This window comes from Podarcis tiliguerta (assembly GCF_965153285.1).
Source record: "Podarcis tiliguerta genome assembly, chromosome: 14".
NCBI lineage: Eukaryota > Metazoa > Chordata > Lepidosauria > Squamata > Lacertidae > Podarcis > Podarcis tiliguerta.
In genome coordinates, this window is record NC_139547.1 from 45,531,388 (window position 1) to 45,674,781 (window position 143,394).

At 46.4% G+C, this 143,394-nt stretch overlaps 2 protein-coding genes and 1 long non-coding RNA gene across 13 annotated transcripts; 1 reads left to right on the forward strand and 2 right to left on the reverse strand.

The window, feature by feature from the left end:
• Positions 1 to 7,283: 7,283 nt before the first annotated feature.
• Positions 7,284 to 13,575, reverse strand: LOC310664568. The gene is made up of 3 exons (XR_014504957.1): positions 13,483 to 13,575; positions 8,644 to 9,296; positions 7,284 to 7,735 (listed from the first exon to the last, which is right to left on the reverse strand). It is a non-coding gene; the product is annotated as an uncharacterized lncRNA (long non-coding RNA).
• A 16,942-nt stretch (positions 13,576 to 30,517) lies between these two features.
• Positions 30,518 to 62,525, forward strand: EMP2 (epithelial membrane protein 2). Of its 2 annotated transcripts, XR_014504935.1 has the most exons (6): positions 30,758 to 30,900; positions 52,572 to 52,691; positions 53,636 to 53,726; positions 58,017 to 58,163; positions 59,071 to 60,661; positions 60,708 to 62,525. XR_014504935.1 is itself a non-coding variant. In XM_083413828.1 (5 exons), the coding sequence occupies exons 2-5, from the start codon at positions 52,614 to 52,616 to the stop codon at positions 59,256 to 59,258; spliced, it is 504 nt and encodes a 167-aa protein (XP_083269954.1). In that variant the 5' UTR covers positions 30,518 to 30,900; positions 52,572 to 52,613; the 3' UTR covers positions 59,259 to 62,525. The 2 variants fall into 2 exon arrangements, 1 of the variants encoding a protein (XP_083269954.1); XM_083413828.1 differs by having other exon boundaries at positions 30,518 to 30,900; positions 59,071 to 62,525.
• ATF7IP2 (activating transcription factor 7 interacting protein 2) lies at positions 62,207 to 94,638 on the reverse strand. Of its 10 annotated transcripts, none has more exons than XR_014504914.1 (12): positions 93,980 to 94,638; positions 80,151 to 81,028; positions 78,909 to 79,063; positions 76,040 to 76,171; positions 74,950 to 75,021; positions 73,805 to 73,944; positions 73,497 to 73,564; positions 72,125 to 72,189; positions 70,265 to 70,313; positions 68,441 to 68,547; positions 67,740 to 67,808; positions 64,384 to 64,510 (listed from the first exon to the last, which is right to left on the reverse strand). XR_014504914.1 is itself a non-coding variant. In XM_083413517.1 (11 exons), the coding sequence occupies exons 1-11, from the start codon at positions 94,015 to 94,017 to the stop codon at positions 64,109 to 64,111; spliced, it is 2,106 nt and encodes a 701-aa protein (XP_083269643.1). In that variant the 5' UTR covers positions 94,018 to 94,615; the 3' UTR covers positions 62,207 to 64,108. The 10 variants fall into 10 exon arrangements, 8 of the variants coding, with proteins under 8 accessions (XP_083269643.1, XP_083269646.1, XP_083269641.1 ...); XR_014504915.1 differs by having other exon boundaries at positions 68,441 to 68,583; positions 93,980 to 94,632; XM_083413517.1 differs by lacking the exon at positions 67,740 to 67,808 and having other exon boundaries at positions 62,207 to 64,510; positions 93,980 to 94,615.
• Positions 94,639 to 143,394: the final 48,756 nt, after the last annotated feature.

The window sequence follows — 143,394 nt, forward strand, 5'->3', positions numbered from 1 at the left end:
AAACAGAAAAATAAAAACCAATACAATACAATATAAAGACACTACATAACACTAAACACATTAAACTAACAAAACCAAACAAAACAATTTAAAACACTCAAACAATTTCAATATCATATCTTTCATTCACTTATTTCACTGACCTCCTCACACCTCCCTTTTTGTATTCCACTTCTATCAAATGTTTCAGCAATTCCTTTCCATCTTCCTCTGTTATCTGTCGTATAATTATCTTAACACATTCTAACCTTATTTTACTTTTAAAATTCCATTAATCTATTTATACTTAAATCCTTATAACATTTCTACTATATAACTTCATTCCAACATTTATATAAAAGATGATTTAAATGAGGCGGATGACTTCTTCTTTGGTGATCCCTCATAGCTGAGTAAGATTGTCTTCCATAAACAGTTTTAACAGTGAGTCCATAAGTGACTGTGGAAGCCAATTCTAGATCCACACGTCCGTCCACAGTGGGGACATAGGTTTCCGGGCAGGAGTTGATCATGGTGAGGGTTTGCCAAACATGCCTTTTTCTTAGCACATTTCTCCATTTCGTCCTGAATTTGTCTTCAAAGCCCATGACACCTTTGGTAAAGGCAACACTCCAACTGGAGCGCTCGCAGGCCAGTGTTTCCCAGTTGTCAGTGTTTATACTACATTTTTTTAGATTTGCCTTGGGAGAGTCTTTGAACCTCTTTTGTTGACCACCAGCATTACGCTTTCCATTTTTAAGTTCACAATAGAGTAGTAGCTTTGGAAGACGACAATCAGGCATCCAGACAACATGACCAGTCCAACGAAGTTGATGTTGAAGAAACATTGCTTCAACACTGGTGATCTTTGCTTCTTCCAGTACACTGGCATTAGTTCTCATGTCTTCCCAAGTGATGTGTAAAAATTTTCGGAGACACCGTTGATGGAATCTTTCAAAGAGTTGGAGATGGTGTTTGTAAGTGGTCCATGTTTCACAAGCATACAGTAAGGTTGGTAGTACAACCTTATACAGTGGTACCTTGGTTTGCAAACAGCCTGGTTTGCATACGTTTTGGATTACAAACGCATCAAACCTGGAAGTGCGTGTCCCGGTTTGCAAACTTTTTTTGGATTACAACCCATTTTTTTTGGATTACGAACAAAAAATTTTTGGAGGCCCCATTGTAGAAAATGTGTTGGGTTACAACCTGTTTTGGTTTACAAATGGACCTCTGGAACAGATTATGGTTGTAAACTAAGGTACGTTTCCGAGCACAATTCAAAGTGTTGGTGCTGACCTTTAAAACCCTAAATGGCCTCGGTCCAGTATACCTGAAGGAGCGTCTCCACCCCCATCATCCAGCCTGGACACTGAGGTCCAGTGCTGAGGGCCTTCTGGCGGTTCCCTCACTGCGAGAAGTGAAGTTACAGGGAACCAGGCAGAGGGCCTTCTCGGTAGCGGCACCTGCCCTGTGGAACACCCTCCCAGCAGATGTCAAGGCAATAAACAACTATTTTACTTTTAAAAGACAACTGAAGGCGGCCCTGTTTAGGGAAGTTTTTAGTGTCTGATGCTGTATTGTTTTTAATATTCAGTTGGAAGCCACCCAGAGTGGCTGGGGAAACCAAGCCAGATGGGCGTGGTATAAAAATAAATTATTATTATTATTATTATTATTATTATTATTATTATTATTATATACCACTGTAGTAGTATAGCCTTTATTTGTTGGAGGATTGGTTGTGGAATTTTCACTAGGTGGCGCAGTAGAATACAAATGTGTTCTTCACAGAAGGAGAGAGGCTCTCAGTCAGCTCTGTGGTGCTTGAGGGTTGATTCCTGCCCCTGCATGCACCGAGCGAGGTGTTGCATCATCCCTTGTTGAAAGACTTGAAAACTCCCATGAACAAAGGAAGGGCAATAGCTTAGTGGTAGAGCATATCTGCTTTACATGCAGAAGCTCCCAGGTTCAATGCAGGTAGGGCTGGCAGACACTCTTAGTCTGAAACCTGGGAGAGCTTCTGCCAGTCAGTGTGGAGGAGGCAAAGGTGGACATGGAAGCCCCGTTCCCCTGGTGTCCTTGGGCACATCGTTGTCCCTCCATTGTCCCCGAGAAAGTAGGGAAAGTCAACCAGGGTTCTTCTACTCATCCTACTCATTCTACTCATGAGAGCCAGTGTGGTGTAGTGGTTAAGAGCGGTGGACTCGTAATCTGGTGAACCGGGTTCGATTCCCCGCTCCTCCACGTGCAACTCCTGGGTGTCCTTGGGCCAGTCACACTTCTCTGAAGTCTCTCAGCCCCACTCACCTCACAGAGTGTTTGTTGTGGGGGAGGAAGGGAAAGGAGAATGTTAGCCGCTTTGAGACTCCTTAGGATAGTGATAAAGTGGGATATCAAATCCAAATTCTTCTTCTCCTCCTCCTCATGTTCATCTCAAACAATCAGGGGACCCGTTTTGTCAGGAACCCTGGTTGCATGGACATTTCTACTCACATTCAAGCAAACCCAGGTAGAAGTCCCCTGTGGGTCTTCCCCACTTGGTATGGGGACTGATTGCAAGGGGTGATGCGCACAGTGATGTTGGGGGACAAGATTTGCTCACCTGACCCTGGCCCACCTCCTTGGTCCGTGGATGCAGGTCAACATCTACTTGAACCTGCCTACAAGGTCTTGCAGAATTGCATTGGGTTGGCTGAAACGTCTTCATTGGCTGAAAATTTGTCCCCCTGGTCTTGTGAATCTAAGGTTGAAGATCTAAGTAAAAGCAGCAACAGAAACAGAAAGTTTCCTTTTGGCTGGAATCCTCAACACATTTAGAAGCGCATAAGTCTCATTGAACAGATTGGGATTTATTTCTTTTGAGTCAGCGTGCCTAGTATTTACCGTAATCTCCTGTCTACACCGTGGATTTGACTAAGGCTCTGACAACCAGGAATGGTCAAATGTATCCATTCTGGTTTCCCTCCTTTTCTTAATCTTCAGTCTGCCACAGCTCTGCATCAGATTGCAATTTCTTTTTTAAGTTCCCAAGAAATTTCATCAGCATTTTAGTGCGGATTTATCTGCATGGACCCGTCTTTTTGCAAGCAAATCTCCAAAATGTGACACAGCTTTCATTAAAATAGATGCATTTGATGTACACTTCCCCCTTACACATATACACAATTTTGGGGGCACATTGATTGTTTGGAGAGCAATCGCTACTTTGCAAAATTCGGAAAAGTGGAGAAAGCATGCTACCTTGCATATTCTTTCAGCTGGTGTGAATTTCCTCTGAAAATGAAAACTCAAAGCAATTTCCTTCCGCATCCCGATCAACAACCCACCCAAAGGACTGATTCCTACACAGTGTTAGCTGGATTTCCTCAGTGAACTTGAGTACTGTTATAAGAATTTTAAGGTCTTATATATATATAATAGAAGTTAAAGGTACCCCTGCCCGTTCGGGCCAGTCTTGCCAGACTCTAGGGTTGTGTGCTCATCTCACTCTAGAGGCTGGGAGCCAGCGCTGTCCGCAGACACTTCCGGGTCACGTGGCCAGCATGACAAGCTGCATCTGGCAAGCCAGCGCAGCACACGGAACACAGTTTACCTTCCCGCTGGTAAGCGGTCCCTATTTATCTACTTGCACCCGGAGGTGCTTTCGAACTGCTAGGTTGGCAGGCGCTGGGACCGAACGACGGGAGCGCACCCCGCTGCGGGGATTCGAACCGCCGACCATGCGATCGGCAAGCCCTAGGTGCTGAGGTTTTACCCACAGCGCCACCCGCAACCCAATATATATAATAGATGTCCATAAATGTACCAAGCAAACACATACAAATATGTAAACCATGTGTATGAAACCCACAGAAAAGTCCTGAAACCATTTTCTCTCTCCCAAAATGACCTCAAATATTTCTCTGCAAGGTCGAAGGACATGGGAAATCTCCCCATTGTCTCTTTCACAAATCCTGTCTTAAGGGCACATTTAAGATATGAATAGGGTGTGAGCCTGTGACCTGGATTCAGGAATTGAGTAACAAAAGAGTGGCCAGGATGCCCAGGTAATCCAATCAAGTAACCTAGCAGACAAGAGATAAAAAAACAATGCACTCAGATTTCTGTTGTAGCCCGCCCCTCCTGTGATGTATGTATGATGCATTGGGGGAGGTGGTCCTGGGATACACACCTTCTGTGATGTATGCATGTTTCTGGGGGGAGTTTGAGGGTGGGCAATTTAAAAAGTCTATATACTAACCCCCACCTTTGTTCTGGGTTCCTCCTCTTTCCTGCTTGTGGTGAGTGAGGACCCTGTTGCAATAGTTTAATGAAGATCAGGCTTACTAGCTGCTTTGCTTCTCAGTATTCTCTGGTTGGTCTCTGTTATTTTCTCTTACCGATAGAGAACCTACAAAAGGACTCTATACGGGCTCTTGGGTACCCTGTTTCTGAGGGCTTCCTTGGATAAAAAAAAAGGACACCAGCCAGGAATACCAGAGCAAAACAGCAGCCAGTAGGCTTGGTCTTTATTGAAGACTGTCGTGACCAGACTCCTACCTGCCACAAGGTGGAACAAGATGGAAGCTCCGAACAAAAGAGAACCCAAACTTTTATTAGCTGCTCATCCCCATGTTACATCCCCCCCCCCAAACTACATCACTAATACATCATGGTTACATCATGAAAGGGGAGGTCTGGTGGCAGTAATCTGAGCATCCTGGACCCTGCCCCATGGTTCCCCTTGCCCTCCACCAAACACCCATCAAGGGTAACAAAAGAGATATTTACATTTCCCGGTTTCCCAGCCAAGTTAATCACACCCTTTTGTCTTCATCTGGGTTTGTTATTTCTGGAATAGCTACCTATCTAGGACTCAGGTATCAGGATGCCAGAGATTATCACCCAGGCAGAGGGGCTGCTGAGGAGCTGAGCTCACATGTCTATATGAATTTCTGACGTTTTCCCAGTGAGCCAGTGCATAGATACATTTATCAGTGAATTCTTACATTTGGTATCGTGCAGCAGAGGCCCTTTGAATAGATAGGAAGAAACTGTGATGAAGTGCTTTGTGGGGACAAATCACAAAAGTGATTGTGCTGATTTTGGTAGTGGGCTGCATGTGCATGATATCTGCTGGAGGGGCAACCCCCCTCCCAACCTATACATAAATTCCTGCAACAACCCCATAAGGGAAAAGGAGCATTTATTTCTCGTAACAGGTACCATCCATTTCCCAGCTTGACGTCCCTGTGAATTCTCTCGTGCTGACAATAACCACGGACTGCCACAGAAGGCTAGCTGATTCAGCCTTGATGAGTTCCGGGAAAACCGTTTCTGCCAAGCCATTAATTGACAGGATTACTTGCGTGTAAATGGCCTCGTGCAATTTGTGGCTGAGGAAAATTATAGCTCGTGGTGGCCTGGCGACAGGATCGTGCCCTCAAATGGCGCCTTGACTTATCTCCAGGAGTCAAGGAGTTGCTCCCGTAACTCGTAAATTAGTTGCTGTGGAGACCTGTGTGTGGTGTCACCATAAAGCAGCTGAAGGATAATGCGGCAGAAATAACTCATCGCCTGAGGGAACACAAGCAAGGGAGACTCTTTGGATTAATGGAGGCAGAGGGGCGGCTGGGTGGGATGGGGGAGAACAGGAATATATACGGAGGAAGACTATTATTAGGCAGTTAAGAACATGCCTTACACCATGTCAGACCATTGTTCCACCTCCATTCTCCCATGCCCCCCTTCTTACGTTGTGTGGGACAGCTAAGGGTTGTTCTTTGGCAAGCAGGACTCACTATCTAGGGCTAATAGCAACCCACACTGGGATTGGCTGCATGAAGGAGCTACCCATTGTCAATGTGGCACTGCCAGTTTGCAGGGGACATTCACACCGTGTCTGTGAATGAATGATTTCCAGCTCCAGACGGTTGCGAACACAATTTCGTTTTCCTGAGCTTTCCACAAATAGCATTGCGCTGCTTTTGTGGTGTTATAGATTTTGGGTGAGGGGGAACCCCCTAAACCCTAGAAATGAAAAAAGAAAAAGAGTAGAATTTGGATTATTTTGAGTACTGAAGGGAAGATTGCAGGCTAATGAGAAAATAACAGGCAAATATTTCTTTCCTGGCCAGGGCTTCACCTGGGATAGAGTTGTTAACAGGACAAAAAGTGTTGATGGCTCATCTGAGAGGAATTTGAGGCCTGGGCAGACGGAAGGTTGCCAGGGTAACTGGGTACAAAGTGATAGGAAAAGAGGGTCTTTAGCAAGGTGTGCTGGGAAGAAGAAGGAGGACAAGGAGGAAGAAGAAAGCCTGGGATCCATCTTGGGCAGGCTGGCTGAAGGCTGGCTGGGAGAGATGCCTTGGACTCCAGGGCTGCCCTGCTGTGGGGGGAAAGCCCCTTCTAAGAGGACCTAGCTGTAAGATCAGGACTTCCTCCATGCAGTCTGAAGGTGTAAATATGTGGATAGATTATATTTCTTAAAGCTATGACAGTCTCCACCACATCTTCAATTCTCCAAGGGAGCATAAATCCTGAGCTTTCCTGGAATTCTGCTACTACTTGGCAGAGAGTCAGTGTGGCGCCCAAGTTCTGTCACAGTACTTGTTTCTTTTTAATGGCTGCTGTTGAATGGCTTTCAGCTTGGTGTTCTCATGGCTGCTTCTGGGTCTTTGCCATATTTACGAACACCAGAAAAACCAGTGACCCATTTCATGCATCCTCCTGTTTTCACAGCAGCCAGCCAGACGCCCTGAGGAAGCCCCAGCACAACAGCAACAATCTTAGCCACTTTGCAAGGCTTTTATCTTTGTACAGTAATGCAGGACAGAAATACAGTGGTACCTCGGGTTAAGAACTTAATTCGTTCCAGAGGTCCGTTCTTAACCTGAAACTGTTCTTAACCTTAGGTACCACTCTAGCTAATGGGGCCTCCCGCTGCCGCGCAATTTCTGTTCTCATCCTGAAACAAAGTTCTTAACCTGAGGTACTATTTCTGGGTTAGTGGAGTCTGTAACCTGAAGGGTCTGTAACCTGAAGCATCTGTAACCCGAGGTACCACTGTATTTTACTTAAGAAGGTAGAATCGCGAAAAGGTAGAGTTGCGAAAAACTCTATAGAGTGAGGACAACTTTTTTTTTAAAAAAAGGTGACAGCCTTAAACAACAAGCTTAGAATAAATGGAAAACTAATTATATACACCCCCAAATACTGCAAGCCGTGTTAACTTTCTAAAAGCAGACTCCAAAACATTCCGCTGAGCTTGGCCAGTGATTACAAAGGAGACAGCTGCCTTGAAAAGATGGACAATCACAAACTAGGGGGGCAGCGTTTGGAAAAGGGAATGACCTTGATTTATTTTTATTTAGCAACCTTCTGCATTTTGGGTAGCGGCGGTGTTAGCTCAGGTCATCGCCAGACTTTCGCTGATTTCGGGCGGAATTTCGTCGCTCGCCGGCAAATCGAGGTAGCGCAATTAAAGCTGATCGCACTTCCTTCCCAGAATTGGACGTTTTTCAACCAGGAAAGTGACAGGAAAGTGTGATATAACGTTTGCTTGACACAACATCGTGTGGCCTCTCGTAAGAACAGAAGGCGTTGCTGCCGGATCAGATCAGTGGCCCATAAGGTCCATCATTCGGTTCTCAAAGTGGCCAACCTAGATTCCCTGTAGCAGCACATGAGAACAACAACACGCTCATCTTCTGTGGTTTCCAGCAACTGGCTTTCAGAGGCAGGTTGCCTCTGACGGCAGAAGCAGAACATAGCCCTGTAAATAAATCAGAATGCACGCTCAATAAACAGAGGATGTTGTCAAAGGCTGCCTCCAGAAAGTTACCATTTTGTAGGAAGGGTTCAAAGAAGTGCAAAGAAGTTTGCAAAATTTACAGCTGATTAAAATGTGCTCTGTTATTCTGGGGCAACAAATCCTCTTGATATAGAAACGGACGTTTTGCTGTTAGGAAAGTGACAGAGAAATGTATTGGAGGGGATGTGTGATATGCAAATTATGAACACAGATGCATGAACACAGTGCAAGGGAAATCAGGAGGAATGCTCCTTATTGTATAACCCTTATTGTATAATCTTATTGCAAACAAATCAAAACAAATGTCCAAAAAAGAGAAGGCAGAGTATGAGCTCTGCTAACCTTGGACCAAAGAGTTCCTATTGGTATGTAAACGCGGGTGGCGCTGTGGTCTAAACCACTGAGCCTCTTGGGCTTGCTGATCGGAAGATCAGCGGTTCAAATCCCCACGACGGAGTGAGCTCTCTTGCTCTGTCTCAGCTCCTGCCAACCTAGCAGTTCAAAAGCATACCAGTGTGAGTAGATAAATAGGTACCACTATGGTGGGAAGGTAAAAGGTTTTTCCGTGTGCTCTGGTTTCCATCACAGTCCTCCATGCGCCAGTCGTGGTTTAGTCCTGCTGGCCACATGACCCGGAAAGCTGTCTGTGGACAAACCCCGGCTCCCTCAACCTGAAAGCGAGATGAGCGCCGCAACCCTAGAGTCGCCTTTGACAGGACTCAGGGGTCCTTTACCTTTTTAATAGAAGTCATTAAAACTGTAAACAAAAATATACGAATGGAATGTTTGCAGAGACCCCATCCTGGGGTCTTTTACCTTTACTTTATAGGTATATAAAGCCCTGAATGGCTTTGGACCGGTTTACCTACCAGATTGCCTTGCCCCATATATGCCCATTTGACCCCTTCGATCTGCAGAACGGGCATTGCCCTAGGTGCCACATTCCACATTTCTAATCAATCAATCAATCATTTAGTGTGGCAGCACTAGGCATCTTCGCTGTGTCTTTTAGGCACCTGCTAAAAACATTTTTGTTTAGGCAAGCCTAGCCAGGCATGTAGATGTTGACGTGTTTTTGCCTTCTGTTGCTGTTCATTTTAATGATGTTTTGCATGTTTCAAATGGTTTTAAGCTTCTTCTTTTTTAAAATTGATAATTGTAACATTCTTTGTAAACCGCTTAGGGTTTTCCTCCAACCAACTAGTACATATAAATTTTGTCGCACGAACACAGCTTTGTGCAAGCAAATCAGATATACAGGTACGCTCAATAAACAGGTAGTCTGTGGGGAGGTCCAATGATGTACAACAGTGACCCAAAGTCATCAGTCACGGTGAGATTGGATGGCGGGTTAGGCAGGAACCATCAAGGTGTTCTTTTGGAAATGCCGGTTTTACCAGAGGAAGCCATATACTTTTTTTAAAAAAGCTCCTTGCTGTTTTGGCCTGAAGGATGGGTAGGGTGTTATGTGAAGAGCGAAAGAAATCCTCCTCACTTGTTTCTTCTTCTTTTTCAAACAGATCTATTTAAAAACAAACAAATTAAGTGGAATGATTGTTGGCGAACAGGCTGACATTTGCTTTCATCTTCACCTGGTTCAGCTGGATTTTTTTTTTAAAGTTAATAAGTTTGAAGTGGAAAAAGCTCCACCCTTTGCCTTCTACGCTGGGCATTATTTGCTGGATCACCTACATGGAGTATTCCATCTCTCCTTCATGGAGCTGTGTATAGATAGATAGATAGATAGATAGATAGATAGATAGATAGATAGATAGATGATAGATAGATATAGATAGATAGTGCTTTTTTCTGGGGGGATACAGGGGTACGCATATCCTTAAACGTTTTGTGAATCTTTGTACTTTTGTCCATTTACTGTACTTAGTTTTCCCGATTTGAACTATAAAATGGTGGTTTTCTTGAGTCAAAATGAGAGTACCCCTAAACATTTTTAAAGAAAAAAGCTCTCTCTCTCTCTATATATATATATTATTATTATTAAATTTTCTGTTTTACAATTTAGAATACTCATTTAAACATCCTTAAAGTATCACTGACTTCCCTCCTTCTCTTTCCATGGTTCATTTTGCATATCATAAATCCCTGCATATTTTACATAAACTAAACCATTTAGTATTCCATTAGTTCATCCGTCAAAACTTATATACACTGTTGGATTTATCTTAATGCTGCCAACGTTTCCAAGTGTACACAATTTCCCACCATATATCCAATAAACATTCTCCAATCTTCTCTAAGCGTATGTCCTTCCTGTTCTCTTATTCTATATGTTAAGTCTGCAAGCTACGCATATTCTGTCAACTTAAGTTGCCATTCTTTCTTTGGAACCTCGCTCGTTTTCCATTTTTGGGCTAACAAAACACGGGCTGTAGTAGTGGCATCCATAAATAACCTTTTTTGACACCTGGGAATTTCCATCTGCATTATCCCCAACAAAAAGGACTCTCTGTTTTTGGAAAAGTACTTTAAAACATTTTTTTCAATTCATTATGGATCATTTGCCAATACTCTTTTACCCTTTTACAAGTCCACCACATATGAAGGAATGTTCCGAATGAGGTTGAGGGAACATGGAGCTGTATTTATCATCATAGGAAGCTGGCAAGGGAGCCAACCTGATGCCCTTCAGACGCTGTTGCACTACAACTCCCATCACCCCTTGGCTTCTTAAAGAGACATCAACCTGGTCTCCCAGGTCCTAGTCCAGCACCCTAACCACTATACCGCGCTGCCTCCTTACAGGAGATAAAATGCACGAGACGTTTGCGAAAACGTGTTTCCTGCTTGGCAAGACGGCATTTAAAAAATTGTGCACGCTGTGAGAAATTCACACTCCGCTGCAGATGAATTTTCGCGAGGGCGTAAAATAATAATAATTAAAAACCCATTGCAAATTCATGCAGAACTGCAAAGTGCCAGAGACTGCAGAATGTGAAAGAAATCGAGATTGGCAGAGATGCCCATCCTAAGCTTGCGATATGCAAGAGTTTGCATTCTCCGGCGTTTGCTGCCGCCGCAAAATTGTGGCTTTTCCGGTTCCAGAATGCGGTGGGCGGAGGCCCTCCTTCTCAAGACTGCAACCGCTTGGTATCCTAGTCTTTTGCAAGGCGGTGTGAAAAATAGGACTGGAGCAGATCTGGCAAGAGAGAAATCGCTATTGAGCAAGGCCTAGGTTTGTGGGTGTAGCAGGAGGCTCCTCTAGGCTTGGAGCTTGCATATTTTCGGGAGGAATTCTCCTTCATCCCTGCCACGCCCAGCTTTGAAGCAAGGGGGGTGGGGAGGATTTGCAAAGTCGCCACCCTCCTACCTGGCCAGCCGCACCTTCCTTGCACCTGGAGGGGCTGGAGGCGCCCTCAAAGAACCTGTTCCAGCACTTGCCAAGCCGGTTTGGGCATTGGGAAGAGCTTGGCTGAGGTGAGGCGGGGGGTGGGGGGAGAGAGAGAAGAGAGATGGTTTTATGGCTCCCTTGCCCAAAGCGATGATGAGTCAGGCCAGGTAACTCACAGAGTGTCAGATCGACCTGTTCTGTGTCTTGTTTGCAAGCTGTCCAGGGAAGGCTCTGCTCTGAGCTGCTGGGGATTAACTTTGCTTAAGCTAACACCAGTCTGCATCCTGGAAGGCGTGGACCTGTGGCTGTGTGGTCAGAGGAGGTGTCTTGGGTTTACGGGCTGGTAATGATCCGAGAGCCAACAAGCTGCGACAACATCTGTTGGTCAAAGCGCTTAGGGTCTTCCAAGTGAAAATTCAAAGTGGTCTCTGCATGCATTTCGCCAATGAAAATAGGGACGTCCCATTCCATAATGATAATTTTACTATTTATACCCCACACCTAGGGACGCGCATGGTGCTGTGGGTTAAACCACAGAGCCTAGGATTTGCCGATCAGAAGGTCAGTGGTTTGAATCCTCGCAATGGGGTGAGCTCCCGTTGCTCGGTCCCTGCTCCTGCCAACCTAGCAGTTCAAAAGCATGTTAAAGTGCAAGTAGATAAATAGGTACCACTCCAGTGGGAAGGTAAACAGCGTTTCCGTGCGCTGCTCTGGTTCACCAGAAGCGGCTTAGTCATGCTGACCACAAGACCCGCAAGCTGTACACCGGCTCCCTTGGCCAATAAAGTGAGATGAGCGCCGCAACCCCAGAGTCGGCCACGACTGGACCTAATGTTCAGGGGTCCCGTTATCTTTACCTTTACCCCACACATCTTACTGGGTTGCCCCAAGCCACTCTGGGCAGCTTCCCACATATATAAAAAAATTAGAAAACATTAAACATTAAAAAAAAAACCCTTCCCTATACAGCAGGCATGTCCAAAGTCTGTTTCGGCCCACCGGTCAGTTTAATCCGGCCCCTGCAGCAGTTTATATCCTGGGCTAAAATCCTAAAAAAACCTCAACAACTTCAATTCTAAAAGAAGCTGAACAACTTCAATCTTAAAAAAAGGTTAACAACTTCAGTTGGCCCTTTTGGTCAGCCCTCGCGGCCCTTCACTTCATCAAATCTGGCCCTCTTTGAAAAAAGTTTGGACACCACTGCTATACAGGATTGCCTGCAGATGGTTCAGAGGTCGGATAACTCCACACCCTTCAACATTTCTCTGGTGAAATAGGGACACCCTAAGGAAAAGCTCGGTCCCAGCTCCTGCCAACCTAGCAGTTCGAAAGCATGTCAAAAAGTGCAAGTAGATAAATAGGTACCACTCCAGCGGTACCTACCAACGGCATTTCTGTGTGCTGCTCTGGTTTCGCTTAGTCATGCTGGCCCCATGACCCGCAAAACTGTCTGCGGACAAACGGCAACTCCCTCGGCCTGTAAAGTGAGATGAGCACCGCAACCCCAGAGTCGTCTGCGACTGGGCTTAACTGTCAGGGATCCTTTACCTTTAAGGTTAATACTCACGGCGTGACCGATGCCATGGCTCATGAGCTGTTGTTGAACTCCAACTCCCATCATCTCTGACCATCAACCTTGCTGGCTGGGGCTGATGGCAGCTGGAGTTCACCAACACATGGAGGGCACGCAACCTCATGAATGAATGAACGCCTTGCCACTCCAACAGTGTCCCCACACCTTCTGCACCACCCAAAACGCGTTTCCTCCTGCCATGTAGACAATAGGCGCATCGCACATGCTTTCCGTTCCCACCCCTCCTGTTTCAGCCACACCAAAACCTTCTCTTCCCCTTCTTTTCTTCTCTTCTCGGGCTAATCCTCTTGCCCCAGTCCAAACATGCCTCAGATGATCTCCAGGCTTAAGTGCCCATCGATCACGTTCCTTCTGTACGTGCTTCCCCTACGCAAACGGAACGGGTGCCAGCACAGCGGAAGCCGGTTTGCCAAACTGGCTTCGCTGCACGAGCAGAGAGGGCTTGCCTGTTAGGAAAGTAGAGGGAGAAATCTGATTTCATAGAATCATGGAATTGGGAGGGAATCCAAGGTTCGTCTAAGCAATGCAGGAATCTCAACGAAAGCATCTCAACTGAAGATATAAGGTGGCCCTCTCTAATTCGCCGTTTAAAAAACGTTCTGCAAGCCATAACACAGCCACCCATTCTCTGAATATTGGGGGGATCCTGAGGGCCTGATAGCATGGCTTGGAGGGCGACACTTGGCCCTTAGACCTCCAGACTTGTGAGAAATATTCTCAGCACCTTGAGAGACGCCCCTCCCTGAAAACAAAACCATCATCCACCTGGTCTGAGCGCTCCATGCCAAACTCCTGGAAACGTTGGTATTTGTTTTAGCCACCTGGCTTTGCTGTGCACTATCAAACTTTCACTTAGACATGTTCTGACAGCGCTTTCTCTTTCTTTCCCCACCCACCCTGAGGCTGGCAGAGCAGATGAGGAGCTCCCTCTTGCCGCTTGCTGGGTTTGGACAAACATTGCTGTCACCTACGGCCTCCCATGCAGACAGAGAGCCCTGTTGGGTCGGATCAAGACAAACCAAAACAGCCAAATGGAGTGCTGTGCTTTGTGTCAGCTGCGTGGGGCAGGCTGGCAAGCTTTCGAGTCCCACAGAAGGCCTTCCTGCTGAACTCAGAGTTGAGTTGGGGTGGCCCAAATGCATGGGCATAGCCAAGGAGGGGCATGGAGGACGGCAGCTCCCCACAAATCAATGCAAATCTGAGGTTCTGCCCCCCTAACAAAAGCCTTTCTCTCCCCAACAAAAATCCTGGCTATGCCCATGTCCAAACATGATTGCCATCGGGGTGCCAACTTGAATAATATATTGAGGAGGGCAAATAAGCCCCACCCTGCATAATCAATCACACAGCACGGTGCATGCACACCATTTGAATGGCAATGCCCATCAGCTTGGGGGGACCCCCTCAAATATTTTACGGGGGGCGGGGGAGCAAAGGGACCTTGGCTTCCTATGAGTGTCATATAGGTCACGCTGTTGCCATGGGGTAGTTTGTAGCGCAATGAAACATAATAGTGTAAGAAGATCCTGGTGGATGAGGCCCGTGGGCCACAATGTTTAGCATCTCTTTGCTCACAGTGGATGCCTCTAGGAAGCCCTCAGGGAGGACTGGAAGGCAGCAAAGATAACCCATACATACATCCCATGGAGCTGAATGTTGGAAGATCTAGGGCAGGGGAAAGGAAGGACTTGTTCACATAGTCTTGCTGTCACGGTCTGGTCTACGGGTGATCAAAGTCCCGGCTGAGGACGTCGGGACCGGGGGCAAGATGGCAGGGTGGGAACAGGAACAAGAGTCCAGAAGCCAGGGGTCCGAGGGTCAGGAAGCAGAGAGTCACGAAGACAAGGGTTGAGTCAAGAAGCCAAGGTCTGAGGATCAGGAAGCAAGAAGCCAAAAGCAGCAAGGCAGGAAACATGTTGCTGTGGCAAAGAGCCGAAGGGAAATGCTGACCTTCTATCCCTCACCTGTGCGGCCGCGCTTTGCATCTCCAGAACAAACTCAGGAAGGCCCCAGTCCTGCGAAGCCCTACTGGTCACAGGGCCTGGCTCCTGCACGCACTCCTGACACTTGCTGCAAGGAACCTAAAGTCCTCAAGTTGTCACCAGGCTACAAGCTCCATCAGTCCCAGCCAGCATGGTCAATGGACAGGGAAGATGGGAGTCCAGCGAAATCTGGAAGGCCAAACGGTATTTCTGTGCACTCTGGTTTCCATCACCGTGTCCAGTTGAGCCAGAAGCGGTTTAGTCTTGCTGGCCACATGACCTGGAAAGCTGTCTATGGACAAATGCTGTCTCCCTCGGACTGAAAGTGACATGAGCGCTGCAACCCCATAGTCGCCTTTGACTGGACTTAACTGTCCAGGGGGCCTTCACCTTTTTAATGTAAATCATTAGAACTGTAAACAAAAAATATACGAATGGAAAGATTGCAGAGAAGGTTCCAATCTGGTTTGTGAAGCAAGGATGTTGTTGGAAGGCTCTGCATGACTGAAAGAACCTGGGGGAGCGAGGGAAGCTCTCATTGTGCCCTATCAATAGGGAACTAAGAGAATAAAAAAGCAACCCCACCCTGTAGAAACAAAAGGATTTTCCCGCTCCGGAACACACACCTGGAAAGGCAACAGACCTAGGCCTTTGATTTCTAGCCATACAGACATTTGAGCGCTTTTCCACAGGGCCAGATCATGTTCCAGCCGCTGTTCTGCCTTGGCTGCGAACCTTTTTCAAACAAAAACCAGTCCAATTTGGGTTGTCTGGGTCTTTCTTGGGGGGTTGGGGTGGGTAATGTGGGTCGTGCCATACATATAAAGCAGCCGTATTCTGTTCGTTGAAAGAAATTATATGAAAATGAAAATTAATGAATGTTAGAAGAATATTGGAATGAAGTTACATGGTTTTAGCAGAAGTGTTATTAAGAACTATATGAATATTAATTGTTCATGCGCTAAAGTTGAAAATTTAAAGTTAAATTGTGTTAGGATAAATTATAGAACAAAAATTGAGGAAGAGGGAAAGGATTTGTTGAACCAGCTAATTTGAACTAGAATACAAAAAAGGGAGGTGCGAGGAAGTCGAGGAGACAAGCAAATGAAAGATAAAGATATGAAATTTGGATGTGTTTTTAAATGTTTTTGTTTTTTCTTGCTGTTTTGTTGTATTGTTTCTTTTTTATTTTTGATGTATTGTTTGTTGAATTTGTGTATTGTTTTTTTTTTACCTTTTTTCTTTCTGTAACTATAAAACATCTAATAAATATTTTTTAAAAAAAAGAAATTATATGAAAATGATGTACCCTTGGTACCTAACACCGAGTAAAATTGCAAAAATGTACAAAACAAGTTCAAAACTGTGCTGGAAATGTAAATAGATGGAGGGTACTTTTTACCATATGTGGACATGTACATTGGTCAAGGCTTTCTGGGAAATGATAAATAATGAGCTAAAGAAAATGTTTTTGTTAAAAAACCCAGAAGCCTTTTTACTAGGTATAATAGGCGAAGAGTTTCCAAGAGAAGGTAAAAGACTTTTTATGTATGCAACGACGGCAGCGAGAATGCTACTAGCCCAGCGGTGGAAGGAAGGAGGAGTACCAAGAAAAGAAAAATGGCAGATGAAACTCATGGACTATGCAGAGGTGGCGAAACTGATGGGAAAGATCCGAAACCAGGAAGATCAAGTATTTTCTAAAGACTGGAGTAAATTTTGTAATTTATTTAAAAGACCACTGTAAACAGTTAAAATCTTTGGCAGGGATGCAATGACACTTGTAACGTGGAATTATTTGCGATTATGATGGCTATTTAACAGATGGATAATGGTAAAAGATGGAGCAAATCTAATCTTAAACATGGAAACCATGGAGGCAGAGAAGGAGGCCTGAAGCTTCAAAAGAACCTTGTACTTTAATGTTTGAAATGGTTATGTTAAAATGCTTAAAATATGAAAAAACCAATCAAAAATTATTTTAAAAATACATGTCAAGCACTCTTATGGGACTCATAGCCATCCTGGCTTCCCCCAAAGAATCTTGGGAACTGTAGTTTGTTCCGCTCTGCCACCTTGATGGTTTTGGCTGCCCTTTCCTGAGATTTTCCTGAAGCAGAATACTTCTCCCAAGCCTTATTTCAGAAGGGGGTGGAATACTGAGGGCACCAAGGAAGATCTCCGTGAACACATGCCTGCCCCTGGGCACTGCATTGGCAACCCCTGTAAAGTGAGAGTGGGGGCCACCGTTGTGGAATTTGCATCCAGAACCTGCCTTGCGGTGCAGACTTCCATCCAGACTACCCTCACCTTGATCCGAGCAGGAAGAAGAAGAAGAGTTTGGATTTGATATCCCATTTTATCACTACCCGAAGGAGTCTCAAAGCGGCTAACATTCTCCTTTCCCTTCCCCCCCACCCACAACAAACACCCTGTGAGGTGAGTGGGGCTGAGAGACTTCAAAGAAGTGTGACTGGCCCAAGGTCACCAGCAGCTGCATGTGGAGGAGCGGGGAAGCGAACCCGGTTCACCAGATTACGAGTCCACCGCTCTTAACCACTACACCACACTGGCTCTCTTTCAGAAATCAGGAAGTCCTCAAATGGAAGGAACATCTGCATGCAAATCTCCCTCGAATTCAGGTTTCTCGAGGACTAACCCACTTCTGCGGCTGACCGTTTTGCACATCCGAAACGTCACTCGAGAAAACCCAGCAAAGAAGTTGCCGGCATTTGGACACGTTTACAGTTCTGGCAAGCTTCTCTGAGAAACATCAGACTTAAACCCTCGCCGTCCCTCTCCCTCCTCAGAGCCAGGTCTTTTGCAAAACAGATGGCCTGGCTTTGTGAAAGTCGGGAGCAGCAGAACGAAAGGACTTCGTTCTCCCTCCTTATTCTCATTTGTCTGCTTTCCTGCCCAAATGGAAACAGAGCAAACTTGGCAGAGCTCAACGCAGACAGAAATCAAGATTGCGCGTCAGATTTCCTGCTCTTGAGAGCACTGCCTTTTCAGCGATGTGTGTGCTTTATGGGGAAAAGGGATACGCACACCCAGCCCATTGTGTACCCACAACCTTCCCCCTTCCTTTGGGTGAATTGGGCTAAAGGCCTCTCCTTTTTTATGGACCAAACGGAACTTAGCAACATGTTCAAATGCTCTAGGCAGGCACGAGAGGCAGGGTTGTATGCGATTCGATCCAGTTTGCATTGAAAGGCAAACCTGACTAAATTGTACTTCCCAAAAACAATACACAAACCCAAACACGGCTTCTGCCCTTATCTGAATTCTGCAGTGCAGTTCTCTAGCCAAGTCACATGTGCACAAATGCAGGGAAATGTGCACAGAAATGCAGAGATCAGTGAAATCAACACAAAACAATGCACTTCTATCGGGGGAAATTGCTTTGCAAAACTGTGTAAATGTTAAGCGAAATGTTAAGCCTGCGTATGTTAAGGGACATTTGAAGAAGAAGAAGAAGAGTTTGGATTTGATATCCCGCCTTTCACTCCCCTTCAGGAGTCTCAAAGCGGCTAACATTCTCCTTTCCCTTCCTCCCCCACAACAAACACTCTGTGAGGTGAGTGGGGCTGAGAGACTTCAAAGAAGTATGACTGGCCCAAGGTCACCCAGCAGCTGCATGTGGAGGAGCAGGGAAGCGAACCCGGTTCCCCAGATTACGAGACTACCGCTCTTAACCACTACATCACACTGGCTCTCTAAAGTGCTGGTGGATTTCCATTAGGACTTCTTCCACGAGGACTCCTTCATTCTTCTATGCCCCTTCTTCTCTCCTTCTCATAGGTGCCGACTACCTGGGGCTCTGGGTGCCCGAGCATCCACAAAATTCCCATATGAAGGTGTTGGATGGTTGGGGAAGGACCCTGAGTGAGAGGCAGGGAATGGAAGATCTTGCAGGGTGAGAGATTGGGAGAAGAAAGGGAAGCTGCCAGGTGAGAGACAAGGACTAAGAGCTACCGTATTTTTCGCTCTATTAGACGCACCAGACGATTGGACGCATCTAGTTTTTAGGGGAGGCTCCCCGCTCCCCTGCGGAGACTTCATCCCGTGGCTAAGCCAGAAGCTAGAACAGCCAGTGGGATCCCACTTGCTGTCCTGGCTTCTTCTTTAGCCACGAGCAGCCTCTCCCAGGCAAGGGGAGCCTTCATCCCCTGCCCACAAGAGGCTGCGCACGGCTAAGGCTCCCCCAAGAGCTGCGCTCCCTTTAAAGAGCACGCGGAGTGTGTGTGCGGCTCTTTAAAGGGAGTGCTGACAGAGACTCCCACCTGCATTTGCTGCATAAGACGCACAAACATTTCCCCTTACTTTTTAGGAGGGAAAAAGTGTGTCTTATAGAGTGAAAAATACGGTACCTTTGATAAAGGGCTATCAGGGAACTGCCATCAGAACAGGGGAGGGAGGCAGGGGGAAAGCCACACCTCCAGTTGAGCAGCGAGGGGAGGGCTCAAAGATGCTGCTGAGAGCCCAAGCGCCTCACCTAGCCCGGCTGGCCAGGAGGCACACATGCCGTTTCCGTCGCCCAGCTTGCGCAGAGGGGTGAAACGTAAGGAGGGGAGGTGGAGATTTGGGTGTCTAAGTTCTTATGTTGGGGGAGAAACCAGAAGGGTCCACTCCCGGAATCTGCAAGTGACTAAGACGGACATGAACTTTGGGGTTCTGCACTTTAAATAGTTTGCACCAATAAAACATGTAAAAGACAGGTTGGAGTCCTGCCTGGTTACTCACGAGCAACCACCATCAGCACCTGGCAAGGACTCTTGTGTTTTCTTTTCTCTTTCTCTTTCTGTTTTTATTTATATTTCACTTATTTCATTTTATTATGTAAAGCTTTAATAAAATCTTATGGGGGGAAAACAGAATATTGCTCCTTCCGCTTCCAGTGTCTGAGCTGTGCATCGCATTCCTTAGGGAGACAAAAGAGGCAGGTGAGCAGCTTTGCAGAAATCCCAAAGTTAGCAGAAGTACAAAACAAATCTTTAGGGAAAAACACATGTGTGTGTGTGTGTGTACGCACACATGTGTGCAAACCCCTAAAACAGCCTAGTGGGGTCTGGGCATGTTTGGTGTCCATGGAACACTGACTGACAGCTGGGGGAAGGAACAGAAAACCAGGTGGGAGGCGAGACGGAATGGAGAAACTTGAAGCGGGGCTTGGCTGGCTGAGATGACTGGAATAGCAAACAGGAGCACTCAGCATTGCAACATTTTTTGCTGCAAATCCTGCTTGTTTGCTTTTTTTTTTACAAAAATATAAACAGAGTGTTAAGTAGAGACAGACAGCAGACATTCCTACCAGCCAGAAGGTTGCTCAAAGAATGACTTCAACAAGTTTCAGTCAACACCAGCTAGAAAGTCACAATTTTCTCTCTCCCCCCACAAACTGCTAGATCTTTTTGACATTATTTATTCAGGGTGAGGTGGGGAGCAACACACACACTACCAATGCCCATAGGTTTTTGGGGGGTGGGGAAAGCTTCCTTCTGCCATATTGCACCCTCTTTCCTTACGCCTTTGGGAAACCCTAGAACATAGCTGTCAACATTTTCCTTTTTATAAGGGAAATTCCCTTATTCCTAACAGGATTCCTCACAAGAAAAGGGAAAAGTTGACAGCTATGCCCTAGAATAACACCTGAAAAAGGCTTCTGTATCTCTGTCCATCAAAACTCCTTCTCTGCCTCTTTTCATCAGCTGGTGGGATATGACTTTCTTCAAGTCCACATGGGTATCTCATTCAAAGCACACACAGAGAGACATCCAGCTATCAGGGCACCATTGCCTACCATGCGCTCTCACTGGCGAAACCACACCAGCCAGCCATGCTGGAGCAGGAAGGGGCAAAGCAGCTATCAATATGGTGTAGATGTCATCATCCTGGGAGCTCATGCTGGAGGGCAGGTAAGAGATCCAGTAACTAGCAATGATAGCGATGACCTCAAAGGAATGCCAGACCAGGAGCTGCAACACCAGCATGTTTATTTCTGTTTTGACAGGGCTGCAGGGTTGCATTTTTGCAGCAGGGCTTGGCGAAGCCAGCAACACATGCCCCTGTTTTTGCCGTTCACCACGTCCGGGCTGTCAAACCACAGCAAAGCCTAGCCCTGCCCAGCTGTGTTTGGTCAAATCCAGTCCTTCATCGAGTCACTCTTCACTGGCTAACTTGAGATCGGTGCTGGCCCTCCCTACCAGGAGGCACGCTCAACATCTCGGCTCAGGCAGCTGATTGGGAGGCGCAGCCAAATGAGCCCCCCCCCATTCCACACTGCTGCCTCTGTGAACCCTGCGGCCAGCTGCCTTGCTGGTTTGTCAGTGATGGCTCCGACCTGGTGGAATGCTCTGTCCCAGGAGACCAGGGCCCTGCAGGATTTAACTTCCTTCCGCAGGGCCTGTAAGACAGAGCTATTCTGCCTGGCTTTCAACTTGAACTTAACCTGATCTTTTATTCCCCTTCCTTCCCTCCCCCTCCCCTTTTTATGAAGATTACCCACTCTAGGATCCCACAGCTAATTCTCTCCTGGTCTCCTCGCTGGCTCAAATAGGACTAACTTAGCCAGCTAGGCCTGGTGATCATCTAATGTTTATTGGATGGATTTCCCCCCTAAATTGATTTTTGAGTTCTGAATTTATTGTTATTCATGTTTTATATGGTATTTTATGCTATTTTTTGTTGCATCAATTAAGTGTTTTAAATTTTTTGTTAGCCGCCCTGATCCCGGTTTCCTGAACCGGGAAGGGTGGGGTATAAATAAAAATTTATTATTATTATTATTATTTGTCGAGGGCCAGACTTGCAGCTGAAGCCTCTCTGCCAGCTGGGCACCCCAGCACCCAGTTGGCACCCTACTAGAACCCCTGTTGCTGCTATTCACAGAGCACCCATTCTAACTCACAGAGAGGTCTGATTCTGCTGCATCAAGCAAAGCCTTTCTGGTTCATCACTTTCCTTCTGTCAAAAAGCCCCGTCTTTAGCAGGAAGCTGGTTTGTTGCGCAAAACCTCCTGGTCCGCATTAATTGTGGGACCTGGATTTGCTAGCTTGAGACTGGATCTTACCAGCAAAGCAGCAACAGTCTTGATGAGGCTTCCTCAACCTCGGCCCTCCAGATGTTTTAGGCCTACAACTCCCACAATCCCTAGCTAGCAGGACCAGTGGTCAGGGATGATGGGAATTGTAGTCTCAAAACATCTGGAGGGCCGAGGTTGAGGAAGCCTGGTCTTGATGGTCTCCAAGACCTGCTTGGCTTCAGCACAGTGGCAGCTTCGTGTGCCTTCCCACCACCCCCTGTCGACAGGAGCAAGCAGTAAATTGCACCGAGTGAGTTGTGGTTAACTCTTCGTTAGCAAAACAGGATTGGCACGGGAGCATCAGGCCTATTGAGCACAGCAACTCAGGTCTTGCTGAGGCTGAAGGTCCCCATCTCCCCATAGGTGCCGAAGTCCCTTCCTCGCCAGGGTTTCCGTCCCAAGCAATCTGAGACTGTGCCTGCATGCCTGCCTTTGCGCCTCCCGTTTCACGCCTCTCTTGGTCCAGGGAATTAAGGCAGGAGGGGAGCTTGTTGCAGAAAAAAAAGGAAGACATTTGTGCCTCTTCACCAGCCTGACTCACTTCTGCCTCTTGGCCTTCTTCAGCCTGCTCTCCTGCTTCTGCCTCTGATTCTGGACTTCTCTCTACCACAGACTCCCCCCACTCTAGTTTCCGACACCCCCTCTTCCCAGGCTTCTCCCTCTGATCTCACCACCACTCCCCAGACTCTGAGCTTTCTCCCCTTGATGATTCCCCAGCTGGTTCCTGCCACCATTCCTCTGTGTCCAACCAGTCGATGACACCCGCACTACAACAGCCAGGCTGGCCAATGATCAGGGCCAATGGGAGGTATGGTTCAGTTCGAGGGTCACAAGCTTGCCATTCCTGGGATAAAGGCACACAGGAAGCTGGAGGCAGAAGGATCTAGGTGCAGCCAGGTGGGTGGGTTTCACCAGAAAAGGTACAACGGTGATTATTAGCAAACATCCAGCAAATGGATTGTGATCCAGCTCAGTGAATTGTAAAGGTAAAGGTACCCCTGCCCGTACGGGCCAGTCTTGCCAGACTCTAGGGTTGTGCACTCATCTCACTCTATAGGCCGGGAGCCAGCGCTGTCCAGAGACACTTCCGGGTCACGTGGCCAGCGTGACAAGCTGCATCTGGCGAGCCAGCGCAGCATACGGAACGCCGTTTACCTTCCCGCTGGTAAGCGGTCCCTATTTATCTACTTGCACCCGGAGGTGCTTTCGAACTGCTAGGTTGGCAGGCGCTGGGACCGAACGACGGGAGCGCACCCCGCCGCGGGGATTCGAACCGCCGACCATGCGATCAATGGCAGTGGCGTAGCGTGGGGGGTGCAGGGGGGGCCGGCCGCACCGGGCGCAACATCTGGGGGTTAGGGTTAGGGGGTGCAAATCCACAGGTTAGGGGGCGCAAATCCACGGGTTAGGGAGCGCAAATTACTTGCCTTGCCCCGGGTGCTGACAACCCATGCTACGCCACTGATCAACGGTGATTATTAGCAAACATCTAGCAAATGGATTGCGATCCAGCTCAGTGACTTGTAGGGACCTCCAAAATCAGAGCTGCATGCCTCAGGAATGAGGTCATGGTACTGGCAACTCGGCTGCGTCTGGTCTGCTAATAACATTTCCAGAGGTAACTCTCCAGCGTATCTTGGCAGTTCGCGGCGGGAGTCTTCGCTGGGGCTTACAAGTCGCTTGCAACGTTAGCACCGAAAGAGCATTTGAGGAACAGAGGGAGTTGCCTTACGCATACCATGGGGTCTGTTGAGCTTAGTACAGTGGTACCTCGGATTAAGTACTTAATTTGTTCTGGAGGTCTGTTCTTAACCTGAAGCACCACTTTAGCTAATGGGGCCTCCTGCTGCTGCTGCTGCTGCGCTGCCGGAGCACGATTTCTGTTCTCATCCTGAAGCAAAGTTCTTAACCTGAAGCACTATTTCTGGGTTAGCGGAGTCTGTAAACTGAAGCGTTTGTAACCTGAAGCGTATGTAACCCGAGGTACCACTGAATCACTTATACCAGGTGTCAGCAAGGTTTATCTTGCCTGGACCGGATCGGTCCCGTGGAGAACCCTCCATGGGCCGGATTGCGTGCCTGCTTGCAATTTTCGGCGTCTGCGTAGACGCAATTTCCGGTGCTGCGGAAGCAAGTCCCCGCACTGCGCTGCGTTGGTTTAGTGCAGCGCGTTAGTGGGTGGCTCAGTTTGGGGACGGCTTGTGGGCCGGTCAAATGACCTCTGTGGGCTGCTTCCAGCCCATGGGCCTTAGGTTGGTGACCCCCTGATCTACACTAATTGGCAGAGGCTGGGAGCCTCTCTCTCTCTGTGTATGTGTATCTAACTTAGAGATACCACACAAGAAAGAACCAAGGACGTTTTGCTTGCAAAGCTCATGCTTGACCATGGTGCTGGACCACTTCTGGAGAAGAGAACAAGAGCTAACACTGCAGCTGTGACCCAGGGGCTTAAAGGACAGGATGGAGGGGGTTGCACCCCTGTAGTTGCTCCCAACTCACGTCTCCCATGCAACCATCTAGTCAAACAACAAAAACAGGACAGCCTTGTAGTATGATATCACCCCGTTTGGCACTTCCCCATGCCTTGTGAGTGGCATCAGTCAGGGAACAGGGTGGGGGCTCTCCAAGCTGCCATGCGCTCTCGACATGTCAAGGATGATTTCCGGCTTCCACATTCTGCGGCCCTGACTGCGCAGCCTGTCCTGTGGCTTCTGCGAGGGACGCCCTGTGAACGCCCCTGTTGTCATACCAAAGCCTGCACTCTCCACTGTTATTACGCATCACCAAAGGCTTTGGGTTTGACCAGTGGCGTAGCGTGGGTTGTCAGCACCCGGGGCAAGGCAAGTAATTTGCGCCCCCTAACCCGGGGCAAGGCAAGTAATTTGCGCCCCCCCCCCGCTGCACTGTCCCTCCCCCAGATAGTCCCTTGCTCTCTCTCTCCGCAGCGCACCGCATGCCTGGCACCCTCCCCTCCACAGTGGGCGGCGACCCGGCGGCTCGGATCGGATTCGCACAGCCAGCACTGCAGTGAGAGAGAGTGAGTGAGCCAGGTAGGGGCAGAGAGCTGCGGGTGCGAGCGCCCCCCCCCCAGATGTTGCGCCCGGTGCGGCCGGCCCCCCCGCACCCCCTACGCTACGCCACTGGGTTTGACATTCATAGGTTGCATTCGTATATCTTTACGGTTGTCTCCCCAGTTTCATCGAATCGTAGAAGTGTAGAGTTGGAAGGGACCCTCAAAGGTCATCTAGTCCAAGTCCCTCAATGCAGGAACCATGGCTAAGGGATCCCTGGAAGATGGTGATCCAAACGCTGCTCAAAAACCTCCAGGGAAGGAGAGTCCACCAGCTTCCGAGGGAAATCTTTCCGAGCGCCTCTTACCATCAGAAAGGTTTTCCTAATGTTTAGCTGGAATCTCCTTATGAGATGGAGAGGGAAGGAGATTAGCCTAGGCAGCAAATCTCCTTCTAAAGGTAAAGGTCCAGTCCATTAGGTCCGGTCGTGACCGACTCTGGGGTTGTGGCGCTCATCTCATTTTATTGGCCGAGGGAGCCGGTGTACAGCTTCTGGGTCATGTGGCCAGCATGACTAAGCCACTTCTGGCGAACCAGAGCAGCGCACGGAAATGCCATTTACCTTCCCGCTGGAGCGGTACCTATTTATCTACTTGCACTTGGATGTGCTTTTGAACTGCTAGGTTGGAAGGAGCAGGGACTGAGCAACGGGAGTTCACCCCGTCACGGGGATTCAAACTGCCGACCTTCTGATCATCAAGCCCTAGGCTCTGTGGTTTAGACCACAGCACCACCAGTTTCCCACGACAGTGACAGTTATATCAGACACAGGAAGGAAGGAAGGAAGGAAGGAAGGAAGGAAGGAAGGAAGGAAGGAAGGAACAAAGATTGCACTCTTTTGTTTGACACATTTGTTGAGCATTCATCCCAATTTGCTTCCACAAAACTCATGTTAGATGACGATGATCACAATTCCAATAATTTATTCCCAAATGGCCACCTATTTTTCTGCTGTCTCTATATCAGCTGTGGCCAGGACCGGATTTAGGTTTGATGAGGCCCTAAGCTACTGAAGGTAATGGGGCCCTTTATATGTCCAGCTGTCCTTTGTCAACAACAAATTGTTGCTGTTTTTTGTGTTGAATATATGCTATTTTGTAATTTATGGACAATTAAGAAGAAGTATCCAGTTTCTTTTCCCCTTTAAATTTTTTTTGGGGCCCCCAAGAGACTGTAGCCTTAAACTATAGCTTGTTTAGCTTATACATAAATCTGGCACTGGCTGTGACACGCAAGCTATACATCCTGGCTACCAGCCCCTTAAATATGCCATCCACTGAGTTCAGCAACATTTCAAAGGTATAAAAGGGTCCTCATAGCCTGTTCACGGAATGAAATCTCCAGCCTACTGCCATTATTCAAACGTGTGCCTATGCACTTAAATTAGCATGTGCAAATGTTAAGCAAACTTGTCCTCTTGTTTTGGCAATGCTTTCCCTTTGTGTAGGCAATGCACAAGCCTGGACACCCTTGGTAGAACTGACTTGGGTGTCATGTTCCACTTGGTGCCCTCAGGGGACAGAGGGAGCCAGTGGCTGGAAGCCTCAGCCTCTTACCAAAACACTCATTGAGGAGAGCAGAGTTAAAGGTGGAGGGCAGTGCAAGCAAGCCAGGTTCAAGACCAGGGAATCGGCTGAGGCGCCAAAACCAGCCCCAGAGCCAAGTTCAACCCCACAGGCAGCCCAGGTAGCAAGTGAACAAGACTAAGTTTGGAAACAATGAGCCAGAAGCTCGTACAGTGGTACCTCAGGTTACATATGCTTCAGGTTACAGACTCCCCTAACCCAGAAATAGTGCTTTAGGTTAAGAACTTTGCTTCAGGATGAGAACAGAAATCATGCTCCGGCGGTGCAGCAGCAGCAGGAGGAGGCCCCATTAGGTAAAGTGGTGCTTCAGGTTAAGAACAGACTCAGGTTAAGAACAGACCTCCGGAACGAATTAAGTACTTAACCCCAGGTACCACTGTATTGCTTTCAGGAATGAGAAGACTCAGGAAGGAGACCTTCTATATTCAGGCCTCCTAGACCACACCTGAACCACAGGTGAAGGAAGTTGCAAGGCTTACTTGCTCACGAGGAATCCTCCTGATGAGGTGTTTGAGGATTTGGGGTCCTTAGACACAGGCCTGGACCTTTTGGTCTCCTTGACAGACTGCCACACCTGACCTGAAGTCTCCAGGTTTACCGGGCCTCCTCCAGGTGGCAGGCAGAGGGCTTGCCTCTTCAGGTGGGCAAGAGTGCCTTTCATAAAGAGATTAAGAAGTCCCCAAGCTTCAGCCTGGCAGAAGCCGGCTGCAAATTCTAGCAGAGACACTCTGGGAGGATCTGCCTTCTTCCACTTCCCTCTCCCAATTAACCTCTGTCTCCAGGGGCTGTCCTCATGACATCACCAGGGGCCTCCCCTCCATGACATCACCAGATGTCTTGCTTCTAGGTCTCAGGTGTGGGCGCTGAAAACCTCAGGGTCTGGTGTGCTTCTGGCTTGGCAAACTGATCTGGAATTAAGGGGCTTTGGGCTAGCATAGCCTACCTTACAGTTTTGTCGTGAGAGTAAATGAGAAAAGGTGGAGGATCCTTATAAATGCCACCTAGGTTCCTTGGAGTAAAAATGCAGCCAACCTATGAAGACTTACATATGATGGGGATGTGCTGGGTTTTTCCGGTTGATATCAGCCTCTTCCCCTTAAATCAGGGGTAGGCAACCTGAGGCCCGTGGGCTGGATGAGGCCCAATCACCTTCTAAATCCGGCCCACAGACAGTCCAGGAATCAGTGTGTTTTTACATGAGTAGAATGTGTCCTTTTACAGGGGTACCTCGGGTTACAGATGCTTCAAGTTACAGACACTTCAGGTTACAGACTCCGCTAACCCAGAAATAGTACCTCGGGTTAAGAACTTTGCTTCAGGATGAGAACAGAAATTGTGCTCCTGTGGTGCAGCAGCAGCAGGAGGCCCCATTAGATAAGTGGTACCTCAGGTTAAGAACAGTTTCAGGTTAAGAACGGACCTCTGGAACGAATTAAGTACTTAACCCGAGGTACCACTGTATTTAAAATGCATCTCTGGGTTATTTGTGGGGCCTGCCTGGTGTTTTTACATGAGTCGAATGTGTGCTTTTATTTAAAATGCATCTCTGGGTTATTTGTGGGGCATAGGAATTCATTCATATTTTTTTTTCAAAATATAGTCCACCACATGGTCTGAGGGACACTGGACCGGCCCATGGCTGAAAAAGGTTGCTTACCCCTGCCTTAAATGCTTTTACATTTCAGTAGCAGCTGGCTTTGGCGCTGGTTGGCTGATTGATTTTATGTCTCCCCTTCAGCTATAGCGCCTGGTTGGAAGCCAGAGAACATGTCCCTCTCAAAGCACAAACCTCTCACTGTTCTCAAGCAAAGACGCCTTGGACAGAGCATGGATGTCCCTCAACTATAATTCACTTAGTTTGAGCTCCTTCCAGCCAGCAAGTCAGCTGTTTGCAGCTAAGCTGACTTGTTAAGTTGGCAAAATCGGCAGTTTGTTCTGAAGGGGTGCTGCTACTCCCTATTGCCTGTGTGATGACATTTATTAAGATAAATGTAACCCGAGGTACCACTGTAGTTGCTTTTGACTGTTTCTACTGATACAGTGGAACCTCGGGTTACAGACGCTTCAGGTTACAGATGGTTTACGAACTTTGCTTCAGGATGAGAACAGAAATCACGCACCAGTGGCGCAGCGGCAGCAGGAGGCCCCATTAGCTAAAGTGGTACCTCAGGTTAAGAACAGTTTCAGGTTCAGAACGGACCTCTGGAACGAATTAACTTCTTAACCACTGCACAGTGGTACCTCGGAACTCAAACGGCTCCATTCTCGAACATTTCGGCTCCCGAATGCCAAAAACCTGGCAGTAAGTGCTCCGGTTTTTGAACATTCCTCGGAAATCAAACATCCCACACAGCTTCCGCTGTGCAGAAACCTAGCTGTCGGCCAATTAGAAGCCGCTCCTCGGAACTCAAATGTTTCGGAAGTCGAACGGTCTTCTGGAACGGATTATGTTCGGGTTCTGAGATAATACCTGTAATGTTATTGCTTTATTCCCTTTGCAAATCACCTTGAGGGTTTTCCCTTGAATAATCGAGCGATGTACACATATTTATGAAAGGAAATAAAGAGAAACAAAATGGAATGTCATCGCAGCACGTGCATTGTGAGGTACAAGTCCCTGCCCTGAGCACATTACAGTCTAGAAAAACAGGTTTGGATGCTAGAGTAGAGAGATTCCTGTATTTCATGGGGTTGGTCTAGATGACCATTGGGATCCATTCGAACTCTACACTTCCATGAATCTATGATAGGTAAAGGTACCCCTGCCTGTACGGGCCAGTCTTGACAGACTCTAGGGTTGTGCGCCCATCTCACTCAAGAGGCCGGGGGCCAGCGCTGTCCGCAGACACTTCCGGGTCACGTGGCCAGCGTGACAAGGCCGCATCTGGTGAGCCAGCGCAGCACACGGAAACACCATTTACCTTCCTGCCAGTAAGCGGTCCCTATTTATCTACTTGCACCCGGGGGTGCTTTCGAACTGCTAGGTTGGCAGGCGCTGGGACCGAGCAACGGGAGCTCACCCCATCGCAGGGATTCGAACCGCCAACCTTTCAATCGGCAAGCCCTAGGCGCTGAGGCTTTTACCCACAGCGCCACCCGCGTCCCTCTATGATAGGTGCAGGTTAAACAGTAGACCAAAGATAGGATAATAAAGGCACAGGGCACAGTTTCTCAAACCCCTTGACTTCACAGACCCTTTGATGAACAAATAAAGTCATTGTCGACCCCAAAGCCGTATCAATATAAACAAAATAAAGTACGTGTTTTAAAAATTAATATACAAGAAGGACATCAGAATTACTCTTTTTTTACTGTAAAAAAGAATGGGTTAAAAAGTGAAGCTCTGGGTTGCCTTGGACCAGTCACTGCCTCTCAGCTGAGTCTACCTCAAAGGGTTGTTTTTGTGGGGATTAAATGAGGAGGCGGAGAACCGCAGCTTGAACTTCTTGGAGGTGGGGGTAGAAATGCAATAAATAAGAATGAAATAGTACTACCAGTTGCCAGCAGCCATCAAAAGCCATTGAGGATAAAGCTTTAGTCATCAGTGCCCATTAAGAAAATAACTGTTAATTACCCACCAGCCTTTTCAACAGACACCACACATGTTTCCAACTTGCATGCAATAGATTCTTGGCTTTAGTTGTTTTTTTTTAAAGAAAGATTTCACTGAATGACATCCAATTTTAAGTGATCTCAGTAGCTTGGGAGGTGGAACAGGTTTGTTGTGTGTGTGAAATTCAAAAATTAAAGTAATTTAGGGTGGGGTGGTTTTTTTTGTTTTTTTTTGCTGTATTTTGTTGTATTTTAAAAATGGAGTTTGAAGCCAACACCTTTATTTTTGTATTTTTTTAAAAAAACCTGATTAAGTACAATTTGAGGGAGGACGGGAGAGAAGACACTTTTAATTCAGCTCAGCAAAACGCAGAATGTCCCCTGGTTTTTAAGAAAAAGCTCAGCCAAGTTGCAGCTTAGAAAAACCTTACGGAGAATGAAAATTCTAAAACTTCAGCAGCACAACTCTTGGAAGGAACACCATATTTGCAGCCATAAATTCACAAGACAAGGGAGAACATCTGGAAGACAGTTTATTCCGATGATGGGGCAGGAAACAAACAAATGCCCCCCTCCCAGTTTCCCCAGTTATGGGAACGTACCCTAAACATTTGGGAGTGGTGGTCGGTGGTGGGTGAAATTTGCAGATCTGGGGCTTTCCTGTTTAAATCTCTTTCTCCCGCCGCTCTGCAGAGAGTGAAGAGAGAGATTGATTGGCACATTTGAAAAAAAATCCTTTTCTTCCCCTCTCCCCCTTTTCCACACCCAGCTCGGATTCTGACATCACCAATTGCTCCAGAAGGAGGCGGCGGCCAAGGGCAGCCCTTCAAAACAAGCTGCGCTTTCCGCCGCCTCGGCCAGCCCTGTGAACAAGAACCTAGCCAGCCCTCAGTGGCTAACAACCCCAGCCGGTGAGTAGCCCCCCAAAAAACTTGGAGAGAGTGGGAGGCTGGGACGCGGGGGGGGGGGGAGGGGAGGAAGAGATTTTTAGGGAAATTACGGGTCCTTCTTTAAATGCAAAAAGAACAAGGTTGGGAGCCGGATGTGAGAAGGAAGGGAAGGGATGCAGAAAAGCGAAATAGGATCTCGGGGCGAATTAGAGAGGCACTTTGCGAACAAAGGAGAAGGGAAAGGAAGGCGCGGGGAGCGATTTTCAACAACTTCAGCCAGAGCAATTCTCCCTCTTTCGCGCCGCCCTCTTAAGTGCCTTCTTTCTGCAGCTGTTTTTTTGGGGGGGACGTCTTAAAACCCTGCTTTTCCCCTTGCAATTTTGTTTGCACTGCGCTTATTTCAGATGCAAGGACAGGCAGGGGAGATCGAGGAGTGTTTGTGTGGATCAGTCTAAAATGCAAAGTATATATATTTCCCCCCCATCTGAGAAAGAAGCAGCAAGCTTGGATTTTACAGAGCGGGGGGTTTAAATCCGTTTCTTCTCTTTTAAAAAAAAACCACACAAAGTGAGCGCCGTCGGGCTGTTCCAGGTTGCATGAAAGTACTGTAGATCTTTCGTGTGTGTGTGTTTTAAAAGTTGTTTCTTGGCATGTTTTCCTGGGATTGAGCCCCCAACACGGGTGGCCGGCATTTCTTGTGGGTTGACGACTGTCTCCCCTCTAGTGGGGCGAAAGGGGATTACTCTCGGATTCAGCCAAGCTTTTTCACCACATGTCGGTTTGCGCTTTGTGGTTGCTCTTGGCTCGCTTTGCAGCTTCAACCTGCACACGCGCGCAGCACCCATCGTGGCCAGCTAAGTGTAAATTCTGGTTCGTGGCTTTATTATACCCACACGAGGGTCGTCATAGCTGAGCAAGAGGCAGCTCGTGGATGGCTTGCAAATAGTCCCAGTTCCTGACATCTCCAGTTTAGGAAGGATCAAGGGACAAGAGGGAGCGGCCTTAGAGTCGGGGCATTGGTGCGCCTTTCCCATTATCCCCTGCACGGACCGGCAGCAGCAGCTCTGCAGGGTGTAGGGCAAGGGAGTATTTTTCCAGCTCCACCTGGCAGCGCCAGGTGTCGATCCTTGGACTTATTTGCATGCAAAGCAGATGTTGTGCTACTTTCCCCCGGAATCGAATCTCCTATATGCAAAGCAGTAGCTGAACAAAGTAATAGATTTGTGATCGCCCCAGCTGCTGTGAGTCTCCCAGGACTGACACCCCAAGTGGCTGGAATATATGGGTGCAAAAGTCTGTGGCAAGGCGGAAGGGTGGGCTGGCTGCTGCCCTCCCAAAAGAGAAATCGTTTGCGTATTGAGTCCACCAATTCCATCGCTAATGGGGATCTGTTTCAGGAGGGTGCAAAATGTAAGGCATAGATCTATCCACATTCAGGTTAAAAAACAAACCGACCACAGTTCCCATGCATGCTCAGCACACAAAGCACATGATTCCCCCCCCCCCACTGAAGAATCTTGGGAACTTTAGGTTGCCCCCTCATCCAGCTATAGCTCCCAGCACCCTTGCCAAACGGCAGTTCTTATGATCCCTTGGAGGAAGTCAAGTGCTTTAAATGTGCACTGAGTTTATTGTGTGGATCTGCCCTGTTGCATCATATCTGGAAATTTGTGAATGCACTTAAGAGAAAAGAGAAAAGAACCCCCTTATGAACATATGAACAGTGGCGTAGCGTGGGTTGTCAGCACCCGGGGCAAAGCAAGTAATTTGCGCCCCCTAACCCGTGGATTTGCGCCCCCTAACCCGTGGATTTGCACCCCCTAACCCCCAGATGTTGTGCCCGGTGCGGCCGGCCCCCCCTGCACCTCCCACGCTACGCCACTGCATATGAAACCAATGTAACATTTTGGCCAGCCTCACAGAACCGTATTTTGTATGCTAACGTTAACAAGAATTTCATGTTCCCCATCTGCTTGGAACTGGTCTTAAGGACAGCTTAAAAGGCAATCCTTTTTATTTACTAGACATCTAAAGGTCTCCAAGTGACTTACAAACAATTTTAAAGCCTACTCACAAATACATTTTACCAGTGACACCATTCATTTAAAAAACTATTTCCATGTGTGTGTGGATTAGACATGCTGTCTGCTCACCCACCCAAAGGGGATGGAGTGGGCCGGAGACTGAATCCATAAGAAATCCTTGTTGGCACAGATTTCTTTGAAAAGGAGCTTTTGTGGTGCCTTCGAGATGCTTGCTGAACCATCCCTGTGACTGGTTCTGCGGATGCAAATCCTGCAAGACCGAGCAAACGAAACTCAAGAGACTATCCATGTCAAAATGGTTGGCATGAATCAGGCCACAAATGGGCGCTGGTGCATATTTAGAAGTTTTGGTTGTTGTTGTACCTGCGGCTCGAAGAGGAATTTTAGAGGCGCTTGATTTCAAGAGCACTTAGCTCATTTCACAACTCGCCTAGCATTTGGAGCATGTTGAATAAGGAGCATTAAAAGCAGTCTCATACCAAATCAAAGAGTCGTGGCTTCCCCCAAAGAATTCTGGGAGATGTAGTTTAAGGGTGCTGAGAGTTCTTGGGAGATTGCCTAGTCCCCTCATAGAGCTACGATTCCCTGGGAAGAGGGATTGGCTGTTAAACCACTCTGGGAATTGTAGCACTGGGAGGGGAATAGGGAATCTCCTAACAAGTTTAAGCACCCTTAACATACTACAGCTCCCAGGATTCTTTGGAGAAAGCTGCGACTATTTAAAGTGGAGTCGTCGTGCTTTAAATATGTGAATGGGGCCAGAGTCTGGAATGCTGAACTACCAATCAGAATGAATCTGGAATGCCAAACAGCCAATTAGAGGGAATGTGATGAAGTGCATTATATTTCTGCATAAATCAACAGGGAGAGGCATTTATTTATTTACAATAAGAATATCTATAAGCTGCCAACTCATAAGGGGTGGAGAATCATGGTGGTGTAGACTGAAATCATGAATACACTGTTGGATGATAAAATACTGAGCAGATGACTGACACGGAATCAGATTTTCAAAACAAAAAACAAAAAAAACTTGGCAAAACAAAAAGTCTTTCCATAGGGGGCAGAATATCAACACTGCAGTTACTTGTCTGATTTTAACAGAAACATTGTTCCAAAATGCTACATATGCTTTATGGTGCTGCTGCTGTGCTTTTAAAATAACACAGTGTTTTGGAATGGAAATGAACAGGTTCAGTGGTTATGTTGAGCAAGCGCCATCCCAGATGCGTACAATTTATCAGGGATAACAGCTGGGCCACACTTGAGACTTTACAATCTCAAGTTCTTGGACTGTGTCAAGGGATAAAACGTGAGGCTTTGGGACTGCGTCGGAATCCCTGCTCCTTAATTCCAAGTGGAAAGTCTGCAGCGTGTTTCTCTCTGCACACGCTCAGAGGCACTCTTATTTATTATAGGCAACTCCACCTGCTTCTTTAAGGAAAGGGGGTGTGGCCAAGGAGGGGCGGCGGCTGTGCTTAATGGGTGTGGCTAAAGGGGGGAGGAGAGTCGGAGCGGGACTATAAGACTGAGAACAAAACACCTTGTATGATAGTACTACCCCTGGCAGTGGAGATGGAGGGGAGGTCAACTGAATTGGAGAACGCTCTCCTGTGATGTATGCAGACTCAACCACTGGTCCATCTAACTCAGAGCAGTCTACACTGACTGGCAACAGCTCTCCATGGTTTTAGAGAGGAAGTCTATCTCAGCCCTTCCTGGAGAAGTCTGGGGTTGAACTTGAGGCCTTCTGCATGAAAAACACAAGCTGTAGCACTGAGCTCCCAGCATCCAGCTCTCTCACAGGAGGGAATTTATCCAGGGAGGGAATGCCATTCAAGCAGAAATCTCTTCTGGCGGAACCAAAGAGTGTGCATTTGAGGGTGGCAGCCGCACAAATATTTGCTATGCGCTGTCTCCGGTGGTTCAGTTCCAAGGGGAAGAAGGTACAGCACCTGATGGCGAGGATGGGGTCAGGGGAAGGGCTGTCGCTCAGAGGCAGAGCGGCTGCTTTGAATGCAGAAGTCCCTGGGTTCAGTCCTGAGGACTAGGAATCATCAATTTTGGCGATCCCTCGTAGCCGAGTAAGATTGTCTTCTGTGGAGGCCAATTCTGGATCCACATGTCCTTCCACAGTGGGGACATAGGTTTCTGGGCAGGAGTTGATCACGGTGAGGGTTTGCCAAGCGTGCCTTCCCCTTAGCACGTTTCTCCCTTTCGTCCTGAGTTTGAGCATCTTCAAAGTCCATGACACCTTTAGTAAAGGCTGTTCTCCAATTGGAGCGCTCGCAGGCCAATTCCAAGCCTGAAATCCTGGAGAGCCTCTGCCAGTCCGTGTAGACAATATGGAGCTAGATGGATGAAGGGTTTGACCTAGTGGAAGGCAGTATCCTATTGGACAGGTCTCTGTCCTGAGGAACTTGCAATTGTTTCGACAGCTATGGCCATTCGGGGGCGGGGATCTAGACATGTATAAAAAAAATCGCTCTGAAAATGCTTTTTGAAAGAAACGTTTTGAAAAATATATTGATTTGTTCTAAGTTCGCCATCGCCATCTAGTGTCACATGTGTATAATGCATTTAAAATGTTATATTTGCAAAGGCCTGGCTATAGTAAAGGTAAAGGGACCCCTGACCATTAGGTCCAGTCGTGGCCGACTCTGGGGTTGCAGTGGTCATCTTGCTTTATTGGCCAAGGGAGCCGGCGTAGAGCTTCCAGGTCATGTGGCCAGCATGATTAAGCCGCTTCTGGAGAACCAGAGCAGCGCACAGAAACACCGTTTACCTTCCCGCCGGAGCGGTACCTATTTATCTACTTGCACTTTGTCGTGCTTTCGAACTGCTAGGTTGGTGGGAGCAGGGACCAAGCAACGGGAGCCACCGTTGCGGGGATTCAAACCGCCGACCTTCTGATCAGCAAGCCTTAGGCTCAGTGGTTTTTACCGCATGCATTCATTACTCATGTCCACATTACTGCAATGCACTCTGTGTGGGGCTTCCTTCCTTCATGCTTGACCCAGAAGTTGCAGTTAATGCAGAATGCTGCAGCACGATTGCTGACAGGAGTGAGGCTTTGTCAGCATGGAACACCTGCACTCAGATCTCTGCACTGGCTGCCAAATTGCTGCCAGGCTGAGTTCAAGGTATTACTCTTAGTATGTAAATCCCGTAATTTAGGACCCCTTTTACCTGCACAATCACTTTAACTCACTGTTCTGCTTCGATCTATAGAACTGGCATGACTAGAGGTCCCACATAATACCTGTTCTGATTTTTTTTAAAAATTGTTCCCATTAAAGATTTTCCCTGGTTACAAAAGTACTGACATCTTTATGTCGGCACAACCTGTTCTGCATTGATCTTTTAGTGCCTAGAGTAATATACCCTCTATAAAGGAAAGCTACAAGGTTTGGGGGGCCCTTTAATTCTGACCCACCCCAAAAGCAAATAAGAGGGGTGGTGGTAGAGGGATGGGACAGAGGTTTGTAAAAGATGGAGAATGCTTTTGCCCTCTCCGTCGTAAAACTAGAGTGCAGAGTATCCCTGGGAAACTTGATTGACAAGAAAAGATCAGGACAAAGGGAAACCCTTCTTTCCACAGCTCAGCATTAAGCTGCAGAACTCACTGTCTCTGCATGCGATGATAGGTGGCTTTAAATGGGGATTATCTCAAAAGACATGGCACAAAAGGAAAATAGATTGGGAGGGAGGAGGAAATCGGCAAACCTGGGTGTAGGCCTTTAAGCTAGAGCAGCTGTTCTCTTGACCAGCTGGGATGGAAAGAGCTCAAGGAGAGGAGGAGCCAAAAGTTACGGAAGCATGGAATTGTAGATCTGGAAGGAATCCCAGGGGTCATCTAGACCAACCCCTGCTGGTCTCACCACTGGCCAAGTTCCCCAACACTGAGGGAGTGGTTGACTGATGCTCGGCTAGTTGGACCTTTGGTTTGATCCAGCACTGATCTTCTTAGGTTTTGTTCCCATGGGGTTTCCTTGCCATTAGTGAGCAAGGAAGGAAATGCACCCCCCCAAAAAACATCGCATTTTCTGGGGCTCAGCATAGTGATGAGCGAATTGATCAGTGTTTGTCCTCTCCGTTCCTCATTTTTCCAATCTTAAATCCAGTCCTCCACATTTCCAAATGGGTTCTTCTTTTAACACCAGCTGGAAAAATTAACCAGCATTTTCACTGCTAATTTCCCACAACATACACATTTTTGTATTCGGTCTTGCCTAATAGATGCACCTTTTGCCAATTTTTGGAAATAGCTCTCCTGTAATGCATTTGTGTATAGTGGTACTTGGTTCTCAAATGCCTTGGTACTCAAGCAACTTGGAACTCAAACACTGCAAACCCCGAAGTAAGTGTTCCACTTTGTGAACTTTTTTTGGAAGCCGAATGTGCTCCGTTTTGAGTGTTACGCTTCCATTTTGAGTGCCGCACTTCCATTTTGAGGGTTACACTGAGGTCTGTCTGTTTTTGCTATTTATTTTGCGTTCTTTGTTTTTGCGGCTTTTTTGTTTTGTTTTTGTGACTGTGTGGAATCCAGTTCAGCTACTGATTGATCGATTGTGTGACTGCAGTATATTGTTTATTGCTTTCATTTCTTGGATCAGTGGTCTTGTTAGAGAGTAAAATTCATGTCAAATTGCTGTTTTAGGGGTTGTTTTTAAAAGTCTGGAACAGATCAATCCATTTTGCATTACTTTCTATGAGAAAGCGTACCTTGGTTTTGGAACGCTTTGGTTTTGGAACAGATTTCCAGAACGGATTTAGTCTGAGAACCAAGGTAGCACTGAATATCGTTTCCAGCAACATATACCCCTGTACCTTAGTATATGCCTTCTTGTACACATCACTCGGCTGCAGAACTACGCTGCGAATTTTGCAGAAACGTGAATGTCAAAAGCCATCTGCATTTCAATTCGTGAGTCCCTTTGGAAAGTACGAATTAAGTCGGTTTGCCTTTGAATGCAAACTCAATTGAATTTCTCCCCACCTTCCTGGTCTGTGTGCCCTTTAACCTGCTTTTTTAAAAAAGGCCTAAGCATTGCAGGGTCACAAGGGCCGGAGCTAAAACTTTGCACGAACTCTGATCCCTTTCTGCCCAAACCCTGTTTCCTGAAAGTGTCATCTTGGGTGAGCGAAGGGTCCGAGGGCTTGCAAGGCATGGGAAAGTTTTGCTAAGAATCGCACGGCTGTCATCGGCCATGACTTTGCCCTGGCTGGCTGACGGGTGGAAGTCGGGCACACCCCAAAGTTGAACGGAATATAGTGGCGAGACAGAGAATGCCACTCAAGATCTTGACAGACAGTCGCTTCCCCGCCCAGTTATCCTGTGGATGAACTGCTCCTTTGGCCCCGTCAAGCTCATGAGTCAACCTTCGAAATGGGGTGGGAGTCTCAGGACCAACAAGTGAGGAAAGAGCTACGCTTTGGGAATTAGTGGCAGAAATGCGACAGACAATGACGCGGTTGTGTCCTCAGAATATTGTGGTGGCTGATTTAATGGGTTTAATCAGAGGGAAAACCACGGCTGACATTTATTAAGGATTGGAAACCTTCTTCTGGACTTGCTGCATGGAAGAAGAAAAATGAGCTCGTAATATCTGGGTTTGAAGATGGAAAAATATTGGCTTGTAAAAAATAAGAATAGAAGGATGTCCAATTTGAGTGGATACTTTGAATAAGTTACTATATTTAGCTGACAGGCAGAGAACTGGAAGCCTTTCCACATTTTTATTTTCTTGTTCTCCTCACTCTCTTTTCTTTTGATTTCTTTTCCCCTCTCTTTGCTCCTGTTTCTTTTAGATTAGGTTTTAAAAGCATTTCTTTTATTCTGGTGTGTTATAAAAAAAGATACATGGTGTTGGGTATAAACTTTTGTATATCTTTTGATCAGTATCAATAGAAATTAGAACGTTTTGGGGGAAGATAATATTGTGGTAGCTGCTTAATCTTGAAACTCTCCCTCTCACACCGATTTTTAGTTATCTTAAAAATCCCATCGGCATTAGCTCAGTGTTAGGGGCCTTTGCAACATCTGCAGCTCTTTTATGGTGGAACGGAATTTTGCAGAACCTGGTGCCCACCAGAGATTTTGGACTACAATTCCCATCAGCCCCTAGTTCAATATGCAGGAGAGAAGGCTGCAGAGTGATGGAGCTGTGGATGACGGACGTTTAAAGCTGGAAGAAAAGGAGAGTGCCACAGGCCTCTGATGGAAAAGTGGCAGCACAGGAAGTTGTCTTATAGTGAGTCAGATCATTGATCCATATAAGCTCAGTGTTGTCTACACTGTGTCCTGTTCTGGGCACCACAATTTAAGAAGGATGTCGACAAGCTGAAACATGTGCAGAGGAGGGCAACCAAGATGATGATGATGATGATAATAATAATAAACTGGGCTCAGGGCGGCTAACAACAAATTTAAAACACTTAATTGTAAAAGCAGCATAAAATACAGTATAAAAACATGAATAACAATAAAATTCAAAATTCAGAAATCAATTTAGGGGAAATAAGCATTAGATAATCCCCAGGGCTAGCTGGCTGAATTGGTCCTACTTGGGCCAGTGAGGAGGCCAGGGGAGAATTAGCTGCGGGGTCTCAGAGCGGGTGATCTTCATAAAAGGGGAGGGGCAAGGAAGAGATGGGAAATAAAAGATCAGGCTGAATTAAAATTAAAGGCCAGGTGGAATAGCTCTGTCTTACAGGCCCAACGGAAGGAGGTTAATTCCTGAAGGGCCCTAGTCTCATGGGACAGAGCATTCCACCAGGTCAGAGCCATCACTGAAAAGGCCTTGGCCCTGTTGGAGGATAGTCTGACTTCCTTAGGGCCCGGGACCTCTAAACTATGGTTATTCATGGACCTTAAGATCCTCTGCAGGGCGTACCAGGATAGGCGGTTCCGTAAGTACGAGGGTCCTAGGCCACAAAGGGCTTTAAAGGTCAAGACCAGCACCTTGAACCTGACCCTATACTCCACCGGGAGCCAGTGCAACTGGTAAAGCTTACTGGGTGAATATGCTCCCATGGCAGGGACCCCGTGAGGAGCCTCGCTGCAGCATTCTGCACCCGCTGGAGTTTGTGGGACAGTTTCAAGGGTCTGGAAACCAAGCCTTTTGAGGAACAGTTGAAGGAGCTGGGTATGTTTATCTTGGAAAAGAGGAGGCTGAGAGGAGGTAGCATGGCCATCTTCAAATATCTTAAGGGCTGTCACGTGGAAGATGGGGAAAGCTTGTTTTCTCCTGGTCTGGAGGGCAGAACCTGAACTAATAGCTTCAAGTTACAAGAAAGGAGATTCTGACTACACATCGGGAAGAACTTTCAGGCAGTAAGGGCTGTTGGACGGTGGAACGGTTTCCCTTGGGAGGTTGTGGACTCTTCTTCCTTGCAAATTTTAAAGCAGAGGTTGGATGGCCATCTGTCATGGAGGCTTTAATTAAGATTCCTGCATTGGACTAAATGAATCTTGGGATCCCTTCCAACTCTACAATCCAATGACTAGCAGTGACCTTCTGGGATTTCGAACTGGGGTCTCCACCAGCTACACCTGGAGACTTGGGACTTCCTGTAATGCAAAGCAGATCCTCTTCCACTGAGCTTCCAGCCCTTTCCTTAAAATTAAAGGTAGGATTCTAGTCCTCATGGTTCTCAGTGAAGGGTTAAACTAAACACAAGAGCATATCGAATCAGCATGCACTTAGACCTGCTCAGAATTGTCTCCATGAGACCACATAACACCGGTCTTGAAAGGCCTACATTGGCTCCCAGTACGTTTCTGAGCACAATTCAAAGTGTTGGTGCTGACCTCCTGCTCCCAAACAAATGGATTCAAGCTGCAAGAAAGGAGATTCTGACTCAAAATCAGGAGGACCTTTCTGATCGTAAGAGCTCTTCAACAGTGGAACGGTCTCCCTCTGGAGGGTCTTCCTTGAAGGTTTTTAAGCAGAGGTTGGGTGGCCATCTGCCATGGATGCTTTAGCTGAGATTACTGCATTGCAGGGGGTTGGACTGGTCTACCACCGGGAGGTCTCCTTCCAACCATTCAATGATTCTAACATCCCCACGCCCATTTGACAATTGGCATGTGACAGGATCGACGCTATCCGCCGAAGGACAGAAGCAACCCTGTCCAGGAAGGATAGTTTCCTCGTGCTCCAGGATGATAAGCCTCAAGACTCTCACAAGGATGTTATTAGGACAATTAAGATGATGGCACCGGACTCATCTCAATGACGTCTCTCCCCCACTTGGGCAAAAAGTTGACAGGGAGAATGGAAGGAAACGCCAACCAAAGGGTGACCCTTTGGGCACAGACAGTGGCTTGATCGCCATGCCTGGAGCTGCACTTTGTTTTCTAAAAAACACAACCCACCCCCACAGTGTTTCCTAAATGTGTCACACAGGTTATCTCAGTAATTCTTCTTACAAGCCAGTAAAGGAGCTGAGATGCACAGTCTCTCGATTTACAGTTTCGCAGCTTTAAATCTCTCTCTCATACACACACACATATCATTTTCAACAATTATAAAACATACTTTTATATCTTATACAATTTTTTTTTACTTCCGCCAATCACATCTGAAAATTTTCCCACTTAATTTACATTTCTTACTTTCGCTATTACTTTTAAATATCATAACTGATGTCTCTCTTCTTTATCTTCTTTGCAATATTTCATATATTCCTCCTTACAAAACTTGCTAAATCCTGCCCCCAAGCCTCCACCTGATTGGTTGGCTACCTGGGGGCGTGGCGTGGCAGCCAGGCCAGCTGGTCAGGGGCCGGAACGCCCCCCCCTGGCGGCGCGGGAAACGGCTCCCGCTCACAGCTCCTCCCCTCCGTAAGGAGGAGAGGCTTTCTCTTTCAAGGAAACAAAGGCTGGTGGTGGACAACTTGGTCATCAGCCTGTTGACAAGCCAATTCCATTTGGATTGTTCAAGGGAGATATTTTTTCCTAGGCTCTCGGCAGCAGCGTCGCTGGCCGGGGCTCCAGTTTGTTCTGGGGCGCTGCCAGGAGCTCCGCCCCTTTACAGCCCTTCCTGCCTGGCCACGTCCCCTGGCAGCTGCTCTCGCTGCTGCTGAGGTTGCAAGGAGCCCGGGATGAGGAGGAGGAAGAGGGGGCAGGAGGCGGAGATTCGCACACAGCCAGTGGCGTAGCATGGGGGGTGCAGGGGGGGCCGGCCGCACCGGGCGCAACATCTGGGGGTTAGGGTTAGGGCACGCAAATCCACAGGTTAGGGGGCGCAAATCCACGGGTTAGGGGGTGCAAATTACTTGCCTTGCCCCGGGTGCTGACAACCCATGCTATGCCACTGCACACAGCCCTTGCTGAAATTGACTGGACGGGGGGGGGGGTTACCCTTCAACTTCTCTCCTCCAGCAAATCGGGAGGGGGGGGCACCACAGAGAAAAGGGGTGGGATGGGCAAGGGGAGAGAAGATCAAAGAGACACGGAGGTGGAGAACAGCAAAGGAAGAGGGGAGAAAGCCAAGAGCGAAGGAAGGAGGATGACTAGGGGGAAGATGGAAGCAACGTGAAGGCGGGCGAGAGGGAGGGATGAAGGGGGATGAAGCCAGAGAAAGAAGAGTCGCCCGTGGGGGTGGGACAAGCCAAGGCAGGGGTGCTGCGTGGAGCCCCTCCTCGGCTTCCCCCTCAGCTGTGGGGCGGGTGAGGGAGAGGCGGTGGGCAGGCGCCTAGCGCCAGCCGCTTTACGTTACGTTTCTGGACTGAACTAAAAAGTTTCATGAGCCCATTAAAAAACAACTCATATTTTTGTCATTTTGTCACCCCCCCAACTTATGATACCTGGGACGCACCGCACCCCCTTTCTTCCGCCCCTGGCTCACGGGCATCCTGATCAATTAAAAGATGTTCATAGTTTAAACGTTTTTTAAAAATAACACCCCCCCCAAAACATAGGATGGCTTGTTGACCTGGGCTCCTTTGGTGTGTGTGTGGGGGGGGGGGGAATGGCAAAATTTAAATTTGATAAATAAATAAAGCTATGTATGCTACGCTGCAAAAACCCGATCTTACCTGCTGAATAGGATCTTATCAGTGGAAAACCCAGAGAGATATTTTGCTGATGCGAGCTTCACTTCTGCAGGCAAAATTGTATTTTTGCATTAATCAGTACATTAATCAGTATACATTAACAAAATACAGCGCAAGCAAAAGTGTGAATGAGCATTCTTTCTCTTACTCTGCACTTAGAGAAACCTGGTGCAGATTACCGTAATACAAGGGGCTCTCCCAGATGACTTATTTGTTGAACGTTCATCCTGATTTTCTTGCACCTGGTTTATGAAGGAGTTAGATTATAACCTGCCTTTATCTCTTCTGATTTGCTTCTGGGACAGTGCATCCTGGGTTTTTTCTTTAATGTCTTCCCATTGGTCCTTCATTCGCTCTCCGCTTTTCAATGCATTTCCCTGTCACTTTCCTAACAGCAAAAATCAGTTTATTTTTGGAAGTGGATTCATTCCACTAGTGCAACAGAGCGCTCTAATCTGCTTCAACTGCACAAAACTAATTTCCTGGTATCCGCTGGAATCCCAGAAAATAGCAACGGTCTGGAGGCACCCCGGGTCTCTCTCAATCCCCACCATGGAAATTCTGCAAGAGTGTGATCTACTGTATTTTTTGCTCTATAGGGCGCACCAGACCATAGGGCGCACCTAGTTTTTTTTTGGGGGGGGGGGAAATAAAGGAAAAAAAATATTTCCCCCCCCCCCGAGCCCCAAAGAGCAAAGAAGCCATGACAGCGAGCAGGATGGATTCCGCTCGCTGTCTTGGCTTCGTTTTTAGCCTCGGGGCTGGGGGTCCAGGAGCGAAGGCGAGGTTGCGCTCAACCTTGCCATCGCTCCTGGAGCTTGCTGCTATCCGCAAGCCTTCTGAGCCTGGCGGGAACACCCGCCGGGCTCCGAAGGCTTGTGGATAGCTGGCCTAAGCCCGGGGTGCACCGTGCCGCGCTCCCCGGGCTTCGGGCTGCAGGCAGCTATCCGCAAGCCTTTGGAGCCTGGCGAGAGTTCCAGCCGGGCTCCGCAGGCTTGCGGGTAGCTTCCTGAAGCCTGGAGAACAAGAGGGGTCGGTGTGCACCAACCCCTCTCGCTCTCCAGGCTTCAGCGAAAGCCTGCATTCGCTCCATAGGACGCACACACATTTCCCCTTCATTTTTGGAGGGGAAAAATGGCGTCCTATAGAGCGAAAAATACGGTAATCCCTTTAGCCGGTATAACGGTGTAAAAATCAAGTCCCTGCCTTGGCCTGAGCCCTCGAGTTCTGCCAGTCTGAGGAAGACAGAGTCTTAACCTAAGAACTGCCTTCTTGGACCAGACCAGAGCATCCTGTTTCCGAGAAAAGTCCCGCCAGATGCCCTTCTCCCCCTGGGAAATTGCAGCACACAATCTGTCAAAACAACCCAGAGAAGGAATGAGATAAGGAATGCAAACTGGAAGGATATGTGAAAATATGTCAAAATAGCTTTGACAGGCCTCGTTTGAAACTATTCAAATAGGTCTTATTCCAAATAGTAATCTCAGCTGTGGCCAGAGAAACCTGGATCTGAAAAAGAACATTGTATAGGATCTGGATTTATAGGGGAGTAATGCCACTCACAGGGATGTGGGTGGCACTGTGGGTTAAACCACAGAGCCTAGGACTTGCTGATCAGAAGGTCAGCGGTTCGAATCCCCGCGACGGGGTGAGCTCCCATTGCTCGGTCCCTGGTCCTGCCAACCTAGCAGTTCAAAAGCACAAAGTGCAAGTAGATAAATAGGTACCACTCCAGCGGGAAGGTAAACGGCATTTCCGTGCGCTGCTCTGGTTCGCCAGAAGCGGCTTAGTCATGCTGGCCACATGACCCGGAAGCTGTACGCCGGCTCCCTCAGCCAATAAAGCGAGATGAGCGCCGCAACCCCAGAGTCAGTCACGACTGGACCTAATGGTCAGGGGTCCCTTTACCTTTACCTTTAGATGCCACTCAGGCCCGATGCAATCAGTCAGTGATGTGCAGTACAAATTTCAGTATCTGGGATATTTCAGTGGTATGACAAATAGACAAAGCTGTTTCAGCTTCTGGGTTTTTCCTCAGACAAAATGCACATCACCAGCTTGCAGGGAAGCAGTCATGTTGAGACAGGTGCCATACCGTCCCATTTTTCCGGAACAAAAAAACCAGGACGCACATCATGCGCCACAATCTCAGTCGGCAAAAAGAGGCGCTATTTGGGGGGGGGCACCAACTTGTGCACCCCCCAAAAAGTGCTTTTGGGGGGGGGCAAGAGGGTGGTTCAAGAGTGCACAAGATTGCGGTACCCAAAATGGGTTCTGTGAACCTGGATTGCTAATTTGGTTAGAGTGAGGTGCTGATAATGCCAAGGTTGCAGGTTCAATCCCTGTATGGGTCAGCTGCATTGCAGAGAGTTGGACTAGAATCAGGGAGCAGCAGGGGGCCGGTCCACTGTCCCTCAGATCTTGTGAGGGGCTAGACTATCTGTTGCCATGATGATGACCCACATTTTTGGCAAAAACCCTTATTGGGACCAACCCCAACATTGCCCAAGTGTGATTTTTTAGGGGGGGGGGTGTTCCCTCATACACCCACGCTGCTTCCTTTGCGTTTTACGCATTGACAGTTATTTCTCTCGTAAGGCAGGGTGGGGGGGGGGCTGAGGTAAGTGCGCCATTCCTGTCAGCCCTGGAAAGTGTGTGCGCATGCGTGGGTGAAGGGAGAAGCCGTTGGCCACACTAAGGCCGGCGACGCTCAAGCAAAAACGTTCTTTTCCGCGCATGAGGGAAGACCAGGCAGTAGCGGCTATTTACCTTTCCATGGCTTGCATCGTGTAGCTAACAAGCGGCGTCCCCAGCAGAACACAGAACTGTTTTGGGAGTCTAGCTGCCCAGACGCTCCCTGCTTCCTTTGGCGGGGAGCACCGTTGCCACCAGTGGCGTAGCGTGGGTTGTCAGCACTCGGGGCAAGGCAAGTAATTTGTGCCCCCTAACCCGTGGATTTGCGCCCCCTAACCCGTGGATTTGCGCCCCCTAACCTGTGGATTTGCGCCCCTAACCCTAACCCCCAGATGTTGCGCCCGGTGCGGCTGGCCCCCCCTGCACCCCCCACGCTACGCCACTGGTTGCCACAGACCCCGGCGGGCATCGCTCCCGAGACGCCTTTGAGCCCCTGCCGCCGCAACTGCCCTTCCTGAGGTCAGTTGCTGGCATCTCCATGGTGGAACTCTGAACTGTGGCTCCTTTTCCCTCTTCCCCACCCTGGAAGAAAAGATTGCTGTGCGCGACGAACGGCTTAGGGGCTTTTCTCAAGCATCTGCTTGCCTCACTTTTGACCCCCAAGCCTGGCTGAGTCGCAAAAACCATCGCACGCACTACGCCGGCTGCTTGGATTCCCGGACCATCCGCAGGCAATTGGGCCTGATCTGGCCCGCGGACCTTAGTTTGCCGACCCATGGACTAGAACCAGCCTTTCCCAACCTGTGGGTCCTCAGATGTTGTTGGACTACAACTCCCATCACCCCTAGCTAGCAAGGCCAGAGCTCAGGGGTAATGGGAGTTGTAGTCCAACAACATCTGGGGACCCACAGGTTGAGAACCGCTGGGTTCCTTCCAACTCTGTGATTCTGTGCTACTCCAGAGGGTGGAAACCAAAAGCAGTGGATTCAAATGAGAAGAAAAAAATGACTCTGACCAAACATTGGGAAGAACTTTCTGACAATGAGAGCTGTTGGACAATGGAAATGGACTCTCTGGGGAGGTGGTGGTTTCTCCTTCGTTGGAGGTTTTTAAGCAAAGGTTGGCTATCATGTATGATCTAGTTGAGATTCCTGCATTGCAGGGGGTTGGATTAGATGGTCTTTCGACCCTTTCGACCCTACAATTTTATGGTTCTACGGTACCAACTTCCCCCCATTTCTATTTTCCCATGAATTTGGCCAGCATTCATGGCTGGTTTTTTGAGGTCTATACAGTGGTACCCCGCAAGACGAATGCCTCGCAAGACGGAAAACCCGCTAGACGAAAGGGTTTTCCGTTTTTCGATGTGCTTTGCAGGACGAATTTCCCTATGGGCTTGCTTCGCAAGACGAAAATGTCTTGCGAGTCTTGAGATTTTTTCCCGCTCCCCACCCCCTTTTTCTAAGCCGCTAAACCGCTAATAGCCTTTTAGCAGCTAATCCGCTAATCCCTTAAGCCTTTAATAGCCGCTAATAGCCGCTAAACCGCTAATCCGCTAAGCCGCTAATAGGGTTGCTTCGCAAGACGAAAAAACCGCTAGACGAAGAGACTCGCGGAACGAATTAATTTCGTCTTGCGAGGCACCACTGTATATCTTTCTTTTTTTATTCCTGGGTTTCATTCCTGTTGCTTCAGGATTATTCTGTTGTGGGAAAGGCTTTGTAAATGCAGTAAGCCTTGACCTAACCCTAAGCACCCAGCTGAGGGCACGTATTCCCTTTTTCTAAGGGAGACATTTGAGCAGGAGGAACAAGTCCTGTGTCTTATTTTGGGATTGGCAAATGGATGAGATGATACAGAGTCTCCCACCTTGGATGGGTCAGGGCTGCACATGCCTTCTGTTTCTCTCTCAAACTGCACCCCAGCCCACCCTCAAGTGGTCTCTGCTCCATTCAGGGCAAACTTTTTGACCCCTGCCTATTGTGCACCTGAACAGCCAGCTGTTTGTTCAACGGCAATTCAGCTTCCTGCCTTGGCCTGCCGAAAGGAAAACCCAAGTGCTTTGTTCCAAACCAAACTCCAACTTTCCCTTTCCACGCCGTGCTGTGGAGGGAACGACGAAACGGGGGAGAAATATCCTGGCCTTGCAGAAAGTTAAAAAAAATCCCTGTTAAGGGGAGTTTGCAAAAGAGTGTTGTAAGAATTTCAAGGTCTCAAATATAGAATGTTGTTGTTGTTTAGTTGTTTAGTCATGTCCGACTCTCCGTGACCCCCTGGACCAGAGCACGCCAGGCATTCCTGTCTTCCACTGCCTCCCGCAGTTTTGTCAAACTCATGCTGGTAGCTTTGAGAACACTGTCCAACCATCTCATCCTCTGTCGTCCCCTTCTCCTTATGCCCTCCATCTTTCCCAACATCAGGGTCTTTTCCAGGGAGTCTTCTCTTCTCATGAAGTGGCCAAAGTATTGGAGCCTCAGTTTCAGGATCTGTCCTTCCAGTGAGCACTCAGGGCTGATTTCCTTCAGAATGGATACGTTTGATCTTCTTGCAGTTCATGGGACTCTCAGGAGTCTCCTCCAGCACCAGAATTCAAAAGCATCCATTCTTCGGCGATCAGCCTTCTTTATGGTCAAATATAGAACAAATATTCATAAATGCATGCCTATCTAAATATATGAACCATGTGTCTGAAATAGTACGGGAGAACAAACCTGAAGCCATTTTAATTCTCCCAGTGACTTCAAATATACCTCTGCAGTAAGCGAGGCAAATGGGGAAAGCCTTCCCATTGTCTTTTTGCTTACAAATCCTGTTTTAAGGGCATATTTGTGCATGAATAGGGTGAGCCTGCGATCTGTATTCAGGAACTAAAGTAAACAGCCACAAAAGAATGGCTTTGCTGCTCAGGTAATGCAATCAGTGACCATTATCAGGTATCCTGGCTGTAGACTGCCTCCTTCTGTGATTTATGTATGATGTTGGGGGGGGTGGTCTTGGGCTGCAGGGTGGGCTGTTTCAAGAGTCTGTATAAGAGCTTGCACACCACTGTTCAGGGTTCTCCTCCCTCCTGCATGTGGTGGGTGGGGACCCTGTTACAACAGTTTATTTTCCTCCAATAAAGATCAGGCTTACTAACCACTTTGCTTCTCAATATTCTCTGGTTGGCCTCTGTTATTTTCTCCAACCGATAGGGAACCCACTTAAGGACTCTGTACAAGCTCTGGAATACCCCATAAGGGAAAGGGAGCAGTTTTTTCTTATAGCAAGAGGATGGTGTCTGGCCTCCCTAGAGCCTTGGGGAAACTCCCCCTCAAAACCCATAACCACCAAAGTGACAAATGTAGGGTGACATTTACGGACAGGCGGTGGTTCAGTGGTAGAGCAACTGCCTTGCATGCAGTGGGTCACAGGTTCGGTTCCTGGCATCCCTGGGTAGGATTAGAAAGTTCGCTGTCTGAAATCCCAGAAAGCCACTGTCATTCAGTGTAGTAGTAGTAGTAGTAGTAGTAGTAGTAATTCTACCCCACCCATCTGGCTGGGTTTCCCCAGCCACTCTGGGCGGCTTCCAACAAAAGAAAAAGAGGAGGAGGAGTTTGGATTTGATATCCTGCTTCATCACTACCCTAAGGAGTCTCAAAGCGGCTGACATTCTCCTTTCCCTTCCTCCCCCACAACAAACACTCTGTGAGGTGAGTGAGGCTGAGAGACTTCAGAGAAGTGTGACTGGCCCAAGGTCACCCAGCAGCTGCATGTGGAGGAGCGGGGAAGCGAACCCAGTTCACCAGATTACGAGTCTACCACTCTTAACCACTACACCACACTGATTAAAAATACATTAAAACATCAGTCATTAAAAACTTCCCTAAACAGGGCTGCCTTCAGATATCTTCTAAATGTCAGATAGTTGTTTATTTCTTTGACATCTGATGGGAGGGCGTTCCACAGGGCGGGAGCCAGTGTGGTGTAGTGGTTAAGAGCGGTAGCCTCGTACTCTGGTGAACCGGGTTCGCGTCTCCGCTCCTCCACATGCAGCTGCTGGGTGACCTTGGGCTAGTCACACTTCTCTGAAGTCTCTCAGCCCCACTCACCTCACAGAGTGTTTGTTGTGGGGGAGGAAGGGAAAGGAGATTGTGAGCCGCTTTGAGACTCCTGAAGGGGAGTGAAAGGTGGGATATCAAATCCAAACTCTTCTTCTTCTTCTACCGAGAAGGCCCTCTGCCTGGTTTCCTGCAACTTCGCTCCTCGCAGTGAGGGAACCGCCAGAAGGCCCTCGGAGCTGGACCTCAATTAGCTGAGCTAGCTAGAGAGAGAGAGAGAGAGCTTCCATGCACCAAGGCAATCTATCTGGCAGTACCAAATTCCAGGGGCAAAGCATGGGGAAGGGCGGCTGCCTTGATGCTCTGCTTCTGGGATTCCCAGGGGCATCTGACTGTGTTCCTTTGTGGGCCGCATGCCAGCGGTGCGTTGGTCCAGAGGCGAAGGTGGGTGGAGAGACAGGTGGGACTCTACATTAGCCTACATTCCAGCCACCCCAAAGCCACGGGTTTCTACATGCACACACCGGTCTCTCCATCCTGCATCCAGGCAAGCAAGAGGCATTCTCACAGCTCAAAGGCAGATTCCCACCAGATAAAAACACTTGAAAAGTAGGAGTGGCAAGGGGCGCAGCTTTGGGAGAGGCGGGGTATATTTGTCCTCTTCCCATTGGCAGCTGGGTAATGGCGCCCTCCCTGTGGAATGCCCTCCCATTGGATGTCAAGGAAATAAACAACTATCTGACGTTTAGAAGATATCTGAAGGCAGCCCTGTTTAGGGAAGTTTTTAATGACTGATGTTTTAATGTACTTTTAATCTTTTGTTGGAAGCCACCCAGAGTGGCTGGGGAAACCCATCCAGAAGGGCGGGGTTTAGATTAATAATAATAATAATAACAACAATAATAATTACTATTATTATTCACCCTATCCTCCAGAAGATGGACCTGCTCTCCTTTGGATTTGCATTCAGCAATCTGAGTTGATCGAAACCAGATGCTAAAACAAGACTTCGCTCTTTTTAACTGTTTTGAAAACGTTTGTTTTTTTAAGCCACAAAGCAACAACCCTTAGTCTGCTCAAAATGAAAGATGACAGCTTGTCTGGGGCTGCCAGCTTCGTTTTGTATTTTCATTTCCAAAAAAAGAAAAAAAGAATCAAGGTACATAGGCTGGGTTAGTTTGCATGCCCAAATGCCACAGTGTTAGCTTAGCAAGCTGCAACAGATGTTCCTTTGCCTCGCCAAAAGATATGGAATGTTGGATATAAAGGGGATTGTTGAAGCAATAAATAAAAGTATATGAAAACCCTATAGCGGATTGGTTGGCAAAGACCTGTGCGTGAGAACTTTCGAGATTCTCAGTGGTTCACGAATTCCCAGTGATACGTCTGCCTTCGTTTCTTCCAAGAAATCCCTCGTTTGCTTCCATTGTGCAGGAGCATGTGAAAATTGCAGTGTGTCTCATGCATGAATTTATTTTCAGGTTTCTAGGCCTTATGACTGCAACCTTTAGAAAAAAATCTTCTTTAAACCACAGATGTTACAGAAATCTATTTCTTCCCAGCCTTCTCAAAGTACACACTGCCAGAAATGGTATGATAAGACTGGAGTCAGAGTAGAGAGACCCTTTTCCAGTAAGAAATAAGTGCAGCTCATTTTTCTTCCAAGCTTGCTACTGCAGTGGGCCCAGTCCTTTGTCGTATTCACTCAGCTAGTCTGTGCAATTGCCAAAGGCTTCCGCGGCTATGTTTTATATAAATTTAGTGAAATAAATAAATAGGTTACATTGAAGTGGTGCAAAAGTACAGGGTCTTCCCACACACCCCTCTCTGTTCCAAGTAAGCAAGTGGAATTTTCACTGTATAAATGCACATTTGAGGGAGGTACAGGGACGCGGGTGGCGCTGTGGGTTAAACCACAGAGCCTAGGACTTGCCGATCAGAAGGTCGGCGGTTCGAATCCCCGCAACGAGGTGAGCTCCCGTTGCTCGGTCCCTGCTCCTGCCAACCTAGCAGTTCAAAAGCATGTCAGAGTGAAAGTAGATAAATAGGTACCGCTCCAGCGGGGAGGTAAACGGCGTTTCTGTGCGCTGCTCTGGTTCACCAGAAGCGGCTTAGTCATGCTGGCCACATGACCCGGAAGCTGTACGTCAGCTCCCTCGGCCAATAAAGCGAGATGAGCGCCGCAACCCCAGTCGGCCACGACTGCACCTAATGGTCAGGGGTCCCTTTAACTTTACAGGGTGTGGCCTGGGGAGGGTTTTGAGGGTCACATAACAAGGCCTGGAGGGCCACATCTCCCCCCAAGGCCTCAGATTCCCCACCCCTGGACTAGGAGCTGGGTTCAGGTCCCCATACTCAGCCTCTATGAAGCTCAGCAAGTGACTTTGAGCCAAACATTTCCTCTCAGCCAAATCTACCTCCCAGGGTTGTTGTTGTTGGGGGGGGGGGAGCGGGAAGGGGGAGAACCAGGTGCACCACTTCAAACTCCTTGAAGGAAATAATTATATCCTTGTGCAGTGGGGGATATAAAAATAAAAATAATATAAAATAAAGAAGAATAAAAGCTTGTGTGTGTGTCGTGTGAAGGCAATTTTCATTTGTCTGTCTGTCTATCTGAGCAATGGATGAAGGAAGCAAAAAAGCTATTCTATAGGAGTGTTTTTCTTGTGAGAGTCTGCATTAGGTATGTATGCCTTAGTACAATGGTACCTATAAAACCTTGTGTGTTGTATAGATACCATGATACGTATGGAATTGTATTGTTTATGTTCTGTGTTTTAAGCCACCCGGTGGTCTTTTGAAAAAAAGGTGGTATATAAATTTAATTAAAAAATCACCATCATTTCACAGTAAGCACAGTAAGCACCCCTTTCCAAAGCTCTGAATCTCTTTCCCTCCTTGTCTTTTGGTACAGCATTCTCTTCCTCTAGACTAGAGCAACCCTCCCTTTGCAAAGATGCTGATTCTCCTCGCCTTCATCATTGTCTTCCACATCAGCTCGGCTGCCCTTCTGTTCATCGCCACGATTGACAGCGTAAGTTGCCCGCCAACAGCATTTATTTTATTTTATTCGTGTGTGTGTGCCTGGTGTTCAAAGATTAAAAGAAAGCCTTTGAAATGGAAGTGAAAAAGACTCCACAAATTGAAAGTGGAGACACTCTATGTATTTTACTGGAGGGGCTGGATGTTTTGAACCTGTTGCCACCGTTGCCCTCCCTGACGTTGGCCTTTGGCTGCTTTCAGCCTCCTCTGGAGTAAGGATATGGGAGCCAGCCATCTAGCCTGGTAAGAGGACCGTTCCCCTCTGAGCTGCATTCAAGCCAGGCTCCTTGGAGTGCAGGAAGTGTATTGATCGTTTTGATGGATGGTTTCTGATATTTAGAACTTGGCACTCCAGATGTTTTGGGACTACAACTCCCATCATCCCTAGCTAACAGGACCAGTGATCAGGGGCGATGGGAATTGTAGTTCCAAAAACATCTGGAGGGCCAAGTTTGGCCATGCCTGGCTTAACTGAACTGTAATAATCATTTCAATGAATTTGTTATTTGCTTTATTTATGCACTATGGTACTTGGTGGTGTAGTGACTGCTTCTTAAATGCTATTGTGATTCTTGTGAGCCGGCTGCCCTGAGCTCAGCATTTGCCGTTGGAAAAGCAGAATACAAATGTTAAATCAAATCAAATTGGGAAGACCAGCACCAGAAACTTTATTGTCAGTTAACTCTGGTTTTACTTAAACCTAGACTTTTTTTTTTTGGGGGGGGAGTAATATTGATTTTTTTTCTGTGTTTGTCAGATTTTTTGACATTTTTCAATTTAGCAACATGCTCTGTTTGTATTTTGATGTTTTGAAATGTCTGCTGGAAGCCACTTTGGGCACAGCTGATTGTGGAAAACTGACATCAAAGTGAAATCCACCGATCAGTCCTCCAAGATCTATACTTTCATGTGCTTTTTAAAATCATCCTTCTCCAGGCCTGGTGGGTCGGGGAGAACTTCTCCACAGACGTCTGGCATCGCTGCCTCAATGGCACTAACTGTACAGCCCTGGACGAGACCTTCCCAGGTGAGTCATCTATGCTTCAAATCTATGCTTCCAGGTGTCATAAGAAAGGTACAGAGATAGAGCAGGATAGTTCGCACCCCAGAAATGATCTCTTTCAGCTTCTGCCTTCTGGAAGAAGGTACAGGGTTATAAAGACTAGGACTAACCACCTGAGAAACAGTTTCTACCCAAATGCGATTTTGGTTTTAAACGCAGGGAGTATATTGTATTTAATTATGGGGTATCAGAGTTTTTAGGGGGCTAACCTGGCTGGGATAGCAGGCTTGTTGGTTTGTCTGATGTAGATTTTTTCAGTTTCGTTGTTCTGTATGGGACAATGACAATAAAGATTATCGTATAAGACAGCTCTTCGTGCATCTCAGGGTGGGATTACTTCGTCCCCCTCCCCCCACCAATCTCTTCCCAGGAGAGTGTATTTTTTTTATATAAAAAATGTGACATCATCACAATAATATTTCCCCATGCACTTCTCTTCTTCATTGGCTGGGAAATGTGATGACATCATGATGTGCAGAATGGGTGTTGGCGAATCTCTTTTAAGGATATTCCTGAGTGGGGTTGCCATATGTCCGGATTTTCCTGGACATGTCCTCATTTTGGGGGGTAACATTTTGGTTCCTGGTTTTTTTGCTTGGCTCCTAAAAAGAACTACATTTCCCATGGGGCCTCTGTGGTGAAGCCGATCCTGTGATTGGATGCAGGCAGTTCCAATCTCTCTGCCCATTGGCTGTCCCGGATGCCGCGTCCGATGCCAGAAGAGGGAGGAGGTAGAAAGCGACGATGGTAGCCGAGACGGAGAGTGGGGAGGGCATGCAGATGAGGATGGAGGTTGAGAGGCCGGGCCATAGTGTGCAGTGTCCTAATCTGGGTCGTGGCCGGGAGAAGCTTGCTTCAGCTGTTGCAGGGCGGCTGCAATGTTGGGATACTGTCAGGGAGATAAAGTCCATCTTGACCTCCACGTCGTCTCCGGACGTCCATTGATCTCCCGTAGACACGCAGTATCAGCAATTAGCGACACGAGCTCTAGAAATAGCTTCCCACATTCCAGAACTGATGCACGCTCTTATCAGCAGATAATGCACAGCAAAAGATGCACCCAGGAGAGCATTATATAGAAGTTTATTCAGTGTTGATCAGAACAAAGAAAAACACGACTGCCTGCTTGAGAGTTTCCGGCAGAGAGAGAGAAACGAAAGCAAAGACACAACAGAAACAGCCTGTGAGACAGGAAATGCGCAGGCTGTGACACAAACATCCTGCTCCCTTTTAAGGTGGAACGGAAATATCCTAACATGCAGTTCAGGAGCCGTTGGGTGTTGGCGTTATGCAGGAGCTGGGCACTGTGGAAGAGGCTCGCTGTGCGTTGGCAGGGAACCTACTTATGGGGTGATGGGTATAGTTGGGTGCCAGCCACGTGGGCCCCCTTTTGTGCTGTGCCCTTGCCACGGCTGCCGGCCATGTACCACAGTAGCAATTAGCAGCAGCGCTGGAGACCTTGCCTAAGAAATGCTGTCCTGTGAATAAATCGTACAGTAAAACTTTCTCCTTCTGATCAAGAAACTAGTAGATCATAGAATCATAGAGTTGGAAGAGACCACAAGGGCCATCGAGTCCAACCCCCTGCCAAGCAGGAAACACCATCAGAGCACTCCTGACATATGGTTGTCAAGCCTCTGCTTAAAGACCTCCAAAGAAGGAGACTCCACCACACTCCTTGGCAGCAAATTCCACTGTCAAACAGCTCTTACTGTCAGGAAGTTCTTCCTAATGTTTAGGTGGAATCTTCTTTCTTGTAGTTTGGATCCATTGCTCCGTGTCCGCTTCTCTGGAGCAGCAGAAAACAACCTTTCTCCCTCCTCTATGTGACATCCTTTTATATCATGGGTAGGCAAACGAAGGCCTGGGGCTGGATCAGGCCCAATCGCCTTCTAAATCCGGCCCGCAGATGGTCCGGGAACTAGTGTGTTTTTACATGAGTAGAATGTGTTCTTTTATTAAAAATGCATCTCTGGGTTATTTGTGGGGCATAGGAATTCGTTCACCCCCCCCCCCCAATATAGTCTGGCCCCCCACAAGGTCTTAGGGACAGTGGACCAGTTCCTGCTGAAAAAGTTTGCTGACCCCTGTAGTAGATAATACACCAGTTCTTTCTAGGTTGCTTAAGCACAGAGTAGTAGCTCATTTTGTAGATACAGGTAAACCAGATTATACATGGCTAGCTGGTAGAACCATCATGCTAAGAATAAAATACGACGCAAGCATCCACCTCAAAGCTTGCTTTTCAAAACAAGAATGGTATAGTCATATGACTTTTTTTTTTTAAAAAAAGATTATGCTCAGCAATTTTTATATTTATTGGCAACTAGTTTAAACCGCGGGACGCGGGTGGCGCTGTGGGTAAAAGCCTCAGTGCCTAGGACTTGCCGATCGAAAGGTCGGTGGTTCGAATCCCCGTGGCGGGGTGCGCTCCCGCTGTTCGGTCCCAGCGCCTGCCAACCTAGCAGTTCGAAAGCACCCCTGGGTGCAAGTAGATAAATAGGTACCGCTTACCAGCGGGAAGGTAAACGGCATTCCGTGTGTGGCTCTGGCTCGCCAGATGCAGCTTGTCACGCTGGCCACGTGACCCGGAAGTGTCTTCGGACAGCGCTGGCCCCTGGCCTCTTGAGTGAGATGGGCGCACAACCCCAGAGTCTGTCAAGACTGGCCCGTAAGGGCAGGGGTACCTTTACCTTTACCTTTAGTTTAAACCGTGAAATATAGGTGTGCAAGGCAGGAGGTGGTGGTTGGGAAGTTAAGAGCTGTTTGACAGTGGAAGACAGAGACAGACTCCCATGAGAGGTGGTAGACTCTCCTTCCTTGGAGGTTTTGAAGCAGAGGTTAGACGGCCACCTATCATGTATGCTCTAGTTGAGATTCCTGCAATTGAAGGGGGTTGGACTGAATGGCCCTCGGGGTCCTCTTCAACTCTACAATTCTCTGATTCCAATGCCTCTACCTGCCCTGGTTGCATCTCGCAGTTAATCCCCTGATTTTGCTGATGTCTGAAGAACAACAGAAGGAAGGGCAGGGCTGGCTGGCGCAGCCAGGCTCTGCAAAGTTCCTCTTTGTGGAATTTGCATTTATTTGGGGAGCAGGAGGGCGGGAGGAAATGGATTCAGGAGAGTTGGCAAGAGGCTGACACCTTTTCTTATTGTCACTCTGCGCAAGCAGTGGCGGGAGGAAGTCGCTGGCAGGATGCAGGTGGGTTCCAAGAAGGAAAAACTAATGGGATGATTATTTTTTTATATAATTTTTATTTTTTTTAAAAAAACAACCAGCCCAGAAATTAAATGTGACTGTCAAAACCTCAGAAAACAAACTTCCCTTTGGGAAGCACTGAGACGGAGCAGGGACTAGACTGCTAGCGCGGGAAGGCAACCGTCAAGAGGTGCTTTGCAGATGTATTTTGAACCACTGACTACAGCATCCAAGGATGACCATCAAAGATCTGACCCAGCAATATCGGTTTGGGAGGGGTGGCAGCGTATAAAAATCCATAGAGACCTTCTGGCAGTTCCTTCGTTGAGAGAAGTGAGGTTACAGGGAACCAAACAGAGGGCCTTCTCGGTAGTGGCGCCCTCCCTGTGCAATGCCCTCCCATCAGATGTCAAGAAGAAACAACTATCTGACTTTTAGAAGACAGCTGAAGGCAGCCCTGTTTAGGGAAGTTTTTAATGTTTGATGTTTTATTGTATTTTTAATCTTTTGTTGGAAGCCACCCAGTGGCTGGGGAAAACCAGTCAGCAGATGGGTGGCATATAAATAATAAATTGCTCTTAATAATAATTTATTATTTGTACCCCGCCCATCTGGCTGGGTCTCCCCAGCCACTCTGGGCGGCTTCCAACAAAGATTAAAAATACATTAAAATGTCACACATTAAAAACTTCCCTGAACAGGGCTGCCTTCAGATGTCTTCTGAAAGTCTGGTAATTGTTTATCTCTTTGACATCTGATGGGAGGGCGTTCCACAGGGCGGGTGCCACTACTGAGAAGACCCTCTGCCTGGTTCCCTGTAGCTTTGCTTCTCGCAGTGAGAAGCAACCCCAATCCTATCCTACCTGATTAAATTCAGATGAGAGATTGACACTTGCTGTCTCCCCCTTAAGTCCTAGGGTTGTCCTTGTAGAACTCGTAGAATCCTAAGAGCTGGCAGGGACCACAAGGGTCATCTAAGTCCAACCGGCTGCAATGCAGGAATCTTCCTAAATGCACTGTAACTGCTCCTTCCTCCCCACGTGTATTTTACAGACTACCAGTCTATCCAGGCAATTCAGGCGACGATGATCATCTCCACCATCCTCTGCTGTGTGGCCTTTTTTGTTTTCATCCTCCAGCTGTTCCGCCTAAAGCAAGGCGAGAGATTCGTCTTAACATCCATCATCCAGCTGCTATCCTGTGAGTACCTCCTCCCGGTTAAAGGATGTGCAGCGGCTGCTCTCACAAAAGAGCATGGAGTCGTGACAAGGAGCTGTCACACTGAGCCACTGCGCCACAAGACAGCACAAAGAGTCTGGGGAGGGTGCTCCCCATCTCTTCTCCCAATTAACCTCCGTTTCCAGGGCCCACCCCATGACACCACTGGCGCCATCCCCGTGGCATCACCAGGGGCTGCCCTTGGGTTGCATCCCAGACCCTGAGATTTTTGGGGCCAGACCTGAGACCTACCGTATTTTTTGCCCCATAGGACGCACTTTTCCCCCTCCAAAAATGAAGGGGAAATGTGTATGCGTCCTATGGGGCGAATGCAGGCTTTCGCTGAAGCCTGGAGAGCGAGAGGGGTCGGTGCGCACCGACCCCTCTCACTCTCCAGGCTTCGCTCAGATCTCCGTAAGCCGTGGGAGCCCGCGCAGGGCTCCCGCGGTTTGCGGAGAGTTGCCTGCATGCGCGCCCAGACTTCACGCAGCTCTCTGCAAGGCGCAGGAGCCCGGCACCGGGCTCCCACGGCTTGCGGAGAGTTGCCTGTTCTGGGGGCTGGGGTCAGGGGAAGCTCGGGCTTCCCCTGCCCCAGCACTGCGCCTGGGGAAAAAATAATTTCCCCCCCTTTATTTCCCCCCCAAAAAACTAGGTGCGCCTTATTGGAAGGTGTCCTATAGGGCGAAAAATACGGTAACTCTCCCTTATCCAGGCACTGATTAGACCCAGACCACCTTGACAGCAAGCTGGTTTTGTGGATGCTTAGTGCTTCTTTCTGATTTCTTAGAGATCTTTTCAGTCTTGTCTTGCCGAGAACACCAGGAGGCTGGTTCCGGGCAGGTCTATCCTCAGCCCATTCACAGGCTTTTCCCTTTCTCTCCCTTCCCAGGTCTGTGCGTGATGATTGCCGCGTCCATTTACACGGACCGCCACGAGGAGTTTCACGTGGGTCCGCAGTATGACTTTTTCCAGGTGTCCAGCGGGCAGTACGGCTACTCCTATGTGCTGGCGTGGGTCGCCTTCTCTTTCACGTTGCTCAGTGGAATCATGTACCTAATACTAAGGAAGCGTAAATAAAACTGCAGTGGCTAGTTGAAGGAGGAAGAGAGAGAAAAGGAAACGGTCTGTCCGTTTCGCAGTACTGGGAGTCCAGTAACTATTTTGTATATAGCAGAAGAGCGGTTTTGTAGTAAGGAAAAGTTATTGTCTGTATTTTTTTGTCCTGCCACGGCCCCCTTCCTCCTCCTTCTCCCTGCTTGGTGTTGAAACAAGGACTATGGGAGGGGGAAAATGCAGGTGAACTGGAACAGCTAACCCCCCCCCCCGGCGTGGGTGGGGTACCTTAAAGGCAACCCATGTCTATAGTAGTCTCCCAAAAGTCATTGATTGTACCTATTCTTGTTTCCTTTTCTTATACAGCTTTCAAAACAGGTAATGTTACTAGGCATTAATAAAAAGAGCATCCCTCCCCCCAGCTGGTTATGGCTCTGTAGGACAGATGTGAACAGCTGGCAGAGCACAGCAAACATTATTCTGTCGCTAGCAACATGTGCTCAACTGGACGTCTGGGTTTCTTTTGAGAAATAGGAATTGGGGGTGGGGGTTCTAGACTGCCCTTGGCCACAGAATAATTCTGTGGATCTGGGAGATAATCCTGTGCAGCCGGTAGTTCCTCCAGTGATTGAATGCCAGCCTAGGAGGTTCTTTCTAAAAAGCAATGGTTTGGTGTGACGCTGGCAAGCTCAACACTATGGTTCTGGGCTGATTTCAAGGGTCCATTTGGTTTGGCGCAGTGCCCGTGTGGTTAATGGTCATGGCAGGGGGCGGCAGAACAGGGGTACAGCCTGCTCTAAATCCAGCTTGGATACATCTGCCCATGCCATGCTTCAAAATAATTCCAGCTGAGAGTGTCTTAAGTTATCGCTATGGAAGATAGTGTTCTGCTGCGATAGGCGTGTAGTGAAGAGCCCTGAAAGGTTCAGAGAACATTACTTGCCTAAGGCTGAAACAATTGCTTTGGGACCGATCCTCTTCCTGCTGAACCATGTATCCAGAGCTACCTCAAGCCGCCGCAAAGATGGTCACTGCCTTGATTGACATCCAGAGAGGCACTTTCCCAAGCCCACCACCTCTCAGCTTGTTTCTGCGGCAGCAGTCCAACCGTGCCTTAATCTTTACTATTTCTCTGCGTTTTTTGGAAGAATTTAAATGGAAAGGCTGTCTTGTCTTTGAGAAGGCACTCAATCCCTCCACTCAAAAGGGATCCTAGGTAGCAGGGCTGTGGAAGGGCCTTTTCCTTGCGTGGATCATGGCGAGCTGTCAGCATAGTGGCCGTCAGAAAGCAAATAACATCGCCAAGTTGTTGGGGGCTGGCAAAAATCATTTGGGGGACCAGATATGGCCCTTAGGATTGCCATCCCTGCTGTAGGCAATATTAGGCTTAGGCAAACCAAAATTCATGACTCAGAAGAAAGCACTGGGCACCCAGCTTGACGGCATTTTAGCAGGAAAATGTCAGTGCTAAAGCACAGCTTCCCTACTTAGAGGTAAATACAGCAGGCAGGAAGACTCAATTTTTATTTTTACAACCAGGAAAGAGCCACCCAACACTAATGTATTATTCCAGAAGAGTTTGGGATTCCTGATTGCCCCAGATCACGGCTTCAACCAACCAACGAGCCAGTATTTGGCTAACTATCTGGCATATTTGTTGGCAAATATATCAGGTCTTTCCAATCTGTCTGACAAATTTACCCACTAACAAGTCACCTGGTTTTCAAAACCCCAGAGGCTCTTATTATTAGCAGGTGCAGAAACCTAGAATAACCTCAGGCTGCTCTTAAGGATTCCATATTTCACCCAGGAGCCTTGTTCGTATAGCTACAAATGTCTGACCTTAACAACAAAGATGGCTTTACAGGGCATTAGAAGATATTAATGGAAAAGGACGACCCATCGATCACTAAGGCTGCAAAATCCTCCTCTCTGTTCCTGCGGTATCAGTCCCGTTAAACTCAACAGGGACTTTCTTCTGAGTAAGCATGCTTAGGATTTCTCTGTCTGCAGGGCTGTCAGCTGATCTGCATCCTCTTACTTGAACATCAGCTGCCTTTGGAATCATGCTGCCATCCAGTTTAAATTAAATGTGCGTGTAGCTCATTTGATCTCTCAATACGAGGGACCTTTTTGAGATTTCGGAGAATGTGCAAGAATGCAGCTATTTAACAGACAACCATTGTGAGCAGCGTGGAAGGGCATTTTTTAGTGGGAGCGCTTTTTGTGTGTGTTAAATATGTTTTCTTTTGCATCTTTGTATGGCCACTTCCCCTCTGTAATCCCCCTTTCACCTCTCAAAATGGTGCTCCAGAAAACCTGTCCTTACTATTGGCATTTTTTAAAAGGTATGCCCAACTTGAAATGTTAGCATAAACTTTGAGGGGGGGGGGGATGGGAGTGTTTTAGATCCTGCAAACAAAAACATTTGGCCAAATCGATGAACTGGTGACAACTCATTTTAAGGAAATCAGGCCAAGTTAAAAGGCCAAGCTGATGATCCCAGCTCCTCCCAGAATCACTTTTATGCTCCTGTATGGAATATAGAACCATGCTTTTTGTGTGCCTGTAGTGACATCTTTGAAGTGATGGTGTATAGAGAGAAACCTCGTGACTTTTGCATGGTTGGGATAGACCCTACTGTGCAAAGAGAACCAGATCTGTTGCTCCACCCACCATTGGCATAAAGCCACTGAAAGGTTGCCCACACTCTGTTGCCGTTTCTTCCCCCTCCGCGCGATCCTAGATTTATTGCACCCTATTCCTGCAACATCCCTCCCAAATCCCCAGACATTCCGCATGCAGCCACACATACACTGTATACAAGAATCTGCGCCACCATTTATTCTCTGTTCTAAAGAATGAACTAGTCTGACCAGGTGTGTTTTTTATATAGATAGAATTTGTATTTATGTAAAAAAACAAAACAAAAAAAATATGTACCTGTACATACATAGATAACATTATGCCAATTATATTTTCTGACCACTTTAATAGAAATTTGAATTGCAAATCATAATATAACCAGAGAATACAAAAAACCCCAATTCTGACAATATTATTGCCTTTGCAACTCGCCTGGGAATAATAGGCACTCCTTTGTACGTTAGTACTACCATTTTTCAAGTTCTGGGGTTGGGGGAGAAATTGAGAACTCCAAAAATGCTTGGCGGAGGACAGTGATTGTCAAGACTGCTAGCTTAGCTCTACCGACTGTGCCTCTGTTGTTTTGTATTTTATATACCCTCTGTGTACACGGAAATAAAAGTTACAACCAGTATTGTGCCGATACCGTGTTGCAGTTTGGTTTCTTGACAGCATCTGCCTAAACGCTGAAGGGAAGCCCAGCTTTTTAAAAGAGATGCTAGACATTCAGATGAAGAAGAGGTAGGAGTGGGCAGGATTGGACCACCCAGGCACACAAACGCCTGCTGAGTTCAACCAAGCGTTCTGAGACTAGCAACTTTCATTTCATTCTCAAGCAGCCTTCTAGCCCTAAGGACTGGGAAGACAGGCTTGAAAGCAGCGCCTGACTGGATACTCGGAGGTAGAAGGCATGCCGCTTTGTGCGTCTTCAGAATTTCAAGTGTTCAAAGGCTTTAATTGCTTTGCCTTCTTTCCCCATGACATAAAATAATAATATGTGCACTAAGCAGCTAGAGGTTTAACTGGATGAATCAGTACAAGTGACAAAGACACCGGCTTTCTTTGTGACAGGGTCCCACAAGGAAAGTTGCCACCGGTGACCATGAATTTTAGCTCTGACGACCAGCAGGGCTTATACACTACAGGTACAATTTGATTTTCTTTAAAAAAGCCACCAGGAATGCAGATCAGATATGGCTGGAGAGTTTTCCACATCTAGAAGTTCAGAGGAGGAACTGGTGACCCTAACTAAGCTGTAGGAGGTCTGCGAGCTGCAAAATTGGGAGGGGGGTATTTTTGCCTTCTTTGTAGTGCATGTGGCTTTGGAGCATCATAGATGGCTTTTGAAACCTGCTCTTCAGGCAAGGCCAAGTTTCTAATTTATAAAGCAAAAGGAACCAACTTCCATGTCTGCTAAAGGCACACTAAAGGTGACGTGGGAGAGAGACCTGGAAGAGGCCATAGATGAGGACATTATGGGTGCAATTATGAATCTCTTTCTGCCAAGATATGTGAAAATACATTGAAGGGAGCAGGGGCGCCAACTTGCCCCCAAATTGGTGGGGGGGGGGGCGCATCACATGACGCGTCCGCTCCCAAATAGCGTGCCGGGCCGGGACACACTGGTGTCCCACCCCCGCTGCTGTGATGCCAGCGCTCAAATGGCTGCCTTCTCCCTACACAGCATTGGGCAGGAAGCCCCCAGGATCCACGCTCAGCCTCCTATCCACGCAATATCGGGTGAGGAGGGGGAGCAGACCACAGGGTTTTGGGGGGGCTGAAGACTCCTTGAATTTTTTTTTTTGGGGGGGGGAGCTGAAGACTCCTCAGCCCCCACTACCCGGCACGCCTGCAAAGGAGACCGTTTTGGTGGTCTGAGCTTATAGGAACTGTAACTAACAGGGGAAAGGGGCCGAAGCAGTCCAGATGCTGTTTAACTACAAGTCCTATCAGCCCCAGCCAGTATGGTGAACAGGCCAGGATGATGGGAGTTGTAGTGTAACAGCAGCAGCAAAGCCAAAGGTCCTTTCTCTCTCCCCTCCAAAATCTAAAATGTTAAGGGCGCCCCTCGCAGAAAGGCATGAGGTCAACGGGAAGTCTCAGAAGTGAGGTGTCAAACCTTACCGTAACTGGAATCCTGAAACTGGCACCAGCCATAGGCAGCATAGAGAGAAGAGGGACACATAAAGTAGACGTCCTGTAGGAGCCTAGATCCCCCCTCACAGGAGCTATGTCATCGAAATGGCATGAATGTCACTAAAGGGTCCATAACGTCCATAAATGTCCTTTGACTGGATGGTAAAGTAACACTTGGAGCAATCAGCAATCTGGGCTAACGAGCAACCCATGGGGAGAGGCATGGCCTTAATTTCCCGCACCCTAAGCCAGCTGGTCGGCACACCTTTACCGACGATCTCCATGCAAACGAACAAGTGGAAGCTGTCTAGAGGAGCACACCATGGTTCCACCTTTCTGACCTCCCACCGCAGGCCAAAGCCTTTGGGCTTCTCCACCTGAACCACAGTGAGGTGCAGCTTTTGAGGTGGACGGGTATATTTGAATCTGGACAGGCTCTCCAGCTGCTGCTCAACCTGCGGTAACGGAGGGAGGTGCCGAAACGCTTCAGGGACCTGTGGGGAAAGCAGGAGCTTCGGTTAACAGGGCGGCTAAAAAGGGCCGGAACAATCCATTTCAGCTCAACCATTTACATGTCTGACTAAAGGGACTTCCGTGCAGAGAAAGGAAGTACGGGCTATCCCACTTAAGAGCAGACCCCCTGAAATTAATGGTCATGACTAAAGTGGTTCCATTAATTTCAACGGGTCTACTCTGTAGGACTGGAACTGGCGACAACCCTGTGTATGTCTCACGCACAAAAAACCAGGCTGCTCCCCTTGCTTGCATTGCTTATATTTTACTCATTTAAAGTATTAATAGCAAGCTCTTCATCGGATGCTTTCAACCCCAGAGCAGGAAACAAAGTAACAGAAATAAATGGAGGAAAATATACAAAAATTACAAAAACATATAAATAGAACCAGCAAACAATTAAGCAAATCTGTCATACAGCAAACAAGCAAAATCACAACAATGTAAATTTACATTTCCAATTGCTCACCCACCTGCCACCACTTTGAGGTTTTTTGCTACAATCAAGCAGTATAGAAATTTTATGAAATAAGACTAATAATCAAGACCACATGCAAAGCTAAATCACCAGCTTAGGCAAGGAGTATGTCCAACACCCCCCCCCCCGCAAGCTGCCGGACACTTAGCAGATCCGCATGTCTCCATGAGAAAAATCATTATTTGTTAAGTGGCTACAGCAACAAGAATCCCACAGGGAATGTTGCATTATGAAACACATGCTGTTTTCCTTCCTAGAATTCTTAACGGTGAAATACTGAAGGCACAAATGCAGACAATTCCAACAGGAAAGGAAAGTGGGCACCTACAGAAACCAGTGGGGCTGCATAAGGAACTTACAGATGAGCCGAGATTTAAGAAGGGGATGCATACGAAATGGAGGAAAGGGGAAATCACAAAGGAGTAAACATGAGCGGCCGAAAGTTGTGTGGTAAACGTCAGGCTGGCTAAAACTCAGAATTGAGTTCAGGCTTGCAAGAGAGGTTAAAAATAAAAAAAGGTTTCTTTGGCCACTGAACTGCGGATTCTTGTTGCTATGTCACTGCTCTTACTTTGCAGTATCATAATCTTATACGCATTATTCTCCGCCGCCACCAAGGTCCATTAGTAAACAATGAATGGATGCGGGTTGCAGATAAACATCAGGCAAGCCATTTCGCAAGCTTGGTAAAGTCAAATCACCACATTTTTTCCCTAGTTCAAAATTTTCTTAAAAGCCCCTGACTCTGGCATAGCAGGAAAAGACACAACTAGCTTGATGCTCCTGTCTTCCCACACCTAAACTTCTCCATAACGCAAAACTATTAAGAGACAACGTTCAAAGCGAAACCCCTCTCTCCACAGAGCATGTTTGATTCGTGCTCCCTGTGTTGCCAAACTGGCGTTATTCTGATCTGGGAACCCCGGTTACATCAGGTGTGCGAAACCTGTGTCCGTTCAGCTGTTCTCGAACTACTGCTCCCACTATCCTTGACCACTGGCTGTGCTGATGGGATCTGGAGTCCAATTACTTGCGGTTTCCCAGCCTTGAACTAAAAGCAGTTTCCCAAACTTAGGTCTCCAGCTGTTTTTTGGACTACAAATCCCAGCTAGCAGGACCAGTGGTCAGGGTAGGTGGAGTGTAGTCCGAAAACAGCTGGAGACCCAAGTTTGGGAAACCCTGAACTGAAGAAACGCCAAGTGCTGTAGCATTCCTGTCGCTGGGGCTAAGAGATGTGCGGCTTATATTACAAGATGGCCCTCTAGTGGCTAAGAGGGTGAAGCTCATCCTTTGGTATGGCTTGGGTGGAATGCTTCTCTGCCATCAGTGCCTGACAAATTCTTGTTGATATTTCAGATCCGACTGTGTGCTGAAATCAGATACGGTGTTGGGACTCACCTATGGGGATGGGAGGGGGGGGGGCTCCTTAACAGCAGAGTTTAATGCCAGCAAAGTGGTGTACCTACCCACCCGATTGGAAACTGTCTAATTCTGTGCCAGCTTATTTGTCCATCTAAGCTCAGCAACACCTACTCTGACTGGCAGCGGCTCTGCAGGGTGTTGGGCAGAGGAGGTTCCTGTGGTTTGCAGGTGGGTCTCTCCTGGCTGTACAGAAATACGGCTGGTTGTGATGAGGAGCAGGGCTGTTTCCTGCTTTGCAGAATGAGACCCCCGTGGAGACTAGGCACACACCAAGGGGGGACTGCTTCTACCAACAGCTCCCAGTTTACCTTGGTGTTTTTCACCTGTCAATACTGAAGATGGTTTAGTTCTGTCTGCTGCAGTTTATTTTTATTAATTCCTATTACAATTATTATGCTGTATGTGGCAGGAGAGGATGGCAAGTGTGGCAGGAAGATTCAAGTATGAGCCAAGAAAAAATTAATCATTTCCGTATAGTTTAGCATACTATAGTGGGGGGTTTTTAACAGAACGTGGAAAGGAATCTTTTCAAAATGAGAACCAAGAGCATCAAGTGATATACTGAAGACGATCCTAATTGTTCTTTCCAATGCATTTCTTTTCAATTAAAATTTTGGTGTCGTGTGAGCAAATTTTTATTCTGAAAGTGTAGTCCGGAGGAAGAAAAAAGTGCCACTGGATCGCAGGTGGGCCGTGTGCTTTTGTGATCCCATCTGCATGTGGGTTTTGCACCAGCGCCTGGCTGGCCACTGGACTAGATGGGTCATTGGCCTCATTCAGCAGGGTCCTTAAGTTTTGAAGTAATTTTAGCAAATGTCGTATATACTGTGAACCCTTTGAGATTTTACAAACTGAGAAGAGGTCCATATGTTTTATTAAATAGGAAACAATCAGTGAACGATCTTTCCCATCACTCGCTACCCAACTCTTAACTGGAGATGCCAGCGACTGAACCTGGAAACTTTTGCATGTGAAGTGGATGCTCTGCCACAGGGATGCTGCTGCCCCCTGAATCGCACTTCCAGAGACTGGGACCAATCCATCTACAGTGGTACCTCGGGTTAAGAACTTAATTCGTTCTGGAGGTCCGTTCTTAACCTGAGGTACCACTTTAGCTAATGGGGCCTCCTGTTGCTGCCGCCACGCAATTTCTGTTCTCATCCTGAAGCAAAGTTCTTAACCCCTAGGTACTATTTCTGGGTTAGCGGAGTCTGTAATCTGAAGCGTCTGTAACCCGAGGTACCACTGTACGTGCAAAGGAGATGCTCTCCCACGGAGCTCTCATCCTTCCCCATTCTATGCACACCTACCTGGGAGTAAAGTGGGACTGCTTCAGATGCCTTCAGGCTATCCTCTGAGACTCATGGGCACCACCAGGGCTGGGGAAAAGGCATTAGTGCCATTAAGAATTAATATCGCTGGCACCAGTCTATCTCGAGAGACAATGGAGTGCATCTTCAGGGGTGAAGTCAAACTGCTGGAGAATCATGGCGCCTGCTGTGGTTGCAGAGACCATTCAAACACAACTGCTGCCTCCCATTTTGTTAATGCTGCGTTAACAGCATCAGAGTGACCCTGTACAGTGCACAAGCCTGAGCAGTGTGTATGGAGGTCCTGGGCTGCTCAGACGACAAGATCCCCCTCTTAGCCTCACTGATGTTGTCCAAAGGAAAGCACAGCAAGACGTTGGGCTGCAGGAGTTGATGGAAGGAGGCATACAAAGCACCATCCAACTGTCTTAGGGACTCCACTCCAGATTTATGAAGGGTTTACTCCTTAGCCTTTTCTTCCCCCGAAGATACCCCACAAGGCAGCGGAGGTTTAGGATCAGAGTCTTCTTTCGCAGGCTGACAAACCCCATCTGCCCCTCACTTCCATCTACAGCACAAACGACCCTGAACAAACCAGAAGGAGTACAACATGCCCCCCACGGGAGGTACTACTCCTCCCTTTACACCCCAAATACCCTTAAGAATGAATGAATGAATGAATGAATAAATCACTTAGCTACCTCATTTGATGTTTGCAGTACAGGCTGAGGATGATTTAGGACCAGGCTTTCTACGGGTGAATCGGTTTTCTTAGTAGCACAATATTGGAAAGAAGAAGGTGTCCCATCTAAAGAAGACTGGCAAATTAAACTAATGGAATACGCTGAAATGGCAAAATTGACAATGAAATTAAGAGGAAGGGATAATAATGAATTTAAGGAAGAATGGAAGATGTTTATTGCATATACAGTGGTAGCTCGGGTTACAGATGCTTCAGGTTACAGACTCCGCTAACCCAGAAATAGTACCTCGGGTTAAGAACTTTGCTTCAGGATGAGAACAGAAATCGCGCAGCGGCGGCGCGGCAGCAGCAGGAGGCCCCATTAGCTAAAGTGGTGCTTCGGGTTAAGAACAGACCTCCAGAATGAATTACGTACATAACCAGAGGTACCACTGTATACAGTTGTGATGTACACAGGTTAGTACAGAGGTTAATACATTAGCAGGGTTTTAAGATTACTTGTAATTTATGATGAATGGATAATAGGTGATTTAAATATGTTACAAATTTAACAATGGACATGCAGTATCTTAATAAGAGAACCAAGGAAGGGATTAGAGGGAAGTCAATTTGTTTTGTTATGGCATTGTTTTTTTATTTCTGTTATTTTTGGAAAATCAATAAAATGTTATATATAAAAAAATTGGTTTTCTTTGCAATACTTTTCTCTTTTTCTTTGCCAACTCCTACAAAATGAAGCATTTTAAATATTGCTGGCACCAAGCATATACAGCAGCTGTCCTCAACTTGCTGCCCTCCAGGTGTTGTCTGACTACAACTCCCAGCAGCCCCCAGCCAGCTGTATAACATACATGGGCCTCAGCCCTGTGTACCTGAAGGAGCGTCTCCACCCCCATTGTTCAGCTCGGACCCTGAGGTCCAGCTCCGAGGGTCTTCTGGCAGTTCCCTCACTGACAGCTTACAGGGAACCAGACAAGAGGGCCTTCTCAGTAGTGGCACCCACTCTGTGGGATGCCCTCCCGTCAGATGTCAAGGAGATGAATAACTATACAATCTTAGAAGATGTCTGAAGGCAGCCCTGTACTAGGAATCTCTTTAATGTTTGATGTTTCACTGTGTTTTTATTTATGTTGGAAGCTGCCCAGAGTGGCTGGGGCAACCGAGTCAGATAAAGTAAAGGTAAAGGGACCCTTGATCGCTAGGTCCAGTCGCAAACGACTCTGAGGTTGCGGCGTTGATCTCGCTTTACTGGCTGAGGGAGCCGGTGAACATCTTCTGGGTCATGTGGCCAGCATGACTAAGCCGCTTCTGGTGAACCAGAGCAGCGCACGGAAACACTGTTTACCTTCCCGCTGGAGCGGTACCTATTTATCTACTTGCACTTTGACGTGCTTTTGAACTGCGGGAGCTCACCCTGTCGCAGGGATTCAAACCGCCGACCTTCTGATCGGCAAGCCCAAGAGGCTCAGTGGTTTAGACCACAGCGCCACCCGCGTCAGAAGGGTGCAGTACAAATAATAAAATTATTACTACTTGGCAGAATCAGCCGTATGTTCAAGTCCACCATTGCAGCAGCAACAACAAAGCCAGGAAACCAATAGTGCCAGTCACATTCCACCGCAGCAACAGCTTCAACTCACCAGAAAACTAAAGTATATATGTATCAATTAAATGCAGGGCTATACTGCTGCTCCGCAAGATATTGCTTATGTAGTTTTACATTTCCCATTTAGTTCTGGGCACTGCGTGTGGAAAAGTCATTTATACATTTCAAACATCGCCAATACATTAACATGGATATGAAAGCACGCACTTTCCTCACCTTTGTTGCTGTCATCTCCTTCATCAGTCAAATCAATAAATAATGGGTTCTGCAATTAAGAGAATTCAAATCGTTTAAGCATAAGAACCTCAGCAGAGACTGCTGGATCAAGCCAAAGGCTCAACAGCATCATGTTCTCACACAGCGACCAACCAAACATATGTAGAAAATTCTCAAGCAGGGCCTGAGCACAAATGCACCCCCCCCCTGTGGTTTCTAGCAAGCAGTATTCAGAACATTGCTGCCTCCAGCTGCCCACCTGCAATTCCCAGCAGTTGGTATTCTGACACTGGAACATTGCACCAATGGCTACTAGCCATGGTGGCTAATAAAGTACAGTGGTACCTTGGTTCTCAAACTTAATCTGTTCCGGAAGTCTGTTCCAAAACCAAAGTGTTCCAAAACCAAGGCACACTTTCCCATAGAAAGTAATGCAGAACGGATTAATCTGTTACGGACTTTTAAAAACAACTCCTAAAACAGCAATTTAACACAAATTTTACTATCTAATGAGACCATGGATCCATAAAATGAAAGCAATAAACAATGTACTGCAGTCACACAATCCATCAGTAGCTGAACAGGGTTCCACACAGTCACACACACACACACACACACACACAGCGCCACAAAAATGCAAAATAAATAGCAAAAACAGACCGCAGCGTAACACTCCAAACGGAAGCGTAACACTTAAAACGGAGCATGTTTGGCTTCTGAAGAAAGTTTATGAACTGGAACACTTACTTCCGGGTTTGCAGTGTTTGGGTTCCAAGTTGCTTGAGTACCAAGGCGTTTGAGAACCAAGGTACCACTGTACTACAACTCATTTTAAAAATGTGCTGCCAAAAATTGGGACAAGGGGCTCGTCCCGGCCGAAAACTAGTTAGAAGCTTCTCAGGATTGGTCCTGGTCTGTAATCGGACTGGGGAGCCTGATGGCTGAATGCTTCCCTCCAGTGTTGTTTGGCTCTCAGACATTTTCCCCAGGCCTCTCCCTCTGTGCTCCCGCTCAAATGTTTTCGCCTGGCTGGTGCAGGTCCTTGAACTCTGATCATGGCTCCCGCTTGCTTGGATGGAGGATGAATGGAGACTGGGGTGAGGGCATAGGAACGGCTTACTTCTGTAAGCCGTTGGAAAGCAACTTGCCGAACCGTTCCAGCATACTTCCTACTATATGTTCCTAAAACAAACCAAACTGTATGATTCTATGATAAAACAAGCTGTTCATATTCTAGATTCAAGGTAGTACATTGCCACTGATCAAGATTCCCATGGTAACGTTTGCCTACTGTAAATTCCTTTGGGACTGAAGCTGGCGCAGATGGGCAGGCAAGTGTTTCAAATGAGGCCAGGCCAATTTACCTTGCAGAGCAAGATTCGGAGGGTTCCATCTCTTAAGGGGGTCCCCAAATCCAGTATAACTGGGCACACTTTGATATGTGGCAAGGCCCAAAATGTCACAGCCACAGATGATGTGGATGACACATTTATTTATTGCGCTTAAACCACCCCCCCCCTCGAAACACACTTTAAAGTCATTCATCGTTCAGATCCGTTCATTATAGGATGGGGGAAAGGAATAAAATCCTAGTTGCACCAGAGAAGAGAATCTTAAAGAATACTTGGTATTTCTGCTTCTCCGAGGGCAGGTGCCAAACCAATGGTTTTGAATTACAAGAACAGAGATTCTGGCTAAACTTTAGGAAGTCATTTCTGATGGCAAGAGCTGTTTGAACGTGGAATGGACTACCTTGGAAGGGGGGTGGACCTTTGGGGGGACTAGATAACCCTTGGGGTCTCTTCCTACTCTACAATTCTATGGACGGGGTGGGGTGGGGGAAGAGATGTGAAAGCTGACCTTAGTGTTGCAAAGAGTTTCAGCTGAAGTAGAGGCCTTTACAGAAGTTTCTTTCTGCTGAACACCTAAGGGAATTTGAAAGAAGTGAAAATTTTAAAACGCTTGAACTCGTCTGACAAAAGATCATGGCTTCCCTCTGCAGGAGCTGTTGCAAGCATATAAAGGAATACCTGTTGCCCACTCAAATGTGTCCAAGAATCGACAGACACAGCAGTGGAGAAAAAGAAGGCAAAGTTTATTGCTGAGCAATAAAGACCCAGTGGAATACTTTCCAGAGCCTGGGTACCCAAGCCCCTGGGGCTTTGGGTTAATACCCGATTACAAACAGCGTTAGGCATTACATATTGCAGCAAAATCAAGCCAATGAGCAGGTCAAAGCCCTTCCTATGCCCATGTAGAGAATAGTTCTGCTTTTCCAATATTGTGCATCATGATGCCCTTTACCCTAATTTTCAGCTATAAAGAGGAAAAGAAACCTATTTGACCGTTGAAGCTTGAGTAACCCCGCCATCTTTTATTGGCTAGAACATTGTATTCTGAGGCCGACTTCTCTTTCCCGTTTCCTCCATCTCACCCTCCACCTTGTGAGCATGAGAAACAGTCTGGGGAAGGTTCCCTATAGGAAATGCCAACACATCAGATTTATTGTTTCCTTCAAGTAGGGCAAAGGGAAACTTTGGATCCCTGAGATTTAGGCACTTCTAGCCCTACTGAAGCCTTAGTGATTTAAGCATCATTAGGATACATGGATATATAAAAATCATCATTCGGATATATGGTTCTATAGAAATCATAAAGATAGAATTCTTCCAGGTGGCCTTGCCACAGAGCCTTCACCAATCTGCTAAATTGGATGTGGAATGGGCAATCAGATTTGCAACAATGGAAGAGTGCATCATCCGGGATAAAGTCAAACCGTTGGAGAGCTACAGTGCCTGCTTTGTCTGTAGAGACCAATATAGGAGAAACGTGCTTTATTGCTGGTGGGGCAGATGAAGGCATCTGGTTTTGCAGATGTACCATGACGTGTCTTCTTTCTGAGCTCAATCACGTATTGCCAAACTCTGGCATCAAATTATGTCCAAATGAATCTGCAATTTTGCCCAGGAGCTGCCCGCCAAGTTTGACAGCCAAGCTGAGTCAAAGGATTAATGCGGTTGACGAGGCAATCAATGGGACTTACACTCTTACAAGTACCATGTAACTCTACAATTCTATGAAAGAGTATTATTCTGCCTCTCGAACCATGCTAACTGTCCTTTGCAGATGGTGTGCATATATAACACATAACCTAATAATCAGCTGTGAAACAAGACTCATACTGTTGGAAAGTTTTTTAAAATAGGGGAAAGGAGAATTTAGTTTCATGTACCTGTAAGATTCACTGTTCCCACGTCTGAGCTTTTTTTCTCCCAAGAAAGGCATATAATGTCTTCAGAGCTGATTAAAAAAAGAATGCAAAATAGATTGTGCAGAAATGTAAAAGAACCCAGCCCCTCCACTTAAGGCAACAAAGTCTTACTTGTGAAATGAATAATGGGGGAAGTAGGCGTTATAGCACGTGTGTTGCTAAATGCAGAGAACAGTAATGTAAGTCTGCTTTTCATGGACCAATACTTGCACTTCCCAAGCATGCAGCAAATGAACAAGGCCATCTGCCATGCTGATGGGGAGACTTACCTTTCTGTGTTTTTAGGGATAGTTTTGTTAAGATTGGATGGCTTCTCTTTTGACGGTGCTGGCATGCTGTTTGCATTGCCATGCTGAGGACTGGGGCAATTTATTATTTCAATTTGCAACGGTGGTCTTGTAGGGAGGGCCTGGGAAGGAAAGAGAAGAAAATAACTTGTACACTGTGCTATTCCACATAGTCCAGTATGACTAATCAGGCTCCTTCATAAAGGAAGCATCTCCTTCTTGCTTGTATTAAAGCCGGTGTAACTGTTGTGTTCTCTCACATGCTGACTAAAGTTTATTTCTGTTCCCCATCAGTAAGCATCTGGGTCCCACTGTCAAGAAGTTTTTCCTGATGCCCACCTGAAACTTTTGACTTAAACCCATTAGATCATGGGTCCCCACAGACCACTGCTTCGTTCAGTTTGCCTGTGAAGAACATCGGGAACTGCGGCTGTGAAAGCTGACACAGAAGCTGCTCTCCACTGTTCTTAAAACCCGGCTGTCTAAAGATGGAAAGATAAAGCCTTACCCCACCACAAAAAATAAATAAAGGCTTTGTTGTTGTCATCTGCTGCACTGCTAGTTTCCCTAGAAGGCAACTCAACCCCTTCATATTTTAAAATTCCAACCTCCCTGCAGTGGCCTGTCAGGCACTCTGTTAGGAAGTGAAGCCAGTACTTCTTTTTCAAGGCGCAGAATCCATTGCAGATTCGCTTCTGCACGCCTAACCAGTCATACTCAAACACATATGGTATTACAGTGTATGCATATGACTGTGTTGCACTGGTCACCTTGAGGCACTGCAGCAGTTTCTGAGCTCAAGAGAATTAAGACACTGGGAAAATGGCTTAGCAATAGTTGTTTCTGTCAATGATGGAGTGTTGTAGTATAATATAGTGGTACCTTGGGTTACATACACTTCAGGTTACATACACTTCAGGTTACAGACTCCCCTAACCCAGAAATAGTGCTTCAGGTTAAGAACTTTGCTTCAGGATGAGAACAGAAATCGTGCTCTGGCGGCAGCAGGAGGCCCCATTAGCTAGTGGTGCTTCAGGTTAAGAACAGTTTCAGGTTAAGAACGGACCTCCGGAACGAATTAAGTACTTAACCCGAGGTACCACTGTATAATGCTGTAGCATGCTTACTTTTCTAGATGATTCTCTCTTCTGGCTCTTTATTACAGCATCAATGCGTCTGTCAAGCCTAGAGATTTTCTTCTGCAAGAGAAAGAGAAAGAAGAGCTTGCACTGGCCTGCAGAAAAACTTGAGAACAAGAGGAGCAACATTCACAGTTGCACTGAAGCAACTCTAAATATCTGGAGCTAAGGGTTTGGCTAGTAGGCTCAAGGATGTACTTCTAACATCATTTGTGTTTTTGCAATGACCAACGGCTTCTAACAAATCTGACGGAATGTCCCGAGTTGCTACTTCCCCTTTTCCTAGTGTCTGAAAAGGAATCCCACCACCAAACTGCTTGCACCAACTGCAAGTCTATCATCCCTTCCTCTCACCCCTTTTATGGCAACCACAAAGAGACTCTGCTACCCCCTTTGCCATACAAAAAGGTTTATTTGCACTTGCTCTCTGTTCCTCCTTAGTGTTGCTTCCCTGACTTACTGCTCCCTTCTCTGCCTTACTTCTTTAACCCTCTGCTCCTGAACTGCCCACTCCTAAAACTCCCTCCCCCTTAAGTCCTCTTTGCATCCCTTAGCCACCCTGGCAGGCCAGCACCCTTTCCTGTGCCACTTTAACATGCCAAGTAGAGGGTCCCAGCTGCATGCAAGGTGTCAGACATTTGTACACCATGGATTAAACTGACAAGTCTAACAGCAGCCAGCAGTGGGATCTCTACAACACGGGACTTATGGGCCATATTTCTATATACAGATATATAACGTGCTGGCTCCAGGTTTTGCAGGGGACCTTGGCAAAATACTCCCTCCTCTTCTGCCTTGCTCCTGCCACTGAACACTCAGAGAAGGCAGAGGGACAGGCAGTGACAGCAGGGAGGAAAAGCAGAGCCAGAGGTCATCAAAGAACCTCTTGTCGGGATATGGGCCTTGGCAAATGCCTGATAACACCAGCTTCTGATGCCAGCCTCTTAGAGACACAACAGGCTCCAGTAAAATAAAATAAAAAACCTGCTTGTGCATATGTACAAGTTTGTGTCCTATAATTTTCATGTATTAAACCATGACTGACAGACAAGGCTTTTAAAATGGAACATTGCCTTACTACAATTTTAATAGCTATCGCTTCATGCTTCCGGAGGCACTGCGTGTGGTCGATTCTTTGCTTTAGAAGTTCGAGCCTGTGATCCAAGGTTTTCATTGACTTGTCCAGCTGACTCTGAATAAAGCATTTCACCTACAATGGGGGGGGGGGGGACAACACATATAAGCATGCATCCTTTAAATCAAGAAATTCTTAGAAAGCGGGAAGTTTTTAAAGCTGTGACTCGACGCACAGCACCTTTTGCATGGCAGTAAGCAACAAGTCCAACACAAATAAAACTTTTTCCTGCAACACCTTCCGTTGCTCACCCCGAGCCACAGCTTCACGGGCATCCAACATGCACCCAGGCTGGGATCCAAAGAGCCATGCAACAAACTCCATGCACCCGGGTTGCTTGAATACATAGAATACTTTTTTAAAAAATGATGCGTACGTAAATCCAGAGGTCAAGCTGCCCAAAGTCATGTGCGAAAGTCCTTGTGGATTTTGATTAACTGAAGCAGTTCATTAGCATCACATCATCCTTAGCATAAAACAAACACCATTTAAAAGAAACAAAAAATTAAGCTGCAGATAATCATTAAGGTAAGACTGGCTGATCAAACAAACAAACTTAAAACTGTGATAAAGGCCTGCCAGCTTAAATAAGTCTGAAAGTCAAAAGCGAGGGTACCTGCAAAATCTCTGCTGAAAGCGTGTTCCACACCATGTAATTGAAGAGGCTAAAATGCAGATGCCTCAAGCAGCTATTTGGATTTGGGCTAAGGACTTCTGTATGAATAGGCACCCTCCTCTGCCACACAGGAGGGTGTAGATGCAGCTGTCCCCCCACCCCCCCGAAATAACTGGGGAAATTCTTGTCCAGGAACAGGTAGAGACAGTTCTTAATGTACAATCCAATGCCAACAACAGCGTACACGCGGGCACTGTTACCCTTTAAAAGGAAGCTCTGAAAATTATGACTGGTCCTTTCCCAATCAAGGGAAAGGCGTGTTGGAAGTCCCAGTGGAGTGTTCCAGTTTTCAAATGTTTTTTGGAAGCCGAACGTCCGGTGCGGCTGTCAGCTATTGTTTCCAGGGTGCCTGTACCAATCAGAAGCCAAGCCTTCGTTTTTGAACATTTCGGAAGTCAAATGGACTTCCGGAATGGATTAAGTTAAAGAACCAAGGTACCATTGTATTTGGCAGTTTTGGTTTTGCTATTTATTTTGCGTTTTTGAGGCTTTTTCAGTTCATTTGTTTTTGTGACTATGTGGAACCCAGTTCAGCTGATTGTGTGACTGCAGAAATGCATAATAATAAATTAATTTTATTTATACCCCGCCCTCCCTGGCCAGAGCTGGGCTCAGGGTGGCTAACTCCAGTAAGATTACAATAAAAAACATAATTGGGGGGGGGGGCAATTTAAAATACAGGTTAAAATGCAATTTAAAATGCAGCCTCATTTTAAAAGTAGCCCATAGATCAAAACCGTAAGGGGAGGGAAAACATAAGGGTCAGACTGAGTCCAAACCAAAGGCCAGGTGGAACAGCTCTATCTTGCAGGCCCTCCAAACAATGACTATCATCATTTTAATTTTACAGTACTTTTATCTACAATACTTCATTATTTTATAGTACAGTACATCGATTATTTTCATTTTATGGATCAATCTGTTTTGTATTACTTTCTATGGGAAAGCGCGCCTTGGCTTTGGAATGCTTTGGTTTTGGAACGGATTAAGAACCAAGGTACCACTGTACATAATTCAAGGCATCTATATAGCATTCAGAATACATGCTCTCGTGCCCTTATCATCTCTGCAATATTCATGGACTCTTTGTATCTGGCCTTCCAATTGGACACTCCATATTTGGAGTTGTTTACCTAAAACTCCCTTTATCTTATCAAGTTGTCAATCATCTTCCACTGGCTCTGGTCAGTCTCTAATTGACATGGTATCAGCCTATAAGCTCTGTTACTGGGGTCTAGGAGAGCTATGTGCCCTCTTTGCTTATTACTGATGGTGCTGCTTTGGTTAACTGAAAAGCGAAAGAATAAGAGGAACAGAAATACAGAGAAAAGCATACAATGCAGAAAGGCACATTCTGAACTGGGCTACAGCACTTCCTTGTGCATTTCAGTGGGAAAGGGCCATGGTTCAGGGATAACAACTTTGCTTTAGGCAAATGAAAACACACCTCTTTAAGTGAAGATCTGCGTTTTCAGATCCGACCACATTCTTGTGACTGTAATGTGCTTTTAACTATTCTTAATTGTGTGGGACCTGATGGTGAAGGGCAGGGAATAAATTCAATTAATAATAAATAATAATAATAATAATAATAATAATAATAATAATAATAATAATAATGCCTACTAGAAATACTTGGTAGCCCCTGGATCAGACAGCAAAATAAAGCTTTGATTAAACAGTTTTAGTTAAGAAATAAAAATCATTTGTTACTCATTATGAGCCTTCAGGAACAGGCTAGAAACGGAGGGAATTGGCTGCATCCAGGACTAGAACTGGGCTGGCAGCCCTGATGCAAGGCTTAAGTTTGGTGGGAGATTCCCAACCCCAATTTACACAGCAACATCACTGCCACGTGCAGCATTACCTTTGGACTTGTCCAGCCCCAGGGGGGTTTGAAGTGAGCTATCGAAACAAAAATAGCAGCAGTTACGCAAGGCTGAAATGAACAACTCAAAACTATCAAGACTTTTCAGTCCCCGGCATTTTTTTAAAAAAAAAAATCAGTCCAAGAGCACACTTAGGATGACCAGAACAGCACAAGCCACACATCCAGAACAGTTTTCCATTCTCAACCCTGCTTTAATTTCATTATTTCAGCACAACTGCAGTGACTTCTCATACAAGGCAACTCACCTTTTCCAATGCAATATGTCTTTTCTCTGAGCTTTTGTCGCAAACCTTTCCGGCTTCATCGGATTTCTTGATGCATTTGGAAAGGATGCCTTCATTAGTTTCTGAAATTCTCCTTTTCCTCGGAGCCCCAACTTTGAGGAGACAGAAGGGATTCCCTAAGAAATCCGGAAAACATTGCTACTACCACGACAACATTTATAGACCACTTTTCTGTCCAAGTTTAAGCCGAGGGACAGCAACTGACCCAAAGTGACCCAGTGAGCTTTAAAGTCTGGTCTCACAGGGCCTAATCGGACAATCTAACCACTATATCACATCAGCAATGCACTGCAACAGATTTTTGTGAAGCCGAATCAGTACTGCAATACGATTTTCGCTCTAGTTTTTGAAGAAGTAGGCAACTTTTGCAGTAAGTTATATTTTTAAAAATCCCATACAAGCCAGGAGCAAACACCTACCCACCCCCCTGAAAACTTTGGAGCAGAGTTATGTAAGAAGGGTTCAAACTTTAAAGAAGGCTGCAGTTTTCTAGTTTCTGCAGAAATAAACGGGGCCCGAAATGGTACTGTGGTCTCAGTCACGCCAACACTCTGAAGTTAAGCAACTAGAATCATAGAATCATAGAGTTCGATTAAAATGAACTGCACAGTGTCTTCTGCAACCGCCTCAAACTAGCACCACACTCACTCTTGGAAAGAGGCAACAGGAGGGAAATTTCGCAAGGGGCCACCATTTAGCAACAAAATCTGGTCTTCTAAAGCTTAAGCAACGATTTCTTGAGCTGTATTCCATGTGAATAGTGAGCATTGTGGACAGGAAGTGGTTATGGGGACACAAGGCAGCCTTCATGGTTTTCCCCACACTGATTTTTCCATAGCGCACACACCGTGATTCATAATGTATTGTCAGGTCAAAATCTATGAAGCCAGTATCACAATATGGACTTCAAGCTGGTTTTGGATGATATATCACCCAGCCCTACATCCGTAATGAGATAAGACAGGCGTCCATTATCTGACCTTCTGGAACAACCAAAGACATTTTTGTTCTAACGATTCTCCCAGCTGGATGAATGAGTCTCTGTTATGAGTATCCTATTTTGTATTCCACCCCCCACCCCCAATTTCAAATTTATCTACCGTTCTTTGTGTTTAGCTCTTTTAGTTACATTTACTCTACATTGCCCTGAGAGGATACACTATCTTAATGATTGTAAAAACAATAATTTAAAAAAATGATTACCTGGCCGTACTGAAGAATTAGTATTTTTCTCAAGCAACTGGAATCTGTCGCCTTCCTGTTCCAATACTGGCATGGTTTGCTTAACAAGTGGTTCGTCTTTTATTTCAGTTACCTTTTCTAAGGCAGGGATCTTGCGCGTAGGAGAAGTCACTGAAAGCTCATGTTCCGATTGGCCAGAAAGCTGGGCAAGCGGCTCAGAGTTCAAGTGTACTTCCACCGGCTTAGGCGATGAGGGACTGGGTTCTTTTTGAAGGTAATAATACAGTAGATCCTGCAAGGCTCCAGCATTCAGAAATTGCTCCAAATCAGAGTCTTCAGTGCAAACCTTGTAGGGAAGATCTTGGGATCCTTCACGACGACTGTTATAAATACTGATTTCAGAATTAACAACTAAATTGGTTACGGGCTCCCTTAATGTTGGAGGGTGCAACAGAGTTTCTTTCGATTCTGGTTGAAGGTTAGGTTCTTTCAGAGAGTTCTGACTTAAGCCACTTGTTTCAGACCTTTTTAAGTGGACATGATTATCCACAACGGAGGTACCATTTGCCAATTTTTCTGCTCCTTGGACAGCCTTCATTTCAGAATTAACAACTAAATTGGTTACGGGCTCCCTTAACGTTGGAGGGTGCAACAGAGTTTCTTTCGATTCTGGTTGAAGGTTAGGTTCTTTCAGAGAGTTCTGACTTAAGCCACTTGTTTCAGCCCTTTTTAAATGAACATGATTATCCACAACGGAGGTACTATTTGCCATTTTTTCTGCTGCTTGGACAGCCTTCATTTCACGCAGCATCTTTGCTTGCTTTCGGGCGCTTGGAGTCATCGTCTTTTTGGCACGCAAGGGCTTTTTGACATCCATGTTTGGATTAATTTCTTGCACCCTAAAACACAATAATTACATCTTATGAGTCGAGATCAAACATTATTTTCCTTAAGATGCTAATTAAAGTTTGAATCAGGTAACCTACATTTAATTTAAACCTACACCAGATTTAAATGCAGTCAGTTCAATAGATCAGAGGCCTGTGTGCACACCACACACTATTATTAATCACAGAACTGTAGAGTTGCAAGCGACTCCAAGGGCCATCTAATAAAACCACTTGAAATGCAGGCATCTCGGCTAAAGCATTCATGACAAATGGCCATCCAACCTCTGCTTAAAAACCTCCAAGGAAGCAGAGTCTGCAACTTCCCAAGTCCGTTCCACTGTCGAAAAGCTCTTACTGTCAAAAAGTTCTTCCTGATGTTTAGTTGGAATCTCCTTTCTTGTAATTTGAAGCCATTATGACGGGTCCTACTCTCCGAAGCAGGAGAAAACAAGCTTGCTCCAATGTTTCATTCAACAGCCTTTTCGATATTTGAAGATATCTCCTCAGTCTCCTCTTTCCCAGGCTAAACATACCCAAATTCCCCTCAACTGTTCCTTGTCAGGCTTGCTATCCAGACCCTGGATCATCTTGGTTGCCCTTGTAAGAATTGGGTACTTTTGTGGTTTATGTGAAAAAGAAACATCCTCATTTCTCACACCATCCTCCACAAGTGTTTCAGCTCATCAATATGCTTCTTAAAACCAAGGTGCCCATAACTGGAAACTTGCCATTACATCAGAACCCAGGCTCATGTTAGTTTCCTCAAACCATGAGCAGCATGCCAAGAACAAATCATGGTGACCACTTATGCTTTAACTTGCCTTTTTGGACATTTATCTTGTTTTTTGTTTTTTTTTAAAGTTTGGAGCTATTTGATGGATGTTTATACAGTGGTATCTCTGTTTTCGAACTTAATTCGTTCCAGAAGTCCATTCTTACACCGAAAGTGTTCTTAAACTGAGGCGTGCTTTCCCCAATGAGGCCTCCCACCACCGGTCGGCTTCTGTCTTCCGGGGCAAAGTTCACTAGCCAGAACACCTACTTCCGGTCTTGTGGAGTGCGTTGCCTGAATTGTTCGTTAACAGGACTGTTTTTAGACCGAGGTACCACTGTATATACGGAATTAATACTATGTTTTGCAGGTGTTCCTTGTTGGTTACTTGTGGGAGTCACTTGGTAGTTCACCACACCTCAGTGCATGCAGAGCCCCAGCAGAGTCTTCAGAGATATCCTTCTCCTGCAAAACAGCTTCTTCCAGAATCCCCAGTTAAGGGGAAAGCTCCTCTCCGATGCTGTTCAAAGTAACAAAATGTTTCTTGTCTCCGACACAAGACAAATGTAAGCACTACTGCCTACTATAAACAGTTCTTCTGGTCACTGAAGATACATATATACAGAGATCAACTAACACCGTCACCATGCTAGCTAACGCTGCTCTGCAAAATCCCGACATGCAAACAGGACATCATGAAAGCAGTGCCCTTGAAATTATTAGATCTGTCTCTATTTTTCCTGAAACAATGGGAGGATGAATGACTCAGCAAGTCATACACTCAACCCTGCTGGTGTTGCTATGGTAACTCAGTGCACCTGGCACCTTATCTCTGAACATCCAGACTTTTTTGGGGGGTGCGCTCCTCAAGACATGAGCCCAAGCACTGTGTAATTTAACCCACTGTTTGCATTACACCAACATTCCTATTACGTCTCTTTTATAGAAATCCCCTGAAGGTAGCCTTTTGGCTGAAACACATTGGTCTGCTAGGAAAAACTAAGTCACCATTAAGTTACCAGCACCTTGAGAAGTGGACTCCCTTATTTGGCAATTCATTTGGTGGCTTCTGTGTTTCATATGTTAATATTGACTTCAGCTTGTGGGTTGAACAGACCAAGAAATTGGGAATGGGAATTCAGACCACACGAAAGAGAATTGATACAACTCTACAAGAAGGCATCTGGAGAGGGCACATATCCCTCTCTACCCATAAATCCACTTTGCCAACAATTCCCCAACTGAGTGCCTGTCCGATGTTGTTGGATTACAACTCCCACCGTGCTATTAGCCAATGCTTGGGCTAATGTCTTGTCAAAGGCAAGGGGTTTCTTTTTCTTCAGGGGTTCAAAAGCAAACGCAAGACACACAAGTGGTGAGAAAGTCTAAGGTTTATTAAACAGCAGGCAACCTATACAGAAGTACAACATCATACCCAGAGAACAGATTGCACCCGCTTCGATTCAGCTTCCAGGAGCTCCAGAGACAACAGCCAAGAGAAAGACCCCAGTCTAGCCAATCCAACAGCATTGCTGTTCCTGGTTTGTGTTGAGGCTCAAATTCTGGGTCAAATTCTAGAGGTTTATATGCATTAGGCGCAATTGCAAAATCCAATTGCCAAATTAATCACACCAGACATTAAGATCCCATGGTTCGGGCTGCGTGCCTAAAATGCATTTAATCCTGGAGTCCTCCCAATATATTACAGCTGCGTTATCTCTAAACAAGGGAGGCCCCATGCCTCTGGCATGCAAGCTCGGCAGCTATGAGGGGCTTCCGTTAGGAATTCAAGTCAGGCAAATATAAGCAACTATCAGGCCTGAAAGAGAAAGAGGGGTTGTCTGTTTTTCTAACAGCATTCATTTAAGAGTGATATGAAGGATTAATAGAGCCAGGCCAACTACACTTCTTCGAATTACAATCAATCTTCCGATATGCTGATGGAAGTCCCAAAACATGTAGGACACTAGGCTGCCCAAACCCTCCTGTACACTCTCCTAGAGGCCTTCACCATTAAGTAAACAAACAAACATAGAATCATAGAATAGAATCATAGAATCATAGAGTTGGAAGAGACCACAAGGGCCATCGAGTCCAACCCCCTGCCAAGCAGGAAACACCATCAGAGCACTCCTGACATATGGTTGTCAAGCCTCTGCTTAAAGACCTCCAAAGAAGGAGACTCCACCACACTCCTTGGCAGCAAATTCCACTGTCGAACAGCTCTTACTGTCAGGAAGTACTTCCTAATGTTTAGGTGGAATCTTCTTTCTTGTAGTTTGGATCCATTGCTCCGTGTCCGCTTCTCTGGAGCAGCAGAAAACAACCTTTCTCCCTCCTCTATGTGACATCCTTTTATATATTTGAACATGGCTATCATATCACCCCTTAACCTCCTCTTCTCCAGGCTAAACATGCCCAGCTCCCTTAGCCGTTCCTCATAAGGCATCGTTTCCAGGCCTTTGACCATTATATAAGTATAAATGTTCACCACAACCAGGATAATTCTCAAACAATTCTGGCTCTCTGGTGGTGGCTGCCATTCCAATCTTTATTTATTTCTCCACCCTGCTACATCATAAAATATAAAGGTGGCGCACAATGTAAAAACATACTACCCCATGTTAAAAAATAAAATTATAGATAACCATTAAGGAGACTGGCTAACCAAAAATCAAAACAGCAGCAAGGGCCTGTTGACATCAAAAGGTCTTTAAGAGATGCCTGAAAGTCAACAGGATGCTTACTAAGTCTCTGGTGGAACAGTGTTCCACAGAACAGAACCAGAAAAACTAAATTTATTTATTTACCTGCTTAATTGATAAGAGTAATCCCATAGCCGTACTCCTCTAGGAAGCCAGTGTGGTGCAGTGATTTGAGTGTGTGGAACTAGGAACTGGGAGGGTTCAAATCCCCACTTGTGAGATATAAAAATATCGGTCCCAAAGCCCACTTAGTCAAAAGATAAATACTGCCACCACCCAGACTTATAGACCAGTAGGGGTACAATTTCAAAACTTTAGAACCAGGGCTTCTCAGGAGCTGGAATGTGCCTTAGTACTTATCCTGCTTGCAAATCCCAAATAAAATAAAAAGAAGTCTCTATATCAGAAGCCTCGGTGACCCAGCAATCTAGAACACTGAATTTAAGACCACAGTCTTTTTCCACGAATTCACAGATTTTTACAGCAAGAGAAAACTATCGGGGAACAGCCACACAGATCCTGTAATCCATTGGCTCCCAAACTTCTGACCTCTGACTCCTTGGTTTATAAACTCACCCCCAGTGCCCCTTAAGCTACCCTACCCTATAAAAAGGATTACAGTGGCACCTTGGTTCTCAAACGCCTTGGTTCCCAAATGCTGAAAATCCGGACATAAGTGCTCCAGCTTTTGAACATTTTTCAGAAGCCGAACGTCCGATGTGATTGTTGGTTATTGTTTTGGGGCGCCTGCACCAATCAGAAGCTACGTCTTGGTTATGGAACATTTTGGAAGTCAAACGGACTTCCGGAAGGGATAAAGTTTGGCACTTTTGTTTTTGCTATTTATTTTGCGTTTTTGTTTTGGAGGCTTTTTTTGCTCAATTTGTTTTTGTAACTGTGTGGAACCCAGTTCAGCTACTGACTGATTGATTGTGACTGTGGAAATGGATAAAAGCCCCCCATCCAAACAAATTATCATCAGTGCAAGAAAGATTTATTTATTTTTTTATCATCTACAATACTGTCTTATTTATTTTATAGTACAGTACATCGATTATTGCTTTCATTTTATGGATCAGTGGTTTCATTAGATAGTAAAATTCATGTTAAATTGTTGTTTTAGGGGTTGTTTTTAAAAGTCTGGAACGGATTAATCCATTTTACCTGTCTGAAGAAGTGTGCATGCACATGAAAGCTTATACCCAGAACATACTTAGCTGGTCTTTAAGGTGGTACTGGACAATTTTTTCAGCTTTTCAGAGTCATTTACCCCTACCTAGGTCATACCGCGCGGGGGGACGGGGGCGCACCACCCACTGCTCTACTCCATTGCACAGGTAGAATTTCCACAAAATAAGACAAATTAGAAGTTTGAAACATTGGAATTACAGAACCACCACACAATAAAATAATAATAATCAAGACTTTGCTAGCTAAACTTACCATGCACTTTTTACCAAGGCTGGCAGTGCCCTGCTCCCCGAGAGACCGGCTTGGCACGTCCCAATTTAGTGACCAGGCAACGGGCCAACAAATTGCAAGGTGAAATATGTTCTATATCATGTTGGAAAGGGGACAGCCCATCTTTATGCCCCCACCAATCCAAAAGCGGGGGGCGGGACTCATGACTCTTCCAGATCTACTCAGGAGATGATAGCTGGAAACAAGCCCAGCTGCAAGTTATCACCAATTAAGAATGGGTGTGACCTTGAAAACTTCATAGGGCTATTAAAACCCAAGCAGCTGAGAATAATTTTGATGAGGCTGCATTTTAATGTTTCAATATTTTAATTGTTGTATTTTAATCTTGTTTTTAAGTTGTATTCATTCAACTTGTTTTTAATTTTGCTTGTTAGCCGCCCTGAGCCCGGCCTTGGCTGGGGTAAAAATAAAAATTATTATTATTAAATTCCTTTGGGCCCTAGATTTTCCCAAAACCAGTATTTGCTTCCTCATGCTCCCCCAAACTACTCCCAAGAAGAAAAGGCCAAATTAGAAACGTAACCCTACCAATTTCAATTACAGTGGTCCCTCAGGTTAAGTACTTAATTCGTTCCGGAGGTCCGTACTTAACCTGAAACTGTTCTTAACCTGAAGCACCACTTTAGCTAATGGGGCCTCCTGCTGCTGCTGCGCCACCGGAGCACGATTTCTGTTCTCATCCTGAAGCAAAGTTCTGAACCTGAAGCACTATTTCTGGTTAGCGGAGTCTGTAACCTGAAGCGTATGTAACCTGAAGCGTATGTAACCTGAGGTACCACTGTACAGGACTTACTTGACTAAATCCTGACAGTCTGCACCTGTGCTGCAATTGTTTTAAAGGCATTTGTGTTGTTTTATCACTTGTTGTTTGCCATTCCAGGCTCCTTTGGGAGGACACATATTAGTAAATTAACGACACCAGTTCACTATCCTAGCATCTGTAGTTTATACGGTATATTTGAGGAACGTGATGAAACAATACAGGCACCTGTGTGTGTTGCAAATATCTGAATAAAAGTGAGTATCTCCCTATAAAACCAAAGCAAAGGCCAGGTTGTTAAATGGTACTTGAAACTGGGGTAACCTGACCCCCCACAGGTCATCTGGTATTCATATTCCCAATACCTGCTCCAGATCTCTCCCACCTGCAATACACATCCTTTAATAGCTCTCTCCAGGTTCTGCGAGCTACATCAATCTCATTCAATTCCAATTTGGTATCTATAGTGCTAAAAATAAATGATATTACGTGTGTGTGTTTTAAAAAATGTCAATGCGAATTCTCTCAAGTAACATCTTGGCCAATAAGAAATAATCTGAATTTATGCCTTTTTGCTCAAGCAAAATATCCTAAGAATAATATCATTCTTATCTATCAAACACAGGCGTTTCATTATCACCTCCTGTAAATAAACTGATGTAGTCTACCCAGAAGCTGCCAGGCCTTACTTTTGTAATGAATGGTATTATCTGAATGGACCTAAAATGGCTGAAGACCACCACCACAAAATGGATGCTGTTGATGAACTAATAATGAACTGTGTTGATCAAAGAGCTAATGGAATGGAATGTGCGTGTTCTGGCCAAGTGAACGGTACATGCAAGGAAGCATAGACTGGCTATACTACGATATTTACAAATGATCACCCATAACTCTGTGCATGCCACCTTGAGGTGGAAAAGGTAGGATATAAATGGAATAAACCAGGCACGTCCAACAGGTAGATCACTGGCTCCCACCAAAGAAGCTCAACAGCTTTTGCTCCTCCAAAATTTCTGTCCTGGACCCCATAAAAATGGGACTTTCCTTCCTAAAAAAAGCTCAGCAACTTTGACCTGAACCTCCCAGATTACTGCCAGTTTTATTGCAGAGTCCCCTGCAATAAACAAACATTAAATGTAATGCATGCAGTATAAACAGGAACATCGTCACCTATTTACCTACGCATTATCTGAACGGATCCACAATCTGTTGAGTTTTAAACCTTTTATATCTAACTGTATATCCACGGAAGCTAAATGAAGGTCTTAAATACGGGGGGTGGCACTGGGTTGTTGCTTTTATTTCGATTATAGATTCTGTGGTTTTATGTTTTGATTTTGTTCTGTGAACTACCCTGAGGCCTCAGGGTATAGGGCGGCAAATCAATTCAATTAATAAAAATAAAAATATTGTCTATTCCATTTCGGGGGGTTTATTCCCGCTTGGCCCCAATCTACACACTACACATTTAAGAGTCTTATGCCAATTATTGTGAATGACAATAATTAGCAGCAAATACTAATAAAACTTGACTACATTGCATACTTACACATGTAACCAGGATCTTATGGTAAAGGGTTGGGTAATAAATAATAATTATTTCTATTACCACCTGAAGCGTATTTTCCCTCCCTAGAAATATATTTGTATATGTTTGTGTATATATACACACACATTATTTCAGATTCGGTTAGGTAGCTGTGTTGGTCTGACGCAGTCAAAATAAATTTAAAAACTGTCCAGTAGCACCTTAGAGACCAACTAAGTTTGTTCTTATACAAAGCTTCTACCCAGAACAAACTTACATATTATTTCATTTCTCGACCAAGCTCACTGGGTGTGACACTCCCTCTCAGGCTAGTCTACCTCACAGGGTTGTAGTGTTTATAACACGGGGAATAACGGAGAAGAAACCAGGCACGCCAACTTGGACTCCTTGGACGAAAGAAGCTGGGATATAAACGCGGTAAAATAAATACAAAACAAAAAAACCTACAGACACCGCCCCTCCCCCACTTACTCACCAGTCTGCGCAGGCGCGGCAGGCGCTCAACGGAGGCTCCGCGCTCGCTCTCTCTCGCCTCGCCCCGCCCTCTCGCGCCGCGTCTGCCGTTGGAGGCCGTTAGAACGTTCACGGCGCCATCGTTCTAAGGCACGTGTGGCGTTAGAAGAGGGGTAAGGGGAGCAACCGGAGGAATTAACCGCGCAGGCGCTTAAAGCAAGGAGACCATCAAGCAATTATTCTCTCTGTCCAATCAGAAGCCGAGGCATCCTTCTCCTATCCTCGCATCGCTAAAAGCGTTGGCTATTTGCTGAGCCTTGTCTTGCCCCGGGAGAACGTCCGCTCGGCTAATCAGGAGCGCTCGTATCCTGCCTTGCCCCGCCCTCCTCCTCGTCGCTCAAGCGCCTTAGCCAATCAGCGGCGAGCGCAGGGCTATAATTCAGCTGGAGCGGGAGATAGCCCAGAAAGAGCAGCATCTTCTTCGGAGCAGGGGTGGGTGGGTGGTACTGAGACGCGGGTTTTCCGCGGCTTGTTGATACGCGTGTAACGTGTGAACGTGGTTAACACGTATTCATTGCAGAAGTCCACAGCAGAGGGCCGGCAGTGGCTACAGTTGCCCAGGGGGTATAGAGGAGCAAGGATTTATTCAAGCGAACCGACTTAAAGTCACGTCAGTCCTTTGGGGCCAATTCAAATTTCCTGTCCTGGAACGTGTGAAATGGGCCTGGAGATTAATGGGACCTAACTTGGCAAATAAAGAGCACTCTTGTTTTCCTGATAAACACACTGGCTTCTCTGCATTCCTTTACTTGATTTTATGATACATTTATTTTTTAAAAAAAGCATGGCAACAAGTTAAGACGTTTCTTTTTAAACAACAAGGCTGTAAAGGTAAAGGTACCCCTGCCCGTACGGGCCAGTCTTGACAGACTCTAGGGTTGTGCGCCCATCTCACTCAAAGAGGCCAAGGGCCAGCGCTGTCCGAAGACACTTCCGGGTCACGTGGCCAGCGTGACATCGCTGCTCTGGCGAGCCAGAGCCGCACACGGAAACGCCGTTTACCTTCCCGCTAGTAAGCGGTCCCTATTTATCTACTTGCACCCGAGAGTGCTTTCGAACTGCTAGGTTGGCAGGCGCTGGGACCGAACAACGGGAGCGCACCCCGCCACGGGGATTCGAACCGCTGACCTTTCGATCGGCAAGCCCTAGGCGCTGAGGCTGTAGTCCTTTGCAAACTTAGCCATCTGTAAGTCCCACGGAACACAAGAAGTAGCAGAAACACTCCCCCACCATAGGACCTATTGATTCCTGCATTGCAGGAGGTAGATTCTAATCTAACCCTTTGAAAAATACCAAGCCAGAATAAGTATGCGTGTATGCGCAAGCTTAAGTTCACCACAAATCTTTCTCAAGCTAAAAGTGAAAGAACTTCTATTTATTTCTTGCATTTCTATCTCACCTTTTTCACCAAGGAGCTCAAAGTGGCATATGTGGTTTTCGCCCTCCTCATTTCATTCCCACGACAACCCTGTGAGGTAGTCAGAATAAATAAAAATAAAAGATGAAAAAATCTTATATTTAGTTGATCTTTAAGGTGCCACTGGAATTACTAAAAAAGATTTTTTCATCTTTTATCTTGTTATTTATTATGACTATGACAGATCAACACGGCTATCCACCTGTGAGGTAGGTTAGGCCAAGAGAAGCAGCCAGTGGCGTTGCGTGGGTTGTCAGCACCCGGGGCAAGGCAAGTAATTTGCGTCCCCTAACCCGGGGCAAGGCAAGTAATTTGCACCCCCCCCGCCGCACTGTCCCTCCCCCAGATAGTCCCTCGCTCTCTCTCCGCACCGCACCGCATGCCTGGCACCCTCCCCTCCACAGTGGGTGGCGACCCGGCGGCTCGGATCGGATTTGCACAGCCAGCACTGCAGTGAGAGAGAGTGAGTGAGCCAGGTAGGGGCAGAGAGCTGTGAGTGCGAGCGCCCCCCCCCGATGTTGCGCCCGGTGCGGCCGGCCCCCCCTGCACCCCACACGCTACGCCACTGGAAGCAGCGACTGGACCAAGGTCACACCCAGTGACAGATCCTCCCAAGAATCCCTATTTTCCAGGGAGAGTCCTGGATTTACAGAAGCTTTCCAGGTTCCTTATTTGATCCTAGAATGTCCCACTTTCCCTTAGGACGCCCCTATTTTCATCGGAGAAATGCTGTAGGGTATGCAGTGAGCATCATAGCCGTGGGGGAAGAAGAAGAAGAGGAGTTTGGATTTGATATCCTGCTTTATCACTACCCGAAGGAGTCTCAAAGCGGCTAACATTCTCCTTTCCCTTCCTCCCCCACAACAAACACTCTGTGAGGTGAGTGGGGCTGAGAGACTTCAGAGAAGTGTGACTGGCCCAAGGTCACCCAGCAGCTGCATGTGGAGGAGCGGAGACGCGAACCCGGTTCACCAGATTACGAGTCTACCACTCTTAACCCCTACACCACACTGGAACCCTGGTCCCTCCCAGGTCTTAGTCTGACACTTTTTAAGCACTCCACCACCGCCGGCTCTCTTTCATGAAAACAAAACTTTTAAAATGGAGCTGCACATTTCCATGCCCGTTTTAGACCTTGTCCCGACATCTTAATTACGCCCCTTGACATTTCCAACAAAGCGACCTGCTCTCTCATACACAGATTAAACACATCCCATTTAGCATAATAATCTGTTGCAACCTTCTGCCCCCTTTTTTTGCAACCCTCGGGTTCTAAATTAACTTCTCAGCCATCGCAACAACTCACTATATATGTTCGGTTTTCTGCTTTTCCTCCCTCCCCATCTTCTGCTTGCTTTTCTGTTACCTGATCATTCCAATTTACTCTCTCTAAAAAGAAGTAATGAAGTAAATAAGTAGGAGTTGAAATCTACAGCACCAATCCTACCGTATGTGTGTTTTACTCAGAAGTGAGTCCCACTTCCTGCTAACTCTTAGATAAGTGTACACAGGATTTTGACCTGCAACTTCCAGCCTTGTCCTCAAGTTTATAACCTGCCATTCTAATAAAAGCAAGCAGTTTATCTACTTGGCTCACAGAGGATACTAAACAAGACCAGAGATTTGTTAACTTTTGCTTTTTAAGAACTTGTCACAGCAGGGGCATAGAAACAGTACTTCATCCCCTAAGTGAGTGGCAAATGCTGATTTTAAAAAAAAATTATTAAAACGCTTTTACCTGTCTCCAAGCAAAGGTATAAGTCCTTGAAGAAGCAATTTCACATTGAGTCAGAATTCCTGAAAGGAACCACAATTTATGATCTATGACTTATGATTTTGCCATTAATATCTCCCTCCAGGTTTCACTGCTGCCTTTCTCTGTTGTGCAAATGTAAGAAGCTGACCTTGGATCCTCGCTCGTACAAACCACAGCAGGCTACAATGTTACAGTGAATTTTTAAAGCACAGCCTGACACGGAAATCCGATGTGTATCTACTCAGAAGTCAGCCCTACTGTGTACAATGTTGCTATTGACACTATTCCATCCACTGGCATTCCTGCGAAAGAGTTTTCTATCTGGGGCGCTTTTTCTTCTTTGCAGTGGCGTAGCGTGGGGGGTGCAGGGGGGGCCGGCCGCACCGGGCGCAACATCTGGGGGTTAGGGTTAGGGGGCGCAAATCCACGGGTTAGGGGGCGCAAATTGCTTGCCTTGCCCCGGGTGCTGACAACCCACGCTACGCCACTGCTTCTTTGTTTCTCTCTTAAGCATGTGTTACAGTGTGACTACAAGAAAAATAAAATAATTACATTACTCGGGTTGCCATGTTTCAAAAAGTGAAAATCCGGACACAGAAGTTGTTGAGCTTTGCAAAATCTCAAAAGGTTTTCGAGCTATTTTTAAGGAAATTTGCCAAAATCTACTCTTCCGACGTGGATTGCCAGATGTCTGGATTTTCCTGTATATTTCAGCTATTTCCGCCCGGACAGTGTTTCCGATGGCCAAATCCCGGCTATGTCTGGGAAATTCTGGATGTATGGCAGCCCCATGTTACACCCCAAATGATGTCTGCCGGGTTCAACATGGCATCAGGATGGCTTTCAGCTACAACTCCTGGATTCACTTATTTATATTTAAATACAGAAATAAATAAATAACTGCAACGGTTGCATCCAATATCGGGAGACAATATACTGTAAGAAATTCAGCTTCGTATTAACCTGCATGCCTCGCTCTAGTCAATGCATGAAGGGGTTAAGACCATAGAACAAGCCGTTTCCCTAGACTTAGCTAGGCCACGCCCCCTCACCTCTGGGTACTAACTTTAGGAAACTTCTTTGTTCACTTTATTTCCATTGTTCTTCCTCTTCCACCATCCTATAGAAATCTTTTGCAACAGCAGTTACTGTAGCACCAGCAAATTCTCATATTTTTTTTTCATACCTTACTTAAGCTTAGCAAGTATAGATGGCATTGAGATGGCCACACAAAATGGAGTTCGGTCTTGCTTATATCACTCATGATTGTATTGGGGTGGTTCAATGTGATCAATACTGTTTGTGCTCCAATAGCTTTGGGGTGGACCTATGGCTCTGTTTCTGGTCTGCCCATACCCCATAGCTTCCTGATGAAATCCTGTAACTTTTCCAACCCCAAATGATCCAGTCAGGGTGGTTGCCCCACTTTGGTGCCCCTGCAGATGGCAATTGTATGGTATCGTTCAGGAAGCATTGCATGGGACAACTAATAAAGCAGAATGATGCGTGGATAATCCAGTAAAATCTACGACTAATGTACTATAAATATAAAAAAGTAAAGGACCCCCCTGGACTGTTAAGTCCAGTCAAAGGCGACTATGGTGTTGCGGCGCTCATCTCGCTTTCAGGCCGAGGGAGCCAGCGTTTGTCCACAGAAAGCTTTCTGGGTCATGTGCCTTGCATGACCAAACTGCACAGAAACGCCTTTTACCTTCCCCCTGGAGTGGTACCTGTTTATCTACTTGCACTGGCATGCTTTCGAACTGCTAGGTTGGCAGGAGCTGGGACAGAGCAACGGGAGCTCACCCCATCACGGGGATTCGAACTGCTGACCTTCTGATCCACAAGTCCAAGAGGCTCAGTGGTTTAGACCACAGTGCCACTCGCATCCCTTTGTGTACTATATATATACACTGCAGAACAAACTTGCAGAAAATCACCAGTCTGGAGGGATCCCCAGTTGCTAGGGTTCACAAATGGGGAAGGTTCTGCTTTACCTTTACCTTTTTCTGCTGTACTGAGGTCCTCTTGTGGGCTTCATTTGGTGCTCTGGTGGTCCAAGCTGAGAACAGGATTCTGGACTCGATGGGGTCTTTGGTCTGATCCAGCAGGGTTCTTCTTCTTTTCTTATTACTTTAACTCTGCATGCAAAGTGTTCTGCACTGAGAAAGGATGGTTTAAATGCTTACAGCAATGATGGTGATGCTCTTTTTATGCAGAAGAGAAAGCGCTCCGTCGCTATGCACCAACAGTCTCGGTGAAGTCAGCCAGCTTAACCTCTCTTAAAGGATGCCGTCGCACGAGCTAATTTTGTCTCTTGTCCCCCTGCCCTCCAAATTACTGCTTAATGTTCCGTGGTGCATCCATAACTACTTTTCTCTGCTTAAGCTTAAATGAACAAGGATCCAACTGGCCATAAAAGTTGTGTTTCCTTGTCTTTATAAACAGGAGGAAAATAGCTAGTAGGCACAATAGGAGAGGTTGTTTGCCAAAGTAGCACTGATTTTGCAGTGAGCGGAGGGCTGGGTTTTTATCCACCAATCTCCGATCCAACTAAGTCATTGCAGACAATGACCAAAAAAGAGAAGTGACTCTTTATGTGACACTGTTGCTAAGTGTATGTTCGTTGCCTTAAATAAAAACTCCAGCATCTGACTCCAGTGACACAGCTTAAAGTCATGTGCTGAAAACAAGAACTTGCTGGTTCTGCATTTATTGTTGTTGCAAAAGATTTCTATAGGATGTGGTTAGTGGGTGGATGTTCTTAGTGGTTAGCTAAGGCGGTGGCGTGTTAACAGATAGACTGTAGGAAAAATTCTCTTGTTTACTTGCATGTATAAAAGGGTCTGCAACAATTCAATTCAGGGTGCAGCTCTGAACAAGCTTTCCTGTTTTGCCTGACAAGCTGTTACCATTCTGCTGCCGTAGAAACAAAATCTGAATTGGTCTGTTTGAAGTGCTTCCTGGCTGTGTCTCGCCATTGCTGGCACGAAGTGACTCGGCCATGCTCGAACCTCAGGTGGGCTTTTGCCCACGTCAGTTACAAAGACCTGCAGGGGATCTCCAGGGGTTTTTCAATCAGAGTCCCTCCCAGCTCTATCTGGAGATGCCAGATATTGAATATTGGACTTTCTGAAAGCAGCTGGTCTACCAGTGTGCCGCAACGCTTCTCCAGCGGAGACGTAACCCTTTCACGTAGGTACAGTGGCTGAAAATTTACAAAAGAGGAACTTGGAATAAAAGAAGGAAAATGAGGCGAACGAATGGTGTGGCAATCGCAGGGACTCCTGTGAGGTTACTGGGAAATGGGGAAGCAGGTGGTGCTGTGGTCTAAACCACTGAGCCGCTTGGGACTTCCGGGTTAGCGCCTCCAGGCAATGGCGGATTTCCTCTAATCTAGCTCCACGAAAACTAGGGTCTGACCGCCACGGCGAGGCGGAGACCCATTAAAAACCACAGGCGGGAGAAGCCTGTGGACTTGGGATTCGGCTGGCACCTTTTGCGCCTCCCCTACTCACGGGGAAACCCAGTTTTGGGAATCCAGAGCGACGTGGGGTGAGCGGCGCGGTGCTTCGAATCGATCGCTTTTTTCGTGGAGCGAAGCCGCATTGCTGTTGCTGGAGAGCGCTGACTTTTTCCTGTGGACAATTGGACTTTAAACAACTACTTGTAAATAGAACGGAAAATTGGATTTTTAAACATCGTAATTCGGCACTGAAACGGGAAGGTTCTAAACAGGAAGTCTGCCTTCCGTTTTGTAAATAGATCAAAGCAAAGATGTCGCAAGCTAAAGTCTGGGAAAAGCCTCTTGTAAAGGATTAAATTTTCACCATTTAAAATATTAAACCCCCCTTGGAAGCAAGAGAAGAGGGGGAATTCTTTTTGGACTGTTTAAGCCTGCAGGCGAGAGAGTGAGGAGAGAGAAATTTCCACCGTTTTGAACCTGGGCTGTCAGTAAGTCTGGGAAAACTCATTGACGGCAAATAGAACATATGCTGATAGATAGCTAAATAAGAGATATACATTGTTTCCACTGCTTTCCTCTGCATTTAAAAAGGAGAAAAAAGTACCTGAAAATTGAAAATTAACTTTGTTATTGGATTTGGGTCTAAAAGGACAGATACAAATAGAAATTGTTTCCTCTAGAGGGAGCCTTTGAAACTGTTGCATGAGTGAAGGAATTTTCCATAGAATCAAGGACTGTGAGAAATAAAAGTGACCTTGGTCAAGAATGTCAAAACAAGAAGTCCTAGTGAATGCATTTTGCAAGATAAGCGCCCTACTGGAACAACTTCATGAGAAGACTGATGTAATGGCTAATAAAATTGACAATTTGGGACAAAAAACAACTGATTTTGGACAAAAAGTGAACATTTATACAGAAAATATTCGGGTATTGGCTCAGGAACCCATTTTGAAATGGCAAGCTGTGGAGAAGACGATGGAAAAAACTGCTTCTGAATCTCAAGTAATACAAGTGGCGGTCTCGTCTTCACAGAGACAATTTGATGGATATAAGCTGATGCCATGCGTGATTGATTTTGAAAGTGAGATCTGGAGAGACGATGCCCTGCTTGGATCGGAGAAGGAAAGTTGGACAGACTCCCTTATGAAGGGATGCTCTGGACTTTGTGATTCGGATCTGGGCCAGGGGGAGATTGGAGTTGTGGAGGCCTTTAGCCTCGAAGGGACTTTGGAGCATGCCCTGAAACATCTTTTGGACTTTAGTTTTGACTATGGAGTATGGGCTGACTTGCCGACAAGGAATAAAGGAACTGTCAAGATGGAAGTAAAGTGTAAGCATAAATTTGAAGAAGACCTGCAGATGGGACATGGAGAAGAGTTAAGAGCCTCGGATAGAAGATCACCAGGCTGATGGGCTATGTAGAACTGATAGAAAGGACTGACAGAATCCGAGACCAGGGAGAAGAGATGGTGGAAGAAGTTTGGGAAAAAAATTAAAAATCTATTTAGAGAAATATTGTAAAATTAATGAATGTTAGGAAATGTTGGAATGAAATTACATGACTTTAGTAGAAATATTATAACGAGTTAAGTATAAATAAATTTTAAGGTTTTGATGATAAGATAAGATAAGGTAAAAATAAATTAAGATAACTAAAAGATAGAAAGCAGTGAAAGACGGAAAGGATTTGCTGATAAAATTAACAACTGGAATACAAAAATGGGAGGTGTGAGGAGGTCGAGGAAATAAGTTAATGAAAGATAAGGATTTTGATGTATTGTGGTTTTTTTTTTGATGTATTGTTTTTTTTCTTGTGTTTTGATGTATTGTGGTTTTTTGCTTTTTTTCTATGTAACTTTTTATCTTTTCTTTTTCCTCTTCTCTTTTCTCTTTGTTTTTCTTCTTTGTGTAGCTTTTAAACTTTTAATAAATATTATTTTTTTAAAAAATAAACCACTGAGCCTCTTGGACTTGCCAATCAGAAGGTCGGCAGTTCAAATCCCTGCAATGTTGTTGAAGCAGGGTCAGGAGGAATTTTATCTTTATGCTATTCATATAATAAATTATCCATGTAACCAGTTATCAGTTATCAATATATTCACATATATTCACACATACCCAGAGTTTACAATGACTTTAGAATCCATTTGAATCATAGAAGCTTCTGCCTAGGCTAAAAGCTAAACTGCTTGAAACTGCAAGTTTACAGTGTAGCACGTGAAAGTAAGGTGGTACCCACTTAGAGTGAAATAAGGATCAGACAGACACAGCTTTTTGGAGAAAAAGAAGGTGAGGGTTTATTGCTGAGCAAGAATGGACCCAGTTGGAATCTTTTCCAAAAGACTGGGACCCCGAAGCATACAAATCCTGAGGTCTTTATACCTGAGCAAATCACAAATCATGAGACAGTCATGAGACAGTCATGCACGCCAGTGAAAAATGACCAATTAGCGCTTCTTCTTGCCATGCTCCCAGCTCCCGGCCGAGCGCAGAGTTCTACTCCCAACGTCTGGTTTCCATTGTCTGCAATGATGTGCAGTCTGACCTTTTCCCTAGTTCTGACAGAACAGGGAGTTTTGTGGAGTTTTTGTGGTTTGGCCCTTCCTGTTCTGAGGACTATTTTAGCCTGCATTTGAGGGGGATTTTGTCCCAGTGTCTCTGATTCATGTTCTGGAGTTGTGGTTCCAAGCAGTTTGCAGTTAGCTAAGGCAAAGCTTCCCTTGATTCGAAATGGATTATAAAATCACTGTAAGCCCTGTTATGTGTGAGCATATATGAATATATTGATTACTGATAACTGATTATATGGATAGCATAAGGGTAGCATAAGAGTGGGCCCCCTTTTCTTGCTTTAACAGAATGAACCTTGCCCCAGTCCCTTCTTAGTCTCTACAAGAGGAAGCTATAAATCAGGAGATGCTGGTACATCTCCCCCTCTTGTCCACACTCAGTCTGTACATGAAACAGGAAGGTCCGGACCACAATGTCCTTAAATGAACAAATGTTGCAGGGGAGTACAGTTAAGAAGTTCCTCCTTGCTTAAGTTTCTATTTTGCACTGTTAAATCTGGGGAAAAGGTCGGACTGCATGTACAGACTAAGAAAGCAGAAGTTGAAGGTAGGACTCTTGACACGGTCAGGAGCCTGGCTGAATGCGCTCATTTGCTTGTTTTTGCTGGCGTTCGTGAATGTATTTGTTTGTGTCATGATCTATGATGCTGTAGTCAGGTATATAACCCCAGAGCTACAATGCTTTGGGTCCCAGTCTTTTGGAAAGGATTCCAACTGGGTCCATTATTGCTCAACAATAAAACCTCACCTTCTTTTTCTCCAATTGCTGTGTCTGTCAATCCTTTAACTCCATTTAAGTTGGTACCATTGCTAAAATATTTGCTACAAGGTGTGATCCTGTTGCTCTGTCCCAGCTCTTGCCAACCTAGCAAGAAAGCACTCCAGTGCTAGTAGATAAATAGGCACCACTGTAGCGGGAAGGTAAACAGTTTTTCTGTGCGTTCTGGTTTCCATCACGGTGTTCCGTTGCGCCAGAAGCGGCTTAGTCATGCTGGCCACATGAGCCAGAAAGCTGTCTGTGGACAAATGCCAGCTCCCTCAGCCTGAAAGCGAGATCAGCGCCACAACCCCATAGTTGCCTTTGACTGGACTTAACCGTCCAGGGGTCCTTTAACTTTACCTTTTACCTTTACTGGTGTCAGGCTTCGGAGAATCGCCCCCCCCCCCCGTGGCAGTAGATAGGAAGATCAAATGAAAGGAACGGCTTACCAGTTAGAATCTTTAATAATCACAGCGAGAGAACAAAGAGCACATGTCCTAGATATGGCGGTGCTCCCAATTAAGGGAAACTCCCCTCTCCATCCCTATTAATCTACGTCACTTCTACCTCTTGTAATCTGATCTTGTACCTTCTGTGCTTTCTGTTCTGACACTGTTCTGAGCTCTCTGTGACTTTGGAGAAGGAGGGGTGGATGCTATCCAGAGACTGTGAAGAATCTATTAACTCTCTTTCTCTTCTAGTGTTTCTTTTGCTAGCTGTTCCCCATCCAGTATTTCCCAGCTTCTGCCTTCTGAACTGTGCCCCTCTGCAAACCACTGTTCCAAATCTGTGCTGTCCTCCTGCTCCTGGGAAGATTGAGGATCAGGGTTGGGGGAGGGGATGACTGTCAGTATTTTCATCGCTCCCATTGCAAAGATACCAGATCATGTTTGTTTTACTTTCTGTCTCAGAGAAAGGAGGGAGCGTAAACCACTCTTCCAGACTTCCGTCCCTAGCATTGTGCCCTGTTTTCTTTGATCTGTCTAGAGGCAGGATGAGAGAGCTGAATCTCTCGTACAGGTTTGTTATGTTCTTTTATTTGTTTAATCAGTAGAAATAAAATTAGGCATGCAACAAAACCTCCACAGTTTTGTTTCCATTTCTCATTTAAAAATAATATTTATTAAATGTTTAATAGTTACAAAAAGAAAAAAAAGAAAAAAGAAAAGAAGAAACAATAAACATTTAACAGACAATACATCAAAGAAGGAAAAAACAATACAACAAAACAACAAGAAAAAACTAAAACATTTAAAAACACATCCAAATTTCATTTCTTTATCTTTCATAGCTTGTTTCCTCTACTTCCTCGCGCCTCCCTTTTTTGTATTCTAGTTCAAATTAGCTGGTTCAACAAATCCTTTCCCTCTTTCTCAATTTTTGTTCTATAATTTTATCCTAAAACAGTTTAACTTTAAATTTTCCACTTTAGTGCATTAACAATTAATTTTTATGTCATTCTTAATAACACTTCTGCTAAAACCATATAACTTCATTCCAATATTCTTCTAACATTCATTCATTTTACAATCTTTCTGTAAATATACTTTAAATTTTTTCCAATCTTCTTCCATCGACTCTTCTCCCTGGTCTCGGATTCTGCCAGTCATTTCCGCCATCCATTTCTCTGCTGCTTTTGAGGTGCTCACAATAGCAAATGTGAGTCCATTGCAGCAGGCCCTGTTCCAGGGGAATGCTGTGCTATTGCTCCTGCGTTCTTGTGATTGGAAGGTCGAAGAAGGTGCTCCCAACACCCAGCCCAGGCAGGCGCTGAAGACGTGGGCTGTATATGGGTGTATGGTCAATGCCTCCCACTAGTCTTACTCAGTGCAGCCCTCCTCAGCACAGTCCCTGACAACTGAGAAACGTGTGTGGAGGGCATCTTAGGATGAATGCTCAGTGAGCAGGTCGCCTGGAAGCAACAGAGAAATGATTGCATCGAGGAAGAGGACCTTGGAAGCTAATTCACTCAAGCACCGAGTCATTGCGAGGCACATTGGTGCAAATTTCCTGCTGCACATGGGCCAGGAGGTCATAAGGGATCTCTGGCCAATCGGGAGCCACAAGGAGGAGATGATGGTGCCCTTGTGGCAGGGAGTAAGGAAAGAGATTTCCTGCAAAATGTCAATTTAGACTTAATCCAATGACAAGGGGTAGGGGTTGTTATGTACTGAAGGTCTCACCTTGAGCCAGCAGGGGGATACTGTAGATAGTTTTCACTCAGGTCCGCATATGCAAATAAGGAATTGAAAGTGACGTTCAGTGATTGGATAGTTACAGAAAGTTGTTACTGTTGCCATGTAGTTGAGCTCTATATAAGCAGGTTGGCTGAACCCTTCAGCCCTGTTCTGTTCTGTTCTGTGAATAAACAAGAGCTGTTTGAAGAACTGCTGTGTCGTCTGATATGTTCACCCACAACTTAACAGGGTTACTTGTGGAAAGATGCCTTATTGTTACTGTTCAGAGCTAATTAATGCTAAACAAAGTCGTCTCCTTGGTTAGAGGTTCTGGGAACTAATTAGCACTTGCACAATCTATTATGCGTATCAGTTGGTTGTGGGGGATTTTCCTGCAGAGCAGTTACTGAAGACTCCTCCAGACTGCCCACTTATTCAGCATTCATCCTCATTTGCTTGTGCAAAGCTTATTCAGCGGTTATATGATGTCTTCATTGAGCATTTATTCTGATTTGTTGTATGACAACAAGCATTTGTCCGCATTCACCCTAATCTGCTTGTGGGCTGTTGACAAGTCTGCTTGCTAATCAGCTGTTCTGCTCTGGATTTCTTGCTCTGCGTTTCTCCTGCTTATGTCAAAAATTTGTATATCTTCGTGTATATATTATTCTATCATCACATCTTCTGGCAGCAAAATCCATACAGTTGTTTAGTGCTGTGAGAAGAAGTCTTCCTTTCTGCCTGTCCTGAATGACTAAACAATTCCATTAGAGAAATCAATTGTAAGCTTCGGGATGAGTGAATCCCCCCATTTCTGTTTCTTCTCATTTTCTCATTTCCCCAATCTTAAGTTCAGCTCTCCACAGTAGCTTGCAATTAACTCTTTGCTGTTGTTGTTTAGTCGTTCAGTTGTGTCCGACTCTTCGTGACCCCATGGACCAGAGCACGCCAGGCACCCCTGTCTTCCACTGCCACCCGCAGTTTGGTCAGATCCATGTTTGTAGCTTCAAGAATACTGTCTAACCATCTCGTCCTCTGTCGTCCCCTTCTCCTTGTGCCCTCCATCTTTCCCAACATCAGGGTCTTTTCCAGGGAGTCTTCTCTTCTCATAAGGTGGCCAAAGTATTGGAGCCTCAGTTTCACGATCTGTCCTTCCAGTGAGCACTCAGGGCTGATTTCCTTAAGAATGGATGCGTTTGATCTTCTTGCAGTCCATGGGACTCTCAAGAGTCTCCTCCAGCACCATAATTCAAAAGCGTCAATTCTTCGGCGATCAGCCTTCTTTATGGTCCAGCTCTCACTTCCATACATCACTACTGGGAAAACCATAGCTTTTACTATACGGACCTTTGTTAGCAAGGTGATGTCTCTGCTTTTTAAGATGCTGTCTAGGTTTGTCATTGCTTTCCTCCCAAGAAGCAGGCGTCTCTTAATTTTGTGGCTGCTGTCACCATCTGCAGTGATCATGGAGGCAATTAACTCTAGGGTTGCCATATGTCCGGATTTTTCTACGCCAGAAGTAGTGTCCGGGGGAAATTTTTGGAAATCGTGAAAATGTCTGGGTTTTTGAAACCTTCCCCCCAAATGCTAAACAACTTTCCTAAAACTTTTTGTGTCTGGATTTTTACTTCTTGAAATATGGCAACCCTAACATACTTTTAGTGCCGGTTTCTCGTAATGTACAGATTTTTGCAAAGCAATTTCCCCTTATACAATGTGTTTTCCCCCTTATACAATGCATTTTTCATAGATATATTCGTATTTATGAATGCTTTACCCCACTGCTGTTTTTCTAGAAAAAGAGGTGCTGGAACTCATCACGAATGTCTCCATTGTTCTCTTATAATCGCAATGGTGCCCACCTGAGAGAAACACCCCCCTCTTCTTTATCCAATTATTGTTGGGGGCTGGACTGAGGAGGAATGGTGGGAGCCGCCCCCCCCTTTCCTGAACCTTAGCATGGGCAAGAGGACAGTATTGATTTAGAACAGTGGTTTGCAGAGGGGCATAGTCCAGAAGGGAAAAGCTGGGAGATACTAGGTGAGGAACAGCTAGAAGAGGAAACACCAGGAGAGAGATAGCTGTCCTTGGAAAGCATTCCCGATCCCCCCTTCTCCTAAGACTAAACAGACTTTAAGAGTGATAGAACAGAGAGCACAGTGGCAACAAGCTCAGATTACCCGACGTAGGAGTTGTTAGAAGCAATGCGGCTGCGAGCAGCGTGCTTGAAAACATCACATGATGTTGGGACTGTCCGTGGGAAACAGAGGGCACCGGAATTATCTCAGAGTGTAATATGAGCTGTACAGGAAGTGTTTTTGTCTCTCAACTGCTGGAGTTTGAAGAGAGCAGTCATGTTTTTTGTAACGCTGCAAAGACAGAAATAAAGGCATGTAAACATGTTTCTGTCTATCTCTTTCCCCTGCCGGGGGGGGGGGGGGGCAGCAAAGAGGGGGTGTGTTCTTCTCACGCTGAGAAGGATCGCCTATCGCGACCTCTGCCTGGATCCTGCCGGGAAAGCAGACAGGGAGGTCAACAGGAGACCAAGCCGGGTGCCTGAGAGAGTTGCCAGTTTCTCCTGATAAAGGCTTGATTTCCAACAGGAGTGACGTAGATTAATGGGGATGGAGGGGGTGATGTTCAGGCTGAAGAAAGCTTTTGAAGCTCCCGGACGATCAGCCAGGAGGGAGGGAACCTGCCAGTCAGGCATGTGTCTCTGCCAGGGTCCTACTCGAGTGTAGACTGAGCTCCTGACAGCACTGTGGTCTAAACCACTGAGCCTAGGGCTTGCTGATCAGAAGGTCGGCGGTTCGAATCCCCTCAACAGGGTGAGCTCCCGTTGCTCGGTCCCTGCTCCTGCCAACCTAGCAGTTCGAAAGCACATCAAAGTGCAAGTAGATAAATAGGTACCACTCCGGCGGGAAGGTAAACGGTGTTTCCGTGCGCTGCTCTGGTTTTGCCCGAAGCGGCTTAGTCATGCTGGCCACATGACCCGGAAAAACTGACTGTGGACAAACTTCAGCTCCCTCAGCCAGTAAAGTGAGATGAGTGCCGCAACCCGAGAGTCATTCGCAACTGGACTTAACGGTCAGGGGTCCTTTACCTTTACCTACTGTACACCACATGATATTGGAGGCCACTAAGCTGCAAAGTCTCAGTTTATTTGCAGTTCTTTTGAACCTCTTCTGGTTTTCTTTGTCCTTGGGAAACACAGCCTTATTCTGCTTTGGCCTTCGGTAATACCAATCCATTCACACCCACATGTCCTTGGGCTTTGTTACGATAAGTACCAAATTACTACTTCTAACAGAAAGAGACAATGTAGATGTTTCCGGGAGTTCTGCTAACTACATTTTTGTGTGTATCAAAGTGATGAAGTCTATGCTCTTGGCAATTCAGCCAGGCTCAACAAAAGTCTTCCTTCACAGACTCGCCTGCAACAAAGAGCTTTCTTTCTTTTGCAAAATGTTTATTTATAAGCCTAAGAATAATACTTAGGATACTTTATAAATTACCAGTTGATACGGAATAGTCCTAAGTGGACATGTTAATACATTTATGCTTCCATGACATTACAAATGTATTGATGCGTTGTGTTGAAGGTGCCTGTTGGAATGGTCTTGTGTATGTTTTCAGCTAGGTATTTCGTTAAATTGGAAATATTAATGTTTTTATATAAAAATATTTTATTAATCAACAAAATAAATAAAGAGCATAAAGAATTGCTGTTACAGCACATTGAAAGCAGCATAAAGTTGGACATTACAATGGTACCTCAGGTTACAGACGCTTCTGGTTACAGACGCTTCTGGTTACAGACTCCGCTAACCCAGAAAAAGTACCTCAGGTTAAGAACTATACCTCAGGATGAGAACAGAAATTGCGCAGCGGCAGCAGGAGGCCCCATTAGCTAAAGTGGTACCTCAGGTTAAGAACAGTTTCAGGTTAAGAACCAACCTCCAGAACAAATTAAGTTCTTAACCCGAGGTACCACTGTATTAAATTCAGTTTATAGGGCATTAAAATACCATTGACGGAGGGTTTTAAAATAGTTCTCCTGTTGAAATTATATTAAAATCGAAGTTGCCTCAAATTCAGTTCCATGAATTCACAACAAGGAATTTTTTTGGATCTTGTAGGGTTGTTGTTGTGGGTTTGTTTGTTTGTTTTTTGCTGGTTTAACCTAGGACAGAATTGCTGGTGTTGACTGGATCTGCTTATATGATTTTGGTATATGATTTTCCTGTTTTTTTATTTATTTTATGCCTTTGCTCCTCACCCCGGGATCGATCATGTTTAGTGAAGAGCAGGTCTAGTAATGCTGTGTGTGTGTGACAGAATATTTTAAAATAAAATAAATAAAAACCCAGGGATATAATGTAAGCTGCACAGGGGGGCAATGCCACTGTTCTCCTTGTTCTTAAAGGTAAAGGGACCCCTGACCATTAGGTCCAGTCGTGGCCGACTCTGGGGTTGCGGTGCTCATCTCGCTTTATTGGCCGAGGGAGCCGGCGTCCAGCTTCCGGGTCATGTGGCCAGCATGACTAAGCCGCTTCTGGTGAACCAGAGCAGCGCACGGAAATGCCGTTTACCTTCCCACTGGAGCGGTACCTATTTATCTACTTGCACTTTGACATGCTTTCAAACCTCTAGGTTGGCATGAGCAGGGACCGAGCAACAGGAGCTCACTCTGTCGCGGGGATTCAAACTGCCGACCTTCTGATTGGCAAGCCCTAGGCTCAGTGGTTTAGACCACAGCGCCACCCGCGTCCTTGTTCTTAGATTCCTGCAAATTGTGCACCCATCTACATGGCAGCCACAATCGACTTAATTGGCCACCATTTCCCCAGGGCAAAGACTGGTTAGGGTTGGTGTGTGCTTTGTTATAAGTCAACCAACCTATTTGAGCTCATTTCTGTCTAATTAAAAAACAGGAGAAAGCAGCCTCTTTTTGACCCAGTCTGGTAAGCTGACATTGCCTAGAGTCATAGGCAGTGTCAGCAGGCAGGAGGTTTTGAGGCTGCGCTCACGAAAAATGTGAAGGCTGCTGGGGCAACATTAAATCACTCCCTCCTCTAGCTCACTGGTTCTTAAAAGGGCGCAGACACATCAAACCCATTCTTTTCTTGCCTCCTTTTATTTATTTATTTTTGGACAACTGTCTCAGGATTAAATACGACTGCTGTCAACTCAGGATCCGTCTTACGAGTGATGATTAAAAAAAGCCAGTGGGACCATGAATCTATCGATCTACCTCTATCTATAAAGAAAAGAAATTAGGCTGCAATTGGACGCATACTTGCTAAGGGAACTGTTACAGAAATTATGGGGGGGGGGGGGGGAACAGATCTTTAATGTTGTTAAATGTTACAAATATTATGCCTGAATGTATCCTTTCAACCTGACAGCTCAGGGAAGATACCTAGCTTTAAAAATAACATAAAATCAACTCCTTTGCCAGTTTCCTCCATTCCAAGGCTATTTTCCCCTTGAAAAAGGACTCCAAGAAGTGCCCAGAGGTGACAATTGCTGAGCTGATAGTTGGCCAAGGAAAGCCTAATCCCATCACTAAATTTGCCAAGGGGCCAGACATGCAAAGGAAGTCCCATTGTACTTTGGGTGGTGGGACTTTAGAGGTGTTTGCCTATGCTAATCTTATACCTGGGTCTTGCCCTGACATGCCTGCTTATGCTAATCTTGTACCAAGGACTTGTCTGGACCTATTTGCCAAGGCTAAATTAGTGTAACCCCTGTCTACCCCTCCCCTTTTGTGACATGTCAGTGATGTAGCAATGATGCTGTACGAACTGTATTCTGGGATATGGTGGGAAAGTTTTAAAAGTCCTTGTCACCCCATCCACGGGGTTCAAAATTCCTCTTTGAACCTGTTGCGCAATAAACTTTGGTCTACAGCTATTTGCTCCGGTTGGTGGCTGGACTCCTTCCTTTATTCCGCAGGGACCCGCGGGCTCTTCCCGACAAGCTGGGTGACTGAGCAGCCTCGCACCTAGATTTTTCCGTAACAGAACAAACTCCATGGAATAGAGTAGCACTCTAGGAAGAGCCGAATAGAATTTATTCTGAACCACCAAACTGAGTAGAAAATAACCAAGTTTACAAATGTACCTAATCTTGAAAACAAAGGGAATTAAAGGGGGGGGGCGCCCTTTGCATGGTCACGTGCAGCCCCTGGACCCAAGTGGCGCCATTAGCACAGGCTTGGCTTTGCCTTCCCCCAGTGGGATACCTGGAGGTCTCCGCCTACCTCAGCCAGTTGCCCAATCCCACCTGTGGAGGCGTTGCCAAGGTGATCAGGCCAGGTAGAGGGAGGGACCACCTGCCCACACAATAGGGGGAGGATCTTACCTGGGCATCGTCAGTTGGCTCCAGAGCTTCTCCCAACCTACCCACCTTCAGTTAAGACTTCTTTTGCAGGTTAACCCTTTCTCCACAGGTAGAGTGGGCGCTGCTATGTCAAGGTCGTGGTTGAAGGGCCGGAAAAGAATTCTCCTGCATTGGCAGGTTTGCCTTTCCCGTAGCAAAACGTCACAACTTTGGTGGTATCAGGCCTTAGTCTATCTTCCCTAAATGGGGGAGGGCGTGTAGCAGTGACCCACGCCCCCCTCCTCTTTGTGGTGGTGATACCAGGGTTCGATACCAGAGCCAGTGTGGTGTAGTGGTAGACTCGTAATCTGGTGAACCGGGTTCGCATCTCCGCTCCTCCACATGCAGCTGCTGGGTGACCTTGGGCTAGCCACACTTCTCTGAAGTCTCTCAGCCCCACTCACCTCACAGAGTGTTTGTTGTGGGGGAGGAAGGGAAAGGAGAATGTTAGCCGCTTTGAGACTCCTTCGGGTAATGATAAAGCAGGATATCAAATCCAAACTCTTCTTCTTCTTCTTCTTCCCCATTAAAGGGGTTGTTTGAGGGGAGGCTTTGGTAGCATAGTCATGCCTCGAGTTACAGCTGCTTCAGGTTGCATTTTTTTGGGTTACGACTGCCGAAACCCGGAATGGGTTACTTCTGGGTTTTGGCAGTTGCGCATGCACAGAAGCGCTAAATTGTGCTTTGCGCATGTGCAAACAAACTACAGTTCCCATGATTCTTTGAGGGAAAGCCATGACTGTTTAAAGTGGAACCATAGCGCTTTAAATGTAGACTGTGATGATGGTCTCACAAAATGTCCTCTGCCTTTTTGATTGCAAATTGGAATGAGTGTGCGTGTCCTCTCTTTTCTCACACGCTGAAAGATTTGTGCCTGATATGCAGAAAGCAAGGGCCCAAACAACGTCTAATCATTTTGACACAGCAGGGCTTCCTTTCCTGACTTTCATAAATGCTTCTCTTGAGAGTTCACAACCTACAGCTGCTTTGGAGGGGCTATGTCAGATGTTTGCTTTACTTATTGTTTATTTGAGTTTACTGCTTATCTCGCTCCAACCCTCCTCCCCAAATCATAAAAAGGTAAGGTAAAGGTACCCCTGCCCGTACAGGCCAGTCGTGTCCGACTCTAGGGTTGTGCGCCCATCTCACTTAAGAGGCCGAGGGCCAGTGCTGTCCGGAGACACTTCCGGGTCACATGGCCAGTGTGACGAAGCTGCTCTGGCGAGCCAGCACCAGCGCAGCACACGGAAACGCCGTTTACCTTCCCGCAATAAAGTGGTACCTATTTATCTACTTGCACTTAGGGATGCTTTTGAACTGCTAGGTGGGCAGGAGCTGGGACCGAAAGACAGGAGCTCACCCCGCCGCAGGGATTCGAACCGCAACCATGCAATCGGCAAGCCCTAGGCACTGAGGTTTTACCCACAGTGCCACCCGCGTCCCCCCCAAATCATATACCATAATAAATGACACATGAGAGATCTGGGACTGATTGCTTTGTTATCGTGCAGTTTGCAAAATAGAATTACATGGCATGGGTTGGTTGGGGGGAGGAAAGACGAAAAGGATTTCTCTTGAGATGAGCCACTTTTCAACCGACAAAGGGGACTCACAGATAAAAATGCCACATTACCCAAACAAAAATAAAATACATTTTTAGAAATCCGCTGACGAAAATGGCAACACGTCGCCCAGTTGTCATTTTGGCACCAGGAGACAGCCTCTCCCACCCCCAAGGTTTCCCCATCTAAAATCAAATAATTAAGGATTTTTCTTTTATTATTGTTATAGCTGAAAAGAAATGGCCTCGAGGGGTAAGCCACACAGAAATACCTGCATCAGTTCCTGTCAAAAGAGTCAAGGCACTGTGGAGAACTTGCCACAGATTGTAGCCTTCATCTTTCTGCCAATCTTGGGACTTTATTTCAACAAAATAATGACTTCTCAAGCCAGATCTTGCCACTCACGTCTCTGTCTGACAGCAGTAGTCCTTTTCACACACAACTTTTGAGTAGTCCCACCAGTTCTCTTCGTCTTTTTGATTCATCACAATGACCGTTTCTAGGACACCAAACCTTTGTTATTAACTCACTTCCTCCAGCAAGTGTATCTGACAGCCCTTTTAACTCACGGAAGAGCTCAGGGCATGTGGCCAGCTCCCTTTTTAACTAGGAGTGGCAAGCGGGGGCAGAGTGGGGGGGTTTCATTTTTAAAGTCTCTGAACTGTAGATTTTAGTTTTAAGCACCTGGAATTTGTACTTGCAAACAGGAGCACATCATTTAATTTGGTTCTAGGAAAACTTTGCCGCCTGAGGACTACATTCCTTCATGGCAAACTTTATATATATAATTTTCTGTTTTACAATTATTTTACACACTTTAAAACATCAGTGACTTCCCTTCTTCTCTTTCCATGCTTTGTTTTGCATATCTTACATCCCTGCATATTTTACAAAACTATTCCAATTGGTTTTCCACTATTACACCCGTCAAAGATTATTTACTCTGTTGAATTTATCTTAAGGCTGCCAGCCTTTTCAGATGTGCACAGTTATTTTCCATATACACAATAAACGTTTCCCAATCTTCTTTAAACATATGTTATTCTTGCTCTTTTATTCTATATGTTAAATCTGCAAGTTGTGCGTATCCTGTCAAATTAAGTTGCCAATCTTCTTTGGTTGGGACATCGCTCACTTTCTATTTTTGGGCTAACAAAACACGGGCCGCAGTTGTTGTGTAGCACCCTGCTTGTGGTTAACGCTTAGCTGGAATGAAATATTCAACGCAGCAATAGAGAAATTAAAATAATAATTTATTCGTCAGACAAATAAATGATTGGCACAGTGGTATATGGTTACCAAAAGCTCTGCCCACTCCAGCCCTGGTGCCCAGCACTTATATTTCCTCAGCCCAGCCCCCTTACTCCTCCTTTGGCTGCCTCTGTCCAATCAGCCTGGTTGAAATTCTTGTTGGCTGTTTGCTAGAACCAATCATAAAAGATACACCCATTTCCTATTACCTTTTATGGGAGACAAAGAGCTATATTTCCTTCTATCCATAAATGGCAGACAAGTAGCCATATATCTTACATTTGCCTCGACAAGGCACCTTAATTACCAGATCACCTTTTGCCCTTTTTGCCCTATTGGCAACAGGGTCAAATGGCTAAAACAGATGGCTTTCATGGTTTTAAATTCCATCTTAAACAGAGATCATGAGTTCACCTTCTCACACACCATCAATGAAATAAGAATCTAACATTTCTTACTTTCTACATCCTTTGCATAATTACATTAAAGCCAATATATTTCATACATAACATAGATAGATTTTTGGAAGAGAAGAACTTAGTAAAAATAGTTTCAAAAGCAACCTCTTCAATTTACACCCCCCTTTCCCAGCCAGCTGCTTTTCCCATTAGCTCTTGCCCTTTAACCTTAGGAAAATGTGGCTGATGGGAGGCACACGGTAAACTATTTACCAACTCTTAATTAGTGTTTTTGCAGCTTGATTGTATGACCTCTGCTCCCAGCTTTTGCTCCTTTTACAACTTTGAGGTACTGCTATAAATCACTGAAGGGCCCTGTTCAAGAGGATAAACAACTGCAAAAGTACTCAGCCAGCTGGTTTCTGCCTGGCATGAAACAAGCATTTGCAAATATATTTTTTAAGCTCAATTTAAAATACAGATCTTGATCAGATGCCTCATAATACAGATCTTGATCAGATGCCTCAGTTGCAAACATAAATAACCTTTTCTGACCCCTGGGGATTTCAGTCTGAGTTATCCCCAACAGAAAGGACTCTGGTTTTCTGGGGAAAGTAATTTTAAACATTTTTTTCAATTCATTATAAATCATTTCCCAAAACTCTTTTACCTTTTTGCATGTCCACCACATGTGAAAGAACGTTCCCTCTTTACACTTCCAGCACTTATCTGGTTCTGTCTTGTAAATCCTAGCAAGCCTACTCAGAGTTAGTTACCATCTATGAATCATTTTCAAATAGTTCTTTTTCAAAGAATAACATGCTATGAATTTCAAGTTGCTTTTCCAAAGTTTCTCCCAGAGGTTAAAATCTACAATATGTTGTGTCCTATATCTATTGCCCAGTGCATCATTGAGGCTTTGACTAGCTCGTCTTTTGCTTCTCATTCTAATAACAGGTTCTGCATTTTAGACAAAAGTTTATCTCTGTTTCGTAGGATTTCTTTTTCAAATTGCGAGCTTTGGTCTGAAAAAAAACATTCTTTCTTTCTAATTTAAACATATAATGTAACTGAGGTCTTGCAACCAGTCTGTAACACGACTCCCTAAGTTTTCCATTGATTTCAGTTTGGGTCCACCCCCCACCCTGTGAAATGCAGCAGTTGCCCATCGGCTATCCATATTAACTCTCTTAATTGTAATTGCCTTGTTAGGAGATAGCCATAAATGTGTTTTTCTTTCTAGCAGATTTTTATATTTCTCCCAAATTCTATGCAGATTCTTCCTAAGAATATGTTTCATTAAACTTTTATAAATTTTCACCTCCCCATACCAAAGACATGCATGCCAGCCAAATTTTAAATCATATCTGCATTATCCAATGTAATCCATTCTTTTAACTGACACAAACAGGCTGCCTCATAATTCATTTGCAGGTCTGGCAGAGCAAAACCTCCTCTTTCTTTTATATCTATCACAATTTTATGTTTAATTATTGGCTTTCCCCCCTGCCAAATAAATTTAGAAATATATTTTTTTCCATTCTTTGAAGCAGCCTGAATTTTTTTACAATTGGGATTGATTGGAATAAAAACAGCATCCTGAGCAATAAATTCATTTTAATGGCTGAAATTCTGCCTAGCAGGGAGAGCTTCTTTCTCTCCCATATCTTCAATTCTTTCTTAACCTCTCTCCACGATTTAATATAATTATTTTCAAATAAATTGAGATTTCTCCACGGCCAACTTTCTAGGGGGGGGGGGCATAATCCACTGATGGTGCAGAACAAAGACAAAAGTATTCTCTGCTGCATCTTACTTTGTCCCACTGTGATGGGATATATGAGAAGAGGGAAACAAAAAGACTCAATTTTGCCTCAAATGCTAGACAGCAGCTCAAATCAAGACAGGTATGACTCTGGCGTCCTCTACAGTGTTTTGAACTTTCTCACACATTCTCTGCCTAACCTCACAACACCACTACAGTGGTACCTCGGGTTACATACGCTTCAGGTTACATACGCTTCAGGTTACAGACTCTGTTAACCCAGAAATAATGCTTCAGGTTAAGCACTTTGCTTCAGGACGAGAACAGAAATCATGTTTTGGCGGCGCAGCAGCAGCAGGAGGCCCCATTAGCTAAAGTGGTGCTTCAGGTTAAGAGCAGTTTCAGGTTAAGTACAGACCTCCGGAACGAATTAAGTACTTAACCTGAGGTTCCACTGTACTTTGCAATAGTCAGCAAGCTGTTAACATGTTATCACTACAGACCATCCCAGTGTCCCTATTTTCCATGGACAGTCCCGGATTAACAGAAGCCGTCCCAGTTTCTAATTTGATCCCAGAATGTCTTGCTTTTCCTTAGGACAGCCCTATTTTCACTGGAGAAATTTTGGAGGGTATGGAGTTATCCAACCCCTGAGCCATCTGAAGGCAGCAAAATTAAAAACAGTATTAATATTAAAAACAATATTACAACAGTTTAGAACAAGTCACAGGAATTGAATAGGTCCTGAAAACAAATATCTCAGATGACAAAGGCCAAATCATGACCACAGGCCGGAAATTTCTCTGCTTTATTTTTTCAAAAAATATTTCTTTCTCAAGATACATATACCACTTGGTAGCAATAAAAGGATTTACCAAAAAAATAAAGCAAGGTAAAATTACCAATTATAAAAAACCCTTTTAAAACATTCACAAAATAATTAAAATCAGCAACATGCTAAAAACTAGATTAAAACACACAGCAACTTTCTACATGTTCAGAGTAAAAGGTAAAGGGACCCCTGACCATTAGGTCCAGTCGTGACCAACTCTGGGGTTGGGGCGCTCATCTCGCTTTATTGGCCGAGGGAGCCGGCGTACAGCTTCCGGGTCATGTAGCCAGCATGACTAAGCCGCTTCCGGCGAACCAGAGCAGCGCACGGAAATGCCGTTTACCTTCCTGCTGGAGTGGTACCTGTTTATCTACTTGCACTTTGACGTGCTTTCGAACTGCTAGGTTGGCAGGAACATGTTCAGAGGCTTGCCTAAACAGAAATATTTTTAGCAGGTAGTGAAAACTGGAGAGTGAAGGAGCTTGCCTGTTGTCAAGAGGCCAGAAGTTCCAAAGTTTAGGTGTTCTAGACAATTTCATTTGAGAAATGTTGGGCTGGGTGTACATTTTTTTTTTTTAAAAAAACCCCTAAGTATAAAAGAAATTGTTGTGTGTTGTGTTTTTGTTGAAGGCAGCCCCCTTATCAGGATTTGTGTCAGTATCAGGGTTGCCAGTTCATCAGGGGGGAAAGCTCACGCTGGACAGCTTTTGCAATTTTACCAGCAGTTTGACACACAAAAATCAATTCCAGAGCGAAGCTTTTCACAGTGTAACGGTGTTAATAACTCACACTCACCTTATGACAGAGAACAGCTGAAAGGTTGGCAGCTTTGATCGGTGGTGGGTAGCGGGCAATGTGGTGAGAACTGCATTTGGTTTTCCAGAAAAAGACTTTTCAAGATCTGCCATAAATTCCATGATGGGGAAATGAAATGCAGGGCCTCTCTTAATTCATGTTGACAATAGGTGGAGCTCTATAACAAATATTCAACTTTAAGGATGTTCTGTGCACTCAGATCAGTTCAGAATTCAGAGTCGCCTTAGGGCGCAGTTTTCCGAACGATGCTGCAGAGTATTTGTGGAGAAAAAAACCCATACATTGCAGCTGTATATGTTGCAATAGAAGAGTTTGGATTTGATATCCTGCTTTATCACTACCCGAAGGAGTCTCATAGAATCATAGAGTTGGAATAGACCACAAGGGCCATCGAGTCCAACCCCCTGCCAAGCAGGAAACACCATCAGAGCACTCCTGACATATGGTTGTCAAGCCTCTGCTTAAAGACCTCCAAAGAAGGAGACTCCACCACACTCCTTGGCAGCAAATTCCACTGTCGAACAGCTCTTACTGTCAGGAAGTTCTTCCTAATGTTTAGGTGGAATCTTCTTTCTTGTAGTTTGGATCCATTGCTCCGTGTTTGCTTCTTTGGAGCAGCAGAAAACAACCTTTCTCCCTCCTCTATATGACATCCTTTTATATATTTGAACATGGCTATCATATCACCCCTTAACCTCCTCTTCTCCAGGCTAAAAAATGCCCAGCTCCCTTAGCCGTTCCTCATAAGGCATCGTTTCCAGGCCTTTGACCATTTTGGTTGCCCTCCTCTGGACACGTTCCAGTTTGTCAGTGTCCTTCTTGAACTGTGGTGTCTCAAAGCAGCTAACATTCTCCTTTCCCTTCTTCCCCCACAACAAACGCTCTGTGTGGTGAGTGAGGCTGAGAGACTTCAGAGAAGTGTGACTAGCCCAAGGTCACCCAGCAGATGCATGTGGAGGAGCGGAGACACGAACCCGGTTCCCCAGATTACGAGTCTATCGCTCTTAACCACTACACCACACTGGCTCTCAATAGGCATGAGGCAGTTCTGTTCAGGTCCCCATCCCTCGAAATCATTGCCCCAATTCTTCCCCCATCTTTGAGGTCCTCTGGGCAACCTATGTATTGGTCATTCACCCCGATTTGCTTAAAATGAAGACTAGAACCATAGAATTGTGGAGCTGGAAGGGACCCATAGAGCCATCTAGTCCACCCCCCTGCAATGCAGAAAACCATAGCTCAAAATCCCCTGAAATATGGGCATCCAACCTCTGTCAAAACTGAAGGCCAGTCCATCAGCTTCCATTGTCGAACAGATCTTGCCGTCAGAACGTTCTTCTTAATGTTTAGCTGGAATCTTCCTTCTTGTAATTTGAATCCATGGGTTTGGATTCTATCCTCTGAAACAAGCTTGCCCCGGCTTGTCAATACCCTTCTTAAAATGTAGTACCCAGAACCGGACGCAGGACTCCAGGTGTGGTCTGCCAAATCTGAAGGATGTGAAGAGAATTTGAGCATCTGGAATGTTTCAGGGCGATCAATTCATTGAAATATGCTCCTTATCGATAGCTTCTGGAACACCTGGTGTCGTGTTCATGCTAATTCACAGTTTGAGTTCTTCTGGCCACCAGAAGCTTGCAGGTGTTCAGTTTTATTATTGATCCTCACTTGATTTCTTCCTAAATGTGCAGCATAGGGAAAAAAGGATTTCACATTCCAAGTTTCGGAGCCAAACCTCTTCCGGAGGAGAGCTGAGTATAAGGTCTTAGTTGCAAGCCCTCCAGGTGTCCCTATTTTCCAGGAACAGTCTCAGATTTATAGAAGCCATCATGGTTTCTGATTTGAGCCCATAATGTCCTGCTTTTCCTTAAGATGTCCCTATTTTCATCAGAGAAATGTTGGAGGTCATGGAGTTCTGTCACACCTTCAATCAAGGAGATAAGTAACTATACAGTGGTACCTCAGGTTAAGCACTTAATTCGTTCCAGAGGTCCGTTCTTAACCTGAAACTGTTCTTAACTTGAAGCACCACTTTAGCTAATGGGGCCTCCTGCTGCCGCTGCGCCACCGGAGCACGATTTCTGTTCTCATCCTGAAGCAAAGTTCTTAACCTGAAGCACTATTTCTGCATTAGCGGAGTCTGTAACCTGAAGCGTATGTAACCTGAAGCGTATGTAACTCGAGGCAGCACTGTACAGCCTCTAGAAGACATTTGGAAGCAGCCCTGTATAGGGAAGTTTTTCAATGTTTAATATTTTATTATGTTTTATATATGTTGGAAGCCACCTAGAGTGGCTGGAGCAACTCAGTCAGATGGGTGGTGTATAATAATAATAATAATAATAATAGTAATAATAGAATAGGACATCCCTATTTTCATCGGAGAAAAGTTGAAGGGCATGCAATTGCCCTGTACAGCTAAAGTACTATCATACCACTTTTGTGGTCTCCCCCTAAAGAATTCTGGGAACTGTTAAGGGTGCTGCAAGTTCTTATGAGACCCCTGTTTCCTCCACAGAGCTACAATTTCCAGAGTGGTTTCACAATCCCTTGTCCCAGGGAATGCTGGCTATTGCAGCTCTGTGAGAGGAACAGGGGTCTCCTAGCAATTCTCGGCACCCTTAATGAACTACACTTCCCAGGATACTTTGGGGAAAGCCATGGCTATTTAAAGGGGCATGATACAGCTTTGAATGTATAGTGCAGATAAGTGCTTAAGAGAGACATAATAATAATAATAATAATAATAATAATAATAATAATTTATTTATACCCTGCCTAGTTTCTTTTTTATCCACAGGTTTAGAGGAAGAGAAAGGGAAAAGGAAAAGCCAAGGCGAGAAAATCATATTGCATTAGTGCTTTAAAAACAAAACAAAAACTTGCATCCCATGGGAAGGATTGGATAGTTTCATGGAATCAGAACAGACACTTGTATCGTTGGATGAGCTAATAAGGGATTAGGTGTCATTTAGAGAAAAACACAGTCTGAATTACTTGAGGAGATCAAAGTGACTTTCAGCAACAAGCAGCATGTTAGCTCGAGAGACTGCAGAAAGTAAATCACACCAACGTCGTCTTCTTCTTCTTCTTCTTCTTCTTCTTCTTCTTCTTCTTCTTCTTCTTCTTCTTCTTCTTCTATTGTTTTCCAGAACCTGTTTTGCTTAACCACTCACAGTACCTTCCTGGGTGCTAAGACCACCAGGAGAGCTTAGAAATTAGAAAGCGAACTGTGCCGCAAAGCAGCGTTCTGTTAAACTACTGGTGCGAAGTAGGAACACCATCAAAAAAAGGGGAAGATGTCGTTAGCCTCTGCTCAAATATTTTTCCTCCTTCTATGACTTCTTCTATGTAACTTATCACAAACTCAAATGCCTCATTTGCTTGCCAAGGGAAAGAAGATCTGCTATTAATTTCCTTAGCATTCTGTCACATGACATCATCACTCCTTTGGGGTTTTTTGGGGGGGGGGGGGTAAGTCATGGAGCACCCTGTGCTCCCCTTCCATTACACCACTGTGACTAAGGGAAGTCACCAGGAACTAATCTCAGCTGTGGAAAAAACACGTTCCCTTCTTTATTTTCGACTCTCTTGGGCTCAGAAATTTAACCTTAATTATTTACAATTTTTGTTTAACCCACAAGAAAGAAGGGCTCTTTCACTAGCTAGGTTCAATTCTAATCCTTCTAACCTTCTTTGGGGTAGGTTCGCAGGTATGGCAGAAGGAGATAGGATCTGCCCATGTGATGCCCACCTGGTAGAAACTCTAGCTCACATGGCCCTTAAATGTAAAATGTATGATGATCTCCGCCAACAATTTTTAGACCATCTATGTATTCCAACATGGAAACCAGAGACAGAGGTTATACAGGGGAGAGACCAGGAGCTCACCAAGACAGTAGCCAGGTTCCTCTAGAATAGAATCATAGAATCATAGAATCATAGAATCATAGAATCATAGAATCATAGAATCATAGAATCATAGAATCATAGAATCATAGAGTTGGAAGAGACCACAAGGGCCATCGAGTCCAACCCCCTGCCAAGCAGGAAACACCATCAGAGCACTCCTGACATATGGTTGTCAAGCCTCTGCTTAAAGACCTCCAAAGAAGGAGACTCCACCACACTCCTTGGCAGCAAATTCCACTGTCGAACAGCTCTTACTGTCAGGAAGTTCTTCCTAATGTTTAGGTGGAATCTTCTTTCTTGTAGTTTGGATCCATTGCTCCGTGTCCGCTTCTCTGGAGCAGCAGAAAGCAACCTTTCTCCCTCCTCTATGTGACATCCTTTTATATATTTGAACATGGCTATCATATCACCCCTTAACCTCCTCTTCTCCAGGCTAAACATGCCCAGCTTCCTTAGCCGTTCCTCATAAGGCATCGTTTCCAAGCCTTTGACCAGTTTGGTTGCCCTCCTCTGGACACGTTCCAGTTTGTCAGTGTCCTTCTTGAACTGTGGTGTCCAGAACTGGACACAGTACTCCAGGTGAGGTCTCTATTTGATTTTTTGTCCTTGTTAGAGGATTTGCTTGCCTCTTCTTCCCTTTGGCAAATGTTGAAATGGCGACAAGATCGCACTGGCCTATTTTTTCTGAATGTTTGTATGTGATGCCAATAAAGGTTTGATGATGATGATGACGACTAAGGGAAGCAGGAAAAGGCTGAACCAATTATTGATGTATGCAGTGCTCCCCCCCCACAAAAAAACATTTAGGGGTACAGTGGTACCTCGGGTTAAGAACTTAATTTGTTCCGGAAGTCCCTACTTAACCTGAAACTGTTCTTAACCTGAAGCACCACTTTAGCTAATGGGGCCTCCTGCTGCCGCCGTGCCGCTGGAGCCCGATTTCTGTTCTCATCCTGAAGCAAAGTTCTTAACCTGAAGCACTATTTCTGGGTTAGAGGAGTCTGTAACCTGAAGCGTATGTAACCTGAGGTATCACTGTACTCTCATTTTCCTACTCATATTGAAATCCTGCCCCTCAATGAGGCCGAACTTAGATTCACAAAATGTTTAGGGGTATGTGTCTCCCTGCATCCTCCCAGAAAAAAGCAGTCTGTAACACTTCTAGATAGAAGAAACCTACCTTAACTGCAATGCTTTAAAATATATTTTTTGTCTGAATAGATGACTATATTCATCTGCTGTTAGCGAACCCCTGGGATTGCACCTCCTTTTACAAAAAAAGAGAAAAATTGCATGTTTCCTTTTTTTCTTTTTCTTTTAAGGAACACCATTAGCTCTATCCCAATTCCGCTCTGTTTGCCTCTCCACTCATGCCCTCATTTTTTGGGTCTATAGTTTGCTCAGCCAGGGGAGCTGAATCGCCTTGAGACCACACACCACAAAAAGCTCTTGAATAATTTGTGCGACTGAGTGCCAACATGTCCAATGAGCACTTAATAAAATTCCAAATGGATGGCTGGGAAGTGAGGAAGGAGCATGAGAACAGTGTGCGGACGAGCTTCCCCCCATATGTCGCAGAGATCAAATTGCTTCTAACTGGGTTGTTTTTGGTGTGGGCCCAGGTGTGAGAGCCCCTGAAAAACTCTCAAAGGTTGACACAAACAAGGAAACAGTTGTTAAGTCAAGAAGTACAGTGCGCCAGCTGGATGGCTTTTGCTGGCTGGTGGCTGATAGCTATCAAACACAACCTTCACTTTTCTCTTTTCTTTTCTTTTCTTTTCTTTTCTTTTCTTTTCTTTTCTTTTCTTGGAATAAATTTTATTAGGTTTTATCAAGAGAAATAATATCAAATATATTTTTTTTTGCCCCAAACTAAAGCATTGATCTAAAAAGAACACAGAAAAGAAGAGAGAGAAAAGAAAAGCAGGGAAAACAAAAAGAGAGAGAGAGAAATAAAGAAGAAATAGACAAGAGAGAAGAAAATAGAGTTCAGAAATTAAAGAACTTCCAATTCTTCGTCCGAGTATATCAGCAATATTTGCTTCTGCTACGCCGGTATAACACTTTATAAAGACACATTCTGTAAACAAACATTATCTTCCATCCTCATATCCAAATCTCATTATTTCATTTTCTTTCTCACGCAAAAAGTCTATGAGAAGTTTCCAGTCTTCAATAAATGTTAACTACGACTTTTCTCTGATTAAACAGTTTTGCCATCTCAGCTAAGTCCGTTAATTTTAACAGCCTTTCTTCCGCTGTCGGTAGTGACAAGTCCTTCCATCTCTGCTCATATAAAAGTCTCGCTGCTGTAATAACACATTTTCCGAAGTGAACGTGGTCTCTGCAAGTGAACATTGGCTGTGCAAGTCTTATTATTATGTACTGAAGCTCTTCAGCATACAGTACAATAAAAATCAGTCTAAATAAAACAGTCTAAACAAAAATAGAATTTAAAACAAGAGCAGAGTGGATAGAAGATGCAAGAAGACAGGAAATAAGGATAATTTAAAAAAACAGAAAAGGAAAGAAAGAAGAGAGAAATAAATGAAGAAGGAGTTCCGATTCTCCGTCTGTTGATTCTGTATACGAAATATTATTCAAAATATTGTGCAAGTATTATGTATTTAATTATGAAAATATTTATATACCGCTAATCTTTTTTTTTAAAAAAAAACTACACACAGCAGTTTACGACAATTGTCCACAAAGCCATACAATGAAAAGCATATGCACAAAGAAAGATAAAATTAGAAATAATGGGAGAGGAGGAGCAGGCAGAGCTGGAGCAACATCTGGCTGACACGTCACTAGAAAGCATTCCAGACCCTCCATCTCCCAGAACCCGGCGAGCCTTAAAAGTAGGAGAGCAAAGAGCTCAAAGACAGAGGGCACGTAGCAGCACCCGTATGACGAATGAGGAAGTGGAAGAGACAGGGATGGAGATTCACTCAGGACCACACCATTATCCAAGAGGCCGGGTTCTATAGCTTCTCTCTGTAAAGTTTGAAATAAAAAAGGATAGTAAGAAACTTTCCCTTCTCTTTATACTTTCCTGGACAACCAGCCGGATGCTGCTTACAGCATCCTGACAGTTGCACTCTTCAGGACCTGCATAAGTCGGATGGAATAGTAACGTTTTCAACAGGCATTTAAAAGCAGAAACTAAACTATGGTTACCAGATTTCCCTCCCCCCCAATGAATCCGGGGACACTTTTCAACTTCAATAGATTTTGCATGGGGTAAGGTAAAGGTAAAGGGACCCCTGAGCATTAGGTCTAGTCGTGGCCAACTCTGGGGTTGTGGCACTCATCTCACTTTATTGGCCGAGGGAGCCGGCGTACAGCTTCCGGGTCATGTGGCCAGCATGATTAAGCGGCTTCTGGCGAACCAGAGCAGCACACGGAAACGCCGTTTACCTGCCCGCCGGAGCAGTACCTATTTATCTACTTGCACTTTGACGTGCTTTCGAACTGCTAGGTTGGCAGGAGCAGGGACCGAGCAACGGGAGCTCACCCCGTTGCGGGGATTCGAACTGCCGACCTTTTGATCGGCAAGTCCTAGGCTCTTTGGTTTAACCCACAGCGCCTGATCTGTAAATCCAGGGACTGTCCCCAGGAAACGGGGACATCTGGTAACCTTAACCTAAGCCATTTCTGGGATTGTGGCGGCTGACAACTTCTAGGAGCCACAGGTGGGAGCTGAGTGCAGGTTGGGGGGGCCAAAGGTGGATAAACGACTCCAGAAGGAGCACAATGCATACCCCACCAGAGGTATACCCCTCCCCTAACACCTCACATACTCCGATTCTACATTACAAGCAGCTGTTTCGGTCCTGAGGGATTGGTGTGTGGTTTTTGTTGTTGTTGCTCTGCTGTGATTTCCCCTTCCCTTTCCCCCCAGTATTTTTCAACACTTCCCATCGGGTGAGATTGTCAAACACAGTTCCCACTGTGCCATTTCCAAAGGGCGCATTAAACTTGCATTGCTGGATATGGGATCTCTTGTCCATCTCCGAAAATGTGCAAAGGATCCCTGTTGAGGAGCTGTTGGCTACTGCAGGGGGTTAAAACGTTATTGATGTATCTGGTGGAGTGCTGAGATGTTGTTTTCCTCTGCAGAGAGCACTTCTCCCGGTTTTTAACTAACAGGCTGGAACTAAACATCCCTCGAACCCCGATGAATTGTCCGCCGCTCTCAAGGCAAAGCAAGGCATGTAAACAGATTTAACGGCTGTGAGTGAGAAATAAAGATAAAGGCTCTCCAAGGGAGGAAAGTGAATTTGGAAGGCATCTAACACAGAAGGACGAGTGTCTCAATAATGGATTTCTCTTGTCTGAACTCTGCCCAGATGCAAAGGACCAGCTCTGAAGCCTTCTCCTTTCTCAGCCCAAGGGCTACATTTTGTTCTGGGGAACCTTCCAGGGTCCGCTTTGCACAGTAGAATTGTAGAGTTGGAAGGGACTATGAAGGTCATCTGGTCCAACCTCCTGAAATACAGGAATCCTTTGCCCAATGTGGGGCTCAAACCCACAACCCTGAGATTGACAGTCTCATGCTCTACACACATAGAGATGCACACACAAACTCTGTCTATGCTCTCTGGATAGAATTGATGGATATTGAAATGGTATGATGATGTTTACTCCCATTCAGTCGTAAAAAACTGGTTTTCACAGGTAAAGCTGCAGGGGAAACTTCTCAGATCAATGTCTAGAAGCATGTGACAAGCAGAAGACCTCTTGGACCCATGTTTTCTAGGCATAGAACAAGTGGATGACCCCCTAAGAGTCAAAAACATCTGGAAGGGAGGAGGTTGGAGAAGGCTGCTCTAAACCAGGGTTTCCCCAAAATGGGTCTCCAGCTGTTGTCGGACTACAACTCCCATCATCCCTAAGGACCAGTGGTCAGGGATGATGGGAACTGTAGTCCAAAGACAGTTTGGGACCCAAGTTTGGGAGACCCTACTCTACCCCATAAGTTGACACGTAGCAGGAAGGCATTCCCGGTGGGCTAAGCAGGTCCGGCCTTCACAATTCAGCTTCCTCTCAATGTCTTGATGTTGTAGATCCCACACTCGGACACAGGACTTTTGGCTTGAGGAAATCAGGCATAAAACTATAAAATTCTGCACGGGGTGGAAAAAGTGGACAGAGAAGTTTTTTCTCCCACTCATATTACACGAGAAGGCCTGGACCTCCAAGGAAGCTGAACGTTTGAAGACAGCACAGATAAAAGGAAGCGTTTCTGTGTGTAGTGCATAGTTAAACTACTGAAATCCCTCCCACAGGAGGGGATGATATCCACCAATCTGGATGGCTTTAAAAGAGGATTAGACAAACTCACAGAAGATTAGGCTATCAATGGCTACTGGCCATGTTGGTTTGTGGTGAAGGCCACCAAGCTGGATGGCTTTGAAAGACGATTAAACAAAGTCGTGGAGGAGAAGGCTTTCAAGGGTTGTGTCAGGGACAGTGCTGAGGAGGGCTGCACTGAGCCACCCTCTCCTCCTGATCCTGATCCTGAATCTTCCCAGGAGCAGGAGGACAGTATAGATCTGGAACAGTGGTTTGCAGAGGGGCACAGTTCAGAAGGCAGAAGCTGGGAAATACTAGATGGGGAACAGCTAGCAGAAGAAACACTAGAAGAGAGAGAGAGTTAACAGATTCACAGTCTCTGGATAGCATCCACCCCTCCTTCTCCAAAGTCACGGAGAGCTCAGAAAGCGGCAGAACAGAAAGCTCAGAGCTACAAGCTCAGATTGCAAAATGTAGGAGTGACATAGATTAATAGGGACGGAAGGGGGAGCGACCTTAATTGGGAGCACCACCATTCCGGTTAGAAGCTTTCATTTGGTTTTCGCTGTGTTTATTCAAGAAACTTAACTGGTAAGAATTCCCTTTCATTTGATCTGTTCATTTACGGCCACGGGGAGGAAGCTGATTCCCCAAAGCCCGACAGGAAGGCTGCTAGCCACACTTGGAGGCAATAATGGTCCTGAGTACCAGTTGCAGGAAACCACAGAAGGAGATAGCGTTGTTTTTGTACTCAGATTCTGCTTGCAAGCTTCTCGCCGGCATCTGGTTGACCACCGTGAGAACAGGATTAGAAGGGCCATTGGCCTGACCCAACAGGTCTCTTCTTAGGGTCTCGTGTCCCCCCCTTGTCCCTAGCTCACAGGTGTGTAAATGCACATTCCTGAACACTGGGGTGTCATGCAACACACAGCCTTATATCACACAAACCGTGCAGCTGCTGAGGTAGGTTTCCTTCTCCTTGAGATCTGAATGAGGTGTGGCTGTGCAGGACTTGGACCGGTGCCTGAATGCAGTGGTGGGATGGATGGAGGCCAATAAGCTGAGGCTGAATCCCAGCAAGGGAGAGGCTCCATGGGTGGGTAGCTCCTGGGTCCCAGAATTGGGTAGAAAAACTGTTCTGGATGATGTTACACTGCAGGAGCAGGTTTGCGGCTTGGGGGTGCTCCTTGATCCATCATTCATTCATTCATTCATTCATAAGATTTCTTACTCCAAGGTTCCTATTGTATGGAATAGCAGAAAGCAAGCTTACTCCATCTTCCATATGATAGCCTGGCTTCAGAAATCTGAAGATGGCTCTCATGTCACCTCTCAGTCTCCTCTTCTCCAGGCTGTGATGGCCTGGGACTCGGGCTTGGACTCGGAACCAGAGGAGTCTCAGTCTGCACCGGATCCTTTGCCTCAAGCAGCAGCTGAACCAAGTCTGGGGCTTGATCCTGAAGAGTCCCAGTCTGCACAGGTTCCCCTGCAACAAGCACCAGCTGGGCTGAGTCAGGGGCCTGAGCCTACCCTGGCTCCAGATACAGGGATTACCTCGTTGCCTTCAGCTGGGCCATCACTTACAGCTGCTCCACTACCAGTTTGGTCAGGAGAGGCTGAGGTGGCCTCTGGGTCTAGTAACCCACCGACGTCTCCCGAGCTGCAGAGACTAAGGTCTGAGAGAAGGAGAGACCTGAGTACTTGCAGGAGGAGTGCTCGCCTTCAGGCGAAACAGGGAGGTGAGTTGCCGGGGGATCAGGACCGGCCATTACCACGTCAAAGATAAAAGGCTGCCGGGCCCTGCCCCAGGTTGCAGGAGCAACATTGCTGCTTGCTGGAACCTGCCTGTTACCCTGTGTCTGACCTAGCTCGGTTTCCTGCCTTGGCCCTGCTGGACTGACTCCTTGTGGAATCCTTGGATTCGGGACCAGACCTGGACCGCTTTGCTTGGGTTAACCCCCAGGCCCAGCACAGCAAGCTGTGGTGGGCAGAGCCCTGGGTTTCAGTGATGTGCCTTGTGGTTTGTTAGGAAACCCCTATTGCAGACCCTCCGAGTGTCCCTATATCCCAGGGACAGTCCCAGAATGACAGAAGACATCCTGGTTCCTGATCCTAGAATGTCCTGGTTTCCCTTTTTCCTCCCATCCACATCTTGGAGAACTACCAGTTTGGTCAGGAGAGGCTGAGGCGGCCTCTGGGTCTAGTAACCCACCGACGTCTCCCGAGCTGCAGAGACTGAGGTCTGAGAGAAGGAGAGACCTGAGTACTTGCAGGAAGAGTGCTCACCTTTGGGCGAGACAGGGAGCTGAGTCACCGGAGGATCAGGACCGGCTGTTACCCTGACAAAGATAAAAGGCTGTCGGACCCCGTCCCAGGTTGTGGGTGCAATGTTGCTGTTTGCTAGAACCTACCTGAGACCCTGTGCCTGACCTTGCCTGGTTTCCTGCCTCGTGTCCTGCCTTGGCCCAGTTGGACTGACTCCTTGCGGAACCCTTGAATTCAGGACTGGACCTGGACCGCGTTGCTCGGGTTACCCCCGGGCCCAGCACATAGGCTAAATAAACATACCAAGCTCCCTCAACCAGGGGTGGAGGAAGAGGGGGCGGTGGGGGCAATCAACCCCGGGTGTTCCCACTGAGGGAGGTGACAAAATGCTGGGTGGCACTCATCACAGGGCCTGCAGTGCGCCTGAGCCACGCGTCTCCCCTGGGAGAGATGTGGTGGCTTGGGTGCGCGCAGGCTCCGCTCTGCCCGAACGGTCTGCCCGCTGCCCACCACCCAGCTGTAGGGTGGCTGAGTGAGAGGAGGCAGACAGACTCTGGAGGCCCCCCGGTGCGCCCTGCCCCTATGGGCAGCTCACCCTGTCCCTTGCCATGCGGCTCCAGGTGCCCGAGCGGCTTCCTCCGCCGCTGCCTTCAACCATCGCCTTGTAAGGCTTGGTTTCCAGACCCTCTTATCATGCAAACTAAGATGCCGAAGCGTTTTTGAGAGAGCTCTTTTAGAAACAACAAAGGCGCATTCTGATGCAGAAATGTGGGAAAGACAGCTGAAGATTAGGGGGGCGGGGAAATGAGGAATTGGCAAAATCACCAGATGTGCTGCCAAGTTACAAGATTTCTCTGCAACCTGCACATCCACTCACATCTACTTCTGCCGAAGAAGAGCCCATGTGTGTGTGTGTCTGCACTGACTTGCTATGGATGGAGCACATTCATGAAATCACCCAACAGCATGAAGGATGGTGCACTAAGGGTGAACTCAGTGCCGGATTTATGTATTAGCTATAGCTTAGGGCCCCTCTCTCTCCCCCCCCCCCAAATTAAAGGCAAATAACCCACTGGATGTACATTCCCAAAATATAGGTAAATAATGAGCCCTGCCTGCTCCCTAAAATATCACTGGTTTGCTCATTTCTATATATAGGGTGTGTACGTTCTGCATGGACTGGTTGCTGGTCAGTTCAACAATTACTTTGATAAAATACATATTTTGTAATGTGCAAATGGCTTTAGATACCTTTTAGGTCCATAAATTACCATATAGCATATTTTCAACACAAAAAACAGCGACAATTTGTTGTTGACAAAGGACAGCTGGACATATAAAGGGCCCCAGTAAATTCAGCAGCTTAGGGCCTCATCAAACCTAAATCCGGCCCTGGGTGAACTCAACAACTTGGCTGCTTACTATGCATATGTTGGCTGTACAGTTCAGGCATGTGCTTTGAGTGACAACGATGCTGAGCAAGGTGTGGTCCGAAGGCATGTGAGGTTGCCACCAGCAGGAGTTGATCTGGCCAGTACCTGGATGGGAAACCTCCATGGATTCATACCCATTCTGCCTTTGGTTCCTTGATGGAGAAAGGTGGGATATAAGAACATAAGAAGAGCTTGCTGGATCACACCAATGGCCCATCTAGTCCATCATCAGCTCTCACAGTCGCCAGTTAGATGCCTGTGGGAAACCCACAAATGGGATTCGAGCACAAGAGCAGTCTATCCTCCTGTGGTTTCCAGCAACTGGTGCTCAGCAGCACTACTGCCTCTGGCCACAGAGGCAGATCACAGCTTTCACGGCTAGTAGCCATCAATTGCCTTATCCTCCATGAATTTGTTCAGTCATCTAGTTTGCTGGCCATCACTGCCTCCAGCTGGGGGAAGTTCCATAGTTTTAACCATCTGCTACACAAAGAAGTACTTTCTTTTACCTGCCCTGAATCTTGCAACATTCACCTTCATTGGATATCCACAAGTTCTAGTGTTATGACAGAGGGAGAAAAACATTCCTATATCCACCTTCTCCATGACATGCGTAACTGTCATAAACATTGTATATAAGGAAATTCATAAACAAATCTTTTATCTTCCTATATAAGTACATTATAAGGCTGTCGTCACCCAATTGGGTTGTAGCAACACAACACAATCCTGCTGCTTTTCTGGCCAACGAAATGTCTTATGTTAGATCATGGTTTGGGATGTTCCCTTGGAGATACCCCCCCTCCCCAGGATAGCCCTGGTCTCATCCTCACCCCCAAATGATCTGCAGATTATCTTCCCTATGACTTCGTACGGCCCAGAACAGATAATTGATGGTGGAATCATAGAATTGTAGAGTTGGAAGGGAACCCAAGGGTTATTTACTCCAATATACAGTAATGCAGGAATTCTCCCCGCAGTTGTCCCTGACTGGGCTCGAACCACCAACCTTCTGGTTAACAGCCAGGTGCACTGACCCATTACGCCACCTTGGATTTGTATACTGAACCAAGCCATTGATCCATCTAGTTCGGTATTCTCTGCCCTGATTGGCTGTGGCTCGTCAGTATTTTAGACATGAGTCTGCCTCTTTCTCTCTCTCGGTCATACCTGGACATGCCGTGGATCAAACCCGAGACCTTCTGCACCCACGGCAGATGCTCTTCCAGCGAGCTGTGGCTCTTATCTTGCTCGAACCACTGGCCTCTCTGCGCTTCGTTTGAGAACCGGGAGATGCCACCCAGAAGGTCAGAAGCAATTTGTTTCCCTACAGTGCTTGCATTCCTGCTCCCCGGGAGAGGGTGATCGATTGCCTTAATAAAAGACAAAATTAATCCGAGTTGCTCTCCGAGAGAAGGCTAGCCATTTAGAAGCTTGCCTGGGCCAAATTAGCAGAACGGGTATTAATATATTCCCGTGATTATAATCAGCCAGGAAGAGTCTGAACGCCTGCCAGAGCCTTTTTGGCACGTCTCCGCGCTTCGGAAAATGAACATGAATCAGTTCCTTTTTGCAGATATTCTTTAATTTGCGGCTTGGACGATGGAGACGGGGATGACAACACTGATAGGGCACCGTTTGAAGCTGATCTCATGGAACAAGTGACAGACACAGTAACCTTGGCACGGAAGGTATTTCGGAAGAGACTATTCCCTGAGACGGGGGACGGCAGACATTTTTCAGCCTAGAGTGCTACATTCTCTTCCAATGAACCTTCCAAGGGCCACTTGCTAGTGGTGAGAGGGGCCAGAGACAAAAGCAGGCGAGGCAACGAATGCAAATCTTACCTCTGTACAGCAGGCACTCACACGTCCTTCTCTAGCCTCCATCTATTCTCAGAGTTGAGGCACAAATCCAAAGCAGAGTGTGGTTAGGAGAGTGTGTGTGCGGCCTGGGGAGGGTACTGAGGGCCATATAGAGAGACCCAGAGGGCCGCATAAGGGGTCCAGGCCTGAGGTTCCCCATCTCTGCTCTGCTAGGAAAGAAGGCTGCAATCCTAACCACATGTACCTAGGAGTAAGCCCCACTGAATTCAATAGGGGTTGCCACTTTAGTCCTAGCCATAGCTGTCAACTTACAGATTGGAAAATAAGGGACCAGCAGCCTCGAACACATGGGATCAGCAGCCAAAATAAGGGATCAACAGTTACTTTGATAAAATACATATTTTGTTGCGTGCAAATGGCTTTAGATACTTATTAGGTCCATAAAGTACCATATAGCACATATTCAATACAAAAAACAGGGACAATTTGACAAAGGACAGCTGGACGTATAAAGGGCCCCATTACCTTCAGTCGCTTAGGGCCTCATCAAATCTAAATCTGGCCCTCTCTCAGCCTCACTCACCTCACAGAGTGTTTGTTGTGGGGGAGGAAGGGAAAGGAGAATATTACCCACTTTGAGACTCCTTAGGCAACAATTTGTTGTTGACAAAGGACAGCTGGACATAGAAAGGGCCCCATTACCTTCAGTAGCTTATTTAAGGGACATCATCAATAAGGGACAGCAGTGGGACATGGCGCTGGGATAAGGGACGGTCCTGCCAAATAAGGGACGCTTGACAGCTATGGTCCTAGCCCCACCCCCAAGAAACCTGGGAACTGTAGTTTCTTATGGGTGCTGAAAGCGGCGAGGAGACCCTCATCCCCCCCTCAATCCCTCTTCCCAGGGAACTCTGAGGATTGTAGCTGTGCAGAGGCAAAACCATGCCCTCCAACATTTCTTTGATGAAAATTGGGACATTCTATTGTACATCAGGAAGCTTCTCCCGTGTTTGAATTCTCTGAACGCACAGGTGTCTATACACAGATACGTACACCTGTCACCTTGAGCCAATTGCAACCTCTCAGCCTAACCTACCTCACAGGACTGTTGTAAAGAAAAAAATGGTGTGAGGGAAGGGATTGTGTGCAACGCCTTCAACTGGGATATTAATAATGGAAGCTGTGAGAATGATCAGGAACATAAAGGTAAAGGTATAGGGACCCCTGACCATTAGGTCCAGTTGTGACCGACTCTGGGGTTGTGGTGCTCATCTTGCTTTATTGGCCAAGGGAGCCAGCGTACAGCTTCCGGGTCATGTGGCTAGCATGACTAAGCCACTTCTGGCAAACCAGAGCAGTGCACGGAAACGCCATTTACCTTCCCGCCAGAGCGGTACCTCTTTATCTACTTGCACTTTGACGTGCTTTCGAACTGCTAGGTTGGCAGGAGCAGGGACCGAGCAATGGGAGCTCACCCCGTTGCGGGGATTTGAACCGCTGACCTTCTGATCAACACATCCTAGGCTCTGTGGTTTAACCCACAGCGCCACCTGAGTCCCGATCAGGAACATACCAGAGATTAAATCCTGTTGAACTCAGTGGGACTTATTTCTGAGTAAAAACGCTTAGGATTACAATGTAAGGCTACCCAGTCTTTATCCAGTTACATGGGAGTAAGTTCCACTGAACACAGTGGGACTTACTTCTCGGTAGACACCGTGTGGCGCCATTTACAATAAAGGAATAGTCTATCCAAGTATTTCCTTAAAAATGTCTGGCTGCTGAAACATTGCGGTTAAAGGATTCACAATGGATTGGTGACATTTTCCTTCAAAAGCATAGGAAGGCCTTCGTATGCCAGCTTCACTATTTCCTTCATTTAGAATGTGCAGGGATTTTATTTTCAGTATAAACAGACTCTGTTTTTGCACCTACACACACACCACACTTTTAATTGTTCTCCAAGATGTGGATGGGAGGAAAAAGGGAAACCAGGACATTCTAGGATCAGGACAGGAACCGGGATGGCTTCTGTCATTCTGGGACTGTCCCTGAGATATAGGGACACTCGGAGGGTCTACAATAGGGATTTCCTAACAAACCACAAGGCACATCACTGAAACACAGGTCTCTGCCCACCACAGCTTGCTGTGCTGGGCCTGGGGGTTAACCCAAGCAAAGCGGTCCAGGTCTGGTCTTGAATCCAAGGATTCCACGAGGAGTCAGTCCAACAGGGCCAAGGCAGGAAACCGGGCTAGGTCAGGCACAGGGTAACAGGCAGGTTCCAGCAAGCAGCAATGTTGCTCCCGCAACCTGGGGCAGGGCCCGGCAGCCTTTTATCTTTGACGTGGTAACGGCCGGTCCTGATCCCCCGGCGACTCACTTCCCTGTTTCGCCCGAAGGCGAGCACTCCTCCTGCAAGTACTCATGTCTCTCCTTCTCTCAGACCTCAGTTTCTGCAGCTCGGGAGACTTCGGTGGGTTACTAGACCCAGGGTCTGCCTCAGCCTCCCCTGACCCAACCGGTAGTGGAGCAGCTGTAAGTGATTGCCTAGCAGAGGGCAACAAGGTAATCCCCACATCTGGAGCCAGGGCAGGCTCAGGCCCCTGACTCGGCCCAGCTGGTGCTTGTTGCAGGGGAACCTGTGCAGAGTGCGGTTCTTCTGAATCAGTCCCCAGACTTGGTTCAGATGCCGCCTGAGGCAGAGGATCTGGTGCGGACCGAGACTCCACCAGTTCTGGTTCCGAGCCCGAGTCCCAGGCCATCACACATGCAATCCAAAGAAGCTGTGAATTCTCCCCCCTGGCCTCCTTTCCCCTTTACATCCGGAAGAGGAATTTGGTTGATGGCCCTGGATTTAATTATTCCCCCTCTCCCTGAAGGTCATGTATTTTGGGAAGTGTGAGTGGTCCTCGTTCACATCTGTGTGGCTGGGGCCCTGCTGTGAAGCTCATTGCACTCTCCCAGCAAGGGCAGAAGCAGAGATCCTTTCGTAAGCGGGACTTGGCTGTTTAATCCCTTCCATCCTCATCCATAATGAATGTGAGGAAAGGGGGAGAGGAGAGGAGACATGCTTTCTGCCGCACGCCTGCCCAGGGAACAGGTGCCGGCAGTGGAATATTTATAGAACAGGGGAACTTGGGTTCTAGAAGGAGATCGCAAAGTGGACAGTTACCCATCTGTCCGGCCCGCTGTGTTTTCGCGGTTGAATCTAACGCAAACTGAAAGAGCCCCTGCTGTGGCATGTCGAGGTCTAATAGATTTATCGGCCACAGCAACAGTGGCCAACTTCTCGAAGGCATTTAAATCAGGTTTCTGGCATTCAAAACTCTGGCAAATTGCTCTTCTAGAAAAAGATTTCCCACAAGCTGAGAGCGGCTAGAGGACCTGCCTCAAGAGACTGATGATTATTTCTTTTTGTGCCACGACTTGATTTTATGGGCAAATGAAGAAGCCAGTGGGTGTCTGGTCCTTCTCATTTACTCCAAGGTAAATGAAAGTACCTTTAGGTAGGCGTATACAGTGGTACCTCGGGTTAAGTACTTAATTCGTTCTGGAGGTCCGTTCTTAACCTGAAACTGTTCTTAACTTGAAGCACCACTTTAGCTAATGGGGCATCCTGCTGCCGTGCTGCCGGAGCATGATTTCTGTCCTCATCCTGAGGTAAAGTTCTTAACCCGAGGTACTATTTCTGGGTTAGTGGAGTTTGTAACCTGAAGCATATGTAACCTGAAGCATATGTAACCTGAGGTACCACTGTACTCTTTATATTTCGGTTGGACTATTAGTACAGTCAAACCTTGGTTCCTGAACGGCTCTGTTTTTGAACGTTTAGGCTCCAGAACGCCGAAAACCTGGAAGTAAATGCTCTGGTTTTCAAATGTTTTCTGGAAGCCGAATGTCCAACATGGCTTGTGCTTGAGTGCAGGAAGCTCTTGCAACCAATCAGAAGCCACACCTCGGTTGTCGAATATTTCGGAAGCTGAACGGGCTTCCGGAACAGATTACGTTCGGCAACCGAGGTTTGACTGTAACTGAAAAGCAAAGGGAAACAAGGATGCTAACTCTTAATTCTTTCATTCCCCCCCCCCCCCCCATTTATTTGGAATGTCTGTGTGTCTACTTGCATGGAAAATATGGTAATTGTCTTCTGGATATTACGTTACATATGTTTTTAGTGTTTTTGGTGGTGGGGCTGTTTTATTTCCTTTGTAAAGAAAAAATTCTCTCTTTTGTCATAGTTTGCAAGTTTTAATTAAAAGAAAGAATGGATTTATTGCGGCACCAGCTTTTGTCTGAAAGAGCCTGCCTGAACGGATGCAACTGAATTATGGAGTCATAACTTGGCATAATCGGGATGCGGGTGGTGCTGTGGGTAAAACCTCAGCGCCTAGGACTTGCTGATCGCATGGTCGGCGGTTCGAATCCCCGCGGCGGGGTGCGCTCCCGTCGCTCGGTCCCAGTGCCTGCCAACCTAGCAGTTCGAAAGCACCCCTGGGGGCAAGTAGATAAATAGGGACCGCTTACTGGTGGGAAGGTAAACGGCGTTCCATGTGCTGCGCTGGCTCGCCAGATGCAGCTTGTCACGCTGGCCACGTGACCCGGAAGTGTCTGCGGACAGCGCTGGCTCCCGGCCTATAGAGTGAGATGAGTGCACAACCCTAGAGTCTGGCAAGACTGGCCCGTATGGGCAGGGGTACCTTTACCTTTACCTAACTTGGCATAAAGATACTAACACCTGCCCCCCCCAAACGTACACTTCACTCATTATGTGCCCATTCAATCACTTCACTGTAGGTGAAGGCCTCCTTATCAGGAGGTTCGTTCTGCACAATATAGGAATTGGGCTTTGCAAATTCCCTCCCATGGCATATTACACACGTTTCATCTCTATCATTGTTTTGTTTTTGAGTGCCTCCTGAAGACCTTCCTCTTCCAACAAGGCTTTTAAACTACAGTCATACCTTGGATCCCGAACACCTTGCAAGTCGAACCTTTCGGCTCCCGAATGCCGCAAACCCAGAAGTGAGTGTTCTGGTTTGTGAATGTTCTTTGGAACCTGAGCATCCAATGGGGCTTCCACGGCTTCCGATTGGCTGCAGTAACTTCCTGCAGCCAATCAGAAGCTGCGCCTTGGTTTCCAAATGTTTTGGAATTTGAACAGACTTCCGGAACGGATTCCGTTCTACTTCTAAGGTACGACTGTATAGATCTTTCCCCATCTGCATCTGTGATGGATTTGTTTTTAGACATTTTGGTTGTTTTATCCAGTGCTTTCCCACGCCCTAAAAAATTGTTTAGGGGTACTCTCATTTTGACTCAAGAAAATCACCATTTTATAGTTCAAATCACCATTTTATAGTTCAAAAATAAATACAGTAAATGGATAAAAGTACAAAGATTCACAAAATGTTTAGGGGTATGCGTACCCCTGAGTCCCGCCCAGAAAGAAGCACTGGTTTTATCACTTGTTGGTTTGATGCTCTGGGTTCCTTCAGGATATACATTTAAATTTCCCTTCCTTCCTTCCTTCCTTCCTTCCTTCCTTCCTTCCTTCCTTCCTTCCTTCCTTCCTTCCTATCTATCACACAAACACATAATTTTCTGTACTTGCAAATGTCTGGAGCTCCTACTATGGTCCCTCCTCAATATACCTTATCATGATGGCGTGGCTAAGAGTGTTGTGTATGTTTCTCTTCTCATTAAGCATTTCCCATTGCTGTGCAGCCTCCCTGGCTGCCCATCTGCCTTCATCTGAAAAAGCCCCATGGGAGGAATGACCTTGTGGTGTCTTCCTTTGCTGTTTAACAGAAGTGCAGGGACCCGGGGATGCCAACTATCAAGAACTCAAGATCAGTGCGCTTGGTAGGGTTGCCAGAGCTCTGGGGCTTACCTGAGGTCTGCGAGTTAACTGGTAACCTCCCAGTGGCAGCCAGGGCGAGGTGTGTGTGTGTGTTGAATCTCCAGGAGGGAGAGAGTGCCTTTAATGTTTTATATATGTTAAAGAGACTATACATGCAGCTTGCAAGCTTCAGCCTGGCAGGAGCTGGCTGCAAATTATTGCATAGACCTCTGGGGGAAGGAAGTCTGTTCTTCTCTGCTCCCTCCTCCCCTCTCCCAATTAATCTCCATCTCTAGGGCTGAGTGATGGCAGGGAGCACAAGGAAGACTGTGACTGCCCTGATATCTACAGATGAAGGGTGGCTTAAAATTGAAATCAATCAATCAATCAATCAATCAATCACCAGGGCCCTCCCCCATGACATCACTAGGGGCCTGAAATTCCCCTATGTCTTAAATTATAGGGCCTGAAATTCTCAGAATCCAGGATACTCCTGACCTCGCAATCTCAGCACTCACTGAATCTGACTTTTTTAAAAAGGAAGTTCTCCCTTTCCCCCCTTAAAAGATAAAAGTTGACATCTAGAAAGGTGCTCACAAACCGCCTTGACCATTGGGAAAATAAGGGGAGCATCATCACAAAAATAGACTCCCCACCCATTAGAATGTCACCAGCTTTTCCTCTTCCTTTGGACAATTTGCAAATCTGGGCCCTCCAGATGTTTTGGGACTGCAATTCCCATCATCCCTGACCACTGGTCCTGTTAGCTAGGGATGATGGGAGTTGTAGTCCCAAAACATCTGGAGAGCCCAGTTTGCCTATGCCTGTTCTACAGTGTCCCGCAAATGAGGCAGTATCAGGCCACCTGGTTCAGTACTGCCTGGCAGCAGCTCTCTCCAGGGTTTCAGGCAGAGGACATTGCCAGCCCAACCCTGGAGATTCCCAGGACTGAATTGTCTGCATGCAAGGAAAATGCTCTGGCCCTGAGCTCCAGCCCTCTTCCTAGGCACAGCCTTTTCCTTTCTTCATTAGCTGTGTGCCAGGGCCCCCTAGGAGAACGGATGCTGTCACTATGCAGGGGGAACCTCTCTGGATCCCAGCTACGAAATCTCCTGTTCCTCAAGATCTAGGTCAGAAGCTGATTCAAGTGTAATAATTTATATTAAAACTAGGGCAGGGGAAAAAAAATCATTCTGCTATGCAGCCCTCTAAATATAGATGACACGAAACGCAATACGTCATAAACAAGAAGTCTCAGTAAAGTCCCAAATTATGGGCTAAGACATGGATTATCACTGCCACATGACAAGTTTCCTTACTAGCTATGGAAACGTAGAAACTGACTTATGATACTGAGTCAGAGCCCCGGCCCATCTGTGCTGTGTTCACTGAGCTATGTATGGCCGTTCCCTCTTCAGTTACAGTGGTACCTCAGGTTACATACGCTTCAGGTTAAAGACTCCGCTAACCCAGAAATAGTGTTTCAGGTTAAGAACTTTGCTTCAGGATGAGAACAGAAATCGGGCTCTGACCACATGGCAGCAGCAGGAGGCCCCATTAGCTAAAGTGGTGCTTCAGGTTAAGAACAGTTTCAGGTTAAGAACGGACCTCCGGTACGAATTAAGTACTTAACCCGAGGTATTTATCTACTTGCACTGGCGTGCTTTCGAACTGCTAGGTTGGCAGGAGCTGGGACAGAGCAACGGGAGCTCACCCCGCCGTGGGGATTCGAACCTCCGACCTTCTGATCGGCAAGCCCAAGAGGCTCAGTGGTTTAGACCACAGCGCCACCTGCATCCTCTACTCTCATAACACTAGAACATGTGGACTTCCAAGGAAGCTGGATGTTGGAAGATTTCAGGACAGAGAAAAGAAAATCAGCATACCGCTGACCTATGGAACTTGTTTCCCCGGATGGCAGTGACAGCCACTAAGTTAGATGGGCTTGAAAGACAAATTAAAGGAGAACAGGGCTATTGATAGCTATTGGCCTTGATGGCTGTGTCCAGCTTCCACAGTTCTCTGAGCTGCTTCCATTCTTCCTCAGGATCAGGCCAGCCTCTCCCATGGTGCTTCTACTGGAGAAGAAGAAGAAGAAGAAGAAGAAGAAGAAGAAGAAGAAGAAGAAGAAGAAGAAGGAGAAGAAGAAGAGTTTGGACTAGATATCCCGCCTTTTACTCCCCTTAAGGAGTCACAAAGCAGCTAACCTTTCCCTTCCTCCCCCATAACAAACACTCTGTGAGGTGATTGAGGCTGAGAGACTTCAGAGAAGTGTGACTAGCCCAAGGTCACCCAGCAGCTGCATGTGGAGGAGCGGGGAAGCGAACCCGGTTCACCAGATTACGGGTCCTCCGCTTTTAACCACCACACCACACTGGACTTATGAGGAAGCACTCAATTTGCTCTAAGCCTCTGCTGGGTCTCACTCTGCAGATGGGGCTATTGCAAGACTCCCAATGCCAGCAATATGATTTCCGATGGAGCCAGTTCCATCCGTCGGCTCTCCGGGGTTTAGCATGCTAGCGATATATGCCCTGCCTGACACCAATTGACTAACTGCAGAGTTGGAAGGGACCCCAAGGCTCATCCCCCTGCAATTCAGGACTCACAGCTATCAAAGACGAGGTGCCCAAACCGAGAATAAAGTCATTCTCATTCATCGCGGTCCCCGACCGCACTTCAAAATTGAAGTGGCTTTGTACGACCAAACATATGGGAAAACTTCCTGACAGTAAGAGCTGTTCAACAGCGGAACGGTCTCCCTTGGGAGGCGGTGGGCTCTCCTTCCTTGGAGGTTTTCAAGCAGTGGTTGGGTGGCCATCTGTCAGGGATGCTTAAGCTGAGATTTCTGCATTGCAGTGAGTTTGGACTAGAGGACCCATGGCGTCTCCTACAACTCTGCAATTCTCTAATTTATGGGATATGGGGTGGTGTTTTCTGCTTTACGCTGCTGTTTTTAAATAGCAATGACATTAATGAGAATAGCAATGACAAAAATGAGAGGCACAAATACAAGATGGGTGACACCTGGCTTGAGAGCAGTACATGTGAAAAGGATCTAGGAGTCTTGGTTGACCACAAACTTGACATGAGCCAACAGCGTGAGGCGGCAGCTAAAAAAGCCAATGCAATTCTGGGCTGCATCAATAGGAGCATAGCATCTAGATCAAGGGAAGTAATAGTGCCACTGTATTCTGCTCTGGTCAGACCTCACCTGGAGTACTGTGTCCAGTTCTGGGCACCGCAGTTCAAGAAGGACACTGACAAACTGGAACGTGTCCAGAGGAGGGCAACCAAAATGGTCAAAGGCCTGGAAACGATGCCTTATGAGGAACGGCTAAGGGAGCTGGGCATGTTTAGCCTGGAGAAGAGGAGGTTAAGGGGTGATATGATAGCCGTGTTCAAATATATAAAAGGATGTCACATAGAGGAGGGAGAAAGGTTGTTTTCTGCTGCTCCAGAGAAGCGGACACGGAGCAATGGATCCAAACTACAAGAAAGAAGATTCCACCTAAACATTAGGAAGAACTTCCTGACAGTAAGAGCTGTTCGACAGTGGAATTTGCTGCCAAGGAGTGTGGTGGAGTCTCCTTCTTTGGAGGTCTTTAAGCAGAGGCTTGACAACCATATGTCAGGAGTGCTCTGATGGTGTTTCCTGCTTGGCAGGGGGTTGGACTCGATGGCCCTTGTGGTCTCTTCCAACTCTATGATTCTATGATTCTATGATTCTAATTGAGGATGGCTATATAACAGAAACGATGGGCCTGTTTGGCTCCCCGCCCCCCATCCTCAAATGCGGCCTCCCCCCCTTGGACCTCATATGTTCCATGACATTTTCCGATTGCAATGTTCTGCCCATCGGTGGGGGATACAGGACTTCCTGCTGGCTTTGCTCCTTCTCTTGCAGGAGGAAGCAAACCGGCAGGATGTTTGTTCCTACCAGGCTATCTGGAGCCAATGCTGGGGACGCAGCCAGAGATCCAGGAAGGGGTGGAAATAAAGAACTTGAGGATCTAGCTGGCTGTTCTTGGCCTGCGTGCCATTTCCGTGGTTTTGGGACAGGGCCAATAGAGTTGTTTTGTTGGATCGGAGGAAAGGTCCCAACCAGCCAGACACGGCAGCGCTTTTTTTTCTGGGGGTACTGAAGAGTATGCAGTCCCAGTAACCTTTTCCCAAATGTTAAAAGTGTGGTGATGTTAGGGACTGGGCAGAGGAGGAATGCTGGAGACCACCTTTCCGGAGAAGAAGAAGACAATTCAGAATTACAACAGGGGCTTGAGAAAGGTCACAGCTCAGAGGCAGATGAGGAGGAAAGCTGGGAAATAATGGGAGAGGAGGAAGAAGAAACCAGAGGGGGGACAGCTGACGGACACAGTGTCTTTAGAAAGCATTCCAGACCCCGCCTCCCAGAACCCGGCGGGCATTGAAAGTAGGAGAGCAAATTTTTTGAGTGTCCATAGCACACCCTCAAATTCCCATGGGGCCCAGGAACCCAAAAATTAATAACTACAATTTAGAAGATAACGTGATCTTTTCTATTTTAGTTTTTAATTTTTATTGGATTATGATTTGATATGTTAATTGGATGTTTCTTATTGGAAAATTAATAAAAATGATTTAACAAAAAAAGAAAGAAAGTAGGAGAGCAAATGTCAGAGACATGGCCGGCAGGGAAAAATCTGCAGTGGGGGAGGAAGAGGCAGGAGAAAATGGGAACTTGATTCGTTCACACAATGAAAGTGAGATAAGCCCTTCTTGCTCTGCCTATAAGTTTTTGCAGCAGCACAGAGATGAAGGATCAGGAGGCAGGTGGTAGTAGGGGGTTGGCTTCAGCTCCAGAGGAGGAGGAATTGGCTGCACCTGAGTCTCCAAGAAGTAGGAGGCGGAGCAAGAGATCAGAACAAAGGAAGACCAGCAGGAAGCGGTGGAGGACGTGGCGTCTATCTGGCCTTGGGAGGGGTCAGAAGCCAGTTGAGTCAACTGACTCCGACAGTGAGGAATGAGTGGTGGGAAGCTGGGATTGCTGTATGCCTGTTGTTGATAACTAAACCTCAACTAGTCTAACTGCCAGTGTGTCATGTCTTGTGTGAGGGAAGTGCTAAACCTGACAGCAAAGAGCTCAGAGGCAAAGGGCACTTCTCAGCATCAGTAGTGACAACACAGGAAGAGGAGAGAGGGAGGGGGTGGAGACTCACTCAGGGCAACGTCATTATTCTGAGAGCCCACATTCCCAAGTGTCAGGAGTGTGTGCAGGAGCCAGACCCTGTGACCAGTAGGACTTTGCAGGCTTGGGGGCCTTCCTAAGTTTGTTCTGAAGAGGCAAGGCGCGGCCGCACAGGTGAGGCCGATTGGTAACTCACAGCACCTGGTGGCAAGAGCCAGGAAGGGATATAAGGTCAGCGTTTGCCTTTGGCTCTTTGCCACAGCAACACATTCCCTGCCTTGCTGCGTTTGGCTTCTTGCTTCCTGATCCTTGAACCTCACCTTCTTGACTCCTTGCTTCTTGATCCTCGGACCCCTGACTTCGTGACTCCTGGCTTCCTGACCCTCGAACCCTTGGCTTCTTGACTCCTGGCTTCTGGACCCCCGTTCCTGCTCCCACCGCACCATCTTGCCTCCGGTCCTTACGTTCCCCGCCGGGACTTTGATCGCCTGTGAACCAGACCATGACACCAAGCCTCTCTCTGTGAATATTGAATAAAAAGCAGTTGGTAAGAACTTTTCCTTGTCTTATCCATTCCTGGTGATCTGCCAGGGGGGTTGGATCCACTGCTGCCTGACTTAGTCTAACAGCTACATGGTGAGTGCCAGCGCTCTTTTCCCTTCAATAAAAAGGGGGGCATAGGGGCATTGGAATGATGGACTCAGGTGACAGGAAGGAGACTTGATTTTTCACCTGCCTGGTTTCAGGTGATGCAGGAACAGAGCTGCAGAGAGCATAGCCATCAACTGTCCTGATGCGATTGGGACATCCTGGAATTATGGAAGCCATTCTGGCTTCGGATTGCCACGATTTTGGTGCTGTCACGTGAGTCAGCTGGCTCCCGCGAGAGCTCAGCACAGAAAAATGTGCTCATTTCACGCAAAAGAAGGTGGTTGAGCGAGAACCTATGGAGGTGGAGGAAGGGAAGATGCTGGTCATGCAAGCCAGGCCGCCCCCGCTAGGTCCAGAGGCTCCTCCTCTGCCTGAGGAAGAGAAGCAGTCGATGAAAATGAGGTTGACGGTGGGGAAGAGGGGAAACTGGAGGGGCCAGTCTGGCACTTGCTGTGGGGGCTGCTATCGGCAACGGGGACAGAGAACTTAGACAGGGAAGCTCCATCTGGCTCCCACGGGAGCGTGGCACTGAAAAACACGCACCCCTCTTTTAATTGGCGGGACGTTGGTGTCTCGATCCGAGAAACAAACAAATGCAATTCACAATGAGTAATTCATAATACACAGCGGTGTCAAAATTATTCACAAATGACATCAGTCGCTGGTAGCCTGTTGGAAGTGGGGCAATCCCTGCCCATTTGCTAAAAGAAAACAGTGATGCTTTTGTGAGGAAAAGGATTCTGGAGCTGTGGGGGCCACCGCTGAAAAGGCCCCCCAATAGGCTACGGCGCTAGGTAGTTCGTCCTGCTTATGAGAGTGGCCTCATCCAGCAGCCTCGAGGTGCAGGCTGCTTGTTATGTGAGAAGGCGTTCGCTTAGAAATTCAAATATATATCCCCAAGACTTAGGAATATTTTTATAAAGAACAGAGCCCATGAGTCATGATAACTGCTATAGTGGTGCGTCTGACAAGATTCTAATAGCTTTGGATTGAAATCTCTCCCCCCCTTCCCTCCGTTATTCCTGACTAATTCTTCACACCCTCTTGTTAAGAAGGTATTTAATAATAGGCAGGGAGCAGGCATAGCAATCGGCTGTCTCTTCTCCTCCCTTGAGTCAACGTGCCTTAGGAATGAGTGGCAGCGCAAGTTGTGCTAAGCGCCCATCTTTTAAGGCGAGAAGCGGATGTCTAGGGAAATGCCGGAACTGAGGATCTGCAATCCACCATGACAAACGCTAAGCCCCGGTTTTCTGTCTTAATTTTGTAGTAGCTAATCCCAGCCAATTAAAGAGAAATGCTGAAAGGGAAGACGACACAAAGTTAAAGGGGGGGGGGATTCTTTCTGGGAATTGAAGGGTGCTTGAGGAACAGGCTGTACGCTTATGCAAGTCCCACAGGGGTGTTTCTTGGCTGAAACAGTTTTTGCAAGGTTCTTATTTTTCAATGGAGCCTGAAACTCACCTAGCCTCATTGATTAGAGGCAAAAGTGTCCAGAGTTCTGACTGTTTCACCTCAAAATATATACCGTGGTACCTTGGGTTAAGTACTTAATGCGTTCCAGAGGTCCGTTCTTAACCTGAAACTGTTCTTAACCTGAAGCACCACTTTAGCTAATGGAGCCTCCTGCTGCCGCCGTACCACCGGAGCACGATTTCTCTTCTCATCCTGAAGCAAAGTTCTTAACCCGAGGTACTATTTCTGGGTCAGTGGAGTCTGTAACCCGAAGAGTCTGTAACCTGAAGCGTATGTAACCTGAGGTACCACTGTATATTGTGTGTACTGCAGAGCTGAAGCAGAGCTGAAGTAGGTTCAGGAAAGGACAACCAAACTGATCAGGGGATCAGAGTGACTCATCGACGAATAAAGGTTGCAAAGTTTGGAGTTTTATTAGTTTAGGGAAACAGAGAGTAAAAGTCATGAATGGTGGGGGGCAAGCAGAGGGAATTTCCCCCCTCCCTCTCTCATATTCTTAGAATGGGGCATTCAATGAAGGGGAATATTTGAAGATTTGGTGCTGACAAAAGAAAGTACTTCATGCAGGACATAGTTAAACTATGGAACTCCTTCCCACAGGAAGCCAGCAAGGGCCACCAGCCCAAGCTTGAGGTTCCCCCAACTCCTTTGCTAGGGGAACTTGGTGGCAACCGTGAGGTGGGGGTTGTGTGAGGTGTGCCAGTGACCAGGCAATCCTGGCACAGGTAGAAGGTGGGAGTTGTGGGAAAGGCTTTGGGAATAAACCTTGAGGAACAATGCATACCTGCTGTCTTACGGGACATCTTTGGGAGAAGAAAAAGCTGCGGAGTAAATGCTACGCCAGAGCTTTCCAGACCTTTCACGTTGGTGACACACTTTTTAGACATGCATCATTTCGCGACACTAGCAAATCAGAGGTTAAACTCAGGGGCGTAGGAAGGGGTGGGGTTGCGGTCTGCCCCAGGTGCCACCCTGACGGGGGGGTGTGTGACAAAATGGCGGGCAATATTTGTCACGGCAGGGCCTGCAGCATTCACGAGCCACACACCTTGGCGCCCGCAGGCTCCATGTTGTTCACCCTCTGCCTCCCCCCTCAGCTATAGGGCAGCTGAGGCCCCGCTGTGTGCCCCATCCCTATATGGGCACATTGCCCCTTCCCATATGGGCACCGCGCACCCCATCCCTACGGGTGCTGTGACCACATCTCGTCCCTATGGGCGCCACGCCCTGTGGCACACGGTGCCCATAGGGATGGGCTGCACTGCCGTGCTGCCCATAGGGATGGCATAGGACAGCATGGCATGGAGCATGTGGTGCCCATAGGGAAGAGCCATGCTGCGGCACCCATAGGGATGGAATGGCACAGCATGACACGTGTGTGTGTGCAGCGCCTATAGGGATGGCATGGGATGCTGAGCACTCTGTTCCATCCCTATGGGCGCCATGTGCCCCACCCCTATGGGCAGTTTGCCCCACTCTGGACACTCTGCCCCAGGTGCTTCCTTCGCTGCTGGTTAAACTATTCCCTTACCTGCCCCGGGGGAAGCATTTGTGCGACACACCCACACACTGC

Coding starts and splice junctions, on each gene's coding strand:
- EMP2 (XM_083413828.1), top strand. CDS start 52,614: ATGCTGATTCTCCTCGCCTTCATCATTGTCTTCCACATCAGCTCGGCT. Junction 52,692..53,635: donor TCATCGCCACGATTGACAGC/GTAAGTTGCCCG, acceptor ATCCTTCTCCAG/GCCTGGTGGGTCGGGGAGAA. Junction 58,164..59,070: donor CATCATCCAGCTGCTATCCT/GTGAGTACCTCC, acceptor CTCCCTTCCCAG/GTCTGTGCGTGATGATTGCC.
- ATF7IP2 (XM_083413515.1), bottom strand. CDS start 94,017: ATGAAGCCCACAAGAGGACCTCAGTACAGCAGAAAAAG. Junction 81,029..93,979: donor CCTCAGTACAGCAGAAAAAG/GTAAAGGTAAAG, acceptor ATTGTGTTTTAG/GGTGCAAGAAATTAATCCAA. Junction 73,945..74,949: donor AGAGAGAATCATCTAGAAAA/GTAAGCATGCTA, acceptor TTTCCTTCCCAG/GCCCTCCCTACAAGACCACC.